The sequence below is a fragment of the Abramis brama genome (genome assembly GCF_963993115.1).
Source record: "Abramis brama genome assembly, chromosome: 3".
NCBI classification, from domain to species: domain Eukaryota; kingdom Metazoa; phylum Chordata; class Actinopteri; order Cypriniformes; family Leuciscidae; genus Abramis; species Abramis brama.
In genome coordinates, this window is record NC_139965.1 from 37,841,376 (window position 1) to 37,962,950 (window position 121,575).

At 39.0% G+C, this 121,575-nt stretch overlaps 1 protein-coding gene across 8 annotated transcripts; it reads right to left on the reverse strand.

The window, feature by feature from the left end:
- Positions 1–4,070: 4,070 nt before the first annotated feature.
- mtss1lb (MTSS I-BAR domain containing 2b) lies at positions 4,071–73,768 on the reverse strand. Of its 8 annotated transcripts, none has more exons than XM_084108556.1 (16): positions 73,225–73,763; positions 54,434–54,495; positions 54,250–54,323; positions 18,787–18,871; positions 18,060–18,151; positions 17,891–17,965; positions 16,097–16,254; positions 14,423–14,530; positions 14,217–14,314; positions 10,637–10,769; positions 10,146–10,211; positions 7,658–7,732; positions 7,225–7,374; positions 6,621–6,797; positions 5,106–5,271; positions 4,071–4,978 (listed from the first exon to the last, which is right to left on the reverse strand). In XM_084108556.1, exons 1-16 carry the CDS (start codon positions 73,306–73,308, stop codon positions 4,209–4,211), a joined length of 2,373 nt encoding a protein of 790 aa, XP_083964682.1. In that variant the 5' UTR covers positions 73,309–73,763; the 3' UTR covers positions 4,071–4,208. The 8 variants fall into 8 exon arrangements, with proteins under 8 accessions (XP_083964682.1, XP_083964680.1, XP_083964684.1 ...); XM_084108554.1 differs by having other exon boundaries at positions 10,637–10,856; XM_084108558.1 differs by lacking the exon at positions 10,146–10,211.
- Between the last annotated feature and the right edge of the window lie 47,807 nt (positions 73,769–121,575).

Below are 121,575 nucleotides of genomic sequence, written 5' to 3' on the forward strand. Positions count from 1 at the left end.
GAATATCAAAAAGGCATAAAGTTGCTTAAGGCTAACATTATACTTATTGATTGTGCTAACTCTATAGGATTTGGTCAATTACTTAATGTAAATATAAAGGATAGCCAATAGACTTTTTTTTGGCATTTGCTTGGCTTACCAACAAATCTTATGTGAAGGCAGAACTGAAGACACTTGTTCAGTTTTAAAAAAAATATATCCAATGTGCTAGCCTACTTACTAATGGTTCTCCAGCAAATCCCATCAAAATGATCATCTGGAAGGGACGCATTAATTTTTGTTTTTTATGATTTATTTTTAGGTGAGAGTGGGAGACGTTGGGGATAGCTCTTTATAAGAGCTTCCTTTGTTGTGAGACGATGTTAGGATTAAAATAATATATTGCTCTCAAAAATCACATTTACACATCATCAAAGCACATATATTTCTAAAGCACTTCTTCCCCAATAATAACTAAAACAACCAGGGGTGTTCAAGGAACAAACAACCCAATCTCATGAGAAAACGTGGTTGTTTCAAGCCATGTTTGGGTCAAATATGAACAAACCCAACCACTGGGTTTAAAAATTCAAGTTAAAAATGTAAACCAACGGTTGGGTTTGTTCATATTTGACCCAAACATGGCTTGAAACATCCCAGCATTTTTTAGAGAGAGGGTGGTGATTTCGTATAAGTTTTGTACAATGTGATTTGTATGGAAAAGTATGATTTTTAGAATAATAAAACATAAGCATGAAGATCCAAGTCTAAACCTAATAGTCAGTGGGGGTTATCGACCGCACTGGGCCCCACTCCAAAATTCAGTTCCGAATTTCCATGAGAGTGTATTGGACAAATTCTGAATTCTGAGCTTCACAAATTTCAGGTGTAAGATAACAGGTCAACAAAATCACATTTTCACAGCTGAATTGTGATTGCTGCCATATAGTGAGAATATCATGACATTCAGCGGGAACAAAACACTGAGAACAAAACAAAGAGAACATTTGTTTAGAATCACCTGAGAAACAAAATAATCAGTCTGCTGTGTGAGTATGTGGGTATTTAGACGCTGAAGGCTGAGCTCTTAAGTGATAGTTTTTCTATCCCTCAGTTTCCTCTAGAGGGGCTTTTAACTGTCATCTTGCTTCATGACCTCGAGAGCAGAAACCTGCAGAGACTGACATTACAATAAAGAGACAACAGTAAGCCAACTATCTGCAACCAGGCTTTTGTGTCTTTCTTCCCTCTCACTTCTTCTCCGCTTCGCTTCCCACCTGTTTCTTTCAGCAATTATTCTCTGCTGGCCTTGTCTTTCTCACGCTTACTCATCTCATTCTTCTTTCTCTTTCGCTTCTCGTCCACTCTCTATCTTCCTTCCTGTTGTATTATCCTGCCTTTACGTGTCTGTGCATTAAATGCTGTGAATTGAACTTCTGAGAGCTGTATGTGATTTGGAGGCCATGAAGCTTCACATGAAATAAGTGGATATGTAACGGATATTTTTTTTTCTCTTCGTCCAGCAAACTTCACTATATTGCTGCCAAAGTCAATGCACTTGTCGTTGATTCTTCACCCGCCCCATTGCAAGACAACATTTATGTGGGACATTTGTTTTTAGTGAAGCTACTAGTACTGTTCACCTTCTTTTACAGTATATGCATGTATGTATATGAATATATACAAATTTCAGACCTGCACTTTCACCGGCTGGCAGTGTGGGCTTTGAATTGCCGTAACCCCGTTCTTTCATTCCAGCCTGCGCTCAATACGGCCTCTGAGTTCCAGAACGACGCTATTTTCGGCAAGAGATCGGTACACCCGTACATACTTTCACAAAGCAGACATACTTTTTCCTTTTGAACACGCTACAGGCATTCCTAAAACAGAGTGCTCTATGCAAAATAAATAATTCAAAAAACAACCCAAAAATCTGAGTATGGAGCAAGTGTCTGGCGCAACAGCACTATTTATGACTGCAGGGGTTTTAGGGAGTCTTGGGAGAACAGAAAGTCACTCACAAACAGACACTACATGACTAAAACTATGTTTTGACCTCCTACATATCACTTCCACATCCAGTATCATCACAGAGCATTGTTTTTCTTCATGTCCAGTGAACGGGGTAACCTGCGACCTTTCGCGTCATAGGTATTTACTCCTATATTATCTATAACAGGCAGTGGAATGCTTTTATCATAAACAACTGGATGAGTTTCTTCCCAGAGTTCATTCTCTCCACCTCCTTTATTCATCCCTTTCTTCCCTCTGCAGAACCAAAGTTCATTCTTATGTCCCAAAGAATGACAGCCAGGTGTGTGCCTTCATCTTAGCTCATTCTCTCCACTCCTCCTACGGATATATCGGGGGACTGTGGTTTGAGGCTTGACAAGTAAAAGACCATTTCTGAAAAACTCATATTTTAAGAAGCTCAAATTGGAAATTATATATATCGTATCAACCAATTCCCTTTCAAGATCATTAGTCACACTTTACAATAAGGTTCAATTGGTTAACAGTTACTGCAATGGGTATCGTAAGCTAACAATGAACAATATATATACAGTATATATATATATATATATATACATATATGTGTGTGTGCGTGTGAATGTTTTTCAAAGAAGTCTCTTATGCTCCCTAAAACTGCACTTATTTAATCAAAAATACAGTAAAAACACATGATATTGTGAACAGTTAAAGTAACTGTTTTATATTTTAATATATATAATTAAAATGTCATTTATTCCTGTGATTGCAAAGCTGAATTTTCAGCAGCCATTACTCCAGTGTCACATGATCTATGATCAATCCTGCTTAATACTTTTGTGAAAACCATGATTCACTTTTTTTCAGGATTATTTAATGAATAGCGAGTTTGAAATAAAAGTATTTATTTGAAATACAAATCTTATGATACATTATAAAAGTCTTTGTCACTTTTGATCAGATTAATGTGTCCTTGTTGAAAAAAAGGCTAATTTATACTGCTTGAAATTTTAAAAATGAATTAACGAATTAATTTGAATGAATTTAAAAACATTAACCTAGATTTATAATTGCTGTTCATTGCTAGTTCCTGGTAGCTAATGCATTAACGAATAATGTTAAGAAATTGAACCCTACTGCAAAGAACTTCCAAATCATTCTTCCTACCTCTTTCACATCCCATCACTCTCTTTTTCCTATATCCTGACATTGCTACGCACATTTGTCTCCCTAAGTACCAGGGCACGTGACCGCGGCGTCTCACAGCATTCACCACACATAGTGTGGCCACAGTGACAACTAGTGGTCTAAACTACACCTTGAAAGTGCTCTGCATCCTTTCTATTCCTCATTTTCTTTTAAAATAAGCCATAATTAGACTCGACAAGAAGTCTTCGAAAGCATCTGCTTCCCCGAAGACACCTGAACATCAAAAACGTACAGCTTTATTAAAAGCTGATCTTTGAAACCTTCCCCCATCAAAAAAAAAAAAAAAAAAGCATTATTGCTCCACATTATCATGGTGGTTTTTAAACCCTAATTCTACAAAAATCCACATACCTGACATACACGTTTCCTACTCATAGGAGCTAGGAGGCGATTACTTGCTTGTAAATAAAACGAAACCACGGAAGTGTACAAATAAAAGATAAATCCCGTCCCTCTACGCAACCACGAGCTGACCTGCAGCAGAGCCCTGCTCACCTCCAGACTGCAGACCAACACACAACAACAATACCAACTAGACTTTCAGGATGTGATGTCAAATTTACTGGAGGTGAGGGTGGGGTTAGAGAGAGCAAGGATTTTCAAAGAGAACCTGCGTACCCCATGAGCTTCTCCAGCACTGATTCCTGGGGTCCATAGTTTGAGGAGGGCCGTTATTCTAGGGGGACCATGCGAAGATCTGGAGCGGACCACAAAAATCCCCCAAACATCCTGGCCCCTTGTTCTTTCATTAGTTAATTGTCTCACCACAGTTCAACTATCCCGCAGTGATGGGCGTGTTAATAAGACAAACATGCGTTCGGACACGCTAAGAGTTATAGTGGCCTGAGCCTGCTGTTACATATCATTTACTTTTTTTCATTACTGTTATTCATTATTTCTATAATGACTTTTAAACATTTAATTTTTTAATCCTCTTTTTCATAGCTCGCTTTCTAAAGAGAGTCATTGTGAAGTTTTTTTTTTCTTTTCTGGGTTACTTCGCTCTTATCCTCCCATCTCTCCAGGAGGCATCACAAAATCCGGGGCGCTGAGCGATCGTTGGAGACGGTTTTGCGCAGACGCACCCCTCGACGAATAGACCTCAGCATGTCCTCACCCTCCGGGGGCACTTCGGGGTCCGGCTCGGCCTCGGGGCCCGGCGGGGGCTGGTTCGGAAGCAAGGGGAAGGGGAACTGGCCCTCACCTAAGGCGTGAGCGCTGGCCACCAGCTCCCCGATCTTCTCCACCAGACTGTGGCGGTTTGCAGCCAGCAGGTGATCTTCTTCGCCCGGTTGGCCGTACACGCTCATCTCTAAGCCGCCCACGCCCCCTGAACCCCAGGCTGTGTTGGGCAGGCTCAGCCGCTTTGGAGAGGCCTTCACGTACTCCAGCGCTCCCGGGGAGGCGTCATCCGGCACATAAAAGACACATTCTTCGCTGCCCACACGGGCGGGAGGGCCTGCGTTCCCGCCGGGTGAGTCAGGCACAGTTGGGGTCTTGACTGGCACGATGGGTGGGCGTATAGGAATAGGGCCAGCATTAGAGAGGGTGCGCCTCACCCCGGGCTTCGTAGATGGTGTTCGGCGAATGGTGGCCGTGCCTCCGCCTCCGCCGGGTGGTCCGCCCAGAGCGCCCACTCCGCTGGGCAGGCCTGCTGTGCTGGCGGGACGCTTAGTCTGTATCATGCGCCGGTAGTTCTGGGCGATATTACTGTGGCGAGGAATTGTGGAGGATTTATCGAATTCGGCCTGACCGTCAGCCTCAGTGTCTCCATTCACTGAGTAACCATCATAATCGGAGCCTGACAAAAAAAAAAAAAAAAAAAAAAAAATCCCACTTTTCAATTCTCATAACTTGTTTTTAAATGAATAATGAGTAAATTGCTGTGAGTTACTGAGTAAATGTGGGTGTTTCTGACTGTGCTTTACCCTGTGAGGGGATGGTATCTTCTGAGCAGGAGGGAGTAGTTGTCTGAGTGCTGTATCCACTAGAGTACTGAAGGGAGTCTCGGCTGCTCTTCTGCTGCTCCATGCTGAGGCCTCGTGTCAGAACCATGGCCAGATCACTAGCAGCTGGAGAGACCTCCTCACCATGCTGCACCATAACACAATATATACAACAGTTACATCAAGCACAGACTCCACACATTTTGTTCAATGTGTTTATGTGTACTGTATATACCTAGACTTTGAATATTAAACTACGAAAAGTGAATTTAACATTTTTTAAAAGTAAATATCAAAAAACATTGAATAATATAAATGATTAAAGAGTGAAATAAATATTTATTGTGATACATGATGCATTTTACATGAATTACGACTGTCCCACAATTATGGAGTGAACAAACAGATTTTTCAAAGGTTAGAGTACTTGTTTATCAAGGAGAAACCAGCGTCAGTAAAAAGCACGAGTGATGTGAAATATATTACATGAAGAAGAATTGTTAAACAAATTATTTTTTATTGTGCACCAATTCCAAACAATTATGTAAAAACTGTGAAAGTATAACTGCAATGTTTATTTGTTAAACTTTATTATACATAAACTGCTAACTATGAAGATGCGCTGAAAATGCTTAATGCAATACATCAATAAATCAATTGAGATGCGGTGGAAATGACACTGTGATTGAAATGTTCATGATGTTGCAAAAATTTCGAAAAATGTATTCTGATGAATGGATGTCAATGTTGGACACTGTTAATGGACCAACTTAATAAGCTAGTGAGAGTAAAATGTGTTTTAAGACTTTTTTTATAACCTTTATTACAGTGGGTTCTCAATTTATTGCCTCTAAGAACTCCCATTGTCAATCTTAATATTTGAAGGTTGCTTATTTTCAGACTTTTTAATTTATATTAGTGGCAATGTATAGTATTAAAACAAAATAATTAAATTCCAAAATTCCAGATGTTTCAATAACCGAATGTTCTTAAGGGTTTACACTTTTTATTTCCTTTTATTGTGAATTTAAATAACTTTTATAGTTGTTTGTCATCCCTGGGTTTTTTATTTATTTATGATTTTTTACTCACAAATTATATATATTATATTTTAGAGCTCAACATAACTATAAAAAATGATATTCATTATAATTTTGGGGGGGGATTTTTATTTTCCATGACTTGTCCAGGTATATGAATCACACTATTAAAATACCCTCCAGGTTTAGAAGACCATGATAACTTGTTAAGGGAACAAATTAAAATAAATATGACGTTAGTTTACATTTAGATTTTTACCGGTATTAGCTTAATTTTCAGTAATTAAAAAATAATAATTTTAAGCCACTGCCTTATTAAATTCTCAAGGCCAGAACCATCCATAATTGAAAAAACAGCCCTGAGCAAACAGGCAGATTTTGTCTTCGCCAAATAAAAAACGCTTGGCATTTTCAAAATTAAAATCTGCATGATGAATGTTTATATGGTGAATGTTACCTTGGCAGCTATAGTAGCAGGGGTCATCCTTGACCTCTGGGGGTCTTCCGAATGCATCCCAGAATACCCCTGTGACTGAGGAGAGGTTTCTGCCTCCCTCAGCCTATCAAGAGGCTCCTTCCTCCTCTGAAGCGTGCTGGCCAACGGCTGCTCACTGGAACCTACCTTGGACCAGTCCTGAGGAAGCACAAGTGGTTAGTTCAAGGCAGTGTAAAGCAACAAATGCAACGGTCTCAGGGGCGGGAGAGAAGCCTGGCCCACGATCCAGCAGTTTGAGTGTCCTTTCATCAATGTGCTTTAGAAAAAGCCCAATCTCAGTGTTTGCGTCACTGTTTGAGTTGGATAAACTAACAGGTACCTTCCGTGGCCTGCTCGGTTTAGCAAATCTCACAGCCAGAGATTTGAAACCAGGATCAAACAGCCAACAGAAAAGCTGCATGTTAAAAAGCAAAATGGGGTAATGGATGAGGTTAAGCAGAATGAAACCAAAATGGAGCACTGTCAAAAAGTGTTATTCAGGAGGCACGTATTCAACACACAAGAACGCACATAAAAGAAGAGGAAATAAACAAAACTGCAATGAGAAGTGCCAATGAAGACAAACCTTCCAGCAAGGAACCTTGGATGTGGGAGAGGGTGTGTTGGATCCAGGGGAGCGGTTATAGGGTGGGGACGCAGGAAGTATGACAGAGAAAGGCCTGATGGAGCCAGTGTGAGAGAGAGCAGGGCGGAAGGTAGCGAAGGACGAGCCAAACTGCGGAATGGAGAGATAAGATCGAGACCGTGAGAGTAGCAAGAGACCCCCTTTACTCAACGGTATGGGAGCCTTTGCGTGTGACTTTGCAGATACATGCTGAGAGTGGCAGGGAAGATCAGATCTGATCTGACAACACAAAGCTGATACCGACAAGAAAGAAAGAGAAGACCCCAACCTGCCAGTCAGCATCAAAACCCTCATGGGTCACACGGACAAGTACAAAATATCACTGACAGTTTCAGCACATGTATGTCTGATGGACAGAGCGCTCCGTACTTACTGTGGTTGGAGAGCTACACTCACTAACTGACTGGCAGGTCTCAGATGCTTCTGAGGACGCTGAACTTGATGACTTCTGCAAGAGAGACAAGAATAGACGGGCTATAAGCAGCACTGTAAAAAATGATAGAATCAATAAGTTATGACAACATATGTTTTTAAATTGCTTCAACTCATCAAAATAAGTTTTTTATAAGTTATACAAGATTCAAGTCAATTTAATGTAATTTAAGTTGAAATTACTTAAACATCCAAGTTGATTGAATTTCAAAATTTAAGGCAGCAACTGTTTTTTACAACAAGGGAACCATTTAGAGGGGCTCTGTCAAAGTTTGAATTCTTTGGATATTTTGTGGTATACTGCTAATAATAGACATTTTAAATTTAAAACAGAAGAACTTCAAGTCATTTGGCTTGTCATATTTAGTGTTGCCATATTGATTACTATTGGAGAAAAGAGTTTGTGGTCTGTGATTTTAAATCACTGAATTAATACAAAATAAATTAATACTTTTATTCATTAATCGATACTTTTATTCATTAGGGTTAAATTGATTACATTAAATTGAACTGATTACATATATGTTATTATATCATATGATATTACATATAAATGTTCTTTGGAACTTTCTATTCATCAAAGTATCCTAAAAAATGTATTACATTTGCCACAAAAAAGCAGCAACTAATGAGAAATGTTTTTTGAGCACCAAATCGGCATATTAGAGTGAGAAGAATCATGTGACATTGCTGACAATTAAGCTGTCATTAAAATAATAAATTACAATTTAAATAAAAAACTGTTAAATTGCAATAATATTTTACAATATTACTGTTTTTACTGTAAAAAATAAAAATAAAATCAGCCTTAAAGACATTTTAAAAATCTTTCCAACCCCAAACTTATAAATATTTACAATAATTATTATAACATTTATAATACCTATAATATTTTATTATACTTTTAATGTATTTTAATTACATGCAGAAATTGATTTTTAATGCTTAAATTAAAGAATACAAAAAACAGGATATACAATCTTTAGGATTTTTAAAAGTCAAGTGCTACTTTTTTATTAACGTTTTTAGTTTTTTTAAGCGCTATAGTGGAGCACAGATCTCTCTCTCTCTCTCTCTCTCTCTCTCTCTCTCTCTCTCTCTCTCTCTCTCTCTCTCTCTCTCTCTCTCTCTCTCTTATTTAATTAGTATGTTGCCATCTGCTGGTTGTTTTCATATCTACCACATTGTAGAGGTGTGTGAGTGTGTATGGCTAGTACTTTAAAGGTGGGGTATGTGATTCTCTTTTTTTGTCCATTTTTTCAAAATCAATTGAAATCCTATTCCTAACCCACTTACAGCCACTGAGTTAGAAGCACTGAAATGAAAATTAAGCAATTTAATCATCTGTGGAACGGGCAGGACTCGAAAAACTCCAGCCAATCATTTCCAAGACCACTTAGAATCATTGGACAGTAAGTTCGTCAATCAAACGGTCGTACCCCCTCCCCCCATCACTCACCCCCCCCCCCTCCCCCCATCACCCCCCCCCCCCCCCCCCCCCCCCCTCCCATCCATTGCGTGTCCATGTTCTTCGAATGGGTGGAGTCAGGGCCAGCGTTGGAGGAAAGAAGGTAGGACCATTGGAGTTGTGTATTTTCAAAATCTGCCGGCCGTTTTGCAAATCCCATAACCTTTAACATCCTGGTTAGGGGTTTAAGTAATAAACCTCTGTAATTAATTCTCTTGACTGCTTGACTTAAAAGAAACTAAACGATTCAAAGGGTTGTTTATTACTGTGCTTAAGCTACCATCTAAAAATGAACATTTTCTGGTGTGTTTCTGAATTTTCTATGCTAGGTTGACCCGCAACATGCTTATTCTTCAGTGTCACATCTCGGCCACGTATTGAAAAATCCCATTTTTATCCCATGGAGAGAGTAGCCTGTGAGCTCCGAGACAAGTGCATTTCTTTTGCTTTACTCCAAGAAACGTGCTTAAGAAAGTAGAAGTACCTTGTCTGTGTACATAATGTAAAGCCTATGTTCCACATACAAAGCTTCACAAGCAAATTTCAAGCTCTTTCTATAACACCTTTTCCCAGAGAATGTAAAAAAGATCTGCCTCACCCACATTCTGAACATCGGTCAAGAACTGTTTGATATACAGAAGTTCATATTTCTTTCAGTTTCATGAGTCATGTCCACAAGAGGTCACTGTAATCTTTCAGAGAGGGAATATTGCTGCATGTTTAAAGCTGAGACACAGATGTGTGGTAACAATGTGGTTTCTTCAAGCGATAATGTGGGGCGTCAATTTCAGTTTGTCATTGCGGTGTCAGCGGCGAAAGAGTTAGCACTACAATTTGGTGAGCTCACGCTTACAAACTTATTTTTATTTAATTTTTTTTACATATACAAATGCATTAAATTGATCAAATATGTCAGTTAAAGACTTTTAATTAATTTAGATTTAATTTAGAATTTACTCACATATAGGATCATGACTTTAGGATCATGTGACACTGAAGACTGGAGTAATGATGCTGAAAATCCAGCCTTGCCATCACAGGAATAAATCACATTTTAAAATATATTCAAATATATTTCATAATATTACTGTTTTGAATTGTATTTTTGATCAAATAAATGCAGTCTTGGTCTTGCAGTCTGACCCCAAACTTTTGATCAGTAGTGTATATTACGAAAACAAACCAAAAATGGAGAAATTTAATATTTTTCTGCGTCAAGACAAAAGAGTCAGCCATTTTTTAAACATCTTACTGACCCCAAACAGTAGAGTATATAATAAATAAATATTTACCATCTATTACAACAATAGATTGCTCTTGTTTTACAAGGGTCAATTTGACTGACATATCACCCCTGAGAAAATCAGTTAAATGTACCTTATAACTTTACATTACCAACATTTCTTTAAGACAACAGGAAATAACAAACACAAATAAACAAGAAATAAATACCTGGCTGGTTATATCGGAGGGCATGGGTGACGGGGGTTTGGAGTAGACGTTGGCGTCCTGGGAGATGAAGCCGGAGTCGTGGGAGGAGACGCTGCTGAGGCGGTGTGCAGCGGTTGTTAGCGGTTGGGCCAGGCTGCGGTAGCGACAGGACGAACTGGGTGAGTGAGTCTGAGAGCCACCAGAGGATCGAGAGGCACTACTATGGGCGCTGTTTACACTGCTGCAGGGGCAAGGGAAAGTGTGACAGGGCAGAGGACCAGGGTACAAGGGTGGGGTACGGAGGGTGATTATTTGGTGATAAGTGTGAACCACACCCACAAGGTCAGAATGAGCATGAGAGGGTTTTACAGGACGACAGGAACAGATGAAGTCAAGCATTTTGTGATTGATGTAAAGAAAAATTACGTGATAATGATAGTTGAGAAAAAAAGTTGTGGGTGAAAAGGAGATGGAGAAACAAAGGTCTCGAGCAGGGGTTGATGGGTAAGGATGGAGGTCAGGGTGGGGGTGGGGGGGCAGAGGGAGAACATATGTAAGACAAAGTTTGACAGGCGTGACACAGGAGGCCTAGTATGGAGATTGAAGGCTGTGTTCAGATGTGTCGGCGCTCTGCAGCCAACGCACTTGAATCAACCCCCATGACTCCATGCGAGGCGGCACACACAAACAGGTACTAAATGACACTATTACAAAATGAAGCTTTAATTGGCCCTGGAGCCAAAGCAAAACACTAATGGTCTAATCAAAAACTCTAAAGGGGCCGGTTATGTAAAAGTGATCTTGAAATGCTTTCACTTCTTATTGAAGTAATTGTTTCATCATATTTCGGGTTAAAAACAGTACAGGGATATTATACATATTCTGCTAATGGGGTTTAAAATGTATTTAACCTGGAATATTCATTTAAAAGAGCACAGCACTGAAGTTACGCTCATCAGACGCGCTAATTGCTAGAGAATTAGAAAAGTAATAAAATCATATTAAACAAGCTACTTTAGTCTTATTTTGTTAATTGTAATCACAAGGACTCAATGGATGAATAACATGAATCAATAAGCATTCAACTGAAATTGAAGGCAAGAAAGCAAGTTGAAAGCAAGGCTTTTACAGGAATACAAAATAACATTTAATGGCCGCAGTGCTCTGTCTCTTGTGACTAATATGCAGTCAGGAGGTTACATGGGATGCCAACATACAGGGAGATTGTGTAGCGCAGCAGCAGTAGCATCAGCAGCCCCCCCTTTCTTACAGTACACACACGTTTGCATTCAAAATATACACACACTCTTCCACAAAAAAACAACCCTGTTGGAAAATTAAGTTATTAGCTAGTTTCTAGCTAGTCATTTAACTTATGCAAGATGGTCATTGGCATTAGCATCCCCTTAAAGGAATAGTTCACCAAAAATCAAAATTCTGTCATCATTTACTCACCCTCATGTCATTCCAAACCCTTTAGATTTTTATTTGAAACACAAATGAAGATATTCATAATCCTGAGAGATTTCTGTCCCATTGAAGGTCCATTCAGCTAAAACTTTGGTGCTTCAAAGAGTTTATAAAGACATTGTCACACAAGTATAGTCAAGATTTAGTTTACCATTTGATGTGCTCAATGCATGTATGTTGACGTACGAAGCCTAAATTAAAAATAAAAAGTGATTAAAAAGTGTGTTTTTTTTATATAACAGCTCAATTAATATGGATTACTTTTATGATAGCCGTTTCTCAATACCAAGTACGCAAAGTTAGGACTTGAGTCCTTGGTAGTTCGGACTTGACAAGTTCGACTCTGGAGAACGAACTCCCGAGGACTGGAGGACGCAAGTCCGATAATTTTGAAATGAAAAAGCGGCGTACTTGATAGCGTCACTCAGCTCGCTCTGGCTACTCTGGTTATCTCTTTATGTATATCTAGGCTACAAATAAAACAAAATATGTTATAAACCACCACTCTGCCTCTTTTCATTTTCATTTAAAAAAATCTTAAACATAATGGCCACACAAATGTGGTTCAGGCAACGCAATTGATTATCTTCACTGCATATTTATAACAACACGAAATATAAAACACAACCCTGACTCTTGATGAATAAAAAAACATTATAATATTAATCATTAAAAATAACATTTAGCAAAAAGAGACAGGGTTGTGTCATTTTATTTTATTATATATGTACATGTGAAGAGAATGTAGGCAACATGTAGGCTATAATAAAATATGTTTTAAATATATAAAATAAAATGACATAACCTTTTTTTGTTAAATGTCAGTTTTAATGATCAATAATAACCATTATAAAAGTATAAGTAGCCTAAAAGGTATAAGAAGCTATACAATAATAAAGCCAACGATTCAGTCAAACAAAAGTCAGCTCTCTAGGCTACAACGTTAAAGTTAAATAGACTAAATAAAGCTATGAAACTTCACTTTGCCCTCAGCTTAACGTTTTGCCAGGGAACAAATTATAGATTAATGAGACAAATAAAATAAATAAATAAATAAATAAATAAATCGCCCGTTAGATATACACAAGACGATTTATATCTCATGTTAAACCACTAGACTAGAGACATCTGAGCCAGTGGCAAACGTTAGCAGCACTAGCCGAGGAAAGGCTGTTCTCGGCGGGGTACATGAGCACCGAGCGTCTGATTGCCTGGTTCTCACAACTCCGAAAACGTCAGATCAAATTTTCAAATAGACGCTATCTTTATAAATAAACCAAATATTTGATCTTTAAACAACTACATTCTCGCCTGAAATACTCTTACAACTACATTTCGTGACACAATTACAGCAGTATTTTTAAATTACGCGGGGTTTCTCCTCTGCTATTGACGCTTGCTGGTTGGTGTGAGATGCATTCTGGGATACCTGGCTGTCTCAAGTTCGCACAAGTCACCTCTCGATGCATCCTCGGTAAAAGGGGCGGATCAAGAACACATCCGAGGATTTGAACTGGACTTGGCTAGATGTGAACTTTGAATTGGAACAATACTTGGGCAGCGACTGATGACGTTTCTGATGAACACATATTGAGAAACGGCTGATGTCTTTATGAACTTTTTGAAACGTCAGTTTTGGTGTAATGGGCTTTCAATGAAGGGACTGAAATGTTAGGTTTCGTTAAAAACATCTTCATTTGTGTCTTGAATATGAACAAAAGTGTAGGTTAACCCAATATGACGGTGAGTAAACGATGACAGAATTTTCATTGTTAGGTGAATATCCCTTTAAGACGGTATGACCAGCTGGCATCTGGTTTGTTTGCTGGTCCAAGATGGTCTACCAGCTTAGACCAGCTCAATACCAGCGACCATGTTTCACAGCATAAGCTTGATTTTCTAACAGGGTAGTTACAAGTATAAGCTTCCATTCAGCAATTTATATTTTGCAGTAAACTGTACTGTTTTTTGGGTTTTTTTGCAACAAACAGCAATTACAACAATGAAAAGCCAAGCAACATAGTACACAGCACAAGCAACAAACCTATCCAGGAGAAAAAAAGGCTAATAAGCAGAAATAAAGATTTAACATCACTGTCTCTTTTTATTTCTTCATCACTCTTGCTCTCACCTGCACATGCTGCTTTTCCTGGATCCGGAGCTGCTGGGAGAGGAGGGGGGAGTCTGGTACGACCAAGAGTAATCAGAACCCTTAAGGTCTTTTATTACCTGAAAGAGAGACACACAACTGTAATATGAATGGTCTTACTATGGTTTGTTTCTGTAAAGCACTGCACATGCTACATGATGACTGAAGTGTATAAGGAGTATGTGCACCTGCTCGCTGGCTGGGGGCAGTTTGTGGGGGTCTGTGGTTAACACAGTGAGGTCATCAATAATGGCCTGGAGATGAGTGATCTCTCCCAACATGGCGATCTCTCCATTCTGACAATTACACAAGGGAGAAGAACAAATAGTTCATAGATCAAAAATGTAGTATCCTGCTATTGTGACCTTAAAGAGCTATTTCTACTTAATTGAATCAATAAAAATGTATTTTGTTGGTATAATTTAGGTTGATTCAGTTATGTTAAATAACATTTTTGACTTGAATAAAACCAGTTAAGATATTATAATTTTTAGGTTACCTTTTTTTGTGCATAATGCCATTCAAATGACAGACAATAACACGTTCTAAGAGCATATTGTTTTTGTGAATATCTGCTTAAGGACAGATTCTTCATTACCATTGTCATATACAAAATAACCAAAAAAATGTATGAAACATTTACGCATTACATTTCAATCATTAAAAATCTTTTCATTTAATGTTTAAATAAGTTGTGTAGATAAATGTAATTATAAAAAAATAATGTGTTTATGAATGAATTACTTTACAAAAATCTAAAATTTTATTTATTTATTTATGTATTACTTGCTCACTTACTAAGTTATTAGTTATTATATGTCCAGCATACATTACCGTTCAAAAAACTTTCAGAATTCTGAAAAAAAGTGCAACGGTTTCCACAGAAATATTAAGCAGCATTACTGTTTTCAACATTATAATAAGAAATGTTTCTTGGGCATCAAATCTGCATATTAGAATGATTTATGAAGGAGCATGTGACACTAAAGACTAGAGTAATGATTGAATAAATTAAATTCAAATAAAACAATTATTGAATAAACACTTTAAATTGTAAGAATATATCATAATATTACTGTTTTACTATATTTTTATCAAAGAAATGCAGCCTTGCTGAGCATAAGAGACTTCTTTCAAAAACATTAAAACATCTTACCAACACAAACCTTTTGAATGGTGATGTACATGGGAGCTCTGACACCTGTTAAATACTTTTAAATGATACCTGCTTTGTTCAAATTTTACTGCATATAAAAAAAAAAGTTAACTTCATTAACTTCATTATATTTCCTGTCTTTTGCTTTAATAAATGTCCATCATATATAGTTATTTCCTCAAAACAAAGTCAACTGAGGATGAAATTAAATGTGCTCTCAAATCTAAAATCTCATGTTCTCTTAACTCTTTCCCCGCCAGTGTTTAAAAAAAAAAGTTGCCAGCCACCACCAGCGTGCCGTGTTTTATCATTTTCACAAAAAATTCATGGCCCTCAGAATATTTCATATACTGTATGTATACATGCAATATATCAAAAGAAAGAACAGAGTTTCATTCTAGTTTCATGCATTCTTTTTTATTTTATCAACACTTGTCAATGAGGTTAAGTTTCATAAAAAAAGCTACATTTTGAACAAAAAGCTGAGAAATTCATGTCCGATCAGATCAATCAGATTTTCTATTCTTTCAGAAGATGCGTAATAGCACCCCCTACCGTATAACAGTGAAAACACGGAAAGCCAGAAAATCAGTGGCTGGGGAAGCGTTGTCTCATAAATGATGGAAAATTCCGTCAATGGCAGGGAAAGAGTTAATAAGTGGAGCAGCTGTACAGTTGGTGTAAGTGGGGTTGAGGTGGGCAGTACCACTACAGGCTGCAGGAAGCCGATGAAGGTACAGAAGCGTCCTCTCTCCTCCACTAGAGCTCGCCGCACCGCCTGCTTCTCTGTCTCCTCCATCAGCAGGTACATGTCATTCACATCCTGCATGGCACTGTCCAGCTGAGGCTGAAGGTCCCCCCGGCCTAAAGGGGGTGACAGAGAGCGTGACAGAAAAGAAGGGAAGGAAGACAGGGAGAGGGATGAAACAAGGCGGAGAATGGACCGAATGAAAAATGGCCAAAGTATCAGACAAAATAGAAGGTCAAATGGAAAAATGAGAAGATTGTAAAGAACAATCAGAAGAAAAAAAAAGTGACACAAGAGGGAATACAGCATTAGAACATGAGGATCATTCTCTCTTCCAGCCTCCAACAATACAGACGTAATGTGAACACAGAACAAAGCGAACTACTCCGACTAGAACCTACACAACAAATGGAGACAGACACCTCTGAACTCTGCGATCGAACATCTTCTACTCTTAATTAAACACATTGAACCTCCCAGAGGAAGTTAAAAGGTTAACTCATGCAGACTAGATTGTTAGAGATGGTCATGACCTTTGCCGAGGAAGCAAAGTCAGTTAGCCGCAGAAGAACTGCTTCCAGGAACACAAGCAGCATGCATGCTGGGACGGCATCAGCAAAATCATGCACTAAGCAAACCCTCAGCTGTTATAATGGGAGAAATCACTTGGAAGTTGTCAAGCCAAAATGTCACGTGGGGGTTAAATCCGACAACCACAGAGCTGTCTGCAGACGTGTTGGGGTCTTTTTTGAGTTGAGGCCGGGTTAAAGGGCCATGCAGAGAAACGAGTGAGAAGAATCTAAGTGAGCCACAGCTTTGCGTGGAAAAACATACTTACCCTGTAGCTCTATAGAGGGAGAGTAGATGAAAGAGAGAGAGAACACAACGCGGGGGGGAATCCAAGAGAGGGAAAAGAGCAGAGAGAAAGAGATAAAGAGAAAGAGAGGAGGGAGAGCACTGTGTTAGGGTTAGTATTAGGAAGCAATTCAGCTCATTTCACGGCCAAATTGTTTCAGAAAAGCCAACCACCACAGCCAAATTAATCAAAAACCAGCCACAAATGTACGATTTAATGTGCAATGGATCCAAAAGAAAAACAAATAGGTAGTCTGGTCTTAGAAGGAGTGAGATGCCGGACTTGTAACAAAAGAATAAAAGGGAGCTTTTCCTTTAACACCGGACTCTTCCTAGTAACACACAGGATTGTCATCCTATCTTCAAAAGCAGAAATTATTGGCTGCTGGGATATGAACACGAACTGCTTAGCAAATGAGGTGAGAGTTGCACTTCTGCATTTCAGCCGGCAGAGGGGGTTGCTTACGTTACAGAGGATTGTTTGCCTGATATAAAGGGATCAGTAATTTCACCAAGCGCATTCGCATTGTGCACTCTATGCAGTCTATGCGGCTTTAACAACAGCTCCGAGATTCATCTGTCCATCATCGACCATTAGAGCCACTAAAAACACAGTGAACGCTGATGGCATCCGATCAGCTGGTTGTTCTGAACGTCAAATGAAACAGCCAGTTTTGACCTTGAGGAAATGTCCTTGAGTTATTCCCAACACATTTCTGCTTTGTAATAGGGAAAAGTTATGTAATATTGATCTGATCCACCAGGTTCACTGACATTAAAACACTGGTATGCTAGTTGTGTTGTTGGTGGGTGCTACTATGACAATATTTCACAGAATAAATTGACCAATTTTTTTTGTCATGCTGAACATTTCTTAGTGAAAAGAAGGTGTGTTACCTTTCCTGGCTTTTTTCTGTAATTTCATGGTGTCCGAAGATTTTTTCTTTATTTCATGACGAGACCGTTTGTACTCTGTGAAAATGGAAGTGTGTGAAAATGTGTGTTGTTTACTTTTTAAGAACTGACATAGTGTGCATATGGACAAAACAAAAAAGTGCTTAGTCACCTTTGGCATGGTCCTTGTCCAGTTGATTGGCTGTCTTCTTCCAGTCTTCAATGCGGTCCTGTAGAGGAGTGATCAGGCTCTCCATCAAAGCACTGAGAGCAATGGAGAGAAAATCATGTTTTCAACCATTCGTAGCTGAGTCAGAGGTTCTCATTCAGTTACAGAGGGATATGAACATTCACAAGGAAAATTCATCAAACCGGTAGCGGGTTCTGATCATGCGAAATAAAAGCTTTGGTTTACAGTGTGGCTTAGAGTTTGAGGCTACCATTCATTAGACTGTCAGAGGGAATTGTCTGCAGATGTCCACTAATGAAGTGTGAAAAGTGTGTGTATTTGTGTTCTCTTGCCACGCCAGTGTCATCAGACTTTGAGAGTGAGTCTGCGATTATAGTGTGCAAAACAAAACACAAAATAAAATATTGATTGATTTATTGATTTGGGTTGTAATTAATGTTAGAAAAATAGACCATGTAATGCCACAATAAACCAATCAGAGTCCAGTATTCCAGGTGACTTGTCATAATGCTGCATAATAGACAACACTGTTCAGTTTCATATATGATTTCCATATGCAATGTATAGCTATTACTTTTGGCCCTTGTTTGTGCTCTAGTATGTTCTTATGTTGTGTAGAATCATATGTAGTGTAAGTATATTTGTGTTGTATATAGACTTCTGAACTATAACACACAGGAAGTAGTTAACAGGAGGAGTGCGGTCGTACTTAGTAAAATGGCGTAGTTTCGCCTCAATGCTGCGATGCCTCATACACATGCGGGTCAGCGCTGATCCGATATCCCTGGTGGCACCTACAAGGATGCACAAGTGAAAGAAAACCTGTCAGAACAACATTGAAATTATAACACTGAAATTACTGCACCTTTATACTTTAATCACTGGCATTTTAACTTCAAGACATTAAAATACTTAATTTATGACAACTCTTTGAATGGTTTTAGCATATAATCGAATATGGCAATGTTAATGTGTTTGGTATCGGCGGACTAGATCTGCTACGCTGCTGCAGAGCAAGTACGGCCTTGCTAGAGTTAATAGATACGCAGACACGCTGCTGCCATTGTTATATGTAAGATATATGCTGCTGCTGCTGCATAAATAGACATACATAAATCCAGTAGCAGATCTAGGCAGGTGGAGCTGAGGGAGGTGGAGGGTTTCAGAGTAACTCTGATAGTGCGCTGCAGGACTAGCAGTCTCATTGGCTGCAGGGATCAGCAGAGGCCAATCAGCTTGTGCCATGCGGTAATGGTGTGATTGCTTGTGGACTGTATTTAATAGACCTATCAGCCTGCGCCCTCTAGAGTTTCATGACTGAATTAATTTCTCATTAACATGGACCAGTAATGTATGCTTACTGAAGTCCAAATAGAGTGGTTTCATTTACAAGATTCCCCAAAGTGTGTGTGTAACCTGTAGCCACAGTATAAATTAGGCTATTTTTAGTAGCAGGTTGTAAAAAAACCTTGGAAAATCCTGACCCCAGTGTTTATAAGAGGCAGTGTGCTTTCTTCCAAAGAAGGTGGCCTGGACAGCTATAATTTTACTGAAGTGTTTAAGATGTCAAACTGAATTGTTGAACTGATAAGTGTTGCCTGGAACCACAACAGCCCTTTAGATTTAACTGTACCATGACCTTCAAAATAGGATACAATATTTGATTTACAATATAAAAACACTGTATTTCATATGACTGTCACAACACAATACGAAAAAAAAGAAAGAAGACAGTTTTGAAGATGAAATGTTGAAATTTGACTGGCAATCTAACTCAATGTCATGTCATCATATCAATAAACATTAAAGGTAGCCTATATGATTCTCTGTTACCGGGGTGGCTGTGGTGAAGGATTTACCCGTCTATTCTCCAAATGAGTATTTTCAGCTTATTCTCAGGGTGATGAAAACCTACATTCCAGCATTAAATCCTGGTCTGTGCTGACCTCAGTTCTCCAGTACGAGAGGAATGAGATTCAGCCAGATTAGAGTTATAAGTTCAGTAATCTAGGCCTTACAGGGTTAATCTAGGCCTGTCAAACAGGCACAAACCCTAACAAATCAACCCTGGCCCTCAAAAGGTAAAAACTGTGCCTCAAACATTGTGTTGAAGAGCAATCTATTTTTTACCATTTATGGAAAATGATATAGACCTATTTATATCTTACTGGTATTTATATCAGCCCATATTTATGTTAAATAAATCACTAACTGTAATTTTAAGTAATTTTAAGAGCCTAATTTGGTTCTCTTAGTTTCTTAAGTATCCACACTGTCTCAGATGTTTCTCCTACAATTTGAGGAGAGATAAAGACATAAATGAGGCTTGAATTGAATTGAATTGTTGACAATTGAGAGTTTAGAGATATAAAATAAATCTGAATACCATAGCTCAGATTGTTTGGTTTGTGGAAGATGGAAGGATAGGTTATAAGTTAAGTTTAGGCTTAAAACAAGGGTTAGGGGTTTCTACATTCTTTTTCTTAAAATCAGAGGGAAATTATCTGTGAATAAGTTATGGGTAGGGTTAAGTTATGGGTAGGGATAGGGTTAGGACTATGTTTTTTGATAGGAATGTTGTTCCACGATCAACAAAAGATGTTGATCCAGGAACACGTCTTGCTTGGCAAAATCACAGCGAACTTCCTTTGACATGCCTTTGACTTGTATTGCCATTATCTATTATCTATTGCCAACAATCTATTGCCATTTTGCAAGAGCAGTAAGGTGTTCACTAACACAGATTTTCTGCATGGCTGCTCTGAGCGCATTGAGTTAAACATGCATGCGTGCCGATACACACACAAACACACACAGGGCACAAATGCGTACAAAAAGTGTTTCTCCAATGAGAGCCTCCAGTAAGCCACGAGAGAAGCTCCATTCATAATTAACACATTCCTGCCTCATGCCTCCTGTTCTACCCAGCAACCATTCATTAATCCATCCCACAAACACACAGCAGAGTGAGATGATACAGTGTCTAATGTCAAAGTGCCACCATATCTTAAGATAGTGAGAAAACATTACGAAAGACAAAAACCGGGAATGAGTAAGCGTGAGAACGGAAGGAGCAAGTGAGGTTGCACATTTTAATTGCTTCTGAAATGAGACGTTCTTTAGTGTTTGTGTCTGTTTGCAGCAGCGACATGAGATGTTTTTCTGTTTGTGTTTTTTACCTTCCGCTACAAAAAAAAAAAGAAGAAGCTACTGTATATAAAATAAAATATTGCAAATGATTCATCTCAGTCTTCCAGTGAAAACGTCAGACTTCTTGGTGATGCATACCCAACTTCTCCAATCATTTAGTTCGCTTGAACTCTGCACCAATCATCTGCAAGCTCAGATTCAAATCTGCCACCTCCATCCTATCAACAACCGATGGATAGAACCAAGATAGAGCTCTAAATTTTTCTTTTTTGATAATAACTGTTGCACGTCAAAATACGGAAGATAAGATCTGATGCTACTTCCATTTCATCGCTACTTTAACGTAAAGGGAGACAGCAAACATTTGGCTAAGTTCTCCCGGCGCATGCTCAGTTTTCCCAATGAGTGTCTCTCGCAAACATTTCAAAGAAAATATCAGACTGAAATGTAATGGCCACTTGAGAATGTCCGGCTCAGCGTGTGCTCTGAAGCAGTGTACTGTTGTTACCGCAGTAATCTGTACAGAGTGGCTGTATTCACACAGCGCTGTCGCCTCCATCTGTTACAGCAGCCTGTGTTTACTGTTGGCCTCATCGCTAAGACCCACACTGCCACACTAGCCCCCACATATTGATTTTTCTCATGACATTTAGTCACCACAATGTGAAAACGACCATCCTGGGGAAAGATGAGTGGAAAGCGTTGACAAACTGGTGGACTGTTGTAAAAGACTGGATAAATTCATCATCTTCCTCATGAATGACTGTATTTCACTAATCACTCTTTCAGTGCCATAACATTGCCATACCAAGTCTAAAATTCACAACATAATAATCACAAAGACATTGTCAATGCAATGAATAAATCAATATAAATGTAATGTCTCATAACAAATCAAGGCTTGCATAAAATATGGGCACCATAAAGGTCATCTGCAGATACAGTATTACTACTATATTATTTTTAATTTATCTGTCGATATTGGATATTCACTAGTGTTCAAAAGTTTGGGGTCAGTAAGATGTAAAAAAAAAAAAAGAAACTAATACTTGTATTATTCAAGGATGAATTTAACTGATCAACAGTGACAGTAAAGACATAATGTTACAAAAAATACTGTTCTTTTAAACTTTCTATTCATCAAAGAGTCCTGAAAAAACATGTATCAATGTTTTCACAAAAATATTAAGCAGCACAACTGTTTTCAACACTGATAATAATTAGATTTCTTGAGCAGCAAAGATTTCAGAATGATTTCTGAAGGATCATGTGACACTGAAGGCTGGAGTAATGGTGCTGAAAATTCAGCTTTACCATCACAGGCTCTCTGGCTTCGCCTTCACCAGCTCGGCATGAGGTTGAGTCCCCAGCTGCACCTCGGGCCTCCAGGAATTGTTAGCCGAGTCCCTGTCTCCACCTCTGTCCCGCAAGCCAGCAGCTCCGCCTTGGGCTTCCAGGCCGTGTATGTCAACCTGGTCCGTCGGCCTCTCTGCCCTGTAAGATGCTCCACACACCCTGGTTCCGTCTCTGTCGTGTCAGTCCCAGGGTTCAACCAAGCCCTTCAGGCAAAGCTCCACCCTGGCTCCTCCCACCATCAGCTCCATCATGGTGTCTGTCTCCACCGACTCCTCCGGGTCCTCTTCCGTCACCAGCTCAGGAAGGGGTGACTACTGTCACGGACTTTGACATATTCTGTTGTGTTTTGTTTAGTTCCTGTTTCTCTGCTCCGTTTAGTTTTGGTTACTGATTATCTCCTCGTTTGTTTCTATGGTTTCGTATGATTTTCACCTGTCAGACATTTGGTTTGTCTTATATTTAAACTCTGTGTTTTGTTCAGTCCCTTGTCTGTTATTGTCTTATGTAAAGTATTTGATTAGTCATGTGTTCATCATTAAAGTCTTTCTAGAGAATTCCTATCCATACATGTTGCTTGTCTAGAAAAGTTACAATAAGATACTTCTTTCAAAAGCATTACAAAACCTTACACACCCAAACATTTGAATGGTATGTGTTATGGTCCAGTATTGTATAGTTATTTGTGCATGCTCATTTCCACAATTTTGCCTTCATTTAAAGCTCACCTAATCTTCAAAAACACTAATATTTTAACACTATTCAATATAAACTTTAGCAAATCTCAAAATGAACAAATATGACTTTAGATTTTAGTGTATTATTTTAGTTCACAATTTGAATATAGGACATTAATTGGTTATTGGCCATAACATGGAAAATACTTATATACTTACAAAAATTCTGGCTGCTACCAATTCGATGCATCCCTGCATCATACTGGTGACAGAGTATGACACATATTGCCCATTAAATCACTCTTCCGGCTGTGCGCTCCATATGCATAAAAAGTTATTCACGCCAGAATATTTGCTCACTCACCAACACCTGATAATAACTGATTATAAGTTTCTGTGTCAGCGTGTACTGTATGATCATCTTCCATCATTTTACATCTGAGACAAAAATGGATGAGATCTGCCTGTTGGGAATTCCTTCTGTGGCTTCCGAACTTAATTGAATAGAGTAACTGGATAAAGAGGGCCATTTACTTGGCTGACGACCAGCAGAAAGGCATACAGAGCAGAGCACTTACACGAGAGCGAGAGCGAGAGAGAGAGAGAGAGAGAGAAAGAGAGAGAGACAGTGGCAGGTCTATAATGTTGAGTTGGGTTTTCAGAAATAGCTGATGTACAGGTGCATTTACTCAACGCTATCATCGTTAATCTTGACTTGCCATCTCAACCCATAAAGAAAAAAAAACGAGCATAAAGATGAACACAGAACAGTGATGAATGTACATATATATATGCCATATCACCCAGCAGCCATTTCACCCTGTAGCCCAAGACTGGTTGCCCACTGATGCTAAGCAGGGCTGAGCCTGGTTAGTACCTGGATGGGAGACCTCCTGAGAAAACCAGGTTGCTGCTGGAAGAGATGTTAGTGAGGCCAGTAGGGGGTGCTCACCCTGTGGTCTGTGTGGGTCCTAACGCCCCAGTGTAGTGACGGGGATACTATACTGTCAAAGAGCACCGTCCTTCGGATGAGACGTAAAACCGAGGTCCTGACTCTCTGTGGTCATTAAAAATCCCATGGCATTTCTCGTAAAGAGTAGGGGTGTAACCCCGGTGTCCTGGCCACATTCCACCCATTGGCCCTTACCAATCATGGCCTCCTAATAATCCCCTTTCATTGAATTGGCTCTATCACTCTCTCTCCACCTATAGCTGGTGTGTGGTGAGCGCACTGGCGCCGTTGTACTGTGGCTGCCGTCGCATCATCCAAGTGGATGCTCCACACTGGTGGTGGTTGAGGAGACATCCCCTGATATGATTATAAAGCGCTTTGGGTGTACAGTAGTACATATGAAAGCGCTATATAAATGCCTCATTCTATTCTATTCTATTCTATTCTATTCTATTCTATTCTATTCTATTCTATTCTCTCTCTCTCTCTCTCTCTCTCTCTCTCTCTCTCTCTATATATATATATATATATATGTATATATATATATAGCTAAAAAACTAAATATTAGCAAAATATTAACAACTTGGTAGCTCTAGGTGAGCAAAATTAGGTCAACACAAACAGGCTGTGCCCTTATAAAACATTCACATAAAAACATTCAGCCTATTTCACTCATGTCAATATTTTTTACGTGTCATTTTTTTATTTGTACAATAAACAATATTTGTACAGCACTGGTTCACTACTTGTAGTCCAATGCGAAATCTAGGTCATCAAAAGCAGTTGAGCACCAGTAATATAGAGGAGGCAATAAAATCAGCAGATGTACTTAGCCATATACAGTAAATTAATGCGAACAGAAGCATGTAAGGGCTCTGCTAATATTCAAGTATTGTGATTATTGTTTTCACTCTCTCTATGGGCAGTTGGGGAGCTTCTACTGTCCAGTCTCTCTGCTTGTTCCAGGGCAACAGATGGTAGGTGAGACATGTAGAGCAGTGCAGGTCTCAGGACAGACAGGCCAGTGAGTGGTCCAAAAATCATTTAGTCTGTGCAGAATGACGGGACAGATGCTGCCATGACAGGGCACTGTGCTGCTCTCCAGGAATTATCTATTGCTATAGAAGCCCTCTTTTAAATTATGTTCAAATGATTTGATGTTTTGAAAGTTTTGTCCATTTTGGCATTAATTATATTAAATAAATAAACAAATATATATATTTTTTTAAACAAAAGAGCCAACACTCTCTCATGGCAATTTGCAAGTATTTTACTTTTTAGCGAATTTGTATGAATTCATTAGCCTGGAAATCCAGACCTAAATCTAAAAGTTTAATGGTCTGGCGTCGACTAATGAAAATCGCCCAGGTCGAGGGGCGGCACCAAGCGTGCATTTGAAAATCTCGCTGCACACAGTTAGATAACACTACGACCAATCACAACAATAAACCCCAGCTACCAGCGGATCTAACCTTATTAGACATTCTCTGATTATACTCTTACCGTATCTGGTCGGCGAAACAACAAAAACGTCCTTCTTGCAAAGGAACGATTCGAGCGACGTCTTCTGTTCCTGTTTTAGATAAAAAGCCAAGTCTAACTCATTCATTGTAGCAGCCAAATCCATTTCAAACAACTGGTGTTCATCCATAGCCATCTTGCAATGTTTACTAATGACTTCGACGTCACAGCGCTGTCGTTATCTGTTTAGCTCGCCTCTGGCCCGCCTATATCAGATAACCCGATGTGATTGGTGCAGCTCAGATCGAGGGGCATATTTAATGAGCATCATTACTCGACACCAGAGTAACTCGCTGAGCAAATTCAACTTGTGCTCTCGCGAGAACTCTGGATTACCAGGGTATGAATTCATAGGATCTTATTTGTAAGTTTTCGTACGATCTGGTTCCTGAGGGTTCGGTTTAGGGTGGACCTTCATGCTTCATGTAGACGGAGTAAACCCAGACTGATCTGCCAGCGATTTGATTTCGCCCTGCAGCTCAGGCTGGAAACCTGTACATTTATCTATCCTGCTTCCTTTACAAATTTGCGGGAACCAATCACAAACTGGCTAATCCACCTGGCACACTATTGGCAGGTTTAATCCAATCCAATTCCAGGGCCGTTACGGCTCTGTCCTATTCCTTTTAACCTCTCAACGATGCTCAATGGCTTCTTTTTAGCAAACAAATCACTCGAGTGGGTGTAAATATCACTAACTTTCATGTTTTTTTTTTTTGCATAACCTGCAAAAATCGCTCGGTTCCATTGCTGCTCCTGCAATCCGCTGATCAACACGTTTGGTTACACATTTCCTGCTTGGAGTTTTCGCGTTGCTCTGCAAAGTACGTCACCCGGATCGTTGGTCTGATTGGTTGAAGGACTATCCAATTGCGTACAGAGTCATTTGAACTATGCCCGTTGATCACGCCTCTTGTGCAGTAGATAATACATAGCAGACTCCCCAGACCAATGTTCAGTCTTAAAAGATTGAGCTTGGTCTGGTGATAGCCAGTGTTGTGTTGAAGTGTTTTAGTTTTTCAGCAAGAAGTTCAACTTCACACCAGAGCTCGGAACGATAACCTCTTTACTCTTTTTTGTGTCACTCACTCTCACAACACATGCGCACACAGAACCCCCGTAACCTTGGTTACCTTGGAAAAGAATACAACACCCAGACTATGCTTCATGATGTTTTCATACAAATTCATTTAAATTTGCCACCAATTCTCATAAACGTAAAATAGTTTAATAGCCAAAAGAAATAATAGCTAGTTTGCTTCACAACATTATAATGTACAGTATAAAAAATCATATAATGAAATATCATCACTGTACCACAGTATCTATGGACTATGGAAATATTAGAATATGCATTAAAAATGATTATCACATCGTTCTCCACCCCCTCCTGTCCCTCTCTCCCACCTGTCAAAGTTCTCACTACTCACCCAACCCCACACCACCCCTTTCCTTGAAGTAATTCAGACATCCCTTTTTTCTCCGTCACGAGAGCTGATGATGTGTGGCGCATGTTGCCTCATGACTCCCTGTTGAGCTCCTGAACATGAAAGACTGTCAGAGAGACTTCAGCCTGCCGGGCCTCAACCCCCCCACAGACCAGCCCTCACCTCTCCAGAACATTCCTCCTCTCATTTCACCAGACCTAACCTTTGACGTACAATTTTTTTTTCTGCTAATAATTAGTAATAACACAGGTGCTTTAATATGTATCTAAATCAAAACAACAGATAGTTACACACAGGGATTCTGACAGACATCAAGCTAGCTATATCATAATGATCATGAACAGGACATGAACAGAACAATTCCAGTGCTTAGAAGGGTAACAAATGACCTTTATTTTACATTAGTATTATTATTAGACCCTCAAATCCATTTAATCATTCAGATGAGGGAGAACTGAGCTTATAAATCACATCAAGCTCATTTTTCATGGACTATCAGTTAGCCTCAATGAGGCAATGGTGCTATTATCATTTCTACTTGATGCAAATACGTCATACGGAAGTGTTTCATGTACCTTGCTCCATAGCCATAGCTTTATGCCCTTCATGCTTTGCCATAGCAACAGGAGACATGAAATCTGCTCAAGGATTTTTGCCTGCCAATTTTCTTCTCTTTGCACCATTCATATAATGCAGACATGCTCTCACACAAACACACAAGGTTTCACTGTTATGCAACTGCATGAACACTAATACTTTATGTATTCAACTCATATATGAGAAAATACTAAAGTTTTTTTTTTATATATATAGTAATTTACACTGAGCACAGACAATGATCGGATGATCATCATTTGCAGATTATAAGAGATTCTGTTTGATTATGGAAGAAATAAGCACAGTATACACAGTATGAGTTAATGTAGAGACACCAGTAAGGACTCAAATACAGGTCACATTAAGAACTACAGATTATGAAGAACTGGGTCCCAAGGGTCAAACGGAGTATAGTGGGGGCTTCTTTGTTTGTATGTTTACAGTAAGCCCAGTAGTGTAAACCACACAAGCTGGCCTAGTTCCCAGGATAGTCAGTGTCCCTTTGCATCAGACATTCGTGGACATCTGAAGCCCTGATTACACAAAATATACAAGAAAATACAATAACAAAAAGAAAACAAAAAAAAAGAAAGAAGAAGTGTATTCTCTGTGCTGCTTGCTTGGCGGGCACAAATGACCAATTCTTTATTTTTATTTATTTCAATGAAATTAATGTACTATATTTTAGTTCGCAAATGTTTATATATATATATATATATATATATATATATATATATATATATATATATATATATATATATATATGAAGAGTTCAGATGCAAAAGCCTCTAAGTGCCATCTGAAATTTTCTTCTAGAATGATAATTTTTATCAAGTTCGTATATTTAAGTTCAATAATTTCACTTAATTGGCAATGCAAATTACCTATTAATTGACATTTAAGTGAAATTACTTAACTTAAATATACAAGCTTTATAAAAATGATCATTCTAGAAGAAAATTTCAGATGGCACTTAGAGGCTTTTGCATCTGAACTCTTCATATATATATATATATATATATATATATATATATATATATATATAGTATTTTAGTATTTTTAGGGGAAGTATATTATATGTATGGTACTAAATTATATTTATGAAATAGTTATGATCCATTTATAATCTGTTAACCACTTTTGGAAACCAGTCTTTCATTTCTTCAGAAAGAAGATTATTGCTGAAGTGAAAAAAAAGTATAAAAAAGTGAAACTTAAAAAAAAGAAGTTTAAGTTATTTTATTATAAAAAATTAATTAAAATTATATTTTTAAATTTTATATGAAATATATGTTTTACTCTAAAACTGTTAGAAAATCAAAGCCATGAATCTAAACAAGTTGTGCTCCAAATTTGAATTAGATATCTCAAAAAATGAGCTTTCAAAAACTAAAGATTTTGTTTGGGAGCAGTACCAAACGTTTCCACTAGATGAAATTCGCTCCCCTTATGTTACCAATGCAGTCATGTGTGTGTGTGTGTGTGTGTGTGTGTGTGTGTTCACATAGCAAGTGGCAAAAACTTGACCAAGTTTCATACTATTCTGATGAAGTAAAACATTCAAATAAAAATGACCAAACAGCACCAGAGGGTTCAGTGAAGATAATATAACATAACTGACATGTAGAGATTTTATGCCTTTGATGATGCCTCTGTGCAGGTCATTCCATAGATCAGAGTATGGGGTACAGGACTGAAATTTACACACTATGCTAATAAAATGTCAACCAGATTTCATATTAAAGCCACTCATTAATTTGTTTTGTATCCCATAACCGAGGCAAATTCATTTCCTTAGGCAGTACTTCCAAAATCAGTCTGAGGACAAAAGATTCATTTCATCCGATCCAGTGTGCCAGGGTTGGGGGTGTTAACATTATTGCGGGACATCCAAGTGAGACTGAAGACAGGATAAAACACTGAAGCATGTTAAAATTACCATAATTTTCATTTTGTTTTCTTGTAGAAAAAAAGGGGAAAAAAAGGATCTTGATATCCTTAAAGCAAGACAATATAATATGAGAAGCAAAATTATTGAAGATAGTAATTCTTATGTTTGTTAAATGTTTCTTGGTTTACTGTTTCTTACCCCAGTTGTTTTAAAGTCGAAATAGAATGGAAATTATCTATCTAATTGTCTAAATGCATGCTATTGATCCAATTCCAAACAATTCATCCATGCATATCTCATTTTTGTACAAAAAAAAACCAAACAAACAAAAAAACAAAAATGTAGACCTTGATTTTGAATGACCTTGATCTTGATGTTTGACCTTGATCTTCCGGTGACATATGCCAGACTTCTCCAATCATTTAGTCTGCTTAAACCCCGCACCTTTCTTACACTCAACCTCAAGTTTGTATTCAGATTTGTAAAAAACAACAACCGATGGACAGAACTAAGTCCTCATCCTACTTTTTTTTCTTTCTCAAAAATACATTTTACTCGGATGTACGGTATGTCACAATACAGAACAAATTATCTACTTCTGTTACATTGCGACTTTAAAAAGAAATGTCCCTAAATGTTCAAAACAAGAAAAGCTATGAAGGTAAATATTGTCTCCACATCACCGAAATGTCTTGATTTGCACAGTTATTATAAAGAGGCATGAATACACTATATATAATTAAACAACAGTACTGTGCTGTTTAAGGGTGCACCCTAAAAGCTAACAGGAAGAAAGAGAAAGACAACAAACGATGACTGCAGCAGCACATGAAATAGCATAATTCATGCAAGCCTTGATTCCCCTCTCAGCATGCGTCTGTTCCTCAGAGCTTCTGCCCCAAAAACTGCTTCTGATTAGACGAGATGCTCAGAAAGAACTGCATAGAGAATCACTGGCAACGAAATACACGTCAAACCTGACACCGCATGAATTTCATCAAACAAATAAAAGGGGGAGTACATGAATAAAAACATGAAATGAATTTTTTTTTGACGATTTGACCCAATTTGCATTGATAATCATTCATAATCAGTAACCCAATGGTGCTGGATTGGGAATGTGGACGTAAAAGAGAAAGAGATCATCATCATCAAAATTTAAATTCCTAAAAACACCGGTGTGAATGTAATGCGGACTGAGAAAATATCACAACAGAAAAGAAGTTTGAGTCCACTTTAAAGTCCAAGTACAAATCAATGCAAAAAATAAAATAAAAAAATCTGTTTAATTTGGTAACTCCTAATTTTGCTCTCAATGTACACCAGATTGGTGTACTTAACTTTAAAATGTGCAAAATTATTTAACAGCCCAGCATGTTCAGTCAAACATTTAACCTAAGATGGGTCAAAAGAACCCAGTGCTGAGGTAGTCCCTTTTTGACACAGCACCATTTTTTAGAGTGTCCATCACATCAATGGAATCAGCAGTTTCTGCTTTTATCCAAATCAACTTTCAGTCCATTCAAAGTTGTGTTAACCCTAGTTTTATGGGTTAATACTAATAATTAACATGGAAGTCAGTGACGTTATATATTTTGCTCTTGCACATACAAAAAAAAAAAAAAAACACACACACACACACACACACACATGCTTACATAGGTAGTGTGGCAGTGCAGTGGCCACTGGCTGAGCTCAATTCCTGTAGAGTGACACGTAAGGTCAGATGAGGTGCTGCACTGAGTCAGAGTGTGTGTGTCACTTTGCATTACAGTATCTGGACTGACTACAGTGGTGAATCGTACCTCACATCACAGTCCACACCAGGTCACGCTCACTCAGATCTCACCACTCAAGTCATTCTGCATGACAACTTTTGCACATTAAGCATCAGAGAGTGAGATCTGGAACATCTAAAACTGAGCATCCTAAATGTTCACCTACAATAATGTATTGGAAGTATTAAACATTTTGCATTGACTGACAGTTTGTATTGACTGACATACTAATACATGCAGACAGTGGGCTGACATGCAGGGACATAGATAGGCTGTCTCTCTGGATGATGCTGTCCTCATATCTGGAAGAGCTCACACTCATCCTCAGAGAACACTGATACAGTCCAGTTTAGGGTTGCACCAGCTATAATCTTAAACTTAAACTTAAACTGATGCATTAAGTTCACATTATGGGCATAGTGACTATTTAGGTTGAAACTAACTCTGCTAGCGTTGAGTTTTTGACGCATTAAATTGATTAAAAGAGACAGTGAATACATTTATAATGGTATACAAGAATTATTTTTCAAACAAATGCTATTCTTTTTAACTTGAAAGAATCCTGTGAAAAAAATGGATAATGGTGGCCAAAAATATTCGGTGGCACAACTGTTTTCAACATTGATAATTATAATAAATGTTTCAAACAGCAAATCTGCATAGAATGATTTCTGAAGTCTCCAGAGAAGCCAGGTTGTCCCGGTATATTTTTCTATTGATATGAAAAATCGGGTACATTTACCAATATAGCGGGTGAATTATGTATATGTTGTATATTAGGATGTTATGATGAACTATATGCCTTTCTCCACTGACATTTGTTTTGTTTTATTTTCTTGTTGTAGTAGTTAGTGGGAATGGGAATGTAGCTTAGATTGTGGGTTTTGTTTTGTTTATTTCTTTAATTTAGCCCCGCTCAGGCTCCTACTCCCTGGATACGGTATTTGTCTCTCTCTCTTTTGTGCACGTTGGTGCTATAAATAAATACATGTATTTTCATGATTTGAACCTTAGTTTTGTCCTTGTGTCCTTTTGCACCAGCACCTTAGAGACGTTAACCGGGCTAACTAATCCGGGAATATATTATTTTATGTTGTGTTCCCTCATGCCCTTAGCCATTTTAGGGACGTAACAATGATGTTCAAAGCATTTCTAGGATACAGATTTTTGGAAGGCAGACTGAGATGTCGAACGGGAACATGGTTTGTGAAACATTAGCAACATATTATTAGCTGTTTGATAACATAGCCAAGCAAAAGGCTAATCATATTAGTTAACGTTATGTGTTCGACATAGAGAGCAATACTTAAAATTAATTACCATTCTGATACATCGACTTGTATACGAGCCTGAATAATTCACTCTTCCACTCTTCTTCTGAATCAGTTTCTGGTTCAAACATACATGGCTGAATTAAATCAGTATTTATATTGTATTTCCTTGCCATTGTGTAGCGTTTACTACAGTAAAGTTGACCGAGTGGATCAGTTATTCTGAGCTTGAGTGATTGCGTGGAGGCAGGGCTAATTTTCATATTCATGGATCCATGTACACTAAATGGAGCTAAGGTGTAGATTTACATTCAAGCTATTCCAAGGCTTGAAGACATTTATTTCACAGGAAAAACATTTAAATATGTAATTTTGGTGATCAAAGATGAGTTTTAAGAGATCAAATTATTGACTACAGGGGGACAACCAGTCACTCACACGAGATCACAGCAATATTTGTGAACAGCAACAATCTAATCTATTCCCAATGAACCAAGTCCTGCCCAAAAGATTTTCTCATTCGAGAAGCCGTTTTTCTCATCACAAAAGGGAAGAAAAGATGATTCATGAAGAACTTCTGTTTTATGCCGATTCGTTTTTAAGCTTATGTTTCAACAGTTTAATGGTACAATGCTAAAACATTTAGAAGTGTATGATTTTTTTAGTTCCCATTTATGCTACAGCTAAGCTAAGTATCTTATGCACAGCTGGGTTAACAGGTCCCTGAACGCAAATATCCACAAAGCTCTTTTCTATATACATAACGTATGTGCATTTAATGCACAGTGCTCAATCATCTTAGTGCCGTTTGCATGGATATACTCTGTTGAGAATCCCAAATGTAAGTGAGATTCCAAAAATATCAAAAATCCATATTCTTTCAGGCCCAGGAGGAAATCGGTGTCTAAATAGCAAGGTCAGTTCATATCTGAGAGGAGCCAAGTGTCTCCAATCTTCTATCAAGCCATACTGTCCATTAACACACATCAGCAGTAAAAAAAAAAAGTATAATTATGAGGGAAAGAAAGTAGGTCTGCAGGCCTCAATGTCCCTCTGATTGAGGCCAACCATCCCTCAGAGACATTAAAGCACCAATCATGTGCCATCTAATCGAGACAGGAAACTTTCCGTCACCAAAGTTAGAAGCGTAGATCCAGATCAGCCAGGCCCTCTGGTCATTCATTACCACACAACACTAGGTCAGTGTGCTCCTCTCGCAACCTTCTGATCTCCCTGACCAGGCCTCTTTTTACACATGAAGAAGGCTCATTCAGCGTCTGTCACGGAATCCCTTTATATCGCAGCAGCTCAATGCAAATCGCCATCCCAGGCCCCCCAAAACACCCTAAATGACCGCTTTCAAAAACTCGACCTGGATATTCATTGACCTGACAGATGAACAAAACCAAACAAGACTCATCAATTGCTCAGTTGAGTGTGTGAGATCATATCAGTAACGTTGATGTGCACATTGTTTGTTTTAACACTCCATGGAGAACTCACATTAAGACATTAACCTTCCACTCATGTCTTATCAACACTCTTCAGCGTCAGAAAGAATTTCCAACTCTAAGCCATCGTAAGGCTGTGGGTTTGATGCTTTCCAGATGGAAACTCAATGCAAAAGAACAAAGCATCCATGAACAAAGTCAGCAAGAATTTAAAGGCGTTATTGGATTGGTTTTAAGGTGAATGCTGGGTGAACCTTTTTCATTAGCTGGTCTAGCTATGCTATGCTGTAATGCAGATAATCGGGAATGTTGTCTTAGTTTATGGCTAGCACTTCAAAGCTTCTGATCACCTGCTTTAACATGAACCGAAACAGACAATTGGCCCCGAGGTGCAAGACAAAATCCAGCGGGCCAATCAGCGCAGCTGTTAACTATGGTGGTGTAATGGAGGATGATTGGAATCAGCTGGGCTGTGGGCCAATGGCAGGATCTGGGTTTGATTAGCAAGCGCTTACCCAGCCCTCCTGAGGCTGAAGGGAGAATGAACAGACAGAGGGCAAGAAATATTTACTCTAAAGGGAAGTTCTTGGCAATGGACGCTGCTATGGCTAAAAATACTCCAACGCCACTGCCGACACCAGATGTCCTTTTCATTAAAAATAAAAAGGTATATGGGAAAAAATAGACTAGAAGTTTTAGCCAAACAAAAATTTCATAGCACAACCTCACCCCTGCCATTTTCTTGGCTTTGTCTTAACCCTTCCACAGTTGAACTTTTTTTAATCTGCTCTTGGATCAATCCACCCCAACTTGCTCACTCTTATGGCTCTTTCGGATATTTGCCAAAGTATTTCAGGAAACAAAATGACCTCATGGTTGACGGATCTATGTACAGTAGGCGGTAAAAAACAGCACTCGGAAGACATGATCTCACCAGCACTAACCAATACAAACACTCACTGATTTGAGCTGTTGCCATAGTGCACAGTCCAAACTTTCTATTTTCTTCACCCCTTCCCACAGTCTTTGGAGATATGGAAGAATAATGTTTCATCAATATGGATAGTGTGAAATGCTGAACTTCTTGAGAGGAAGATCAGAGTTTCCCTTTGAACATGAACCTTTTTACTAGGGCACGAGGCCGGTGAAATACCGGTGTGTCCCAGTAAAATATTTCTGATAAATACTTTCCAGATGATGATTATTACTGAATAAATATTTGAGTATAATTTCCCCTAATAATATGTCATTTATTCTTTATTGTATGTCCAGCTTGAGTTATCAAAATATGGGCACATATTGATGGGGGGCCTTTGCCCCAGTAACGATGAAAGGCTAGACACGCCCCTGGAAATAATATCTCTGACTGTTTATTATTATGTAAAATTACTTTAGACTCTGCTATGAATATGAATATGCTATGAATATAAGAAACCCCAATTCTAGGGCTTCAGTTCTGATATTAATGAATAAAAAAAAAGCGAAATAGTAGTATGTTCAATGTATCATATCCAGTCTACTTTCCCACAACAATGGAAATTACAAAGGTAGGTTTTGATGTACTGAGCCAAAAATTGACATTCAGAACCACTGTCTGTTGGTCAAACATTTATCTTTGCTATATGTTTTCACAGGTCACAGTTCACCAAACCTAAACTTTGGTAATCAGTAAAAATTAAACTTCTTTGCATATGCGTGCACTCCTGCAGACTGTAAAGTGAGCTCACAGTTATAATAATGTACTCAAGGGTTAAACCACCTGAAACATCAACAGCCACGAATGCACTCTGGGATGTGCTGTAGTTTTTCTTTTTGTTGTCTAGATTGCATTCCTGAAATTACAAAGTTCCTGATACAACTGTGCATGATTATAAGTATTATAAAGCATTCTGGAGATAAACATTTTTGGTGGAAATCTCACCCAATCTCTAGGGACAGAAAATGACTAGTTAAAAGGATGTGACCCACTGATGTTTCATGGCAAGTTTCCTGATGCACAGATAATGACTGAGGAATGGTGTTGAGATGAGATCAGGAAAGACTATGTATGCTGTATGCATGGGAATGAGAGAAGAGGAAGTGTGTTTCTGCATCTACCAGAACAGGAGAAGTGCTGACGGGATGGAAAAAGTAAGGCCCACAGACAGTCTCCAGGGCAAGAGAGGCCAAAACAGGGGTCAAGGTTTGGATGGTCATCTCTAGCAGTCAGTCCTGGCTGGTTGATGCTGAAACTACACCATTAAGTCATGTTGGAAAATGACATCAATTCCAGAATAAGTCACATGGTATTTACGGCTCAGCCGACAGGCTCAAAAAAGTGTTTCCAAAAGCAGCTTCCAATTCACATACTTTTGGGTCTGAAGACACCAGCCAAGCAACTGCCATTGAGATGAATGGGACACTAATGGATAGCTTTTACCAAATATATTAGAACTCCCTGGGCAGAAGCCTCTAGACTACACATATGGAGAGCAGCTCTGAGAAGGAAGAAAAACAAGCCAAAAACTGTTTTACTCTTCCTTTAACTAGATACTCATGATGAACAGACTGATAAAGGGCAGGCAGGGGGGTTAACACATGAGGCATTCAAATATTTTTGAAGATAATGCAAATAAGTTACATCTCATATGGGTAATTATTATTATTATTCACTTTTAAACATATTCTGTGTGCCATGAAACAGTAATGAAGCCCTATTTATTTATTGATTCACTGATTGATTGATTGATTGATTGATTGATTGATTCATTGATTAAACAAAGGAAGGTCCCATTGAGATACAGTATCTCCTCTACCAGTGAGACCTGGTCAAGATGGCCAGCAAAAAACAAAAAGTACATAGAAGTACATAAAATCACACAATAAACAATCGCAAAACACCAAAATCTAATAAACAATGCAGTGATGAGAAATTCATCAGCTAACAGGGAACCTTCTCAAAACTTGAGCTAACGTTATGGCAATGTTCTCTCAGTTATGAATAAACATTATTCCAGTAACGTTCATAGAATGTTTGTTCAAAGTTATCTGGTCTTTAATAATTTTCTCAAAATGTTAGCACAAAAACATTATTAATTTATATCATTCATGGTATTTGTTTTTTTCTCTCTGAAACATTTAAAGAAGTTTTTTAAACTTTACTACTTGGTTTAGAACATTAAAGAGTAATATTATCATCTTACAAAATTATATATAATGGAGTGTATGAAAAATATAATTAAAATATGTAATGAAAAAAAGTATTAAAACATTTAAAAAACTGGATGTTTTGAATGTTCAGAAATAACATTTTGATAACTTAATGGGAACGTTAGCAAAACGTTTAAAGAATATGTTTTTTGTTAGCTGGGTCAGACGAGAGAAGTTTTAGTTACTGTACAGAACAATCAAATAATCTACAAAAGGCATTATATAAATCAATAAATTAATGTAACAACACTGCAACTGTCTACGGATTTACATGATCAGTGCAGAATTGTATGTGACTGTAACGCACATGGATATGCATGCCTCTTTCTTGCCGTCTACCTCTAAACCTGATGGCTGCAATGATTATTACGCACCATCTGCTGAGCTTTGCCACATACACACAGGCGTATAAAAGTAGAGGCATGCCAGGTCTCATAAAAACTCGGTCTGTGTGTCACAGTGACAAAGAGGATTACATTTTCGACCACAGACATAGTACATGCACACGCATATGCACACACACACACACACACACACGCACGCAATAGTGCTATAATATCCACTAACTACTGTATTAGCTCTGCTATAATCCCACTGTAACTGACTATGGTGATCTAACCACTAACCCTGTGGCATTTTAAACACACACACAATCAACATACTGATGCATGATCTAGTCAGTTTGTCAGTGTCTTCATGAAAAATTCAGAAATTCAGAAAACTCCCACAATAGCCTAACTATAAATACACCCATCAATACACCGTCTCATATTCTCTCTCACACACACATACAGCTGTAGTTGTTGTATTTAAGATTATAGCCATATCAGTGTCACAAGCTATATCATAGCAGAAACAGATTCATCATTCAATAAATACAATCATTTAATAAAATTCAACCTATAGAATATAGTAAACAATTTTGTACATAACTCAATAAAAGAGTTTGTCCTGATAAAAATCATTGTCTTGTGAGGTTAAAAATGGGGCATACCAAAAATATATGTTTCACATTCAGCTGTAAAACCTGTGTAGATTAGAATTGAACAGAATAGAAGGGAGTATTTATGTTCTTAAACTTTTTGTGCCCTCAGATCCACAAAAATAAATAAATAAAATGTATGTTGCTTTATACAGACAGATAAGAAGATTCTTGGAATTTGTTTGATTGTTCAGAAGAATAATATCAAATTCTGGTATTAAAGCAATTGTTAAAAAACATGTACCCTGAACTATTCAAATAAACAAAAAGTTCCTGTCAGCGAATTCATTACAAGGAGCAGAACAGAATTCTGGGTATTTCAGGCATTCCAAACACTCCACAGGGTTAATGGGATCTTCACAACTCCTTACATTTTTGGGAAATCCTTGACGTCTGCAAAGCAAGAACTGTAGGAATCTTTGAATCAGTGTTACAAGGACAAGAGTTGAGGATCTAATAACAAGGGGTAAATTTAAGTCTCCAGCCTGCTCCATTATCAAAAGAAAAAAATGGTAGGTGACAATGAATGCAATAAGAAACTGAAGATTATGCATGAGATATTTTATGTGAAAGAAGAGGGGTCAGTTGATGAATAAGTAGAGAAAGTCAAAAACAAGACATTCATCATAAGTTTGGTCTGGGAAAATGGTGAGGCTCCAACATGTTGCCAAATGCTGCCATTTTGTGTAAATTTAGCATCACTGCAGCATGAGTTTTAAACACTTTCCCCTCTGTCATAGGTCCAGATTTCCCTCTTTCGCTGGGTGGAGGGGCTCCCTGAGAATGGTTTTGCTAACAGCAATCCCATCTGGCTGAGCTCCAGCCCTCCTTTTTTCTACAGGCTGTGGGAAAAAGTGTCCGGCACTGCAGAGCTCTGTAATCATTTCACCAGGACTGAAAACCCACAGCCCTTGCTGACCTTTTCCGTGTCCAGCGTTTCAAACATGACAAGACAATGGTAACAAACCAGACAAACAGACCAATGGCCAAGAAGGCCATTCACAGGAAAACTTTAGGGACACAAAATCTGCACCCTTGTGCACTCCATGCAACTCCAGGGGAGAATCAGAGATTCAGAGTGAAAAGAGCTGCCAAACTCCAACCTCTCCCACTCTCTCTAGGCCTAATCGGTATGCTTTCATATATGATGAGTTTCCTTGTTTATGGGGACATTCCATAGACAATGATTTTTATACTGTACAAGCTGTATATTCTATTCCCTAACCATAACCATACCCCAAAACCTAAAAGTAAATACTAAATTCTTATTATGTTATGCTGGTAATATAATCTGTAATGACAATAATCTGTAATGATAATTTGTATTAAATGGGTGGGGGGGGGGGGGGGGGGGGATGCACCAAACATACATACATACATACATACATACATACATACATAATACTTGACATGAACACATGCAGCAAAAGGAAGTAAAACAAAGATATGCAAACACACAAAGACATATAAAAACAACAAAGCCCAAATCAGGATTTTGCAGAGGTGATTGCCATGCCAACACACCCAAAGGACCAACAGATATAGAAGTGATATACAGTGAGAGATGGAGAGATACAGATAAAATCAGAGAGAAACAACAGGAAAAAGTAAAAAATAACAACAAACATATTAAAAAGAGGGGAGTTTCCCAAAGACAAAGAGAGAAGCACTATAAATGTGCTCCTTCCACTGGGAACAAGAGAAAGTGGACAGGAAAGAGACCATAATAATAAAAGATGAGGAAGGTTAGAGATTGAGAGAGCAGAACATGGAATTACAGTACAGCCACTTCACAATCCATCAATAAACCTGTCAATGTCTATTCATTTTGTCTCCATTCATGCTCTAATACTCTCATCATTCAGATCTATATTCATTCTCTCTGTCCATCAGACCCTGTCATCTCTCAATCCCACGGTGCACACTGGAAATGGACTTCATGACTTCCAACAGTTTATAGCTTTTCAAGACAATAGCACGACCCTTCAAGACATTCTTTGACTGTCTGGGGTGCTGGGGTAGGGCGTAGAAACATATGACACACTTATTGCTCTGGATTGACATCTACATGTAAGTGAGGAGAACACAAAGGGTGCAGTGCAGACAAAGCAGAGGTGGATCAAAAGCTCCCTGATTGACATATTCAGTTCGTGGATGGAGCAGCAGAGAAGGAGACATAAAGACAAGAGAAAGAGAGAGAGAGAGAGAGAATGGCAGTGTAGGGTTAATGAAATGTGTGATGATAGCACCAGCTGAGCCAGCAGTAGAGCCTGTAGAGGTAGATCACGCCTGAATGCTGATTCTTAATAGCAGGGATTATGCTCAGTCCGGCCTGGGCTCACCCACTGATCACTCTACAACACTCGTGCTCCACACACACACAGATGAAAACATACATTCTGAACACAACACATATCACACTCATCTGTCATTATCAGTGGACTGGACTCATATAGACACTTGCATATTAGGCTGTTCTAGGCAGTTTGATCCTGCAAGTTCCATGGCAAAATTACACAAAAGGCATAGACACAAATTCCTAGCCTGACTACGTCAGACTTCGTACTTCCGCTCAATTTCATTTCGCTTCTGTACTCAGTCTGAGACAGCGTCATAGCTTTCCGTTTTCCTCCGGCCTGAAAACAGCCGGCCAATCAACGAACAGAGGGCGGGCTGAGAGCCGTGACGTAGACGCTGATTGTACCGTGGATGCGTAGATTTACTTTACATAATCTGCAAAAGTCGTTCACAGCCATGTTCACTCCGGTATTTCGCTCTATGGTTTTGTTTTCGCATCATACATGTGTTTACAGTGGAAGTTAAATGCGGCTGAGCATGCGCATAACACACGCCATAACCAAACGTTATGTGATTGGCTTACGGGTAACCAATGATTTTAAACTTCAGACAAGAAAATTCGGTCTGATTTTAGCATGCAATTTGTTTGTTTAGACCAATGCTTTTCCGGGCATGTGACCAAAAAAGCAAATCTTATTGGTTAGCCAGTTTTTTCTTTTTCTCTAAATCAGTGGAAGCCACAATGAAATGTTTGTGTCAGTCTGAACAAAGACATTAACAGCTATTCATTCAAATAAAATGTTTATTGCGCTGAATTTTCACATTTGTACATGTCATGGACATTTGTACTGGTGTTAACAGGCCTTTATAAAGGTCTAAAAGTGTACATGTGAAGGGAGCATAACAAAATATAGGTGAAAACAGTCACGAGAAAGCATGCAGTGCCTCCTTAGCACTGTGTCTGGCTGATCAATGCAATCAATGCAATTTTGGTCATCTATTATGTTCACAAACATTCACAAATGGGACTGAATGGATCAAACTGCTAGAAATGGATGGAAATGTTGAAAATGTATCTTTACTTCCCATGTTGCCAGATCAGCAAATACACAGAGTCCCTGAGTACAAACATTTGACTGAATAAGAGCATGAATTTGTGCAAGTCCTTGCCGAGAGAGAAGGACTACCTGAAATGTATAATCCTACCTTTTGTATAATCCAACCAAAACCTAGAACTGGGTGTGATTATGTCTATGGTTGACGTGGAAATGTCTTGACCATGTGAGTGATTTGCATGAGAACTGTGCTTGTGCAGCTTCATTTTATTTTATGCTGTTTTGGGGCTGGAAGTTTTCAGCTCTACAGTATATTTTACAGTGCAATGAACTCTTTTATCTCCAACGATCAAGGAACTCTCCTTATGATCTGACCCATTTCAATTATTTTAAATGTAAACAGAGTCTGCAACAATGTTTCCATACATATGCACTGACTTCTCACACTGGTTAAAATTAAAGGGATAATTCACCCAATAATGAAATTCGGTCATCAAAGACAGTGAAGGTGGACTCATCAGAGAACAATGCATGTTTCACATTGTCCATAGCCCAATGTTTGCACTGTTGACACCAATGAAACTGACATTTGGGCATTGGCATGAGTAACCAAAGGTTTGGCATTAGCAGCCCAGCCTGTGCTATTGCTCTGCTAATCCAACCTTCACACTCTGCTCTTACTGATGGAATGTAAAATCAGAGATGATTGGCCACCAGGACGCCAATAGGCGTGAAACATCCAACACTGGCCAGTGTTTCAGTTTCAATGTCCAACCCCAGCATGTTTCAGTGTTTTTTTTTTTTGTCCATATAATGCCAGTCAATATATACAGATGCAAACACTCTTAATTCTTTCAAGAAAATGCTTTTCATCTAAAGCCAATCTCATCTGAACTCTCTTAAAAGCTGAGAGTTTCTCTCGAGTGGGAAACTAGGCCATCTCCACCTCTCTGAGTCAGCCATTTGTTTTTGAGAATGTGCTACAAAAACAACATTATTGTCTTTAATTAAGCTGCGTTCACAATGCTCATCTATTTGCTTCTCTTCCTCCCTCTGCATCCCTCTCACTCTCTCTCTCTCTCTTTAGCCTCTCTTTAGGACACTTCCTTGTGTCACAGGCTCTCTTTGTGCCTGCAGCCAGCAGCATGTACGTGGGAAGCGGCAGAAACTAGACTCCGCTGCCAAGGCAAGTCTCCCGTCTTCTTAATGAGAGCGGTGGGTAAGTGCGTGTAAGCGCATGGGAGTATATGTGCTAGACAGAGATTCTGTTACTAATGACAAGAGACGCATCCTCTTCACAGTTCGCCCACACTGTAAGTCCTGATTCAGATCTTCACCTACAGCTTCAAGGTTTGAGCTTGTATCCTCTGTTGAACCCTTGCATTCGATCAACGCTGTAAAAACACTGAAACAGCTTGTGGAAACAAGCAGCTCTGCATGTAGCCTACCATGTTACTCTTTGCCACTCTGCAAACACTGTAAATGACTGCAAAATTGTTTCCCAGTTTCTTAGCAACACTATAAGCAACAGGGGCACATCTCTCTCTGTTGCTAGGCAACAATGCAGCGATCGCCCTCCCTTTTTTGCAATGAGCTGGCTGGCGGTGGGGTATAGAGTCTACCTGTGTGTCATGTGCCACTGCACCGCATCCAGTGTTTCAGATTAGCTTGAGGAAAAACAGTCGACATCCTGTGGCAAATGCCAAGAGCACCAAACAAGCCCACACTCTCCCATATGGATTAGTCTGTTATAACAAGGGTCTGGTCATATTGAGCTGTCAGAACCAATCAGAAGATAGGAATTAAGGAAAAGCAGAAAAAGATGATACAGTTACATGAGGGAGAGCAGAAATAATCTCTCTAGATGCTATTATTCACATTGGGCTTTATGGCACAGGACCTTATGGTTTGATTAATATAATCCATACACACCAGAAATCAGTCTTTGTATAAAAATGAGGGTCTTTCGATCAGTTTTTGACATCTCTGTCAGCTTCTGAGCAGCTTTATGAATCCTCTCAGGGGACAAGAGCTGGAGGGTCTACCCAGGATGCTATCTTAATTAGGTCTATAACTCAAACCATAGTTAATATTTAATTGCCATTAAGGCAAAATCGAGCCTCTGAATTTCCATATTGTACATGCTGTTTCAGAGCATGTTCATGTACGGATGTAAATGTACGGTCACGCCCGGAACTAAAAAACACAAGAGAGCTGGATCCAAATGCAGATTCCTTACCAAAGTAGATTACAAAGAACATGGGAACAGAGAAACAAGGAAACCAAAACTGAGCACATGTAAGCGTAAGGACAAAACCTAACAATGAACATAGGAAACACTATATGCACGGGTAATTAGACTAACAGGGGAACACAGTGGTGTAGTCTACGTGATACGCAGGTATACGCCGTATACCCACTAGAAAAGGCCAAGGATTTCCGTATACCCACTTAAAAAATCGTTAGGATGCGTAATTTGTGTCAGAACTTTCACTTTCATTCATAAATTCACCCCGTCTGTGTTTGCGAAGCGACACCGAATCGCGGAATCCAGTCACAAATGGAGCTTGCTAAGCAGAACGTCACCGAATTTGGCTATTTTTGAATGAATAAATCAAAAGTAGGGCTGTACATTGAATCAAATCTCGATATGGACTAGTGTCTGTGAATATTAAAGTTAAAAGAGACTGCAATTGTTCTACGCGTCTCTGGGAATGAATGAGCGCTCAATGTGTGCTCCACTACACACACACACACACACACACACACTGAAGCACGCGTGATCACGCTCATGGTGTTTTCAGCATTTCACTGTATTGAGACATGAGCTACTACATGTGCACTTCATCGCAGAGCTGCTATGAAAGTCACTTCACGAGAATTTCACCATTTCATTTGATAAAAGTCATTCATTCGTTTCATATACAAACACATAGAAACTGTAATGTCTTTACGACAACCTGTCAAAATAAAAGTTCGGTATAACTTGAAGAAATTATAACAGAAATATATTACTATTGCACAGTAGAGTATACTTCAAGTAGGCCTAATAATAATAATAATAGTTTATTAAAACACACAGAAACTCAAATGTCTACAACCCACCAAAATAAAAGTTCGGTCTAACTCAAAGAAATTAAAAAGAAGTAAAAATGAATTTTAAAATAATAATAATAATAATAAAATCTATTAAAACGTTATTTTAAGGGAATATCACACAAGTTTTCATACATGTTTTAATTTAAAGAGTAGCCTAAACTTGCCAAAACAATAACACCATTTTTTTTTTCAAAAACACCATTTCTAAAAGTAAATTTGTATTTGTGCAATTGTATTTGTGGGGGGGGGGGTATATTACAGGATACTCACTACAAAAAACTAGACTACACCACTGGGGGAACAGGAAACATGAATAAAACTACAAACTTAAAGACTACAAAACAAAAGCACATTCTAAACCAGTGGTTCTCTAACTGTTTTGGTCATGCCCCCCTCTTTATACCTCCCAAAAAATACACTAAAAAGTATGAGTAACAACCTGTCACTCACAACAATTGCAAACGACAAACAATCCAATCAATTACCAATGGACAAAATCAAGTTCCATCCTACATTTTTTTCCATTTCAGGCCGACCACGCCTCATGTAGACCGTGCCTCAGCTTATTTGATCGTTTACTGTTTTGAAACTTACATATATAACTGGTAAAGCAAGTTCAAAAGTGGACACAGTGTTTTTCAAAACCACAGCGTTTACATGCAAATGTTGTGCAGTGGCCAAATGCATGTATCTTATGCATGTTTACATACAAAAACAAGTAAAAAAGCTGCGCGGTGGAATTCAAAAAATGCCTTTTGCGTGAAGTGGTAAATATTATATATAGGTAATATCACAGGAGCAGTACACAGTGCTGTTCCTCAGACCAACAGCAAAACTGTGAGTATGATATTGTTTATACACAATAGTTCAATAAACAATAAGTAACAGTTTTTCTTGATTACTAACACACAATTCATGAAACAATTCACCATTTTCTCACAACTATAAACACAATCTCAAAACTACCATCTATCAGTTTGTACAAACCTCAAATTTCCACTGCCAGTCAAAAACATATTCTCTTTTGCCTCACACACAAAACCTACTTAATGTTTACACATGGATACATGTGTGCTATCTGAGCTCACAGTGTGACACTTGAGCTAATTATATGGTGTACTTGTGTTTTCTGAATGAGAGCATGGTTAAATGTGCAAAATGAGGACATTTTTGTGCAGAGTTTTGCAGAAAACATTGAGAAAAGTGTCAAAACAGGTGAAATGTGTTGAACGTTTTGAGAAATGTGTATTTGTTTTAAGAAGTGAATGAATGGTTAAGGAAATGCGGCCAACTGAATCAGTTATAGTGTGTTAGCAATTAAGAAAAACTGTAGTAAATTACTTTGAAAGTTACTTTGTCTAGTTTTGCCTGTCCAACAAAAACAGTTCCAAATCCACTGCAGAATCATTTCCGACACCTAGCAAAGCCTAGTAGTCATGTTTTGTTACTGAATGAATCAGTATTTTTGAATGAATCAGTATTTTTTCAATGAGCGAATGATTCAATGACTCAGTCATAAAGACAAGCTACTTGTCACCACGAACTGGCGTAATGATTTAACCTGGAGAAAGGCCATGTTTACCCACAAAACAAACAGAGACAATGGGAATAAGTTACATTACCAGTCCAGTCAAATTGTAGGTCCAGAACTGTTTAAGCATCTATTTAAGTATAGGATGGAGTGAGAAATGAAGGATATTGCAGCCAAGAGTTTAAAATAAAATCGACAAAAGAATCCAAACCTACAGTGCTTATAAATGACCTACAGTACAACAGAAAAAAAAAAAAAACACTGACAAAGAAAAAGCTGGTCCTTCTTTCTTGGTGGTCTTTGATACAGTGTGAACAAATGTGTGTTTCTCTTCAAAGAACCTGTTCATGGAAATCTTTGCGTCTGGCTTTTAGTCGAGAAGCTAATTTCAACCATCCTGTCTTTTGTTAATAGTGTTTCTTGATTATAAGGTTTTAATGATAGTGTAGTTTGGGACGATGTAGGAGTGCTGAGCTGTACAAGTCTCTCAGTAAGAACAGGTGTTCCCTAGAGGAGGTCAGGAGTGTGCGTGTGTGTATTTGGGGAGGTATACTGGGAAAGCTGAGTCAGGCTCACCATGCTGGCGGGAGGTCCTGCACCATCAAACCGCCCTGTAGAATTAAAGAGCAGCAGTAATTTTCCTGTAATAAGAGAGTGTTGATGGGGAGCACAAAGCCAGTGATGGTTTGTAAGAAGAGATTCTATCTTCTTGCCTTTTTTAATACCTTTTCTGGCAGCCGTTGCTATCAAACATATATCACAGGCTGTGTTGTGTGTTGTGTCTTTTCACGTTTCTTTTCTAATCACAGAAACCCTCTTATGTTCTTAAGCTGACATTATATTAATAAACAGAGCCTGCATTTTCAAAATATTCAAAACACTCTGTCTCTTCAGATAATGCATCCTTTTAATGAGAAAAGAATAAACAGCTCTAAAAGGAGAAGCCATAATAGTGCCTGGCTGTACTGTACTGAAACGGGATCATTCAAGGTCACTGGCTGTCAAAGGCTTGGCTATAGAGAGATAGACTGGCAGACACAGATGGACTTCACTTGATCCTCAGTTATTTAAATGCAGCGTTAGATTATTCTTCCTTGTGACAAAGGAATGTACAGCACTTAGAGTTACTACAATTATAAAAGTACTTAAAGGGGCTATATGCAACTGTTTCCCCAAAATAAACGTAACAATAGCCTTTTTATTTGACCATGTATGACTCAAACATCTCCTGATGAGCATACTGACACCTTGTCAGCTCACAGTGGGTGCACCTATAAGCCTGTATCCTATTTTTCCTATTTTCTGTCGGGTCGGATTTTTCGCGCGCTGTCTGCGGATGTGACGTCAAGCGCGTTCATGTTAAACGTTTCAGATCACTCTGCCACCACCGCTAGTCAGCAAACAAACTTAGTTTCTCAAACAATATATGTATTTGACTGTTCTTACCTCTGTAAACATAATGTTGACTTCTTTGCAGCGGATGACTTGTGAAGTGTGCACGTACGAGAGCGAGCAGAAAGGAAGAGCAGTTCCGTTTTTTGGCCACAGGTGTCAGTCGCGAGTTTAAATTTCAGAAAAAAGCATATAGCCCCTTTCAATTAGAAATTGGACAGCAATGAATTAAAAGTGAATGAATTAAAAACTGTACATTTAGCATTCAGAATTGCACCTGCTCCCTTTCATTTGGTTGCAACACAAACATGCTTTACATTCATGAAATGAGAGAACTAAAGAATGCTATAAATGCTTATTAATCTAAAGATTGCATAATACATTCATGAATTATTTCATGATTATTTGAAATAGATTTTTTGTAACATTGTAAGTCTTTACTGTCACTTATGATTGATTTAATGCATACATATTTTTTTCCCTGTAATGTCTTTAAAAAAATGTATTTAAAAAATCTTACTGACCTCTAACTTTTGAACAGCAGTGTATATTTTTAAGCTGTGCTTAAATACCAGTCTAAGTTCTTTAAATGCTTTATTATGTTATGTTACAGTTTTTCTGAATTGCTAAAACACTAAACCCCATTCTCTGAACCAAATTCTCAATAGCCTAAACCAAACTGTCGAATACATCACTGTTTCTGTAAAACATTCAACAAGTTCAGGTAGTGAAACACAAATCTCATGAACTTTTCTGGCAAAACTCTTAACACATTCTCTCTCACTAAAACACATTTTGCACTGTGATGCACTTTTGTTTCAAAACCCTAAACACAGGCAGGCAAAAGTTAAACACAACTACAACACTGTTGTCATCGTTTACACACAACAACTCAAAACAGTTCACACTTGTTTCTAATGATGTGACCAAACCAACTGTACATAATACAAGTCCGTTCAGAGTGCCAAAACTGACTCAAAATGTTGCACTGATACAATGTTGATACCAACAATGGATGGAAACAATATAAGAGGGAGAGAAGGAAGAGTATGTGTAAAAGAGATGTATAAGGAGGACGAGGATGAGGACGAGAAAGAGCAAGATGTGGAGAATGTTGTCAAGGCTGGATCTGGCTTTAGGGTTTTTCCCTTTGCCTGCAGAGATGACACTGTCTGTGATGTGGACAAAGTCCTCAGTCTGAACCCAACATGAAGACATGATGCTGAAACAGAATCTCTCTCACTGACCTTGATTTTGCAGTTGCACAACTCTTCTGAGTGTACTTTACTGTAACATGCTTTTCATTTAGAGTTTTTTACTGTAACCTTTTTGGCTTTTGCAGTTGGGTCATTATTTTATGCAAGTATGCAAGTGCTGAATATACAGACATTCAATACTATACAATATTCAGTACAATACTATACTTGCGGTGCATACAGTATACAATTTATTTATTTAGTGTTTAATGGATGATCTGGAGTGTTTATAATATTGACTCATGTGTGTATGATCTGAAAGCATTGTCTGATTTTGAGCACAGATAAAATGGTTTTGAGGCAATTGTTTGATTTTGCCAGAAGATTCAGAGGTTCTCTGAATGTGGTTTGAAAATTTGGTTTTGTGTTTAAGGTTTTGAGAAAGTGAGTGGTGGTTTCAAGAAATGTGTTTTAGCAATTAAGTCATCTCCTCATGATGCTCGCCACCTCTGGTAAAATCGTCCACATCCTCAGCTGAACAGATCATGCAATTCTACCCCTGGCCTATGGTATAATGGCCTATGTCAAGAGTGTGACTTAGGCCGTTTTATTTTGCCCAAGTCAAAAGACAATGAGACTTAGGCAATTTTACAAGCTTTTCAAGATGGCAGCTACATCAAGAAGAACGAAAAATCTACTCAACCTCAATTATTGGTTCAGTTTTTTGTGTTTTCTGAGAAACCTGAAAAAATGACTTGGGCAATTATTTTAGGAAGGTGACTAATATTGAATTAATACATCCTGAATGTATCACAATGGATAATGTCCATCGTTCCATTTTTCACCTAGTAAAGATCAAAATGGAGTCTTGCAACTTTAGAAATGCAAAGGTAATGCAATGTATTTTCAAAAAAAGAAAATAACAGTTCAGAAAGAATGGGCTAATTACTAAAGCAATTCCATTGCAGTTTTACTAATTGATCATTAATTATTTTTGGAGACCATCTTGGCAGACCATGCTTGTGTTAAGCACAATTGGTCATACTTGGGTGTTTTGTTCTTACACTAAAATGATGGCAAAAGTGCTCCTCTGGTTTCATTACGTATTATTCATGGTACATATACATTTGTGTACCACTTCAAGCAGAATTTACTATCTCTTGTTGATATTATAGAGTGTGCCTTGAAAATCTACACTAGACCCTATCAGAAATAGACGTGTTAAGGCGACTGAGAATGTTCCTCTCAGACTGTTTGGCTGGTGTTTGCTTACACGGCCGTGTGAATGGTAACACCCTGCTGCCTACACCAGTCTACTTAAAACATCTGGGGAAATACTAACCCCCATCACACACACAAACACACTCAAGACACACAAACTGATCCTCCAAATAGCTTGCCGGTTGCTGAGCTGGCAGACTTTTTTTTTTTTTCATGTTCTCTTTGACTATGAGGGGCAGCCATTTTGCCCCCTGGTGTATGAATCAGATTTATGATGTTCATTATGGTTGCCACTATTCCGCTCATGCAGGCAGGGCAGTAAAACACCACTATGAAGCGCCGGACGAGCCTTCTGCGCCGCGCACACATCTGCAGAACGCCTTTTTTTACGAGCTCCCGTGCCAGGCTTCCAGGACAGACTGTGATCTATCAACATTTATTCCCACCACAGCCAAGAACAGAGTGGGAAAGAGAGTCTCTGTGTGAGAGACTGAGCACGAGGAGAAAGAGAGAGTGAGAGGCCGAGAGGAAGATCGAGAGGACAAGCCAAAGCACTTTTTGTTTTGATTCTGGCTCATGAATTAGGGTTTTCACACACACAGCCAGACTCCCTCCACTGAATCCGTCCATACAGAACAAGATTATTATCTAGGCCTCCCGATGCAGTGTTCCTTTCCCCTGCCACTTATTGTACACATGTGAAAAAGCCAATAACTTGGCTAAAGCCCCGATTTTCCTTAAAGGAGACAGTGTGAGACCATAATCTTAAAGGGTTAATGAAAACTTTATCATCATTTAGTCATCTAAAACAGTATGACTTTAGTTATCCAAACCTGTATGACTTTGTGTAACACAAAGGAAGATGTCTTTTGAATGGTTTGTCTGAACAATTTAACTTAAAGGGGTCCAAAACAACACTGGACCCCAACGGCTTTCACTGTGTGCACAAAAAAAACAACTTTTTAAAATATATTTTTTAGGTTCCACATAAGTTTTAGAATGACATAAGGGTGAGTAAATGATGACAGAATTTTCATTTCAGGGTGACCTATCCCTTTAGGTAATTTTATAGCCAATGTGAGAACACAAGAAAAAGTGCTGGTGATGAAGAGAGTTAGCTAGACTCAATCTCAGCAGGAGAAGAGGAGGATGAGCAGAAGGAAGAAGAACAGTAAAGAAAGTAAATGAGAAGCAGATTATAGGCAGTTAGTGGCAGGAAGCATCAGTTTCCTCCCTCACTATAGCGTCGGACCCCCATTGAGAGGATGAAGGCCTGGAGTGTGTTTGTGTGTGTGTGTGTGCGGTTGTGTTTGTGTGTTTGCTTCCGTTTCATTGCGGTTCACTGCCATCCCCTCCTCATTGCTTCGTGGCAGTCTGTGGCGCTGTGATGGGGAGGGGGTGAAACTTGTCCCAAACATAAACCTTACCAGCTAAACATGAATATGGAATTCATTGGAATGAAATGGAAATGTACTTGTGGCAACATTTCTGCAAAATAATTTTACATTGCTTTTTACACTTTTTTGTGTGATGCAAAGTGAAATGTCTAGTGAGTGGCACCAAAAGCACTGTCAGTTTTATCTGAAATAGATGAACGTGAATCTGGCAACATTTTATTATATTGGTTGTTGTGTATATCGTGGCAGTTTAGAAATTAAATGTCTGGTGAGTGTCACTAAAAGTTTAATGCTCTATTGTGCTTGAAAATAACGTGCCAGCTTCACTAAACCCTACCCTAAACCTAACCAACAGAGTTAACAAAAGCAAAGGTGAGATAAAAATGACTTGGTTCTTTGAGCTCTTTTCTCATGACTTGTGTTTCACGGGACTCGAGCGCACCGCATCATAAGTGCAATGCTGTACCAGGTGAACTACTGAGAAAGCGTCAGAAAAGCCAGACATATTGAGCTAATTATGTGATGCAAACATCAAAATGTATTAGTTTGCTAATCATGCACTGTGGTAAAAGTGTTTTGAGATCATAAAATAGTATTGTACAAGAACCATGTGAAATTTCAGCTGGAACCTGCACTGAATTGCATGTATAGGTTTGTTTTTGGGATTTTACAAAATTTAGGTAGAGACACTTTTTTTCCAATAAACCTGGGTTGTAAATATGAGTTGCGTTTGTATTCTTTTCAGAGTCAGTTTTGATAATTGATATTTCAAAGTAATGGTTTAATAATTCTCAGGGCCCCATTAAGGACCTTTGTGGGTCCCTTCACCCACAACACTCCAGATGGCCCTGCTAGAATGAAACTTCCCAAAAATGAATGCGATGCATACATCTTTCCTTTCAGAGTTCACTTGACTTTTATCCTGTTACACGACACCCCGACCGTGCCCTCATATTCTCTCCTTTTGTTTCTCTCTCTGTCTTAAAATATCTTTCAGCAGCCCTGTGGTCAACACACTGTCACACATCCATAGACTATGTCTGCTTGCCTCACGCACTCTCTCTCTCTCTCTTTGAAGTGCCAGTGAGGTGTGTCGGAGCTCGTGGCCATTCTCCTTTTGGCATTCAACAAATTTGACATCAATCAGGTCACATGATCACTGAGCAGTACGTGACCCCTCCTTCCCATGGAGAGACATGTGTCTAAGAGCACTCACCTGTGCCATGAGCTAAACCCTCGGGTTATCTAGCCCACTTTTATATACTCCACATCTTCCTAATCCACTTTTATTGGCTGCTAAAATAAAAATATGGTGTTCATATCATTCTGAAATGTGTATCTGTGAAAGCTGTTGTCATCCTTTCAACTACAGTCATTTTAAGTCTATTCTGAGCCAAAGGCTGGATGTGGGCTGATGCATATCTAAATCACAACAGAGGAAATATCACGCAAAAGCTTGCATATCAAAAAGTGTTAAAGAAGAAACGAGTGATGCGCAGCATAATCCGACCTACATCCAGGACACTAGCTATGTGCTACATATACTATCATCAATAAGTTATACAATCTGTAAATTACTGGCATCTGTCCTTCTCATTCTGGTAAGAGCAGTGAGTTACTCAACAGTGAACATGAGAGTTGGCCAGATATAAGATATACAATAATATATTTAGGTTTAAGCATAAAGAAAAACAACAAAATCCATTTATTCAAGACGAGAAGTTAATATTATTGGAAAATAATACACAGATTTGTGGGTATGAATTTTGGAGTTTATGAATTTAATTCACAGTTCACACAGAGATATATGAAAGCTTTTGAGACAAAAGGGCATTTATCTGTAAAAATGTTTGTAATAAAATGCCTCACTTTCTTTTAGCCTTGTTCCTCTGACTATTTAATATTCCTTTTGTTTATTGTGCTCACTCACTTTCCTTTTGCACCCCAACAGCCTCCATCTGAAGCTTGTGTCACAAGTGGGATTGGATGCGATCCTTGTTGCCTTTATAAGGCATTCGGGAAGGCTCCCTCCGTCAGCTCATTAAAAACACAACATGTCCACACGCAACCATAACGCAGATCATCATCCTCCTTCAAACAGTCTTTACCTCAGGCAAGCCACGAGACAAGATGAAATGAGAAAATCCCCCAACCAAGAGAAAAAAGCCCAAAACAGTAATATAATCATAATGAGGCTGGTGGTTTATTTCCAAACAACTTTTTTCATCAGTTGATTCCCCTTGAAGATCTCGACTCTGTCAAATCATTAATAAAGCATCACGCCGTAAATAACCAAAAACACTCTCTACAGCTATGAGCCACGTCTTTCTTCCCTCTCATTTATCCAATATAGTCGTCTGTTTATTTCTGCCATGTGAAAATACTGTTCAAAACTCACCAGAGATAAAGATGAATAATGCAATTGTGTTTAATCATTTGCTGATAAAGTTAGTTAAGCTTTTGTCGTACATGCACACAAATACGAACATTAACACAAATACATCCTCACATACTTCATCAGCCAAACGAGAGCATTAAATCTAGAGGGTCTGGCTCTGTACCTTCTATAATCCTTTGTTTTGGACACTCAGTATCTCTCTCTCCAGTAGTGTTTTCTGCTATGCATAACCCTCATAATGGGATATACATACAGAAATCGCACACACATAGTTGGACAGAAATCGCACACACACACTCTCACACATCCGTAATCGTGCCTATACCTCTTGTGTTGGTTGCCATGTCCGCCACCTTCTGAAAGGCATCCAGAAAGGCCACTGCTGCTAGCACGGTGGTTCTGAAAAGCACAAAACCAATGGGATAAATTGATGACGTTGTCTTTTCTTAGCATTCAATAAAACCTTCTTCACATGACAGGTGCGGATGTGAGCCGGAGACTGAACTTACCGGAGTTGAGAGTGCAGCTTGGTGGCCTTGGCACTGAAGTCTTCCCAGACAGGATATGAACACTGCAAAATAACAAAGACACAAGGCGAGTTATGAGTGCGTCCTTTGTGTAAATATGCGTTCAATGTACAAGGCAGTAAATGTGTAATTTCTGTTTTTCAAGGTCAGTGCATTGTTCGTACATTAACATTCAAAAGTTCGGGGTCGGTAAGATTTTTTCATGTTTTTTTTTTAAAGAAATCTATTATGCTCAACAAGGCTGCAGGTATTTACACAAAATACAATAAGACAGTAATATTATAAAATATATATTTTAAAATGCAATCCATTCCTCTGATGGCAAAGCTGTATTTTTAGCATCATTACACCAGTCTTCAGTGTCACATGATCCTTCAGAAATAATTCTAATAATTATGTTGATCTCGTGCTCAAGAAACATTGTTATTGTTATTATAAGTTTTGAAAACAGTTGTGCTGCTTAATATTTTTTTGGAAAACTGTGATCATTTTTTCCCAGAATTCTTTGACAAATAGAGAGAACAGCCTTTATTTGAAATAAAACACCTTTTGTAACTTTATAAATGTCTTTATTGTCACTTTTGATCAATTTAATACGTCCTTGAATAAAAGTATTAATTTCATTCAAAACAAAAATTTCATTGTGGCATCCATAATCCTAATAGCAAATGTGTGAAAAAAATCAGTATGTGTAAAAATAAAGGTGAATATATTTAATGAAGTCTGTGTATGAATTGCAGAAGGACGTTAGATATAGATAAAACACTGTAGTCATGCGGGCCTTTACATATATAATGTGTGTGTATCTATATTATGGATATGATAATTTGCAAGGATGTGTTTTGTCCTGGGGCAGGAACAGGAGTGTCGCCTGATGATAAGGGGACGAGCCATGTACATCTCTGCCTAGTTGCCACGGAAACGCAGCAGACGAAGTATTCTGTGTGAAGTCTGCTTTACAACAGGCCACAGGCTAAATGCAATATCACAGTAACCGAGCAGAAACTAACAAGCATGTCGAATAGTACACACAATCTTGTGACTGTCATCCTGAGCTGTAATGGTGTTTTTCTCTCTTGAAATCACATCAGTAATGATCTTGCTTCAAAAACGGTCAAAATAGCCTTCTAGAACAGTATACTATGAAACTCTCTCCCACTATTTATATTATTAAGTCAATTTCGATTCTAACTGATTTTTTCTTATATTAAATTTCTTTCTTGAACTGTCTTCTTGAAATTAATTTTAATATAACAAGACAGCAAGATACATTTTGCAACATCACAATAACAAAACATGGTACATGGCATGGTTTTTGGGCATGATATAACTACTTAAAATGATAGAATTACTTAAAAAAGCGGTAACCTAAAAAATATGCTACCATTTAAATTAACTGTATTCAAATTAAAGGTGCAGTCTGTAAGAATGGCAGCTAGTGGTTGAAATAGGTACTGCAGTCCAAATTCAAAATATCGGAGATCGTGAAGCATCAGTTGCTTATATCGTTGTTGCCCCCGCCTCGACGCTCACACGGGTTGCCAGTTTGAGGACACGCAACAGGAACAAGCGCAATTGACAATGAAAGCCGAGGAGACTTACAAACACTGTAAGTTGATGAGTTGATTTATATGATTTATTTATATTTATGACTTTGTGAGATTTTTAGATGGATACCGAGGCATTTTAGGTTGGGCAGAATCTGCAATCTCTGACCCAGTTTGTTTGCTGGCTGCAATACGCTGTCTTTCCTGCCATCTGGCATCCCAGGGTGTCGAAATACTATTGGGTGAACTGGCAGTGGGCGAGATCACACAGACCAAAACAAAAACAGACATTCCAACACGGAACGCACATTTCAAAGTAAAATAACTGGCTGTAGAAGTGTTTCTCAGAGAAACGAGCATGTTTCCTAAATATCTGCAAACATATTGTGGTATTTTATGCTTTAGTAGAGTGAACAAGTTACATACAGCACCTAGCAACCTACCATTACCAGCAACCTAAATATGGTAGGTTACACCAACAAAACTAAATTTAGTGGAAAGACAAGGTAGAAATAGTTCTTTAAAGTAACAATTGAAGGTTACTTTTTACTGTGTTTTTACAGTGTGATTTCGGAGTGTCACGTGAACAGGAGTGTAGAATATAAGCATGTGAAATTTAGTTTTTTTTTATTTTATCTTGGTGTGTTTTTATTTTCATGGAGGACATTAACTCTCAAATTATTAGCAACATTTATGAAGTATCACCTTGTTACTTCAATGTTAAGCATGTTTTTGAGATATTAAACCCAAGAATCTTCTACTATTAATCAGCATGACTCATCAGCAAGTTAGTTTGTGATCTCACTATCATTGTTGCATCTCCACTTCCAGCTCTTTTGAAAGTATCTCCATAAACCGCCCCTGGCCACAGCTGTCTTTGTTAGCATCTTAAGACCGCTGAGTTCAGTTGGGATTTGAGCAGGGCAGATTCAGACCGCTGTGTGTGTCAAGGGGTGAAATTAGCCGCACTTCAGAGCATAGCTGGAGGTCAAGATTGTGCTCAGCAACTGGAAGAAGACCCCTCCCCTTCCTCATACACCCACACATTACCCAAATAACCCCTGTGCCATGTCTCACCTTGCCCCACAGTCAAAAAAGAGAGAACAATTTTAAGATAAAGAGAAAAGAGACTGACACATGAGGACTGGAGCAAAATAGCCTAGAGCACTGTTCAGAAGGGATTTGTTTCATACATGACATCTGGCTTACTATTCTTAATTCAGGACATTTGTCATTTCATCCACTGAATCGGGCAGAATCGGGATCTCTACTGTTAACTAGGTTTTACAAAATCTATCGCTCTTTATTAATTTAATTTATTTTTTAAAGTGCCCCTATTATGCTTTTTAAACATTACCTTTCATGTAGTGTGTTATACACACTTTGTGAATGTAAAAGGTGTGCAAAAGGTTTCAAAGATTAAAGTCCACAATAAATGGAGTTCTTGTCTCTCAAAAGAAAGTAGCGAATCTGAATTGCCTGAAACGAGCCATCAGTAATTCCAGTCTTCCTTCCTATAAAGACCTACGTCTACTTTGACCCGCTTTTAAAAGGGGCTTTCGCATCGGGTAGTTCTAGGAACTTAGTTCTAGGAACTAGCCACCAGGATGGTTCCCCGAGAACTAATGGTTCGCTTAGGAACATTTTCCTGGTTGCATTCTCATGGTCAGTTGGAACTCTGAAATGACATAAGCCGCGCTCGTTGTTGTGACCTTTATTTTGACGGCGCTGAGAACGCCAGCCAGAGCCTGAGCACATAGTGCTCGCATTCTCCGTGTTAATTAGTTTACGATCTGTCTAACAGTCCTGTCTAATACGTTATTAGATAGAACTGTTATACATAGAAAGTAGACAGTATATGAAAAGGTATTAGCGTATGCTGTGTGGTTGATGTCCAGTGTTGCTGACTGAGCTGAAATACATAATCATGATTGCTTGGTCCCCTCAAAGTTGTGTTGGATTTTCTCCTTAGCGTAAAGGATAAGAGGCCCATCTATCACTGTTTTCCATGTTTGTAGAGTTAGTTTGTGGAGTAGAGTATATAGGCTATAATCTGTGTGTGTACACAGCTTTTTTTTTTAAATGATGGGTACTGGTGTTATCTGTTCTATAACAAAAAAAAACAAAACAAAGTTCTGTGTTAGATTAAACTGAGAAGGGTCATAGCACTTGCATTTTGTTGTCCTACTGTTAGTTTAACTGCTTCTATTGTTCTAATTTGTAAGTCGCTTTGGATACAAGCGTCTGCTAAATGAATAAATGTAAATGTAATGGTGTTTAGCATTCGTTCGGCCAATCAGCGTACACTAACATCACTGGTAGTTTCCTATAGTGCTGGTTTAGACCCTACTCTGAAGTAGGAGCTAAATTAGTTCCTCCAAAAGGAGTTCCTAGAACTAAAATCATACCGGGTACTTCCACCAATAGTTCTAGGAACTATGAAAAGCTTCCTCCAGTGCGAAAGCCCCTAAACACTGTATTTGTAGCTGAGGCCTGAAAGAGTTTGGCTCATGTTGTCAAAATTTCAAGACGACACTGTTTTCTTTGCTGGGTAAGCAAATGCACTTTTCATGCACTACCAAGTATGAGGACTTGATATGGTAAAACTAACGTGTGCTACTGTTCATATCACTGTGTATACTAGTGCAGAGTAAGCCTCTGAATTCAGATATGGCCATTTTGGTTCCGACATGCACTGTAAGCGGTAGACATTTTTTAGCTTTAGTTACGGTAGGCTATGTGATGAAGGTGAAAATAAATGAAAAGTAGAGTTAATAAATAATATTCCACAATAGCAGATATTTCTATTCAGACAAGATAATATTTCTCTGAGGACCTCTGAATTAGCCCATAAAGTACTGGTTGTATGCACTAAGTCCCATGCGTATTAATGAATCTGTTGCGAAAAAAATTAGCAAAACAATTAAAAATGGAGTCTTCAAGCAGGGTGGATGATTTTGTTGTCCTCTCTCTTCTTACAAAAGAGGAAAAAAAGAGGAAATATTGGGTCCATCCAATAATGAGATTGCGTAGAGAGGAAGGAGAGTTCCACCTCCTTATCAAGGAGCTGTGGGATAATCCCGAGCGATTCAAAGTTTACTTCAGGATGTCAGTGGCTCAGTTTTATGCTTTGCTAGCGATACCAGAGCCACATATTAAAAAGAAGACCGCCAATTTCCATGAACCAATTGATCCTGAACAGTCCTGGATTTTGGTGTTCGCTTGTACGGTGGCTCTGAATTGTCAAAACACCTCTCAAAATGCTTGCTACGGATGCGAAAAATGCAGAAAATTGAATCCGATCCGAATTTTTTTATGACGGACGAAAGTTTCGGAGGCAGTGTGTAAACGTGATTGACACAACGTGAGGTTGTATTTATTTTTTGAATTTCGGACTCAGCGTGCAAGGACCTTTAGATTTGTATTTGTTTTAGAAGGGGATTAAAATAAAATGTCAAATCTTTCAAATGTGTCAAGCAAGAGAAAGAAAGAAAGAAAGAAAGAAAGAAAGAAAGAAAGAAAGAAAGAAAGAAAGAAAGAAATAACAGTACAGCGCAGAGGACAGTGGATGAGCGCAGAAGGGCCCAGTCACTGGTGACACTACAAAAGCGGCTGGTACGCTAACAAAGATTGTGACCGTCTCTCCTTTGATCCAGCATCTCGTCCTGCTTGTTTGATGTCTGCTAATTTGCTCTGAAATCTGAACACGTTACTCCAGAGGGGACCCCTGCACTGTTTGAAGTGCTCTAATCTGCAGCACGGGACAGAGGTTCATCATCTTCGGGGGCTTGTGGGAGAGTGATAAGGCACAAGACCCACCCCCCTCACCCATTTCCAGACATTAGCATATTCATAGGCTAATCCAATAGCAGGGCAGCACTGTGTCCAATTATGCAAATACTGTTAGCTGGCTCATTTTTACTAAAGTCATTTCAAATCTTTCTATCCCTGTCTTTATTCAGTCTCTTTCTGGACTTGCCAAGTGATCCACAAACAATTGGGTAAGTACCTCTCCCCACCATTTTAGATAAAACATGCTCAGATGAGCCCTGTAAAGGAAGCAGGCTATTTTCTGTTTTACCAAACCGAGTGGAAAAAAAAAACGGCACTAAAGGTGAATTTTAATAAGGCCAAAAAACAGCCAGAATTCTGGCAGATGATAAAAGCTAAAGCCATTTCATGCACTCCATAAGCAACAGCACAATATAGTGATACTACTAAATCTGCCAACATTACCACAGCAGGCAGCTGCTGGATTTGGGTCAATGACAATTAAGAGAAAAATCAAAAAATAAATAAATAAACCTGAATGCATGTGCCATGTACCTAACTGTATACAATTGAAAAATTTAAATTTTTGTCAAATAAGAGAAGTATGAATTGAATTTAAAGTATTTTGAACAATTTAACAAGGAATGCGTTTCCCAAAAGCACTGCAAGCTTAAGTAGATCGTAGAGCCATTGCCACCAACCAATGGTTTCTACAATCAACATAACTCACAATGCTTTTGAGAAATGTATCCCAGGTCCAGAGATACTTTAATTAAATCAACATGATTAAAAATCTCTGAGAATCATATGGTGTATCAACCGCAGACGCACACATGAACACATGTATTGATCAGCCACTGTTTACTCTCATTGGCCTTAAATACTCTCTGTCAGCCATTATCCCAGGTTCTGTTGTAGAGGTGTACAGGGCAAACAAACCATGTGCCTTGATAATGTGAGGAGGATTAAATTCAATTGATTATGATGATGGCGCTTGTAAAGGTCAGCGCAACTTGTTCAGAGAAATACTCCTTGCTCAATTTGAGCTCCATCATTGTCAATGATCCTTAAGCAAATGATTCCTAAACTTCAGAAGTACAGTATGTCTGCTATGTAATTCCTATAAAAGTGACATATGCAACTAAAAGAGGCAGTCTAGCTCCATAGATGTCTATGAAATCACCAGAGAAGACTGATTTTGCTGCTATTGATCTGGTTTAACAAAGGAAGCCCTCTCCGGCATTATTCTTGCTAATGGAATCCCACGAGGAGCCACTGTCTCAGATCTTAAAGACACATTCTGTCAAAGTTCAAATGACTCATTTTCATTTATGATCCTAAAATGAATAGCTCACTGCAGCTGCCTTCATTTCTCTTTTCTTCCCCACCGCTTTCGCTAGTGATTGCGGAAGACAAAGGCAGAGCTGCATTAGACTAATTCTATTTCTACAACTGAATCAATTCAAATGCTCAAACAAAGGACCGAGCCATTAAACAATAATGGATTTTTTATTTCATAATTCATACACTTATCTAGAGTATCACTTTTGCAACTGAATTCTGTTGTCAGCCTTTTCTTACTATGTCCAAGCTGAGGTATTAGTATAGTTGTACTGTATAGCCGCTTTTCCACCGTCGGGCCAAACCATTGTCTTTGCTTAACAGTTCCATTCCATACCGATCCGGGCCAGCCGGTACGGATATGGTTCCATTTCCACTGTAGGGCTGACAACCGCTGCTCTTTGGAATGTATTACAAAAGCTTCAGTCCTTGCATTGGTAACGCAAGATTATAAAACGGATAGTTCCGGTCCTTGATTCTGATTGGTTGAGCCGCGTTCGAAGCAGTTGTAAATTACTCAACAAACATACACCTGTGACACGCATTACATTAGTATTACTGCGCAACTGCCGTTTGTGATTCTTTGTTGCTGCATGTGTTGCTTGGCAACCTCTTTGGAACTACATTGCTTGGCAGAGGTTATAACGTTTTTTTATTGCTAGTGTTTATTTTATAAATTAAATAGTTCCTGACTCTCTGTGGTCATTAAAAATCCCAGGATGTCCTTCGAAAAAGAGTAGGGGTGTAACCCTGGCATCCTGGCCAAATTTGCCCCTTGGCCTCTGTCCATAATGGCCTCCTAATCATCCCCATATACTGACTGGCTTTATCGTTGTCCCCTCTCCACCAGTAAGCTGGTGTGTGGTGGGCGTTCTGGCGCAATATGTCTGCCGTCGCATCATCCAGGTGGATGCTGCACAGTGGTAGTGGTTGAGGAGATTCCCCCTTCCATGTAAAGCGCTTTGAGTACACAGAAAAGCGCTATATAAATGTAACGAATTATCAATTATTAATAAAGAGAATATTAAAATGAAAAATAAAATAAAAAATACGCTTAAAAAACGTATGAGCTCAATTGAGGTGGATACATTTTTTATGTATATGATGTAGGCCTATGATGTAGGATAAAAGAGCCATGGTGGCTTCCCAATTGCAGCAACTTAATTTTTTATTACAGATATATTTTGTCTCTTGAACACATGGGATGGAGACGATGCTTTATTTGCAAATATTTTATGCGAAATTCCAATTTTGCGCATAAGTTTAAATTTGCAACTTTAGATGGAAACATAGCTAATGACATCTTACAAAAGTGAGAAACTAAAGACTCTTGTTGAGGGCTTCAAAGTCTAAAAAGGCATAGTTCACATATTTTAGTAATAATCATAAATTAGGTATCATTTGAAAGCTTAAACACTCAAAGTTCATCTTGTGATATGGACATTGTGTTACCGTGGAAAGGGTACTTAAAATCTGTTTTGCGGGCTCAATTTTTGTGAAATCAACTTCAAAATTGGAACACAACTTAGTTAGACATGTGACTTTAATTGTCTAGCATTTTTAGAGTTAAAATTATTTTGTGCTTTTTTTTTAAAAGTGCTTTAACATCTGCAATAATCTGCTGAGTGGCTTCTATAGAAGAGGCCAACCTTAGGTCTGTATTTCAAAGCATTCACAAATTACAAAAAATACAGTTAACAGGTTAATTAAATCAGAGATTCATACTGGGAAGGCTCATATGACTAGTGTTGCTTTCCTCAACGAAAATTATGACGAAATATTGTCGTCAACGAGCCGTATTATCACCTGACGAAAACGAGACGAGACGAGATGTAAATGCTGGTCATGTGATGATGACTAAAATACATGTATAATGCAATATCGTTGACGAATAAAAACGAGACTAAATGTGGTTTACAAAATAAAAACTATGTAAAATGTCTCTTCATTTTCGTTGACCAAAACGAGACGAGACGAAATGTTATAACGTCACGACGAATGAGAGAGTTGTGTGAACGCATCTTTGTCGGGTTTAAATTCTGGTTTGCGATCTGGTCACCCGATTATCAGCGAATTTAACAATATTACTCCATTAGTTATTCTATTAAAATGTCTCATTGATATATTTGACACATTCATAATCATTACTTTTGCCGGTTCTTTGTGACAGCTGTATGTTATTGGCAGCGTCTCTGGTTACATGAACGCGTCACCGCATCAGCACCAGAACATGGAGATTTTATTTTAGAGAATAATCGCACAACCTATTCGATATTCTATAATTAAATAAACTAATCGAATATCCAAAAATCGTGACTCATCCCTGCATGGAATCTCTTGTTTCTTTTCCCAAATCTTCACTCACGTCTCACCCATTTTCTAAAGGGATTATAAACATTTCTTCATTGGTTCGCTTTTAATTAGGCCTATTATATTCGTATTCTTATCTGTGGTCAAGTAGAAAAACGCTGTAGGACAGATAGCCTACATTTGTACTTGCATGTCAAATTCTTTTTAACACAGTTTGTGCTTGTTATATTAGACATTGGGCGCGTCAAGTTTAGTTGTAAAGCGCGTTTCACACGCGCGGGTGATTTTTAGTTTCACTTTCTCTGGCAGCGCAATCTCAAACATAGCCTAAATATCTCGCCCTTGTGGAGGATAAAATTCGCTCTTCAGACCAATTTAGGCTACATCAAGTAGAAAACACGAAGATATCATAAAGAGATCGATGGTCTCTTTCCTGCTCGTGTCCCACATCCCTCTCAGAGCGCAGAGCGGTAGGCTATATCACGCGTCTTTGTGTGGAAATATAAAAGGAGTTTTTTTTTGTTTTTTTTTTAATAAAGCCCCAACCACCGCCGGTAGTTGGTCCATTACCGCGGTGGTAAAAAAAAAAAACTGCCACCGTCACAGCCCTAAATATACTAAATATAATAAGATAACCTTGACTGGGTTAATTGCATTACTAAAAAGAGACTAAAATACAATTTTCATTGACTAAAACTAGACTACAATGCCATCAGTTTTCGTCGACTAAAACTAGACTAAAATGTCATCAATTTTCGTTGACTAAAACTAGACTAAAATGTCATCAATTTTCGTTGACTAAAACTAGACTAAAATGTCATCAGTTTTCGTCGACTAAAACTTGACTAGACTAAAAAGAGTATGAACGTGACTAAAACTAATAAAAACTAAAATGACAGCTTGACACAAAGACTAGACTAAAACTAAAATTAAAACAGGCCGCCAAAAACAACACTACATATGACTGTAACAAGTGATCCATGAGGACTGGTCCCTGATCAGTAGTTCATTAAAAAGTTCTTAAGAGGGCCTCTGAAATCATTGTTAATGTTTTCATTAGCACTATGCGAGTTGTGGAGCTTAAATGTAGATGATGAATATTTAACTGTTCTATATTCAAGCATCTATAATACTGTTCCCCACTATCAATGTTAACGTTGTATTTTTAAAATTATCTCGCTGATACAAATGAATCTAACAGATTAATGTTACACTGCAAAGTTTGTATTAATAATGTTTATGGGGTTAAAAATTTACACAAAAAGATATGATATTAACAGAGTGCCATTTGTTATCATGTTTCTTAAAGACTCTTTGGAAAATCTTCAAGCTTGAATTACACTGGCAGACAAGCAGTTGTCAGATTAAATAGTGAGATTATATGTTTCATAAATTATGAGCAAAAAAGCTTACTTATTCTAACATACTAATACAAACAAATAATGGATGTTTTATTAGATATAGGGGTCTAAAAAGATGAGAAGATTTGCTCCATTTGATTTCTTTTTTCCTCAGCTATAACTAATGATGGGTCTGTGATAGAACCTCTGAGACTCTTGATATGCTCTTAATAAAACAATTCCTTCTCTCACCTCCTCCACTTCTACAACGAGCAGATAAAGGGATGAATGGGGGAATGGAGGAATGCACGTATTCGGAGAACAGACATCAAGGGGCTAGTGGAAGCCATGAAATGTGATTGGCTGTTCTGCTTCCGCTGGGCTTCTTTGAAGCGGCACTGATTGGCTTTGTGCCTTTGTGGGCAGAGGACAGAAAGTGGCAGTGTGTTCAAAGCACTCAATACAGTACACAAAAGTATTTGGTGCGAACGAACGAATGAATGAATGAACGAACGAATGAACGAACGAAAGATGGAAGAAAATCATCTCTATTTCTGACATTTACCACAGCCGCCTGAAGCCATGCTCTAATGAATAATGGAAATCACTTAACATGAGCGCTGTGCAAGCTCTTCTTTTCTCTCCCCGTCTCTCTTTCTCTAATATAAATGTGTCTTTTCTTGAACTGCTCATTTTCATTTCCCTTTCCTTCCAATTTGAATCCTTCTCTAATACGCAACCACCAGTAATTTCCATTCTTTTCAGTTTCCTGATAATAACAGAACATACCAACATAAGGATGAGAGCAGTTAGGCACAGACAGAGACTGATTTGAGTGTATATAAACATATATTTCCTATCTCTTTCTAAGACAACCCACCAACCCAACTCAAATATGTTCTTGTTTTCCTGCCTCAAGTTCAATAAGGGTACTTAGTCTGATTGAAAGCTATATGACAGAAACCACTCAGATATACTAGATGTTGTATATCCTGATGTATGTAATTCAAAAGGAAGGTTACTGTGATTGACTACCAGTCAGAGAAATGGTGCAACTTTAACGACAGGGTTGTCATCAAGCTGAAAGAACAGGTGCCCTTGTGCACAACAATATCTGTCTATAGCTCTGGTTAGAGCTAGTGAGAAACAAGTAAGTCTATGAAATTCACTTACTTTCCGTTAAAACTGATTTTTTAAACACCAAGGACCAACAAGTATGATGATCCTCTTGTAAAAAATAAAAGCTAGCCAAATATTTTTTAAATTTAACACACACACACACTATATATATATATATATATATATATATATACTTGTTGAAAACAGTAGTGCTGCTTAATATTTTGTGGAAACTGTGACACATGATATACAGTGCTGGTCAGAATTATTTGCCCCCTTGGTAAATAAATCTGCATTGTTTATCCTTTTGATATTTTATTTAAAAAAAACAAAAACAAAAAAAAACAAATCTTACCTTTTATTGAAGTAAAATAATTGAAAGTGGGGGGGAAATCACATTATGAAATAAATGTTTTTCTCCAAAACACATTGGGAACAATTATTTGCCCCCTTTTATTAAATACTTTTTGCATGTATGGCACTTTTTTCTATGGTCAGATGAAACAAAAAAATTAGCTTTTTTGGCAGCAAACACTTAATATGGGTTTGGTTCATACAGGGATAAAAAAGTACCCCATGCGTAAAATGAAATACTCTGCTGTATCTTTAATGCTGTGGGCCTAATTTTCTGCCAGAGGTCCTGGACATCTTGTTCAGATACATGGCATCATGGATTCTATCAAATACCAACACAACAGATAAAAAATCAAAACCTGACAGCCTGTGCTAGAAATCTTATAACGGGCCATGTTTGGATCTTCCAACAGGACAGTGATCCAAAAACAAACATCAAAATCAAAACAGAAATGGGTCACTGAGCACAAAACCAAGCATCTGTAATGGCCATCCCAGTCCTTGACCTGAACCCTATAGAAAATGAGTGGGCTGAACTGAAGAGAAAAAGCGCCAACATGGATCTGGGAATCTGAAGGATCTGGAGAGATTCTGTGTGGAGGAATGATCTCTGATCTCTTGTCAGGTGTTCTCCAAACTCATCAGGCATTATAGGAGAAAACTCAGAGCTGTTATCTTGGAAAAAGGAGGTTACAAAACGTATTTAATAAAAGGGGGCAAATAATTGTTCCCAATGTGTTTTGGAGAAAAACATTTATTTCATAATGTGATTTTCCCCCCACTTTCAATTCTTTTTCTTTACATTATACTTTACATTTTATTTTTTACAGCCATCTTTGATCATATTTACCAAGAGGGCAAATAATTCTGACCAGCACTATATATATATATATATATATATAATTCATTAGGGCATGGCTTCAGGCGGCTGTGGTAAATGTCAGAAATAGAGATGATTAGCTAGCCAAATATTTTTTAAATTTAACACACACACACTATATATATATATATATACATACATGTTGAAAACAGTAGTGCTGCTTAATATTTTGTGGAAACTGTGACACATGATATACAGTGCTGGTCAGAATTATTTGCCCCCTTGGTAAATAAATCTGCATTGTTTATCCTTTTGATATTTTATTTTAAAAAAAAAACCCAAAAAACCCAAATCTTACCTTTTATTGAAGTAAAATAATTGAAAGTGGGGGGGAAATCACATTATGAAATAAATGTTTTTCTCCAAAACACATTGGGAACAATTATTTGCCCCCTTTTATTAAATACTTTTTGCATGTATGGCACTTTTTTCTATCTTTCCATCTTTTCTATCTTTTCTATCTTCCATCTTTCGTTCGTTCGTTCATTCATCCATTCATTCATTTGTTCGTTCGTTGTATAATTGTATATGTACACTCACCTAAAGGATTATTAGGAACACCTGTTCAATTTCTCATTAATGCAATTATCTAATCAACCAATCACATGGCAGTTGCTTCAATGCATTTAGGGGTGTGGTCCTGGTCAAGACAATCTCCTGAACTCCAAACTGAATGTCAGAATGGGAAAGAAAGGTGATTTAAGCAATTTTGAGCGTGGCATGGTTGTTGGTGCCAGACGGGCCGGTCTGAGTATTTCACAATCTGCTCAGTTACTGGGATTTTCACGCACAACCATTTCTAGGGTTTACAAAGAAAGGTGTGAAAAGGGAAAAACATCCAGTATGCGGCAGTCCTGTGGGCGAAAATAACTTGTTGATGCTAGAGGTCAGAGGAGAATGGGCCGACTGATTCAAGCTGATAGAAGAGCAACTTTGACTGAAATAACCACTCGTTACAACCGAGGTATGCAGCAAAGCATTTGTGAAGCCACAACACGCACAACCTTGAGGCGGATGGGCTACAACAGCAGAAGACCCCACCGGGTACCACTCATCTCCACTACAAATAGGAAAAAGAGGCTACAATTTGCACGAGCTCACCAAATTTGGACAGTTGAAGACTGGAAAAATGTTGCCTGGTCTGATGAGTCTCGATTTCTGTTGAGACATTCAGATGGTAGAGTCAGAATTTGGCGTAAACAGAATGAGAACATGGATCCATCATGCCTTGTTACCACTGTGCAGGCTGGTGGTGGTGGTGTAATGGTGTGGGGGATGTTTTCTTGGCACACTTTAGGCCCCTTAGTGCCAATTGGGCATTGTTTAAATGCCACGGCCTACCTGAGCATTGTTTCTGACCATGTCCATCCCTTTATGACCACCATGTACCCATCCTCTGATGGCTACTTCCAGCAGGATAATGCACCAAGTGTCACCAATGTCACAAAGCTTGAATCATTTTAAATTGGTTTCTTGAACATGACAATGAGTTCACTGTACTAAAATGGCCCCCACAGTCACCAGATCTCAACCCAATAGAGCATCTTTGGGATGTGGTGGAACGGGAGCTTCGTGCCCTGGATGTGCATCCCACAAATCTCCATCAACTGCAAAATGCTATCCTATCAATATGGGCCAACATTTCTAAAGAATGCTTTCAGCACCTTGTTGAATCAATGCCACGTAGAATTAAGGCAGTTCTGAAGGCGACAGGGGGTCAAACACAGTATTAGTATGGTGTTCCTAATAATCCTTTAGGTGAGTGTATATACTACCAGTCAAAAATGTGTAATAATTAAGATTTTATTAATGCTTTTTTTTTTTTTTTTTTTTAAGAAGTCTCTTATGCTCACCAAGGCTTTTTTCATTATTATCTTACCTACCCCAAACTTTGGAATGTCATGGTTTCCACAAAATATTTTCAACATTGATAATAATAAGAAATGTTTCTTGATCATTCACATTCACAGACCTCCAAGAACCATTGCGGATCTCTGGGGATCCTTGAACCCTGTTTCTGTTCAGAGCCATTTAAATATATTTATAATGTCAAGAATGGGTCTAAAGAGCAGTCTGGGTATATGTGCCTCTCCTGTCCCTTAATTGCCACTGCATTTAAAACCCTCTGTTAACACCCCTGATCCTTTGCCATTAGGCTGCACCATGTGTGAAAGATAGAGCTTTAAAATGAAATGCAGTTTGATACATATTCAGCTGCAGGATCAGCTGAGCTTAAAAGGCAACCCAGATGGGGCTCAAACCCACAATCCTCAGCTCTAAAATCTGATGCCCTACCAAGAGGCCACTGGGCTCATATAACAGTATTCCCAACATCAAAGATCCCCGCTTTGAACCTGAGTAGTAAAATGTTCATTTGACACATATTTCAGTGCTTACCCATAATCATCACTCTTTGGGAGATTTTCCTCATGTCAGCAGACATAAGAGATGAGATGAGTTTGACAGTCCAAACAAAGACGCACTGAGTATTCCTGGGAAATTGCCAAGAACACTCCTCCATCCAAAACAAGTTGATTCATCTTTAACAAGCTTAACAAGGGGACAGTGAAAACACATTTTCGTTTAGATGGCGCAAACCTGTTATCTCAGGGCTTTCCCATTAAAAAATAAACAGTGAGTGGACATGAGTTGAGTGGTCGTGAGGATTCTCAGCCTCATTGTTTGAATAAAGCAGTAAAGGCCAGTTCACACCCAGAATGATAACTATAATGATAACTATATTAGCATACACCAAAGCATGATAACGTTCTGTCTATTACAAGCATACTGCAGTTATGTCATCTGCAGGTTTAAATGCGCAAGCTTGTTAAAGTCTGGTGGATTCTGATTGCCTGTCAGTGTTTTATCATTCATCAGCAGGAAAAATCACTGATTCCAACAATATTGTTCCTTGTCATTGTTATAGTTGTGGTGTTGACTTCCCTGTTTATTCATAGTTATAGTTACCATTATAGTTATCACCTTTGGTGTGAATGGGTCTTAATACAGACAAATAGTTTTTGTCTGTCATACTCACTCATACTGAACTGCTCTGCAAAAGTGAATAAGACAATGATGTTGGTTAACCTAAATTTGGTTATCAGTAAGCCACATTTACAGCTGTGTCTTCAACTAGGGCACTTCTGGCAGTGTGGACTCTCTAGTTTGTTTTATTTGTCCACTAATAATGTCCAACACATGCATCACAGGAGCTTTGTGTTTCTTTTTTCACATTTATTTCTGAAAGTAAATCATTGAAATTCCCACTGCAGTGCCATTTCTGCCACATCTCAAATTCTATTAGCATTCTGTTGTAGAAATGACAGTGGTGAAAATTATATTTTATTTTTTTATTTTTTTGAATAAGAGGGCTAGCTATTTTCATAGCTAGCACCCTATGTCTCTTAAATACACATTCAATTATACTTAAATTAAATTTACATGAAATGTTCACATTTTTGTACAATTTGACAAAATTTGGCTCAACAAAACATTTCTGCTGTGAAAAGTGAAACGTACATTTATATTTTTTTTATCACGCATCACGTCACATTTCATCTCAAGTATTTTCCTTACTGACAATTAATACAAAGTGATAATTCATATTTTTATGATGAGTTTTCATATTTTAAAATTGAAAGTTTGGCTCTGGAACAACAGTAAGAACAGAGCCAACTTGGTTTTAATGTAATATTCTAAAACTAAAAGAAAAGATCGAAATCAAATCTAAAAGTAAATTTAGTTTCGTTTTATTTACATTTAAATGTAGTTTTACTAAAAATCAACCCCTGGAATTTAAAAGTGCCAGAAGCCAAAGAAACAGCCCTTTATACCATGATTTCAGGTCCATTTCCAGGCAAACATTCAAAGGATTACTGAAGGCATAGTTCAGATTCAGTAGCCGGGCAGAATGAGATCTAGACCAAGTGTGTGAGTCTATATGAGCGTCTCTACTCTAGGCTGGTATGCACAACTCTGTGTGAGGCACGCGAATGTAAACAGCAGTGATATACAACAGGTCCAGCTGGCAAACAGACAACTGTGTGCTTGTGTCATCATCACGTATAATGCTGGTGTCCCTCTCGCTTGCTTAGGGCCCTTTCACCTAAAGAAGGGGGGTAAGAATGTGGGTCTAAATATGACAGCCCTCTCCACTCCTCAACCCCTTCCTTCTCATTTCTCCATCCCCCTCCCTTCAAATCCGATCATCCTCCCCCCATGATCCAGAGCCATACTCATCATAACAACCCTTTTACAACAATGTCACCCCAAGAGCCAGACACAAAAACACACATGTACAGCTCTGCATCAAAATCAAACTGATGCTGATTTTAAATTAGAAACAACATTCACATTCCTAAAAGAGCCTTGTATGGTATATTATTCCTTTCTGTTCCTATTTGACAGGAAACAGTAATCATTCACATGAGTGACATTTTCTCCACATGCTAGTTTCCTGCAGATCTTCTGGGTGAAGAAGAGCACTAGTAGAACAGTGAGCTGAATCTATACTTCACTGATTCAGGTGGGGAATTGGGGCCTCTTATTTATTCCAGTGCTGTCAGGACCTCAGAGATGAAACAAAGAAGATCCAGCTGACATTCTGGTGATGAGACACATATGACAAGTGAGCAGGGATAGCCACAGGCTGCCCACAACCCACTAACAAAGACACGCAAAGGCAGAAGCAGAGAGAAGACAGTGGTAGATTTTCCAAATCTTGGCTCTTGAACAGTAACTTCATTCTTGTTTCATTACTCAATGAAATGTCTGCACTTTCTTTGAGTAACCAACATAAAATTCTTCAACTTTAACAACTCCGCTACAGTACTGCTTTTGCCCATCTCAAAATAGCAACATGAGAGACTGGCGAGGACAAACAGCATGTCTGCATTGGATCCACACGGCAACAAGGTCCAATCACAGAGCGAGCTTGAGCGAGACCAGGCACAGCGCAGCATCTGAATCAACCTACATCTTAAAGGTGAAGCCTGGATCTGGATCTTTAGCACTTGTTCACTACTGAACTGTGCCAGACACCGAAATGAGGGGCTCTGAGGCAAACATCATCGACCCACTGTACCAATGCCGCTGTCTGCTCAATAGATAGACATATAGACAGACAGGCACGTTGGCATGATAGCTGACCCATATTTTGCAATCCCCCATTTAACAGCATGGAAGCAAATGGGACCATGAGCATGCTGGTGAAGTAAGAGTTAAATTATGAATGAGAAGAGAATATCTGTGTAAGAAGAGCAGAGATCAGATGCGGATGGGGTGGGTGTGCTGTTTAAAGCTGTTAGATCTAAAGAAAATCACGTATTTTTGTCAATACAGTAAAACACTGTGAAATTAACAAGCAGGTTGAAAGCGTCTCAAGAGAGAAGTCATGTGGTCGATATTGGGTCTCATCGGCTGTGTTATTGCCAGAACGTCAGAATATAGGTTATTGCGTGGAAACGAGTCCCCCAAAACCGGTCAGCATACATTCAGAACGATTGTGTGTGCTTTTCACGCTGTGGTTAAAATATGAACCCCGACAGAAGATCGATACGGTGCTTTCACGCGAGCGCGGTGGCTCTTTTACGCTACTAGACCCAATGATATGACGGAAGGCAAGACGCAACATATCTCACGGTGTGTGACACGGAATGGCGCGCGGCCACATATGCTTAATCAGCAGCAGTTGAGTCTGTTTCCCATTGTGTGAGTGAAACCCCCTCCATTTCCTCTCTACATCAGCCGAACCGGCATTAGGGAAAAATGTATCGAGCTGAACGATACACAACATGCCTGTATACGTATGTAAACTATGCGTGCGTGCGTGTATGTCTGCATCTATCTATCTATCTATCTATCTATCTATCTATCTATCTATCTATCTATCTATCTATCTATATGTCTTCTTTAAGGATAGTGCATGTCATACAGTAGTTCCCCCTGTCATTTTGGTCTAACATAAATAGGCGATTGTATATTGCATTATGGTTATTTGCTCAAAGTCACTTTCGTGATAACAGGTTTCAGATTTTCACCATCTGCATGCTGGTCACGCTCATGAAGAATTTACGGTTTCATGCGTTTAAAGCGTCGTGTCAAACCTCTCACCTTCATATCATTGACAATCGCCTGGAATAATCCACCAAGAGCCCCGCACTCCTTCTCCACAGACTCCACGTTTATATTATCCATCTTCAGCGAATAGGCTACAGAGCAAAAAAAAAAAAAAATTCCTGGTGTTGAATTACTTCCACAATATCCCGAAGAGACGCGTCTTGAGAGCTAAAAGCAGGAGAGTGTTTGTCGGTGAGAGCTAGATTTCAGCAGAAGCTGTCGGTTTTGCTGCCCAGAGGATTGAGGCAGATGATGGGGAGAGACGAGAGAGATGTGGGGTTAACTCTCTCTCTCCTCGGCTCCGGATCTACTCTCCGCGGTTGGAGGAGGTTAGGCTCGTGGATGGCCCCGTAATAGTCACGGTCATCTTCGGACAACGAGGCTTAATCGAGCTGAATGGATGTGAGAAGCGGAGAGTGTGTGTGGAGCGGTGCATCGGTGCGCCACCCGCCCGGCTGAGACTGGTGAGTGAGTGAGTGAGGGAACTGAGCAGCAGCGGCGCAGCGCGGCAGGGCCAGTAACTCGATCTATGCGAATCGTATTGGGCAGAACAGTTTCTCTTGTCACATGGAGGCCGAAGGGAGGAGAGATGGGACACAACATACAGACCAAAGCGTGTCATTCCTTCTGTACAGTCTGAATATGAAACTCTGAAAGACAGACATTTCCAAAGGATTGGGCTATACTACAGGCCTAAATATGCTATTAAAATTCTGGAAGATAATGAATTATTAATAATGTCTAATTAGGCTATATACAATTATTATATATTAAATATTTCACGTAATAATAATAATTATTATTATTCATCCTGTCATGTTGCATATTGTGTGAATATTAGATCCAGTTGAGTATGACAGATCAGTGATTAGCTATTAAAGGGGCAGTTAGTTCAATGTTGCTAGCCACAAAGTTTTGGTAATCATTGACTTCCATAATATGGAAAACTTCTTTTATATTCCACCGAAGAAAGAATGAAATACAGGTTTGAAACAACATGAGGGTGAGTAAATCATGACAGAACTTCCATTTTTTAGTGAACTATCCCTTAAATGAAAACCATCTCAGTTTGGACATAAAGGGTGGGATTAAATCTGCATATTCAGTGACTTCATTAATGCCCTGATAAATGATAATGAAGCTGAAGTAAGATTTAATGATTATGTCTTAATGCTGTAATAAAAAAACAAAACAATCATCTCGTTCTCTTGTCACAGTGGAAAGGGGAGGATGAAGCACTCTCGCAAAGGTTCAAAAGCAAGGTCACAGCGAGTAGCCTTTGCCTCCAAAACCGGGTGTCATATTTACAGAAATACCAGGTTAAGGGCCTCTTAACACCTTTGGGAATTTTCTCACGTTACACCTCTGATCTGCTCTGCTGTTTGCTAGAAATAAGTCACTGTTCATGGCCTGCTAATGCGTATTGGCTATACGGACAGAAAGATATAATCAGTTCTGTATATTGACTGTCTGTTTATTGCCACTTTGCATTATTGTAAGTCACTTTAGTCAGAAAAGATCTGCCTGGACAAATGTAAATGTCCCTCACTCTAAAACTTTTTCTCTTTTGCACTCTCTCACCCAGTGTCTGCTGATCTTCACTGTCTGTGCCTATAACAAGGTTCCCCTCCATTTCATACATTACTCAGCAAGACAGCTAGACTGCCTGCATCAGCATCAAATTGTCCTGCCAACAACCATGCCAAACCACCTGCTTCAACCATCCTTCATCCGCAGTTATTACAATGCATATATTACCATATCTTCCACATTTCCTTTCATATTTTTTAAGAAAGTTTTGAAGTGTTTAGAATTTAGTATCTTCACATTCACATATCTGAGATCTACTGTCCACAAACACGTACTTGGCACCAGATGATGTTCAGGGATTCAGCAGTGCTGCTGTGGTTGTTGGAACTTGTTTTATATGCAAGTTAGCAATGATGCAAATCTCCAGAGATCTACAGAGTGTGAATTAGAATTTTACCTGAGAGAAAAGGAGATTACAGTTGGTGAAAATAATGACCTCTATTTTAAAATATTGATAATTGTCCATAGCACTACATTGCATAATATTTTACCTTCTGCTGCACCCAGCACATACAGATGCATTCCAATCCCAACTGTTCTTTTTCTTCCACACAGAGTAACACAAAGCTTTAATATAACCAAATTCCAAGTACCTTACATCAGATTCATTTCAAGTGGAACATAAACCCTCCTCCAAATCCTGATTCCTTGGGTCTTTACACTATTAATACTTAAAATGGAGAGAGAATAACAAGGAAAAAAACGAATTCATTTCATCAAACTATTTCTGGGAAAGATTTCAAAATTTCAATGCCAAAGAAAACCAGTGTCTCATTTTTTGAGGGTCTTTTATGCAGTCTCCCAAATACAGGTCAATCACTTCTTCAGTGTTATGGTATAATTTAATATGTATGCAACATCCCATACTTGCTCAATGATGCATTAACTTCACAGCACCAATGTTATTTTGTACACAAGCCAGTCACAAGGGTTTATTAGGCTCCACCACAAACAACTTGGGCACGACCACAGGGCATCGTGACAATTCATCTTTTGCTCACTTTTCCACTCACAATGAACTGTTTACATTTGAAATCTTGCTTTATGACAATTCATGGGGGCACTGTTATCAAGGTTTAAGGCAACACGGAACTACATACTTTCCCCAAAAATAAACCAGCATGTGTGGATATAAAGCAAGAATCTAATGACTATGGGTGTGACATGGCACATGGCACTCTTTTTGTTGAGTCTGATCTTAGATAAACACTAACTGACAAAAGTGATTGAATGCTTATATAGTACTCCTCTTATGTTCGTTTAGACTGCTTATATTGAGACCCAACAGCAAGACTGCGAGTGGGATCTTGCTTTTATACAACGGTTCAATAAACAAGTTAATACTGAGTAACTTACATTTTAGACACAATATTACCTTTTGCACTGTAAACTGAAATAGTTCCAAAGTAAAAGTAGAAGCTTTGCAATGTTCGTTCCTGAATCAGTGATTTTGAATGAATGATTCAAATACTATATAGTACTACCATATTATATAGAACATATTGTTTTAACAGTTCTTATTTAAATGTTGTACCTCTCAGGCAATATGGAACTTCGGACGCAACGGATTTGTTTTCGTACCTGAAGGAATCAGTATTTTGAACGAATCAGTTGACTAAATGATTCAAGGATCCACTCATAAAGAGTCACTTGTCACCACCTTCCGGTGTATCAGTGCAACCTGCAGAAAGTCAATGAAAAATCCCCACTACGAAAACACAGACTAACTCAAACTAACATAGGCCAGCAGAGTGTTAAAAACAGTGAGAAACTCTAGAGCTGTAAGACTGCATATCAGCTATTTGACTGCCTACCTGGACATCAGAAAGCAAACTAAAGTGCCCGGAGCAAACTGGTTCAGTTTCCTCCCAAATTAATAGGTTTTGTGGTTCTGTTAAGACTATTCTTTGATTTAAATGTTGGAGACCAAAAAAATATTTCATTATCACATTTCTGCATTATCCCTTACTTACCCATCTTAGCCCATAAACTAGGTCAGAATGAGTCATACAACCCACTCTCGCTACATACCCCCTCCCCCTTTTCCTCTCTCTATCCTCTCCTTAGCTCTGCTAGACAGTACAGAACCGCCCAGAGCTCTTTTTCTTATGTTTGAAGTCTATCGCACTCCTCTGACTAAATTGATGATTTTCCACAGGAGATTTGACCAGCAATGCCCCTCTGGGAAGTTTGACGTCAGTCTTTAGCATCTTTATGGACAAACTGTTACATCCATGTGAATCATCATATGTACACATCAAACTATCAGACATCTTCACAGACTTAAGAAATAAAGGCTTCTTTCATTTCACTGTGCAGACCACTAAATGCAGCATAATTGTGTTTTCCATCATCCATCTCTCCATATACATTTAATCTATTTTGGTTTATATGATCTTTCTGAAAGGCCACATCTCAGCGCAGTGGCAGATGGAGATTTCCATAAAGTGTGGTGTTGTGGGTAACTGTGAGGTCTCTTGAATAAGGATCATTAGACCCTTGGGTTTCTGGTAACAAATCTAGCATGTCGGTCCTCAAAAACATAGAATTCAGAGACTTGGGATTTTTTTGTTTCTCTCACCCTTTGGATGCACTGCAAACCTCATAAGAACAAAATAAAGATGCTCTGGCAACAGTTTATCTGAAAACATACCCTTTAGAGTGCCTAGCTAATTTACTCAAGAAACAGCATTTTTGAATGAGTAAGCACATAATACTTCCCTAACGAGAACACAAAACCCTTATTACACATTTTTGTGGCATAAATGAAAAGAAGAATGTAGAAGTTGACCATACTGACACTAATTACAATTTGGTCATGGCTACATATGTTGCTGATATGTATTGTCAGAATTTAATTTTTTTTTTTTTTTTTTTTTTACTGCTTTGAAGCAGCAACACGAGCACAACCTGCTGGCAAACTAGGGGAGGGGCAACATTAAGGCCTCGACTGATTGACAGCTAGTCCACCCAATCAAAACTACTGGAATGTACTAAAATGCTGACAATAACTAGAAACTACATTTTTGTAACAGCTCATATACATTCAAACCATCAGACACAACAACACATTCTTGTGTGACTGTGTATGTTGGGAAATGTCCTGCTTACATTCATTTTGCAACCATAAATGAGGATGTATACAAGAAAATGGTGTCTTACAAAGACTTATAAAAAAAAAAAAAGAGGCACACTTCATAATATCCACAATGAAATCCACAATGAGGTCCATCCAATGTGCCGAGGCAAGGGTGGCACCCACCCTCTGGCATTACTCTATTATACCATTTGACATTTCAATAAAATTTCACAAACCTTATCATGGAGATTGTGGAGGTCAATACTTCTGAACATTGGTAAATCTGAGCAGCCTGCAGAATGCAGGGTTTTATTGGTAACCCTTCCTTTTACAGTCCCCTAATTACTAGGTTATAGTTGGTTATTGGTAATTACCACAGGTAACAAGTATGTAAATGCAGAGAAACTACAAACTAATTACTAGGTATTTACCGGGTAAATATATGGTAAGTTATAGTTGGTTATTGGTAATTACCACAGGTAACAAGTATGTAAATGCAGAGAAACTGCAATCTATTTACTAAGTATTTACCTGGTAAGCATATGGTAAATTATAGTATTTTAGTGTGTTAAGTATTTAAGGTGATTAGTATGCAATTACAGAGAAACTACCAGGGAAAAAAAACACCACTGTTAAATATCAACTCAGCAAAGTACTGTGTACTTGTTACCTGTTTAGGTTGGTAATAACTCAGATTTAATTGTGTACTTCCTCAGAATGTAGGCAGCCAATTTTTAGAAACACCTCCAGTATTACCCATCAATTCAAGTTAGGTTTGTAGTTATCCTAGGGTTATGTTGGTAACAGTCCATGTTTATTTATTACTTTCTTGAAATTAAGACAGTAGTTTCCAATAAATTACCTTGTCTTACATAGTTGTTGTTCATTGCTACACCCATTTATAGAGGGTTTATCAAATCATTTACCTTACACTTACAGTGAGGAAAATAAGTATTTGAACACCCTGCTATTTTGCAAGTTCTCCCACTTGGAAATCATGGAGGGGTCTGAAATTGTCATCGTAGGTGCATGTCCACTGTGAGAGACATAATCTAAAAAAAAAAATCCAGAAATCACAATGTATGATTTTTTAACTATTTATTTGTATGATACAGCTGCAAATAAGTATTTGAACACCTGAGAAAATCAATGTTAATATTTGGTACAGTAGCCTTTGTTTGCAATTACAGAGGTCAAACGTTTCCTGTAGTTTTTCACCAGGTTTGCACACACTGCAGGAGGGATTTTGGCCCACTCCTCCACACAGATCTTCTCTAGATCAGTCAGGTTTCTGGGCTGTCGCTGAGAAACACGGAGTTTGAGCTCCCTCCAAAGATTCTCTATTGGGTTTAGGTCTGGAGAACCTTGATATGCTTCTTACAGAGCCACTCCTTGGTTATCCTGGCTGTGTGCTTCAGGTCATTGTCATGTTGGAAGACCCAGCCTCGACCCATCTTCAGTGCTCTAACTGAGGGAAGGAGGTTGTTCCCCAAAATCTCGCAATACATGGCCCCGGTCATCCTCTCCTTAATACAGTGCAGTCGCCCTGTCCCATGTGCAGAAAAACACCCCCAAAGCATGATGCTACCACCCCCATGCTTCACAGTAGGGATAGTGTTCTTGGAATGGTACTCATCATTCTTCTTCCTCCAAACACGTTTAGTGGAATTATGACCAAAAAGTTCTATTTTGGTCTCATCTGACCACATGACTTTCTCCCATGACTCCTCTGGATCATCCAAATGGTCATTGGCAAACTTAAGACGGGCCTTGACATGTGCTGGTTTAAGCAGGGGAACCTTCCGTGCCATGCATGATTTCAAACCATGACGTCTTAGTGTATTACCAACAGTAACCTTGGAAACGGTGGTCCCAGCTCTTTTCAGGTCATTGACCAGCTCCTCCCGTGTAGTTCTGGGCTGATTTCTCACCTTTCTTAGGATCATTGAGACCCCACGAGGTGAGATCTTGCATGGAGCCCCAGTCCGAGGGAGATTGACAGTCATGTTTAGCTTCTTCCATTTTCTAATGATTGCTCCAACAGTGGACCTTTTTTCACCAAGCTGCTTGGCAATTTCCCCGTAGCCCTTTCCAGCCTTGTGGAGGTGTACAATTTTGTCTCTAGTGTCTTTGGACAGCTCTTTGGTCTTGGCCATGTTAGTAGTTGGATTCTTACTGATTGTATGGGGTGGACAGGTGTCTTTATGCAGCTAACGACCTCAAACAGGTGCATCTAATTTAGGATAATAAATGGAGTGGAGGTGGACATTTTAAAGGCAGACTAACAGGTCTTTGAGGGTCAGAATTCTAGCTGATAGACAGGTGTTCAAATACTTATTTGCAGCTGTATCATACAAATAAATAGTTAAAAAATCATATATTGTGATTTCTGGATTTTTTTTTTTTAGATTATGTCTCTCACAGTGGACATGCACCTACGATGACAATTTCAGACCCCTCCATGATTTCCAAGTGGGAGAACTTGCAAAATAGCAGGGTGTTCAAATACTTATTTTCCTCACTGTACCCCGCAGGAACAGTTTTCCCTAATGTCATGGCACATCTTAAATACTGGGTATGTTCTTGCAGATGTTTTTACAATTTACTCAGTAAGTACAGTGTAACTGTACTGTAAAAGGAAGCCTTGTATATTTCCATGGAATTACTGGGATCTTACCCTATAATCTGATCATTCCCTTTTCCATAGTCACATTTTTTTACCTCATATGTCCTGCAACGTTACCAAGGAAAACATGACAATTTACTCGGTAAGTAAAGTGTAACTGTACTGTAAAATGAAGCCTTGTTTATTTCCATGGTATTACCGGAATTGTACCATAACCTGATCATTCCCTTTTCCATATAGTCACAATTTTTTACCTCGTATGTCCTGCAACGTTACCAAGGAAAACATGACAATTTACTCAGTAAGTAAAGTGTAACTGTACCGGAATTGTACCATATAACCTGATCATTCCCTTTTCCATATAGTCACAATTTTTTACCTCGTATGTCCTGCAACGTTACCAAGGAAAACATGACAATTTACTCGGTAAGTAAAGTGCAACTGCACTGTAAAAGGAAGCCTTGTTTATTTATATTGTATTACCAGACTCTTACCACATCCTTTGCTACTGCTTAAACATTTTTGAAATCACAAACTTTTACCATGTGTGTTCTGCAACTTAACTAAAACATTCCAGCCTGGTCTCATTAATAAGTAGTATTAATACGTAATTTTCAAAGATAGAAAACTACATAGGCTACAATTATGAAGAAAAACAACATACGTGTAATCACAATCATTTATTTATTGCGAAAATGTCAAAACCGGTACCAAAAGTCGTTCACATGACGATGTGTTGCAGTCACAGTCCTCTCTTTCAGTATATAATAGTTTTGAATGAGGTACAGATCAGAATTTAAGTTATTAATCCATGAAAATGTTAATCCGGCTTCGCTCTGTGTGAAGGCGCGCGCTTCTCCATTCCAAATGTAGTTTACCGACTGAAATACGGCATGTTGCAATCTGTGACGAACATGGACGAACAGGCGAGAGCCAATGAGCGTTTGATATCACTGCCGTAAAACATGTCGTAACGCTCCTTGAGGGCGCAATTTTTGAATTTGAATTCATCACGAGCGTGGGATTTGACAGTTACTGACTGCGCTGCTGTGATAGCCTGCCTGTGAAATGGAGATGAAGATCACTCACTGGATAAAGGGCTGAATTTGGATCTCTTTCTTGCAAACGTATGGATTCTAAAGATTTGGATTATATCAAGTATAATAAAATTGATGTCTTTTGCGAATTTATGTTGGGTTTTTTGTGTATTATTGTCCTATTGGAGAAAACACATTTTGTGTCTCACTGTAAATAAACTAAATATTAAAATGGTTAAACGATTAAATAAGGTATTTTTAAGGTTTTAAAGTGTATTCTTGTTTAACTGCATGTAGGCTAATCGTTTTTGTGCTGTTAATATGTAAACATTTTACATTTTAGTGCTGTAAATACATCAGTATTATACGTTTCTGTGTGTATAAAACGTAAGTAAATGTATGTATGGTAGAATTACACTTTACGTAAAAATACACACGTATTCTCATGAGATCACGTTGAACATTCTCAGTAAGTAAAGAGCAACTGTACTATAAAAGGAAGCCTTTTTATTTCCATGGAATTACTGGGATCTTACCCAATAATCTGTAATAGCTACAGTTCCATGGAAATAAAAAGGCTTCCTTTTACGGTACAGTTGCACTTTACTTACTGAGTAAATTGTCATGTTTTCCTTGGTAACGTTGCAGGACATACAAGGTAAAAAAATGTGACTATATGGAAAAGGGAATGATCAGGTTATATGGTACAATTCCGGTAATACCATGGAAATAAACAAGGCTTCATTTTACAGTACAGTTGCACTTTACTTAACGAGTAAATTGTCATGATTTCCTTGGTAACGTTACAGGACATACGAGGTAAAAAAATTTGACTATATGGAAAAGGGAATGATCAGGTTATATGGTACAATTCTGGTAATACCATGGAAATAAACAAGGCTTCCTTTTACAGTACAGTTGCACTTTACTTACTGAGTAAATTGTAAAAACATCTGCAAGAACATACCCAGTATTTAAGATGTGCCATGACATTAGGGAAAACTGTTCCTGCGGGGTAGTTACCAAGTGTAAGGTAAATTATTTGATAAACCCTCTATAAATGGGTGTAGCAATGAACAACAACTATGTAAGACAAGGTAATTTATTGGAAACTACCATCTTAATTTCAAGAAAGTAATAAATAAACATGGACTGTTACCAACATAACCCTAGGATAACTACACACCTAACTTGAATTGATGGGTAATACTGGAGGTGTTTCTAAAAATTGGCTGCCTACATTCTGAGGAAGTACACAATTAAATCTGAGTTATTACCAACCTAAACAGGTAACAAGTACACAGTACTTTGTTGAGTTGATATTTAACAGTGGTGTTTTTTTCCCCTAGTAGTTTCTCTGTAATTGCATAATCACTAAAATATTACACACTAAAATACTATAATTTACCATATGCTTACCAGGTAAATACTTAGTAATTAGTTTGTAGTTTCTCTGCATTTACATACTTGTTACCTGTGGTAATTACCAATAACCAACTATAACTTACCATATATTTACCAGGTAAATACCTAGTAATTAGGGGACTGTAAAAGGAAGGGTTACCGTTTTAGTTATACTTCATGTTAAACAACATCACAGTGTTTGTTTGGGCAATATCCATATACTTTGTGTTATTTTGGAGTGGCTCTATTTGGTGATGTTCAAATTTAGTATAGTAAAAAACGTTTTATTTATTTAGTATTATTTTATTTTTTATTACACTATAGTTTGGGGTCAGTGTGATAAAAAAAAAAGAAGAAGATATTACTACTTTTCAGCAAGGATGCATTAAACTGATCAAAACAATTATTTGATGCACTTTTAATTCATCAAAGAAACCTAAAAAATATTAAGCAGAGTGGAATACCCAGCCGGGATCCTATGACATAAGCCCATGGCAGAGTCGAGGGAGGGAGGGAGGGTGGGATGGTGGAGGCTTGACCGGTGGAACCAGGGGGACAACTGACTGAGACAAAGCCGATGGTGGTGGAGACCCAGGGGGAGCCGAAGACCTGATGGGATGAGCGGTCGAGGCGAAACCAGGGTGCCGGAAGACTGAGGCAGAGCCGGTGTGCCCGAGGACTGAGGTGAAGCCAGAGGCCAGAACAAGTCACTGACAAAGTCCTGTAAGACCATGGCGATGGCAGAGCGACGACTGACCAAGGCAGAGCTTGAGGGATGAGGAACCCTGGTGTAGCCGTAAGGACGACTGTCCCAGGTGGAGCAGAGGGGGCGAGGAGCTGAGGTGGGTTGCTTGGCACGGAGGTTCTGGATGGGGCTAGTGGGTCGACACTCCAGGGCTGGACTGGCAAACGCTCAACCTGAGTCGTGGAGACGAAGGGCTGAGGGGTGGGCTGAAGTACAGGGCAGTGCAGACAGGGGTTTCACAAAAAAATCTCTAGGTAAATAAAGGACAGACAAATATCTCAGGAACGATCTTCTTTATTGATTCAGAACAGGCAGACAATGTATACATAAATCTCTCAGTAGACTCAGAACAGGCAGTGTAGTTGGGAGTGGGAGGCAGGGCAGGAACACATATTTCAGTAACTCAGTGTTAGGTGACGAAACAGGCTCAGTGTAACGTGACAAAACAAGCAGGATAGAATCAGTCTCAAAATCAACCGAGTTCAGAGTCCAATGCATCTTTATCCACTATAGTTGAAGGGGTAGGGTTCCAAATATGTCCACAGGAACTAGAGATGTTGCCGGCTCACACACCTGGTCAGACATGGTTGGCTTAGGCTCCGGGGCGATCTATGGCTCAGGCATCAATCTGCGGTGGGCTCAGGCTCAACTTTCAGTGAAGGAGGAACCGTTGTGGAGGAGGACCCACTCCACATACTCCTTAAAGGTCCCTAAAGGTCCGTTTCCAGGCAGGCGTGCTCTCGTCTCAGCATTCAGCCTGGCCCGAAAAAACATCATGCATGCAAGTAAAAATCTTGCAATAATGAAAAAAACCTTTTATTTATTTTGGATGCTGTAAGTAAGTCTGATTCATATGGAATATTATTTGAGTGATCAAGTGTTTTAACAGATAAATAAATATACATACCGCTTGTCTGCTGGGCATTTACAATTTAAATGCATGGTATGATCTCTTTGGAATGCAACAACCTGTCACACGGTTAAAAAGAACCCACCAATATCTTCTCTACAAACAAAGGGAATCATACTACATGTATTTAAGGTTTAAAATACTATTTATAAGGCTCTATAGATCGTTAGATGCTATATGCATCATTAAAACTGCTTGACTGAAGAAACGGAAAACGCTGTTGGCTGTTGTGTGACAGTAATTTCACCTAGGCTAATACACAAACTCACATGTTTATCACAAGGTTGAATCCAGTTATTCATTAGTCAGCTACTTATTGATGCTTTATTGTTCTATCTTGAATAATATGACGCTTCCATAATGTGTTGTTCCCATAACAGAGATGTAAAGCGCTGTTTCTCTGGTATTTTCAAAGGCTCATAAAATATAATACAGTGGCTTGTCTTAATACACAGTCTAATGGTCTAACGAAATCCAAATTAAACATATTTTACTGTACCAATTTTATGGGCCTTATACTTCCTATTTGAGCCAATGCAGATGACTGAGCAAAGTTATTTCAAACCAAACAAAATGTGATTGGTCGGAGCGAGAGTGTGCTATGATTGGTCAGCGCAAATGGCTGTTATCCGATTGTCTTAAATAGACGGTGGGTGGAGTCCACTTATTTGTGGATTTGTCTGCACGTCTTGACGCTAGAAATGTCAAGAAGTGATTCACAATTCTGCAGGAAGTGATTCACAAATGGGTTCAGTGATTTACAAATGCACAGGAAAGAATTCATAAATGAACACCAGGCAGAGCTGTGTATGTGACAAAACACATTTGTATTTTTGTTTTGTTTTGTTGTTGTTTGCATTTTCTAAAAAAGTCTTTACATTTATTTGTGGATCTTAATCTATTGGTAAATTTGATTCATTTGTGTGAATCTCTTTACATTTATTTGTGAATCTCAATCTATTTATTTGGAATAATGCAACAATTCTAACCCCATAACTGTTAGTCCAAAATGCAGCTGCTAATTCTTACCAGGTCAAGAAAATATGATCACACAACCCCAATTTTATAATCTCTACAGGTGGTTACCTATTAAGTTCCGTATCAATTACAAAGTATTGCTACTGACCCATAAGGCCCTAAATCAGGGGTCAGCAATTTATTAGCCTTAGACAAAGGTATTTGTGGTTTTTGATGTCAATTTGAATTATGAAAGTGGCAAATTGATATTATTATTAATTTGTAAATAGAAAACAAAAAAGGAATGGTTTAATACAGGACAGATTAAACAGATTGCCAATCTAGACAGTTACAGCAAAATAAGGTTTGTCTATATTCTAAATGAATGAATATGATATGGTTAAATTATTTGAAATAAAATCAATATTCAGGTGTTCACTTGGTAGGTATACAGTATGTATTGTTATTGCCTAGCCTACTCTAATTTTTTTTAATCATACCCTCATTGGGGGCCGAGCACCCCTTTTATTGAAATCCTAGAATCACCCCTGCTAAAAGCTGTTTTAGAAGGAAATAATGTCATATGATGTCAACTCATGCAGTATGATTCTTACAAGGAAGAACAGATTTCCTCCACACAGGGGTTCTCTCTCACGAGCACAGACACACACCTGTGAAAGGACACGAGGAAACAGGAAGAAAAGTCACCTTCATCCTTTATACTCCCTAAAGCAGCAACTCTTCCCTTTTCCTTTTGCCTTTTCAATATTTCTCTCTTCACAAACGTCTCTCCATTGCACCCACACTCTTTTCACTTCTGTTAACCCCCATAACACATTCCTCTTTTCATCCTCTCACATCCAGATCTTTGTCGGCATAAATGCGTCATGAAGCGTGTTTGGGGGTGAGGATGGAGATGCAATGCCAATCTGCATGCATAATTCCGTTATATCAGCTGAGCAGATGGGCCAGATCCTGTCCCTGGTGATTGACCCATCTAAGCGTTGTTTTTTTATTTTATTTTTTATCACGCCTTCTCTTTCATCTGTTAATCATTCGTCATTCCACTTCTATTTGGAGTGATTTTCACACTGTTTTTTATGATTTTTTTTAAATATAATTTTTAGTCAGCTGTTTGGTGGACATTTAGTGAAGGAAAATGAAACCAAGGCAGTAGACACTCCGTCTGCAACATTACGTTATTCCTCTTTCTCTATGCCTCCTTCCTGTGTCTGTGTGCTGAATGTAGGTCTTTACGCGCCTACAGCCATCAGCAGCAATCAGTTCTGCCCCAGTTACTGAGGCGTCACATAAGCACACATTCACAACATACAGCATGTGCATGCAGAACATAGATTCCTGCACACTCATGAATACACACATACTATATACGCACACACACGATTGTACCATCCATCCAAAACATCTTCAAACTAATTTTGTTTGGCTTTGCACCAAAAAAAATTTCTCGTGAAGGTACATTAATATAGATTTTGGGAGTTGTATTCTTATACATAATAATCTGTAATAAAACTGAATTAAATTAAAATTAAAATTGTATTTAGCTTCTGAAGTTGCATGTGTATTTTGATATTCTGTTCTGTTTCCTTTAGTTCCTGTTTCCATGCTCTATTTAGTTTCGTTTTCCTTGGTTTCTGCTTATGTCCCTGTTTGTTTCTGTGATTATCATCAGCTCTATCTTATTTAGTTCCTGATTATCCCCTCCAGAATAACCACCCCTCAAGACAACTAAAAGAAACATGGACTTACCAGCGTTGCGTCTCCTCCTCCCGAACAGAGGAGTCTGGTGGAGTATTTGGGTTGGATGCTCCAGCATGGCAGCTTCCCCATCACAACGTGCGAGCCTGAGGCAACCACTGAGTCAGTCTCAAAGTCTACACACTCTGTCCGGTCCAGCCCAGAGTCAGGAACGGACCACTACCTTATCGACCTGTGGTCCGCAGATCCAATTCTTTCCCGAGTCCCCACCGTTGAATCTTTGCCATTCGGAAATCTTCCTCCAATATTTATAGCCCGACTTCCTGGTCCAATCTCCTCCACTGGTTACATACAGTCCCCTGAATCCGTAGGCTCCACTGGTTTTGTCCTGCTCCTCGGCTCTGCCCCCACCGCTAACTCCATGCAGCTCAACGGATTCACCTCTGGCGTCCCAATCACCAGTTTGGCACGAGGATGCGGATTCCCCAGCTTCACCTCTAGCATCCAGGCCCATGTATCCACCTCGGCCTGTCAACCCGTTGGCTCCGCTTTGGCTCTGCGCTCCCTCGGCTCCACTGTGGTCCATCAGCCCTAAGACTCCTCCAGGCTCCCTCGTCCCTCCATGTTCCGCCCAGGCATTCAGCAAAAACTCCACCCTGGCTTCCTCCACCTTAGCTTCCTCCACCTGTCAGCTCCACTATGTTTTGTCTCTCAACCGAGTCCACATTCATGTCCATCATTAGCTCCACGCCCTCCTCCAAAGCCCCCTCCCTCCACACTATCAGTTACTGTGCGAGGACGTGCCTTCTGGAGAAGTATTCAGTTGGTTTCGGTCTTATTTAACGCATCGTGCCCAGTTTGTAAGCTTGGGTAAGGCCGAGCAGATTAGTTTGATTGTTGACTCCAGCATGGTAATTCCCTCTTCACAGGTGAAGAATATTGGTGTCATTTTTGATCCACAGTTAACATTTGAAACATCTCTAAAACTGCTTTTTACCATCTGAGAAACGTTGCTCGACTCAGACCTTTTCTCGCTTTTGCAGACACAGAAAGGCTTATACATGCCTTCATTACAACTAGGTTAGATTATTGTAATGCCCTGTTCTCTGGCCTTCCAGCTAAATCTCTGAGCAGGCTACAGTATATTCAAAAGTCTGCCGCCCGTGTGCTCACTCGTACTTCTCCTCGTGAACACATTACACCGGTGCTTTCACAGTTGCATTGGCTTCCCATAAATGCGATAATTGATTTTAAAATTCTTATTTTAACATACAAGGCACTATATGGGACTGCACCAGAGTATCTTTGTGATCTCATTATACTCCATCACGTTCTCTCCGTTCTGCTAACTCTCTTTTACTACATCAGCCTTCATGTAAGCTCAAGACCATGGGGGAAAGAGCCTTTTCATACAAAGCCCCCAAGCTATGGAATGTGCTTCCTCTTACCATCAGAAATCCACCAACGTTGGGACACTTTAAAAAGTTGATTAAGACACTTATTTAAGACTGTTTTTCTTGAATTAATTGTTGTATTGCCCTTGTTGTTTCTGTTTATTTTACTGTAGCACTTTGGGTTTAAGAAAAGTGCATTACAAATACAGTGAGGAAAATAAGTATTTGAACACCCTGCTATTTTGCAAGTTCTCCCACTTGGAAATCATGGAGGGGTCTGAAATTGTCATCGTAGGTGCATGTCCACTGTGAGAGACATAATCTAAAAAAAAAAAAAATCCAGAAATCACAATATATGATTTTTTAACTATTTATTTGTATGATACAGCTGCAAATAAGTATTTGAACACCTGTCTATCAGCTAGAATTCTGACCCTCAAAGACCTGTTAGTCTGCCTTTAAAATGTCCACCTCCACTCCATTAAATATCCTAAATTAGATGCACCTGTTTGAGGTCGTTGGCTGCATAAAGACACCTGTCCACCCCATACAATCAGTAAGAATCCAACTACTAACATGGCCAAGACCAAAGGGCTGTCCAAAGACACTAGAGACAAAATTGTACACCTCCACAAGGCTGGAAAGGGCTACGGGGAAATTGCCAAGCAGCTTGGTGAAAAAAGGTCCACTGTTGCAGCAATCATTAGAAAATGGAAGAAGCTAAACATGACTGTCAATCTCCCTCGGACTGGGGCTCCATGCAAGATCTCACCTCGTGGGGTCTCAATGATCCTAAGAAAGGTAAGAAATCAGCCCAGAACTACACGGGAGGAGCTGGTCAATGACCTGAAAAGAGCTGGGACCACCGTTTCCAAGGTTACTGTTGGTAATACACTAAGACGTCATGGTTTGAAATCATGCATGGCACGGAAGGTTCCCCTGCTTAAACCAGCACATGTCAAGGCCCGTCTTAAGTTTGCCAATGACCATTTGGATGATCCAGAGGAGTCATGGGAGAAAGTCATGTGGTCAGATGAGACCAAAATAGAACTTTTTGGTCATAATTCCACTAAACGTGTTTGGAGGAAGAAGAATGATGAGTACCATCCCAAGAACACCATCCCTACTGTGAAGCATGGGGGTGGTAGCATCATGCTTTGGGGGTGTTTTTCTGCACATGGGACAGGGCGACTGCACTGTATTAAGGAGAGGATGACCAGGGCCATGTATTGCGAGATTTTGGGGAACAACCTCCTTCCCTCAGTTAGAGCATTGAAGATGGGTCGAGGCTGGGTCTTCCAACATGACAATGACCCGAAGCACACAGCCAGGATAACCAAGGAGTGGCTCTGTAAGAATCATATCAAGGTTCTGGCGTGGCCTAGCCAGTCTCCAGACCTCTACCCAATAGAGAATCTTTGGAGGGAGCTCAAACTCCGTGTTTCTCAGCGACAGCCCAGAAACCTGACTGATCTAGAGAAGATCTGTGTGGAGGAGTGGGGCAAAATCCCTCCTGCAGTGTGTGCAAACCTGGTGAAAAACTACAGGAAACGTTTGACCTCTGTAATTGCAAACAAAGGCTACTGTACCAAATATTAACATTGATTTTCTCAGGTGTTCAAATATTATTTGCAGCTGTATCATACAAATAAATAGTTAAAAAATCATACATTGTGATTTCTGGATTTTTTTTTTTTAGATTATGTCTCTCACAGTGGACATGCACCTACGATGACAATTTCAGACCCCTCCATGATTTCTAAGTGGGAGAACTTGCAAAATAGCAGGGTGTTCAAATACTTATTTCCTCACTGTACAATTTATTATTATTAATTAGTTATGGACTCTAATTTTGATATTCTGTTTTGTTTCCTTTAGTTCCTGTTTCCATGCACTGTTTAGTTTTGGTTTCCTTGGTTTCTGATTATGTCCCTGTTGTTTCTGTGATTATCATTAGCTGCATCGTATTTAGTTCCTGATTATCTGCTGCATATACAGTATACTCTGTTAAGTTCAGTCCTTTGTCAGTTATTGTGTGTTTTTGGTTGCATTTCCAGTGTATTCCTGATTAAAGACTATTCTAGTTCATTCTCTTCTTCGTGCATTAAAGTATGATGGATATTTAAGAATATTCCTCAAGACAAAATAATAATTTAATTTATACAAACTATCCTGTTAAAAAATTTAGTTAAACTATTTTAAGGTGACGTTGTTACAGTGTAATTAAATACGTACTGAGTCATTTTAATTAACCACATTTGCTTACTATAGGGTTAGGATTAAGTTTGTTTTAGGGTTAGTTGCATGTAATTACCATAGACTGTAAAAAATATGGACAAAGCGTCTGTGACGTCACCCATAGACTTTCTGAAGAACGGTTTTGAAGCCGTTTATGGGGGGTATGGGTGGCGCCATCTTGGAAAATCCTAACCCCGCCCACCTTCTGACGCAGCGCGCGTCACTCACCTCGCTCTGCTACTCCGGTTGTCTCTGTGTATATTTTAGGCAACAAAATATGTTATAAAACACCATACTAACTCTTTTCGTTTTCATTTAAAGAAATCTTAAACATTATAGCCACACAAATGTGGTTCAGTCAACACGTATTGATTATATTCACTGCACATAACGTTTGCCTATTTATAAAAAACGAAATATAAAACACAAACCTGCCTCTTTTCGTTTTAAATATAATATAAAAATATTAAACATTTTAATATGGTCCAGGCAATATGTGCATTTGTACTAAACAACAGATTTTGCAGTAAACAACTTTACAGATCATCTTCGTTGTATTAAAATTTAAAATGACAAAACTCATACCTGTCTCTTTTTGTTAAATTTCACTTTTAATCAATATTAGCCATTATAAAAGTATAAGTAAAAGGTACAAGAAGCTATACAAATAAAGCAAACAATTCAGTCAAAAATACAAAGTCAGCGCTCGTCTAACCATACAACGGTAAAGTTAAATAGCTTATAAAGTTATGAAGTCCGCGGCAAACGCCAGAACGACAAGCCGAGGAAAGGCTGTTCCAGGCGGGGTACATGAACGCCGAGCGCCCGGTTATCGCTGGATCAACTGGATAAAATTTTCTTAAATCTTTAAATAAACCACAGATTTGAGATTTAAACAACTACATTCTCGCCTGAAAAACTCTTAAAACCACATTTCATGATACAGAAACAGTAGTATTATATTTCAACTGTGTTAAAAAATGGCGCTTCTTATGTTGTCATTCTCCTTGGCGCAGCCTAAGCTGTCAATCAAGCTGTCAATCAAAGTTAACCACACCCTTATTTGTCATACATTTTATATCTAAATACGATCTAAACTAACGAGTTAGAAAAAAATTCACCCCCCTCACAGTTGTCAGGCACTCGGAAGCTATCGAAAAATACAATAAAAGTCCATGGGACCAACCTGTAAAAACATGAATTTATGCTGTGAAAACGGACATTTTAACATTGGGGCTATGGACATTTGCTCCCTTTTGGGACCTCCCTCTAGCGGATTTTCGATGCATTGCAGTTTTTCGCACTTCCGGGTAGGCTTCATTTTTCAGATTAGAATGTTGCCGCTTGGTAATTACGCATAATTTATAGTTATTACTAAAGTAACTACATGCAATTTGTAACAAGGACACTGTAAAATAAAGTGTTGCTCGGTTTGGTTTAGGGCTAGATGCTTGTAATTATTCATAACTTACTGTTATTACTATAATAAGAACATGTAACGTGTAACTGTAATGGAGACCAACTAGTAAGAGCTGTGCGAGTAAACCTCACTCCCTTGCCTCAAAAGGCGCACTAGTAACTAATGCTAGAGGCTGTGGTCTTTAGGAATGTAGCCATGTAGGGAAAAACAAAATGTGCAGAGCATGCTGGGAAACCCAAGAAACTTGCACGACCTGGAGGCTTTATGTCAATAACTAATGCGCAACAAAAGGTGAAGAAGTGATCAAACTTTTAAAAAATATAATAGAGATGCACCGATACTAAATATACGATTATTCTGAAAACAAATCTCTCCCATGTTGTAACTATACAGGGAACAATTACACTCAAAACCTTAAATGTTTGTATACAACTCAATTGCACATAAACGTATTCATGGCAAATTTATTCAAACATGCATATATAATTAACAGTAAATAAGCACTTCTAGTGTTTTTATAGCTATCTAATGAACTGAACAGTGGATAACTTTCCTAAGGTAAATGCAAGTTTAAGTGACATATTGTTTACAAGCTGTTTTATTGATGTCTTTCCACAGTTGAAACACTGATTGAGTGATTACATGTGACATGATACATTTGGTTAAGTTCAAGTTGTACTGTATCTTTCAACATACCTTTTAATGTTCATGTTTTTTTTTCCGTGCAATGGCTTGCACGAAAGAAAAGGCTCACCATCCGCTACCTACAGCTATCTGTCATTTCACATAAAGAATGTCAAAATGCCATTTATTGTTTGAATTTTGTGCTAAAATTTACAGAGTTTGAAAGCTGAGACTTTATTATTATAAAAGTAACAAAGCACAAAGCTCAGCAAATATTGTATGGGAGGAGCTCAACAAATATTGTTATAAGGAAAAACTGCAGACCTGGCAACCCTGGCTTGAACTACGGGTGATTCATAGGGTCAGATAGAACCTATTTTAGTGTCGCTATTTAAATTTTTTTTTTGTTATTGTCGCATTAACTCTGACAGACCTAAATTCAACACAAGACATATTTTCTTCACACACAGTATTTGTTGCAGCCTGACATGTTTTCCTGCCCCCTTTTGATTGACAGGAAATAATCGGCCCTGATTATCGACTGTTTTTAAACAATTGTCCGGTAACCGATAGGGAAAATAATTGCTTTTATTGGCCGATACATTGCTGCATCCCAAAAAATAGGATCATTTATATCTTATGGAATATATGTTGGCTACATATCTATGCCAAATAGCTTTAAAGAGTTAGGCCTTTTCTCTCAACATGCCCTGTGTTTGCAGTACAAGAGCTTTCCAGCCTTTGATGACATGACCTTATCTTTACCCCCTCTGAGGGTCATCCGAGAGGGAGAGAGTGAACCCCAGAGGTGAGGGATCAATGTAAGGATGGAGCGGGGGAGCCTAGACAGTTTGCCCCCTCGCTCAGCCTGGTTCTTAACAGCCTCCCATGGGAGAAATTAAAGGAGATGGCAAGATCTCCCTCCCTCCCTCTCTCTCTCTCTCTCTCTCTCACACACACACACACACATACACACTACACAGAAATCATGTGAAGGACACATCTATCACATATGCATGTGCATCAATAACCAGCATCCCCCTCTGTTAAATAAGTCATGGACAGGGATCCCCTCAGTATGCATATAACACACATGCTCGAACATCTCATTTGCATGACATACATGCGTGCTTCTAATGAGGAAATAATGAGCTAATCTTCATTCTCATTGTGTAAAGTGATAGATGTTTAAGCATTTTGGTATTTGTGTGACTATTTTATTGATAGACATTTAATGGCTGTTGAATTTGTTTCATAGTTCAGATTCACAATCACCTGTCTTACAACTGCCACCACGTTCTCCCATATCTGCCCCATATAGCCAGTTTTGTTTGAATTCCTACAACCAATTTATTTATTTTTAATGATCCAGTTGGTTCTTGTGTTTAATTGGATCTGAAAATGGGTTATGTTTGTATAGTATTTTCTGCAGTATTAGCGTGTCTCAAAACTGACTCACTGAGGGGATATGTATTATGCTTCAATTGATTAAGCTTGTGTGGAAATGTAGAATTGTAGTTATTTTGATTAGGTGATTATCAATGACGCACTATATAATTGTCACACATTATGTATTGAAAATTATGTTATATCCTGGTGTCATGCTTAATTATTGTGACTCCTCAGCAGAAAGTGGAGTGTAGGGATTATAGAATCCTACTTAGAAAAGCTATGACATTGTATGTTTACATTAAATAATGTTTCCTTAATCATATTCAAAATGCACCAAAGGCACTAGTTTTGTAGGAGGTCCAGATGCACTCATTGTGCTGTTAACTTAACAGTACGTAACACAAATGCAATAGCATGTCACTCTGTAGGCATCTTACAACAGTTCCCATACAAGCGATTTTATAGAATATCATGACAGAATGCTAATCAAAGACTTGAAGATAGTTAATTCCACATCAGAAACAAATTCATCAACTAACCATTCAGAAACGTCCTGTTGCATTCTACATGTTGACACTTCTTCTCGAGTCTCTCCATCATTGACTACGTTTACAAGCTGTCAATATTCGGGTTATGGTCGGGTTAAGGTCACTATTTGGGTTTCTGAAACATTCGGAAGAACCCGTTTACATGCGTGAGTAGAGAGAGTTACTCCTGTATAAATGGAATTTGTAATCAATTGGCAATATCCCGATGTAAACGGCGACGCACGGTTAGCGTCTGGACGTACGGACAACCTTAAGACGCAATATGCGTCATTTCCGATTCTTCTTCCTGTATCCAAAGACAACAACAACAGCAGCAGCAGCACGCGGATAATTAATAGTTTGGGGCAGATAGCGATCGCCTTTGTTTGCGCTTTCCTCCTCGCTCCAAAAGTGTGGTGCTGTGCTGCGTCTCGCTATGTTTACCTCTACTTCTTGTTTACTTCCGGTATACTGCACGCGGGTTTTTGTATGCGCCGTCTCTACTCAAAAGACCAAGATTCCTTGCGAAAAGAACATGCGCAGAACACAAATGAACACAAATGAACACAATGTTCCTTTTGATGGGGATATGCCGATACACGTTTACATGACCAAATATTCGGGTTAGAAAAGGGGTACCCCAGGGATCATATTCGGGTTTTTAAAAACCGGGATATGAGCATATTCGGGTTTTTGCCGGTGTTTACATGGCCGTGCGCGACCGGGTTATTGCTAATATCCCGGTTTTGAATGGGTTATTGGCTGCATGTAAACGTAGTCAGTGTCCGATTCCAGTTTAAACATAAAAGACAGAACAGTTTCTGACATTTTAGTGCGTGTCTGTGTGAGGTAATCAGAGCTGCTAACACACATACAAGCTCTTGAAGCTCTGACCTCTGTGCCAGGAGCAGCAGCTCATTTGCATTTAAAGGGACACACACAAAACGATACGTTTTTGCTCAGCCTCAAAAAGAGACAAACTTAACATGCTGTAAAAAATGATCTGTGGGGTATTTTGAGCTAAAACTTCACATACACACTCTGGGGAAATCAGAAACTTATTTTACATTGTGTAAAAAGGGGCATTATACCACCCCGTTAATTGAAGTACCTTTGGCAGCAATTACAGCCTCAAGTATTTTGGGGTATCTTTCTTTTCTTTCTTTCTTCCTTTATTCTTATATAGCACAGTTTAATACAACACAAGTTGCCCAAATTTCTTTACAATCACACACAACATCAGTATGTAAAAAATAAAATAAAAATCAATATATTACATATACATATACATATACATATACATACATACATATATATATATATATATATATATATATATACATACATACATACATACATACATACATACATACATATATAAAAACAATACATAGAACCGACGCAGTCGCAACCGAAACCCCTTCAAGAGAGTTCACACGCAGCGTTTAACAGATATGATTTTAGCCTCAGTTTAAAAGTAGGTAGTGATTCGGCTGATCTAATAGTGAGGGGGAGATCATTCCATAGTTTTGGACCCGCTCGTGAAAATGCTCTGTCACCCCTATGTTTATATTTTGTCCTACTCACACATAAAAGATGACGATTCTCCGATCTCAAGGATCTAGGTATTTTGGGGTATGATGCGACAAGCTTTGCAGTCCTGGATTTGGGGATTTTCTGTCATTTTTCTCTGCAGATCCTCTCAAGCTCTTTCAGGTTGGATGTGGACCATCGGGGAAAGCCATTTTCAAGTTTCTCCAGAGATGTTTGATTGGGTTCAAGTCCGGGCTCTGGCCGGGTCACTCAAGGACATTCACAGAGTCGTCCCTAAGCCACTCTTGCAGTGTCTTGGTTTTGTGCTTAGGGTGATTGTCCTGTTGGAATGTGAAGCTTCGGCCTGCATTCTTAGGAAAAAAAAAGTTTATATAGAACCCTAGGTTTCTTGACTCAATTTGGCCAGGCACCCAGCTATATATTTGAAAAGTTATCATAAATCTGGTTTCACTTCATCATTATGGGGTAGGGCTGGGCGATATGGCCAAAAAAAAAATATCACAATAATTTTTTTTATATCAGTCGATATCGATAATTATCACGATAAAAGTCAAATCTTTATTTCTTTCAAGTTTAAAGGCAGATTTTTGCTCCTAAGTGAAAGTTGTAGAAACCAGAGCGTTAATTGTGGTTTTAAACTACTCTTTATTGTCAGAACATATCAGGACAAACACTTGCCAAACAGGTGAACATTTCACAAATCTGAGGTTGAACATTCAAACATTTGTCATTTTTCCTTAACAAAATAAATATCTTTATTGGACAATTAATTTCTTAGTTTCTGCATGTGCTAATTTTTATTTGGTAAAATGTAATATTCTGACTGTTTGAGTTTTATTAAACTTAACCATTGGTCATCCAGTATCATGCATTAAGATCATGATAACCTCACTATCATGGCAAAATGTAACTTTATGGTTTCTATGGTATTTGTATGAAAAACAGTAGCCTAAATACATTATTAAGTACTAATACTCTTGCATTATTAAGTAATTATATTCCATCAGTCCTTTAATACATCGTCTACATTAATAATATAATACAATTCAATATGTATATCCCACATTTCATGGTGCAGTTAATATTACTAGGCTAACGTTACAGTAAATCCATGGTAAATGATGGGAATTTGTAGACGGAAAATTCTTCTGACTGTACCGTTGCGCACAGTGTTTCTCCTGTTTGTCAGCGCTGTTTCATCTGCCTTTAAACTGGTTAAAATCACTGAGACGTGTGTGTTCTTCGCTGAACTCAAGCGCTTCTCACTGGATCTCGTGACGAGAGCGATCAGAGTAAACGCATCTGCTCTAGTGAACTCGCGCTGCGCTGCCGTTTGGACTTTGAGCCGAGCGGATAAATGGTCCGTGTGGCGCGCAGTTCAAATGAGTTTCGTTCTGCTTTTGCCGCATAAACATTATCGAACATTTATCGAACTCTTGATATCGTTTTATCGAGACAAATTATATCGCGATAATTATCGTTATCGTTTTATCGCCCAGCCCTATTATGGGGTATTGAGTGTATATTGATGTTGAAAAAATAAGTAATTTAAAGCATTTGCGCAGAAGGCTGCAACAGAACAAAAATATGAAAAAAAAAGAAAGGTGCTGAATACTTTCTAAATACATTGTATGCCTAATTGTGGTATAAGATGTATTTTGTTTAGGTTAGTCACAACACAAGCGCATATATGAGCGGCTGCTTACCTCATATCCCTGACAATTCCACTGGAATCTCACTGAAAATATGTGACTAACTACTTTTTATTTTTGCAAAATTCCAAAAGAACACACTACTAGCCTACATCCTGTAAAATTCGCAGCAATTTTCAGCTGAAATGAACACTAGTGGCAGTAACAAAGCAACAACTTTTATTCCTTTTCACACAAATTATGATTACAATAAACACTTACTTTTCTGCACAATACTTTTTTATGACTTAAAAACACTTTTACAATAGTGAATGGCACTAATAATGCATGCATTAATATCGTAACCATATTGTAACTCTATAATTAAATCCAATGAAGATGATCAGGGTTAAAAATTAAAGTGAATATTTATTAAATAAAACAAACTCAGGTAGAGTAACAGGCAAACAGCAACAAAACAGCGTGCTAGGCACAAACAATACCGGACAATGAACTGAATGTAAAGAGCAACTTAAATATACAATAATGAACTAAATAACGAACAGGTGTATTAATTGCATGACTGCCCATGGTATAAAGACTGTAGGGAAACTAGAACTAAGGAAACAGGTAACTGAAGAGAAGCAAACTAAAAAACCATGAAAATTAAATTAAACACCAACAGAACATATTACTACACCGGAGTTAGGGCTGGGCGATATGGAGCAAAAAATATATCTCGATATATTTTGCTATATCTCGATATACGATATATATCTCGATATCTTTACAGGAAAAATAACCCCCCAAAAAGTACTGCAAAAACAAATATGCCAAATACCACAAAGTCTTTTTTATTGAAGTGCAAAGAGGTAGGCAGTTCATATAGGAACAAAGTGCTTCTGCAACATTTTTAAATAATATTTTTTTTAAAAAAAAAATTTATAATTAAAACTAACATCATAAAGTATGATATTTTTTTACTTTGAGCAATTCTGGAGCTATAATTGACTCTTCTTAGGAGCATATAAAACAAAACAGCTCCTTGGAAAAAATGAAATGTAATATTGTAGTAGTTATAAACAAAGCTTTATTTTAGTTCAGATTAACATTTGAGGCAATTGTATTCTTAATGTCAAAATAAAACCGACGTAATGTTACTTGAAGGCATTATAGCCTACTATTCCTGCCAAACTTCCATGGTTCCAGTTAGTGTTACTACAGTAAATCCATGGTGAATGTTGCTGATCTGTGGACACTGGATAGTTCATTCATGACACAATGTTTCTCCTGGTTTCCACGTCAGCGCTGTTTGATCCGTTATTAACGGAGAAATGTGAATGCTTCTCACTAGATCTCACAGCGATGTTATTACTTCTGTGGCGAATTCAAATGCTTTCTTTACTGGATCTCTTATTAGCGCTGTGTAGTAACACTAGTGTCGCATGATCACGATCGACTCGCGCTGCACTGGTCCAAACTGATAAACGGTCCTTCAACCACACAATAACGAGCAGTTTCGTTCCTCTTGCATTACGTTTGCCATTTGATGTTGGGCAATGTTGTGGTCGCGCCGGCGTCTTTTACATTATGAGCGCGCTAGCCAGACGCAACGCGCCTACATTTGAAATAACGAAATTTTGGTCGGCAGGAAAAATGCGTACCGAAAACCGAACGGTTCAATACTAATACATATATCGTTACACCCCTAAGAGCCAGTTGTCCTTTTTTTTTTTTTGACGAGTTCTGTAACGTTAGCCTCCGGGCTGGTTGCAGGCACCACCATGTTGAATGAGACAACACGCGAGGGGAGGGGGAACAAAAGCAAGGAGGCGGGGGCGAGCACACAGCACAGAGAAGGCAAACAAGCAAAGTGGCGAAATCAGAATTAAATATAAACAATATATCGATATATACGATATGTCAAAATCCATATCGTGTTTAAAAAAATATCGAGATATATTTAAATATCGAGATATCGCCCACCCCTAACCGGAGTGTAGTACACCGGAACGAGGACCAAGGCGGAGCTGGAGGGAAGGTGAGCCAGACAGAGCCGAAGGGGTGGAGAGACTGAGGGCAGCAGACGGCTCGTAAGACCGTGGCACAGGCAGGGCGACGTCTGACCAGGGTAATGTTGGGGCGATGGTAGGCTCAGTCCCTGTCTCAGGCTCTGGCTCATTCATCGTGGCAGTCGTGAGCACCCAGTTTGGACCCAGTGGGCTCTGGCTTAATGTCCGTGTATTGGGGTAATGACTGGCTGGGCTCTGGATTAGGCTCCTTGTGGTCCACTGCAGGTTTTTGGGCAGGCAGGGTTGCTCTGTGGCCTGTAAGTAGCGGTGGAGTCACGTCGAGGAAAGATATGTTTTATTGCTTCCGTCTGGTTCTTGACTGCCGAGAAGCTGGTCCTCAATAGTGGCGTCAAAGAGGCCACCATGCGAGATGGGAACTTTGTCGGTGTCCCGCACCTTAGCAAGGATAAGCCAGAGAGGCCCTCCAGGACCTCACCTGGTGGACCCAGGTGGACATCACCTGGCCGAGAGCCTGCACCATGATCTTGAAAGTCGGTCGTCGAGCACAGTTTCTGCATCAATCCCGACTCAGAACTACCCTTGTGGAACTCTTTTAGTGCCTTGGCCTGATGGACTTGCAGGATGGTCATGGCATGCAGGGCAGATGCAGCCTATCCAGCGGCACTCTAAGCCTTCGCCGTCAGACACGAAGTGAACTTGCAGGCCCTGGGCAGAAATCAGACGATTCCAAAAAGTGGCAGCTTTTGCAGGCATAAATGCTCCACCTGTGGAACCTCAGTATACCCCCTGGCTGCCCCACCATCGATGGTAGTAAGGCTGGAAGAGCTTGCAAAGCCGTACTTGGCAGTAAAAGGTGCCTTCCGTGACTTTGCCAGCTTTTCATGCACCTTCCGGGAAGAAAGGCTCTGGGGCCGGGCGCAGCTGTGAGCTGCATATGCAATTCATCCTCATCTTGAGCCCAGAATGAGAAATTAAGTTTGCCATGAGACAAACAGCCTAATTCATCCAAGAACTCAACTGGGCGAAAACAGTGTGACGAGGAATGGGAGGCCTGTGGAGATTGACCTGGTGGGAATACTCCCATTGTTGTCCCCATATCGCCCTCATCGCTTACTGCCACGGCCTTGTGCATAGCAGAAGGTCTGGGATGGGGAGCAACCGATGTAACTATCTCTGTGACCAGAAAACAGAGCTGCGACAGCAACATTGCCATGGTTATGTTCTCGCAGTGAGGACATGAGCCATCCAGAAACTCTGTCTCAGTGTGGGTACGACCCAAACACATTAAACAAAGCACGGCCGTCTGAGGATGAGAGGTATCGAATCCATCAAGAAACACACTTTCCACCAGTTTTGCTCTTCTAGAGGATCGCTGAAGTGCCCAGGGGAAGCTCTCTGCACTTATCCGTGCGTGAGGGAAAGACTACTACAATGCACCATAACACCAGCAGATCAATTGTGAGGTGAATGGAAGGAGCAATTATGTAGACAACTGCTTGGCTCCGAAGAACAAATCTGAATAAGTAGATGCACGCCATCTCCTTTCATACCTGTATGTCTGGGGGAGTGGCATAAGCAAATTCCACTTGGCAATTCTCATTGGCCTTTTCTCAAAGTCTCAGAGGTGTTTGGGACTCCCAAGTGCGACCCCTAGTGTCATCACAACATCGAAGTGACTGACCGATAGGGAAACATTTTACCACAGCTGTTTTAATGTTAGTTGCTCTCATTGTTTTTGGATTGAACAAAGCTGTTGCCTCAGTAGAGAGCTTGATGTTCTGTAGACAGTGTTGGACTACAAATTTATTAAATGTTAAATCTAGGTTCCAATACAATAGTATATAACTGATTGGATTAACATCTATGCATTTGAATGACACTGTTATGCTGATGAGATCAGGGCTGGGGAAATTCCAGTAACGGGCTGACTCTGGTACTTCATTTGCATGCTTTGTTCAGATTGTCTCCACCTCTATGTAAATCCCTCCCTCTTGAAAGGTATAAACTCTACTGTGCTGAGCTATTAGTTTAGACTTGGATGACTACAGCGACGCACAGCGAGTTCTCAATAAAGAATCCTGCTTGAATGATATCCCAACGTCTCCTGGTCTCTGCTTCGACAAAGGAAAATTTTAAAACAATGGCATGACCTAGATAAATAGGTGTGCCAGTGCAAGTAAGTAAGTAAGTAAAAGAAAGAAAGAAAGAAAGAAAGAAAGAAAGAAAGAAAGAAAGGAAATGTGGTGAACAAGACAAGTTTGTGGAAAAGTTGTAGAGCATAACTGATGAGCACCAGAACAAAAAAGGAGACACTACTTCTTACCCTGTCCCATCCACTCCATCTCTGTCTCTTTCTCTTGCCCTCTTTATCACTTTCCCCTGTCCTCCAGCCCTTGAATGCATCCCCTCCACCTAATGAGCAAAGGCTGAGGGCCAATAGCCCTCTCCATGTTCAATGAACTCTAAAAGTTTAAATTCAATATGATCCTCAAACTCTTTCTCCTCATCCCTCAACCCTGTCCTCCTTTGGGGTTAAAAAAGAAGCAATTCAACCTCTCTCTCTCTTGTGAAATCTACATCACATAATCTACATTTTTATTACTTTAAATGATTTGAAAGTATATCAAGAAAAAAGATGGTTTCATTATGGTCAACCACAGACTAATTTGAAAAGCCACCTCACAATAGATATTGTGTTGTCCTGAAGACAGACCCTTTTTTTTTTATAATAATAATAATAATAATAATAAATAAGAAAAAGAACAACAACAACATGAGCACGCAAAACATTTCCATGCAAAGATTTTTAGTTTTAGAAACTGTTCTTAGGACTTCCATCCATGGCCTACAGGGAAGATCTCACTATTGTTTTTTGGTACCTATAGCTCTAATTAAAGCACTCATTAGAGATTACAAATCTCCCATTTCAGTATGAATCCTTGATGAGTAACCTTGGCCACTGAGTGCTTTAAATAGCTAAGGAAGATGTCATCTACTCAAACTAGTGGAAAATCTGTTTGTGTGAGTGTGTGTCTGTGTGCAGTGCATCTGGTTTTAATGATAAAGAAATATCCGTCCTTTCTTGTCTTTTTGTAACCTTCTCAGTAACCTTCTCATAAAGTCATTCAAGTTTGGTCAACCTTATGTAAATGATAAAAAGAAAACACCTGGTGCTGCCTAGCTGTGAGTAAAGTGACTCTCCCAAATAAATGTGAAGGGCAAAGCTTTTGTCTGGTTATTTAGAGTGTCAGGTCTGAGATTTGAGAAGTGTTAGAAAATACGTTTAAATAGCCATATATTGAGGAATAAAACTTTCCTTCTTCTTTAAAAATAGTTCACTGTACTATGAAAACATACCTTGACTCAAAACTTTCACTCGGAAAAAGCTCTATTTAAAGGTATAGTGGAGGATTTTCTTTTTCCGGGTGGATCATCAAGACTATTGGTCCTTCTAGTTGTCAATCATTATGGTGATATGTTTACGTAAGGCCGTCGTACATGCTCGTCCCTAGGTAATTTTCGCTTTCTGCGCATGCGCACTTTCAGGTGTATATGTGTGGTGAGCTACGGTTTCAGCCATCCATTGAAGCTCGCCGTTCTCACCGGGTTTTTTCAAAATGTCTGAGGGTCGCAAGAGAAAAAGTGTCTACGAATTGTTTGACAAGAAGAGAAAGGCCTCTGAAGAAAGAAACAAGACCAGAGTGTTTTTGGGAGAATATTTCACACGCTGGCGTGCGCTAAAAGCACAGGTTGGGCTTCCCACTGATGCCTCAGTCGCAAAGTTTCTACTCGACAGGTAAAGTTTGGCATGCTATTTAGAGAAATCCATTTAAAATCACTGCTAGTAAAAGTTAATGTAAGCTATGATTAGCGATGGCGAGTCTGACATAGTGGAAAAGGTGCAAATCTTCTTTTGGAAAGTAGGCTTGTATGAGCCATGCCGACAGCAACTTGTAAACAGAGCGTGCACGAGGAGAACTAGGCTCGTGCATGCTCTCTCATGCACACGTTTAATAGGCGTTCCCTCTCGGGAGCAGGTAGAGTGTTGCGCGTGTGCATTTTTTCAAAAAGTGGAGAGGGCGGTTCTTTTCTAAAATTCGGGAAGATCCTCCACTATACCTTTAATATAAGCTACAAAAACATCTCATTCCAAAATACTTTGATTTCTGACGTCAAAAACAGTCACATATGACCACTAACAGATACTATTATTGCTAAACGCCAAGATAATTAATGATGAGAGTAAAATGTGGTAAAGTCAGTCAAGCCTGTGTGGAGCACCTGCTGCTCCATAATATCCTTCTGAAAGATCCTAACATTAGAAAAAGAGTGGCTGCATGGTTTATTTTTAACTATCCTTAAATATGTGTATGACCTTATGAGTTTGAGTGGCATATTTCAGTGGTTTGTGCACCTGTCACAATAATGCAACTGTTTGGACAGCCTATTATATGTTGAGGCTCAGAGAGAGGGTGGAAAATTAAAAACTAAATTAATGCTCAGAAAAACTAAATAAAGAAATAAAAACAAATAAAATTAAATAACATGATATAACTGCACTTTACTTTTGCAGCCATTGCCTTGAGGACAGCTCTCTAAAATACAGTATGGCACAATAACGCTTTGGGTGAATTTGGTTCATGTCCAGGCTTGAGGTGCTTTCCTTATCCTGTTCCCATTGCTTCCTATCTGCTCTCAATGTTATATCAAATAAAGGCTAAAGGCAAAATAATTAAAACAAAAAATTTTCCATAGTGGCTACTTTAATCAAAATCCACTCAAAGACCAATTCCAGAGACAGTCCTACTAGAGGAGTTTATGGTTCAATGTCATGCTCAAGTAAACAAATGTATACGCGCTGTTAAAATCTCATGACCTCTCCAGTTGCTTCTGCCTGGTGTCTCAGTATTTCACCAGGGCAGACAGAAGTCAGCTGTACTGCTGTCAAACCAACAAAACCTTCTGAGGTGAAAGCAAATACTTCCATTTTCCCTATACACTCCATATAATTTTTTTCTCTCAGCTTTATTTTTACAGTCCTCCAACAGACATTCTACTGACTAGAAGTAACTTTGCAATTGCATGTCAACTTATTATTCTAACCCTTACCCTACCAGTCTACTAATACGCTACTAACACTCTAATGAGAGTTAGTAGACATGTAGGTGCATCGTTACTTATAGTCAACAGAATGTGTTAAAGGGACCATCAAAATAAAGTGAAACCAAACTTAATATTAAAAATATTGACTAGGTTTGAGATTAATTTATCTCAATGGTCATTCATGCAATGGGAATCCACACCATTTGTAATGGAACTAATGTGAGTATTAGTCAAGTTTTTTTTCCCAAATAGTGGCCCCACACATGCTGTCTGACTACAAGCCAGACTGGTTTCAAGATGTTCCATGGGGATCTTATAAATCCACAGTGTTCATGAGTCACAATTTACTGTGATGTGTCATTTCAATCCATATCCATCCGACTGACTACCCTGAAAACAAAACTTTCTGTTGTGTGGCATGTTTCATTCTCTTTTTGCTGAAATATATATATATATATATATATATAGGATAGTGGACATCCACATTGGATCCAGGTCTGCTTAATTTGTGGTCAGAGTGTTTTGCTCTCTAACTATTCTGAGTGGTCAGAAATCGTTTTGGTGGTTATTTCATGTAGGCCTAGTTAACATACTTCAGTGCTGACGCACGCACGCACGCACGCACACACACACACACACACACATATTTTCTCTTGTTGCTCACGAGGAACGTGACAAACCAGAGACAGACCCATATGAACGGGCGGCCGCTGACACAGGAAGAAGGGTTGAGGCCAAACAGTTGAAGCCAGATTTCCTCTCAGCCTTCATAACCCCCAACCTTGTGTCATTTTAGCTCATTTTCATTAATTTCCTTTTATAGTTCAATACAAAAAATTAAAAAAATTCTAGCATGATTTACTCACCTTCATGTCCTTCTAATAATCTCCACAGGTAGGTCTATTTTCCATATAGTGCCCACAGCTGCATTAACTTACTTGAGAACTTCAGTGTCAGATCATTGAATCAGTGAGTTGAACTCTGATTCATAAAATAATGAGAGTGAATTGTGAATTTGTGAATCAGATCAAATGGTTCATTAAAAAGAACCGGCACAAAAAAATTATATAAAATAATATTCAACTCCTATCCAATGTCAGATTCTGAAAGTTCTGTTTCTATGATGCCTAAACTTTGCAATCTAATTCAAATTTTCACTTGCATTTATATATTCCAAACAGGTATCCAGTCACCATGTATAATGTCACCAAAGCTATCGTGAATAAAACTTTCACTTTTGCCTTGATGACATATCTAAAAATAAAGATAATATTTATGTCAGAAGATCTTTTTAGCAACTAATTTCAAAAGCAAAATAAAGCATCTAGATGCTTATTAGCATGCATAACACTAGGATATTGGCTGTTAATTGGTACTTTTAAAGCACATATTATGCATTTATTCTTCAAGACCATATTCTACATCCCCCATATTCTACATCCTCATGCATCGCTTTCTGCCAGGACTTCTATGTGCTTTTCCCAAACCCCTGAAGTGACGTCCGGGTTAGCAGTAGCATAAGCCATCAGGCAAGTGTTATTTAAATAAACTCCTGATGTACTTACAAACTTTCCAATGCCTCGTTTTATGAGTACAGAACCTATTTTTACTACTGTAGAAGTTTGGTACCATTCTGGGCTTTATTAGTGGGGTAATTTACGAGATACATCCTTGGATCCGTTAGCGCCTGCACTAAGCCATCCGGCTGATTTCGCTAAATAAGCTCTAACTTTGTTCGACCAAGGGAAAAAAGGCGTCTGGGGGGGGTGTTTGGCTCGAGGTCATGGTGCAAAGGACCCTAGGTTGATTTTACCCCGAACCATCCCTTTAATTTAGCATGCAGCAATGCAGAATTTACTCAGTATAAACTTCAAATGTATTTTGGTGACATTAAAATTGCAGTTCAATTACACTGTAAGAGTGTTGAACATACATTAATATTATACTGATAACTGAGGTCATACTTTTTGTGATTTTAAAATGCACTGCAATCCAAGTAAAGTGTGCTAATGGCATCATTATTGTGTGCTTCAAATACAATAACGTAATCTTTATAAATAGCTTGGCACAGCTTAAAGGGGTCATATGATGCGATTTCTTGTTTTCCTTTTTCTTTAGCGTGTTATGTAGCGTTTGTGCATACAAGAAAATCTACGTCAGTGTGTGGGGGCAGAATTTCCCCTGCATTTCGCCCACCCCTACATAGCATCATTTTCGCCCACCCCTACATAGCATCATCTAAAAATGATTGCATCGTTCTCAGATTTGAAATAGCTTACATGGTGAGACTTCCCTTGTAAAAAAAAAAAAAAAAAAAACCTATCCCAAAATGTATTTAAAATAAATGTATTTCATATACTAAGTATACTACATATAAATGTACATACTGACATATCGCTTGCAACTTACTGATATAAATATTATAAGTAAACTTTATTTGGAGTACTTCTTTATTGAACAATGCACATTTCTTAATATTAAGCCTAAAATGTGTTTTAATATCACTATTAGTAAGGACAGTATGCTCACTGTAAAATATCATTCTTTAAATGCAAGATATTTGACCTAAATTGTACGTGCAATAGTTCCATTTTAGCACAATCACTAATCACGATACTTAAGCATATTTTTAGTTGAACTTCAGCACTATTTTCGGATAACTAAAGTGCATTAAGTACAACATTACTTGTTCCAATTTAGCTTGGTTCATGTTCCAATATGAACTTAGTATTCCAACTAGAGCTTTAATTCTCTGCCCGAGCCCGAGCCCGGACTCGACCCGACCCTCGGGCCGGGTCGGGCCGATATTTCCCGCCACTGTCCTCGGGCCGGGTCGGGTCGGGCCCTTGATAAAGCACGTCACGTGTCATGCGCAGCGTCTCGCACTCGCAGTCTCGCACGCGTGACGCATCACACCTGCTGTGCGTGCTGTAGGCTATTCTGTTGCTATTCTAAGTGCGACATGGATCTTGAAGAAGCAAAGAAAAAAATTAAAACAGGAGAATTAACTTTGAGCAAGTTTGGAGGAAAATCGGAGGTATGGACACATTTTAAACTAGTCGTGGGGAGTGACAACATAATGTGTTGGCTTTGTCTCGTGCATTAAATGCGCACGCTGCTCGCCTATGACAGCAAAAAAACGGAGACTTCGACGATGAACAGACAAGCAGTCTTGCCATGACAGAAATTATTATAGTAGTCAGCCTCAGGCCTCAATATCCGCTTTTGTTACTTTTCCGATCCATTTCTGAATAAACAAACAACGCAGTTTGCATGCTTCTTCCTTGTCGCATTAGGTCTATTTATTAAGATAATAATTAATGAATGCACGCACAATTATGAACTTGATAAATGTTACAGATATGTTTTACTATGCACAAACAAATGCCTTTCAACTTGCATGTGCAAAATTCAGAATTACAGTACATCAACATCTCTCATAATGGGAGTGGGGGAACGGATTTCGACAGTTGAACTTTTTGCCGTCGGATTCTGTTCCCCCTATGTTTATTACAGAATAAGGTTCTAAGATTTATCAAATTGCTGCAAACAACTTTCCTCAACAGCCTAGTGGTCAGTGCCCTGACAATATTTTTTTTTTTTAGCTTTGGGCGACCTAAGTTCAAGTCCCGGTTCGTCAAACTTTCTTGATAAACTTTCTAACCCTAACCCTAACCCTAACCCAATAGCCTAGTGGTCAGTACACTCTGCACTGTTATTGTCTTTCAGCTTATTACGACACGAGTTCAAGTCCAGGTTCATCAAACTTTCTCGATACTATCCCATCATAATAAAAAGCAAAAAAATATATTGTTTAAACTGATGCAAGTTAAGCTCCATCCACACACAAAAATAAAATCAGCATTTTTTAAGCCATTACATCAACACCTCTCATAATGGGAGTGGGGGAACGGATTCCGACAGCTGTTTTTTTTTGTTTAGTTTTTTTTGCCGTCAGATTCTGTTCCCCCCATATTTCTGACACACTGAGGTTCTAAGATTTATCAAATTGCTGCAAACAAGTGTCCTCAATAGCCTAGTGGTCAGTGCCCTGACAATATTTTTTTTTTTAGCTTTGGGCGACCTATGTTCAAGTCCCGGTTCGTCAAACTTTCTTGATACTATACTGTCCTATCATAATAAAAGGCAAAAAATATATATTCTTTAAACTGATGCAAGTTAAGCTCCATCCACAAACAAAAATAAAATCAGCATTTTTAAGCCATCAACAACTCTCATAATGGGAGTGGGGGAACGGATTTCGACAGCTGAACTTTTTGCCGTCGGATTCTGTTCCCCCTATGTTTATTACACAATAAGGTTCTAAGATTGATCAAATTGCTGCAAATAACTGTCCTCAATAGCCTAGTGGTCAGTGCCCTGCCAATATATTTTTTTTTAGCTTTGGGCGACCTAAGTTCAAGTCCCAGTTCGTCAAACTTTCTTGATACTATACTGTCCTATCATAATAAAAGGCAACAAAATATATTCTTTTAAACTGATGCAAGTTAAGCTCCATCCACACACAGAATAGAATAAGCATATTTTAAGCCGATACATCAACACCTCTCATAATGGGAGTGGGGGAACGGATTCCGACAGCTGGGGTTTTTTTTCCGTCGGATTCTGTTCCCCCCATATCTCTGACACACTGAGGTTGTAATATTTATCAAATTGATGCTGTTTAAGCTCCATCCACACACAGAATAGAATCAGCATTTTTAAGCCATTACATCAACATCTCTCATCATTGGGGTGGGGGAACGGATTTCGACAGCTGAACTATTTGCCGTCGGATTCTGTTCCCCCTGTTTCTAACACAATGAGGTTGTAGTATTTATCACATTGTAGATCATTATAGAACCCAATAGCCTAGTGGTCAGTACACTCTGCACTGGCATTCATTGTCTTTCAGCTTATTACGACACGAGTTCAAGTCCAGGTTCATCAAACTTTCTCGATACTATACTATCCTATCATAATAAAAAGCAAAAAAAAAATATATTGTTTAAACTGATGCAAGTTAAGCTCCATCCACACACAAAAATAAAATCAGTATTTTTTAAGCCATTACATCAACACCTCTTATAATGGGAGTGGGGGAACGGATTCCGACAGCTGGGTTTTTTTTGCCGTCGGATTCTGTTCCCCCCATATTTCTGACACACTGAGGTTGTAATATTTATCAATTAGAAGGAAAAGGAGGGGGAAAGAAGGGGAAAGAAGGGGAAAGAAGGGGAAAGAAGGGGAAAGAAGGGGAAAGAAGGGGAAAGAAGGGGAAAGAAGGGGAAAGAAGGGGAAAGAACGCCAAAATCATGGGTTCGATTCCCAGGGAAAGCAATAACTGATAAGAATGTAAAATGTGTATCTTAAATGCAATATTAGTCGCTTTGGATAATAAAAGCGTCTGCCAAATGCATACATGTAAATGTAAAAATATTTAAATGATTTACAAGTCAATATTTAGACCTATTTTACCTACCCTATCACAAACAATGTGAAAGAATAAAGAATAAGAGTGTACAACGCATACTTTCCACAAATATAGTTTATTCCAAAAGCTCAAATGTAACGTGTTATATGTAATAATTAAAGATAAATATACACGTACAAATATATGTAAATACAATTATTTATTATACACTTACTACCACACATATGGTTTAATTTTAATATACATTATATATACATATATATACATACATACATAATTCAATGGCTAGATATAATAATAATAAATACAGATTACATGCAATAATAATAATAATAATAATAATAATAATAATAATTAAACACTTTCACAAATAAAAGCTCAAATCTATATAACTTTATAATAAAAACAAATTTAAATAGCTACATGTAATGCTAATAATAAACACCTACTACCATTACAAATAGTTTGATAAATTATGAATAATAATAAAACTAGTATTTATAATTAATAATAATAATAATAATAACCATGTAGTTATAAATGCCATTATATTAGACATTATATATATACATACATACTCACACAATTCAATAGCTAGATATAATAATAATAATAATAATAATAATAAGTAACCATTTAGTTATAAATGGCATTATATTAGACATTATATATACATACTATTATGTATAGAATAATACATTATATGTGAATAATAATAAAATTATGAATAACAATAAAACTAGTATTTATAATTTAAAATAATAATAATAATGGAAAATATATTATAAATTCAATTTTAATTAAATACTGATTAGGCCAACAAGGTGCACACTCCTGCCAGGATTTGCACCTGGATCTTCCACCCAAAGGATGAATGTGTTACTGTTACACCACAAGAGTTGTGTTTTTTGTTTTTAATAACACAAACACCAAAAGGTGTATGTGGGTTTTTTTTTTTTTTTTTTTTTTTTGGTTTTTTTTTTTAAACACAAACATCTCCAATAAAGAGATGTATGTTTTTTTTTTGTTTTTTTTAAAGAACACAAACATCTCCAATAAAGAGATGTATGTGTGTGTGTGTTTTTTTTTTGAAGAACACAAACATCTCCAATAAAGAGATGTATGTGTGTGTGTTTTTTTTTTTTTTTTAAAGAACAAAAACATCTCCAATAAAGAGATGTATGTGTGTGTTTGTTTTTTAAAAGAACACAAACAACTCTAATAAACCGTTAACTGTGCAGCACAATTATAAAAACAACTATAAAACAACTATATACACTACATATGTATTTATAATGAGCTCTTCCACTCTGTGATGGTCTGTCCAGATGCAGGACAATACCATTTCCCCCGTAACTGTGTATGACCAGTAAGTTTGCTCTTTGACTGACCACATATTTTACACTGATAGTGGTAGCTTTCTTTGGTTTGCCGCTTCTTGGGGGGGATCACCTCTTATCTCTCGCTCCTTATCCTCCAGGGTTGCCTTCCGCAATCTCCATTCTCGGAACCGATTGAGAGAAGCAAGTGGTGCTGGGGCTGGCTGGTAAGGAAGCCCACCTTGAGGTTGAGGTGTTGGAGCTGGTGGCGGTTGATTATGATGGCCACCCTGGGAGTAAGACGCTGGAGCAGGTGACGGCAGGTAAGGGGACCAGCTCTGAGAGTGAGACGCTGGAGCAGGTGACGGTGATGGCAGGTAAGGGGACCAGCTCTGAGAGTGAGACGCTGGAGCAGGTGACGGTGATGGCAGGTAAGGGGACCAGCTCTGAGAGTGAGACGCTGGAGCAGGTGACGGTGACGGCAGGTAAGGGGACCAGCCCTGAGAGTGAGACGCTGGAGCAGGTGACGGTGACGGCAGGTAAGGGGACCAGCCCTGAGAGTGAGACGCTGGAGCAGGTGACGGTGACGGCAGGTAAGGGGACCAGCCCTGAGAGTGAGACGCTGGAGCAGGTGACGGCAGGTAAGGGGACCAGCCCTGAGAGTGAGACGCTGGAGCAGGTGACGGCAGGTAAGGGGACCAGCTCTGAGAGTGAGACACTGGAGCAGGTGACGGCAGGTAAGGGGACCAGCTCTGAGAGTGAGACACTGGAGCAGGTGACGGCAGGTAAGGGGACCAGCTCTGAGAGTGAGACACTGGAGCAGGTGACGGCAGGTAAGGGGACCAGCTCTGAGAGTGAGACGCTGGAGCAGGTGACGGTGACGGCAGGTAAGGGGACCAGCCCTGAGAGTGAGACGCTGGAGCAGGTGACGGTGACGGCAGGTAAGGGGACCAGCCCTGAGAGTGAGACGCTGGAGCAGGTGACGGCAGGTAAGGGGACCAGCCCTGAGAGTGAGACACTGGAGCAGGTGACGGCAGGTAAGGGGACCAGCTCTGAGAGTGAGACGCTGGAGCAGGTGACGGTGACGGCAGGTAAGGGGACCAGCCCTGAGAGTGAGACGCTGGAGCAGGTGACGGTGACGGCAGGTAAGGGGACCAGCCCTGAGAGTGAGACGCTGGAGCAGGTGACGGCAGGTAAGGGGACCAGCCCTGAGAGTGAGACGCTGGAGCAGGTGACGGCAGGTAAGGGGACCAGCTCTGAGAGTGAGACGCTGGAGCAGGTGACGGTGACGGCAGGTAAGGGGACCAGCCCTGAGAGTGAGACGCTGGAGCAGGTGACGGTGACGGCAGGTAAGGGGACCAGCCCTGAGAGTGAGACGCTGGAGCAGGTGACGGCAGGTAAGGGGACCAGCCCTGAGAGTGAGACACTGGAGCAGGTGACGGCAGGTAAGGGGACCAGCTCTGAGAGTGAGACGCTGGAGCAGGTGACGGCAGGTAAGGGGACCAGCCCTGAGAGTGAGACGCTGGAGCAGGTGACGGTGACGGCAGGTAAGGGGACCAGCCCTGAGAGTGAGACGCTGGAGCAGGTGACGGCAGGTAAGGGGACCAGCCCTGAGAGTGAGACGCTGGAGCAGGTGACGGCAGGTAAGGGGACCAGCTCTGAGAGTGAGACGCTGGAGCAGGTGACGGTGACGGCAGGTAAGGGGACCAGCCCTGAGAGTGAGACGCTGGAGCAGGTGACGGTGACGGCAGGTAAGGGGACCAGCCCTGAGAGTGAGACGCTGGAGCAGGTGACGGCAGGTAAGGGGACCAGCCCTGAGAGTGAGACACTGGAGCAGGTGACGGCAGGTAAGGGGACCAGCTCTGAGAGTGAGACGCTGGAGCAGGTGATGGTGACGGCAGGTAAGGGGACCAGCCCTGAGAGTGAGACGCTGGAGCAGGTGACGGTGACGGCAGGTAAGGGGACCAGCCCTGAGAGTGAGACGCTGGAGCAGGTGACGGCAGGTAAGGGGACCAGCCCTGAGAGTGAGACGCTGGAGCAGGTGACGGTGACGGCAGGTAAGGGGACCAGCCCTGAGAGTGAGACGCTGGAGCAGGTGACGGTGACGGCAGGTAAGGGAACCAGCCCTGAGAGTGAGACGCTGCTTTCCTCTTCTTTCTGACTTTACGCGTTGACGCGGTCAGAGACGGTGCTTAAAGTCACGTGGAGCAAAAGGACCAATGGGGAAAAGGGATGTTTCCCTTTTCCCTATTGGTCTTTTTGCCCCACGTTAGGACTTGGTAGGAAAAATGTTAGGAATTGCTAGGACTTTGTTAGGACTTCGTTAGGACCTGTTATGAACTGGTAGGACTTTGTTAGGAACTGGTAGGAACTGTTAGGAACATAGTTAGCAGGCCGATCGCCGCAGGGTACTGCACTGTCATTGTCTTTCAGCTTATTACGATACGAGTTCAAGTCCAGGTTCATCAAACTTTCTCGATACTATCCCATCATAATAAAAAGCAAAAATATATTGTTTAAACTGATGCAAGTTAAGCTCCATCCACAAACAAAAATAAAATCAGCATTTTTAAGCCATCAACAACTCTCATAATGGGAGTGGGGGAACGGATTTCGACAGCTGAACTTTTTGCCGTCGGATTCTGTTCCCCCTATGTTTATTACACAATAAGGTTCTAAGATTGATCAAATTGCTGCAAATAACTGTCCTCAATAGCCTAGTGGTCAGTGCCTTGCCAATATATATTTTTTTAGCTTTGGGCGACCTAAGTTCAAGTCCCAGTTCGTCAAACTTTCTTGATACTATACTGTCCTATCATAATAAAAGGCAACAAAATATATTCTTTTAAACTGATGCAAGTTAAGCTCCATCCACACACAGAATAGAATAAGCATATTTTAAGCCGATACATCAACACCTCTCATAATGGGAGTGGGGGAACAAATTCCGACAGCTGTTTTTTTTTTTTCGTCGGATTCTGTTCCCCCCATATTTCTGACACACTGAGGTTGTAATATTTATCAAATTGATGCTGTTTAAGCTCCATCCACACACAGAATCAGCATTTTTAAGCCATTACATCAACATCTCTCATCATTGGGGTGGGGGAACGGATTTCGACAGCTGAACTATTTGCCGTCGGATTCTGTTCCCCCTGTTTCTAACACAATGAGGTTGTAGTATTTATCACATTGTAGATCATTATAGAACCCAATAGCCTAGTGGTCAGTACACTCTGCACTGGCATTCATTGTCTTTCAGCTTATTACGACACGAGTTCACGTCCAGGTTCATCAAACTTTCTCGATACTATACTATCCTATCATAATAAAAAGCAAAAAAAAAAAATATTGTTTAAACTGATGCAAGTTAAGCTCCATCCACACACAAAAATAAAATCAGCATTTTTTAAGCCATTACATCAACACCTCTTATAATGGGAGTGGGGGAACGGATTCCGACAGCTGTTTTTTTTTTGCCATCGGATTCTGTTCCCCCCATATTTCTGACACACTGAGGTTGTAATATTTATCAAATTGATGCTGTTTAAGCTCCATCCACACACAGAATAGAATCAGCAGTTTTAAGCCATTAGGCTACATCAACATCTCTCATAATGGGAGTGGGGGAACGGATTTCGACAGTTAAACTTTTTGCCGTCGGATTCTGTTCCCCCTATGTTTATTACAGAATAAGGTTCTAAGATTTATCAAATTGCTGCAAACAACTTTCCTCAACAGCCTAGTGGTCAGTGCCCTGACAATATTTATTTTTTTTAGCTTTGGGCGACCTAAGTTCAAGTCCTGGTTCGTCAAACTTTCTTGATAAACTTTCTAACCCTAACCCTAACCCTAACCCAATAGCCTAGTGGTCAGTACACTCTGCACTGTCATTGTCTTTCAGCTTATTACGACACAAGTTCAAGTCCAGGTTCATCAAACTTTCTCGATACTATCCCATCATAATAAAAAGCAAAAAAATATATTGTTTAAACTGATGCAAGTTAAGCTCCATCCACACACAAAAATAAAATCAGCATTTTTTAAGCCTTTACATCAACACCTCTCATAATGGGAGTGGGGGAACGGATTCCGACAGCTGTTTTTTTTTTTTTTTTTTTTTTTGCCATCAGATTCTGTTCCCCCCATATTTCTGACACACTGAGGTTCTAATATTTATCAAATTGCTGCAAACAAGTGTCCTCAATAGCCTAGTGGTCAGTGCCCTGCCAATATATATATTTTTTTTTAGCTTTGGGCGACCTAAGTTCAAGTCCCGGTTCGTCAAACTTTCTTGATACTATACTGTCCTATCATAATAAAAGGCAACAAAATATATTCTTTAAACTGATGCAAGTTAAGCTCCATCCACACACAGAATAGAATAAGCATTTTTAAGCCGATACATCAACATCTCTCATCATTGGGGTGGGGGAACAGATTTCGACAACTAAACTATTTGTCGTCGGATTCTGTTCCCCCTATGTTTATTACAGAATAAGGTTCTAAGATTTATCAAATTGCTGCAAACAACTTTCCTCTATAGCCTAGTGGTCAGTACCCTGACAATATATTTTTTTTTTTTAGCTTTGGGCGACCTATTCAAGTCCCGGTTCGTCAAACTTTCTTGATACTATGCTGTCCTATCATAATAAAAGGCAAAAAAAAAAAATTCTTTAAACTGATGCAAGTTAAGCTCCATCCACAAACAAAAATAAAATCAGCATTTTTAAGCCATCAACAACTCTCATAATGGGAGTGGGGGAACGGATTTCGACAGCTGAACTTTTTGCCGTCGGATTCTGTTCCCCCTATGTTTATTACACAATAAGGTTCTAAGATTGATCAAATTGCTGCAAATAACTGTCCTCAATAGCCTAGTGGTCAGTGCCCTGCCAACATATATTTTTTTAGCTTTGGGCGACCTAAGTTCAAGTCCCAGTTCGTCAAACTTTCTTGATACTATACTGTCCTATCATAATAAAAGGCAACAAAATATATTCTTTTAAACTGATGCAAGTTAAGCTCCATCCACACACAGAATAGAATAAGCATATTTTAAGCCGATACATCAACACCTCTCATAATGGGAGTGGGGGAACGGATTCCGACAGCTGTTTTTTTTTTTTTCGTCGGATTCTGTTCCCCCCATATTTCTGACACACTGAGGTTGTAATATTTATCAAATTGATGCTGTTTAAGCTCCATCCACACACAGAATAGAATCAGCATGTTTAAGCCATTACATCAACATCTCTCATCATTGGGGTGGGGGAACGGATTTCGACAGCTGAACTATTTGCCGTCGGATTCTGTTCCCCCTGTTTCTAACACAATGAGGTTGTAGTATTTATCACATTGTAGATCATTATAGAACCCAATAGCCTAGTGGTCAGTACACTCTGCACTGGCATTCATTGTCTTTCAGCTTATTACGACACGAGTTCAAGTCCAGGTTCATCAAACTTTCTCGATACTATACTATCCTATCATAATAAAAAGCAAAAAAAAAATATATTGTTTAAACTGATGCAAGTTAAGCTCCATCCACACACAAAAATAAAATCAGTATTTTTTAAGCCATTACATCAACACCTCTTATAATGGGAGTGGGGGAACGGATTCCGACAGCTGGGTTTTTTTTGCCGTCGGATTCTGTTCCCCCCATATTTCTGACACACTGAGGTTGTAATATTTATCAAATTGATGCTGTTTAAGCTCCATCCACACACAGAATAGAATCAGCAGTTTTAAGCCATTAGGCTACTGTAAATGAATGTGCTGCAATTTGTACAAAAAGAGTCTGTAGTAACCTACGTGTTTTAGCCATTAAATAAGCACATAGTTTCAAGTTTAAGTTTTGTTTTGAAGAAAGCTTTTCTTTAAAGTGAATTTTGTTTAGTATAAATTGTATCTTAATTTTAATACATTTTTCATCAACCAATTGCCTGGATTTAATACATAAAAAGCAATATAGCAGACATTATAATCATGACATGAAGTCGCCGGCGCGCCGCGGTCACTTACACCATTTGAAACTCGTAACACTCGTGTCACCAAATTTACAAATGCACATCTTGCTTGTTGCTCACACACGTTTAAATAACAATATGTTGAAGTAACATTATTAATAATAATTAATCTTTAAGAATATTTGATTGAATGCTGAATGTTGTGCTTGTTTAATTTAATAAAATTAAAACTTTAATTGTGATAATTAAAATAATTGAATATTGAATATTGAGTGGCCAATTTTTGCTCATTTATTAATAGTATGTATATAATATAGCCTATATAGCTGCGCAGCTCCCCCCTGTAGCCTTAATAATCTAGCACAGCAGCACCTGCTTAAAAAAATTCTGGCGCCGCCCCTGGTTATAACGGCCCACGTATTAAAAATTGTCGGGTTTAAATCGGGCTCGGGCTCATAATTACAGTGAACGTGTCGGGTCGGGCCGGGCTCAGACACAACGTGCTCGGGCTCGGGTTGGGTCGGGCTTGATTTGTTGGGCCCGATTTAAGCTCTAATTCCAACAGTACAATTGCAGGGTAGGCTATATTAAAGGGCACATAACACACACAGTTTCTGCCAATCTCATGATAATCTTTAGTACCTATAAAGTACTATTGCACCCTTCATATCTCCGAAGAGTCTTTAGTTTTATCAGATTTATAAAAGACAGATACAGCTGTATCGATTCTTTCCGAAAACAGTCGAGCTCCTGGAAGACGTGCCGTGGGCGGAGCTAATGAGTGACAAGAACACAGAGTGGTTTAAGATTAAACAACTGGACACTTTTATGGTGGTCATCTAAACAACTGGATTTAAACACACACAATACATCATCACATTATCACTGGATAACTTTTGATTCACTATACGTTCGCGTTGTTTAAATTGTATGCACGCCAACAAAACACAGAGATTTGATGCAGTTTTACTTACCACCTGCAGCTCCGACTCATGATCTGGATCTTTTATCGCTGGGACTGCTCTATCTTTCAGTTTCAAACGATCTGCAAATCCAGCGTCAAAGTGGGCCTTGTTAATAAAACGTGCATCACCGAAATGCCAGGAACAAAGAAACACACTTGCACTACTCCCTAATGTCCCGAAAAAAACTAACTGCATCCTCTGTTCCTTTAACACTGGGTTCTTTGGGAAGCTGAACAAGGTTATATTTCCCTCAGAACCAAATACACACTTTTTGGTGACATGGTCGATTTCGTGGTCTAAAAACAAAATGTCAAAACTTTCTCGAACAATGAACCAATCACGTTGATGGGCACGTGCTCTTGCTCTCTCTGGTTGATGTGTGTGCGCGCGCTCTTCCGGGAGAAGTGCCCATACAAGGAATTCCGCACTTTATGACGTCATACAGGGCCATACTAAAAAAAATAAAAAAAAATCTGAAACTCTTGCTGCCTTAAAGGTGCACTAAGTAACTTTTTTACCTTAACCGAACAGCTTCGGAGTCATTGGAATAGTTATATGACTTGTTTCGGGTTGAATGGTGGTCGTCGCGCATCCCCCGAGCGCCTGTGAGTGGAAAAACCACCCTTGCAACTTTGGGCCGCGGGTCGCGTCAGGAAGTATCGCGTGATATCAGGTCTCGCGATGTAACAAATTGCTTTACGGCACTGCACACAAAGCTAGGAAAGCTTTGTCGGAGGACGAAAGAAAGGAAACGGCAGACTGACCGAGCAAGGAGTCAGACTCGAGTAAATATCGTTCTTGTTGATGGACTAGTAGACATCTTCAGAGGTTATCTGTGCCTGTTCGATGTCCGACGCTTTGTAACGCGTTCTGTCAGGAGGAGAAATAGGGATAGCTCACAGATGAAGTTATTACCGAGAGCCAGACAGACTCACGGAGGCGATTGGCATCTCACAACTTGCACTTTATTCCCCAGTCGAACTCGTGCAACTGTCTGTCACCCGTTCTAACGTCCACATCTTTACTTGATAAACAAAAGTAGGATAAGAATGAGCATCAAACTGAAATAACCCGTATACGGGTGTTCGAGGTGCACATGATACAACACAGACTGCCGACGACAGTTCAACAGGGCGCGCGCAGCTCTTAAAGGGGCCACACCTTATTTCCACTCGTTACAGCTTCCATCCTATTGAACAGGTACCGGTATAGAGGGCGGAAGGGATCAGGCCGTGAGTGGAGAGACAGCTCTGCGCGAGTGCTATTTACGACAGTTACGTTAAATACAAGTACTCCACAGCGACTCTAGGGGTCGCTGTTTGACAAAAACGGAAAGCTGCCTAGTGTGCCTTTAAGCAAAGTAAGCAATGATGTACATCCGACGAGACAGCCCGCACTGATGCGAGCTCCGCAGCAGACTTCTTCCCGACAGTCAAAGCGGCATTACGTCACAAAAGACCACGAGTGCTTAGGGTGCCATTTGGGACAGGGCCACGAATGCAACCTTTTTTTACGAATCCTGAAGGAGTGTAGGCTATTTGGCACAGAAATACATCATACGTCCAACTCGTTTTTTGAAACTTTGGCCATGTATGTTTATCATGAAAAGCCAACTCTTTAAAATTGTAAATATGACAGAATGCATGAAATTGCCTTAGACATCCCCTTTATAAATATGTAAATGTATTTGTAGTATACTTAGCATAAAATAAATGTATTTCAAATTCATTTTAGTATATTTATTTGTCACTAGGGAAAACTATCAAGTGGCTTAGAAAGACTCTTATTGTGTTTTATTGGAGCTTCACAGACATAGACAAAATATTCCTTTGACAACAGCCTTTTTCGGTTTTATTTCACTAGGCGAAACTAGAGGCAGAGAAATGGGAGCATTAGCCCCAGTAATGATAATGAAAGACCGCAGCTGCACTGAGTTACAAATAGCTTTTATATAAGACAGCACAGCCACAGATAGTCATAAATAACAAGTAGTTCACAGAATATAAACTTGAACGTTGTAACACTGATCATGTCTATCAATGCAAAGTGTACTATCATGCTATAACAGTATGACATTATGATCCCAGTGACACACACACACACACACACACACACGCACTGGAACACTTAGCCATTCTCACAAAAACATCACGAAGAGCAGCCAGGCCAAGGAGGCAGTGCTGTCTCCATGACAACTGCCTAGAATGTGTAGATCAGCATGCTTGTCCACATCTCTGCTGCTCTCTGTCTCTCTCTTGTTTCCTCTTGGACCATCTCTTTCCCTCGATCTGTCAATCTCTTCATCTCCCACTGGATGAAGATGTTTCTTCTGGATCACTGTGCAGCACAGCAGACATCAGAGAGATGTAGTGTGAGTATCAGAGGAGAACACTGAAGATCTTTTGAACAGTTATGCAGTTCATGTGATAGGAAACATTGTTTATGTGGAGTAAAACAGATGTAGGTATGAACCAGAATTCACATTTTTATAAATATGAAAAAAAAATACAAAAATACAAAAAATATAAAATAATATATATACATGAACTGAATGAACATTTTTAAACATAATTTTAAATATATGAATATAAATATCTATGATATTAGACCATTTACAGTATAAGTGTACTGTACACATCAATCATTCAGAAGTTTGGAGTCAAAACTGAAAT

What these genes read in the sequence shown, in the direction of transcription:
- mtss1lb (XM_084108554.1), bottom strand. Translation starts at nt 73,308, where the DNA reads ATGGATAATATAAACGTGGAGTCTGTGGAGAAGGAGTGCGGGGCTCTT. An exon ending in GCTTCCTGCAGCCTGTAGTG is followed by an intron (nt 14,531 to 16,096) that starts GTACTGCCCACC and finishes TGTAATTGTCAG; the next exon opens with AATGGAGAGATCGCCATGTT. An exon ending in CCAAGGTTCCTTGCTGGAAG is followed by an intron (nt 6,798 to 7,224) that starts GTTTGTCTTCAT and finishes GTGCTTCCTCAG; the next exon opens with GACTGGTCCAAGGTAGGTTC.